General features: G+C 39.2%; 7 protein-coding genes and 1 long non-coding RNA gene across 10 annotated transcripts; 3 read left to right on the top strand and 5 right to left on the bottom strand.

Annotated features, from left to right (window-relative positions):
• Positions 1-51,542: 51,542 nt before the first annotated feature.
• On the bottom strand, positions 51,543-58,557 carry LOC124273407 (E3 ubiquitin-protein ligase TRIM71-like). Its single transcript, XM_046708665.1, has 4 exons — positions 58,461-58,557; positions 55,734-56,915; positions 55,216-55,266; positions 51,543-54,468 (listed from the first exon to the last, which is right to left on the bottom strand). The coding sequence occupies exons 2-4, from the start codon at positions 56,908-56,910 to the stop codon at positions 53,846-53,848; spliced, it is 1,851 nt and encodes a 616-aa protein (XP_046564621.1). The 5' UTR covers positions 56,911-56,915; positions 58,461-58,557; the 3' UTR covers positions 51,543-53,845.
• A 6,716-nt stretch (positions 58,558-65,273) lies between these two features.
• Positions 65,274-68,465, bottom strand: LOC124273433. Its single transcript, XM_046708704.1, has 3 exons — positions 68,157-68,465; positions 66,767-66,808; positions 65,274-66,075 (listed from the first exon to the last, which is right to left on the bottom strand). The coding sequence occupies exons 1-3, from the start codon at positions 68,437-68,439 to the stop codon at positions 65,459-65,461; spliced, it is 942 nt and encodes a 313-aa protein (XP_046564660.1). The 5' UTR covers positions 68,440-68,465; the 3' UTR covers positions 65,274-65,458.
• Positions 68,466-73,886: 5,421 nt separating this feature from the next.
• On the top strand, positions 73,887-76,698 carry LOC124273434. The gene is made up of 3 exons (XR_006897650.1): positions 73,887-73,993; positions 74,908-74,916; positions 76,688-76,698. It is a non-coding gene; the product is annotated as an uncharacterized LOC124273434 (long non-coding RNA).
• Positions 75,169-85,784, bottom strand: LOC124273430 (E3 ubiquitin-protein ligase TRIM33-like). Its single transcript, XM_046708698.1, has 4 exons — positions 85,689-85,784; positions 80,891-82,061; positions 78,498-78,539; positions 75,169-75,938 (listed from the first exon to the last, which is right to left on the bottom strand). Exons 2-4 carry the CDS (start codon positions 82,053-82,055, stop codon positions 75,247-75,249), a joined length of 1,899 nt encoding a protein of 632 aa, XP_046564654.1. The 5' UTR covers positions 82,056-82,061; positions 85,689-85,784; the 3' UTR covers positions 75,169-75,246.
• A 2,485-nt stretch (positions 85,785-88,269) lies between these two features.
• Positions 88,270-97,262, bottom strand: LOC124273432 (beta-1,3-galactosyltransferase 1-like). Of its 2 annotated transcripts, XM_046708703.1 has the most exons (4): positions 97,165-97,252; positions 96,731-96,965; positions 91,190-92,261; positions 88,270-91,096 (listed from the first exon to the last, which is right to left on the bottom strand). In XM_046708703.1, exon 3 carries the CDS (start codon positions 92,224-92,226, stop codon positions 91,276-91,278), a length of 951 nt encoding a protein of 316 aa, XP_046564659.1. In that variant the 5' UTR covers positions 92,227-92,261; positions 96,731-96,965; positions 97,165-97,252; the 3' UTR covers positions 88,270-91,096; positions 91,190-91,275. The 2 variants fall into 2 exon arrangements, with proteins under 2 accessions (XP_046564659.1, XP_046564658.1); XM_046708702.1 differs by lacking the exon at positions 96,731-96,965 and having other exon boundaries at positions 97,165-97,262.
• LOC124273431 (sedoheptulokinase-like) lies at positions 97,259-112,177 on the top strand. 2 transcript variants are annotated; one of them, XM_046708701.1, is made up of 6 exons: positions 97,259-97,286; positions 100,955-101,291; positions 106,410-106,708; positions 108,147-108,322; positions 108,448-108,654; positions 111,650-112,177. In XM_046708701.1, exons 2-6 carry the CDS (start codon positions 100,974-100,976, stop codon positions 112,042-112,044), a joined length of 1,395 nt encoding a protein of 464 aa, XP_046564657.1. In that variant the 5' UTR covers positions 97,259-97,286; positions 100,955-100,973; the 3' UTR covers positions 112,045-112,177. The 2 variants fall into 2 exon arrangements, with proteins under 2 accessions (XP_046564657.1, XP_046564655.1); XM_046708699.1 differs by having other exon boundaries at positions 97,267-97,351.
• Positions 112,178-118,881: 6,704 nt separating this feature from the next.
• LOC124273398 (sedoheptulokinase-like) lies at positions 118,882-122,852 on the top strand. Its single transcript, XM_046708660.1, has 6 exons — positions 118,882-119,017; positions 120,200-120,497; positions 120,537-120,712; positions 121,256-121,463; positions 122,078-122,221; positions 122,825-122,852. The coding sequence occupies exons 1-6, from the start codon at positions 118,882-118,884 to the stop codon at positions 122,850-122,852; spliced, it is 990 nt and encodes a 329-aa protein (XP_046564616.1).
• A 91-nt stretch (positions 122,853-122,943) lies between these two features.
• LOC124273397 lies at positions 122,944-136,079 on the bottom strand. The gene is made up of 6 exons (XM_046708659.1): positions 135,937-136,079; positions 134,449-134,631; positions 133,978-134,097; positions 131,654-131,767; positions 130,480-130,671; positions 122,944-122,993 (listed from the first exon to the last, which is right to left on the bottom strand). The coding sequence occupies exons 1-6, from the start codon at positions 136,025-136,027 to the stop codon at positions 122,944-122,946; spliced, it is 750 nt and encodes a 249-aa protein (XP_046564615.1). The 5' UTR covers positions 136,028-136,079.
• Between the last annotated feature and the right edge of the window lie 8,100 nt (positions 136,080-144,179).

Here is a 144,179-nt window from a genome sequence, read left to right as displayed (position 1 = left end):
TAAATTGCTGAATCATCTAATCCTACTGAGCAAAAGGCATATTTTTCTATGCAGTCTAAAGAGCAACACCCTATCAATGGATAAGATTATAAATAACATCAGACAAGTTTATGCCATTGAAAGTTCATTGCTTGTAAGAACAAAACATATAATGCCTTTGAAAAAAATGGTCTCCACTCACAAATAGTTTTAAACTTTAAGTAGGATGTATTACATATAGATGTTATTTAGTATTGGCTTGCAGCCACAGTTACTACTCGATGTAAACAATGTACAATCACTGAACTTTGTTGCTCAAACACACCTGTACAATTTTAATCAGAAAAATTAAGTATGATTGTTGTATATTACTGTGACTACAGCTACTGACTGTCTACTCTCTGAGAATTTTGTACCACTTCTGAGTCTTAGGATCCATAACCCGTAGATTTTTAGTCAGATAAACTACATCTGATGGTGTTTACTATTGGCTTATAATTATATACTTACCTCCATGTGCAAACACAATGCCTTTTTGAACCTTTTCAGGTCAATATGTATACACATCTATAGTCAGATTAATCACACCTGATATGGTAGCCTATTAGCTCATAGTCATAGAGTGACTCTTCTTGCAGACTTTCTGCCACTGTTCAATTATTGTATTTTCAAACATGCTTGTACATCTCTAAGCTGACAAATTACATCTGATCGTGTATACTATTGGCCTTTTGGTTTGCTATTAGCCTATAGCCATATATGCCTTTCTTGAACTTTGCATCTCAAACAGTCAGATTGTCTGTCTATATCTGATTTTATGTACCACCGGCAAACAGTGTGCCAATCTTGAACCGGTTTGTACCAGCCGGAGATAGAGTACATCTGGTTTTATACAGCAGTTTTATATCATACTGTATATCTGTACAGCCATAGAATTACTTCATTACACATTTCAATGTCCGTCTCCTTGAACGTTGTTATGAAGCTTGTACAACAAGCTGATGCCTGTCCGTGCCCATGTGATTGTACCCATTATGCTGGAATAAAAAAAAATTAAAAAAGAGAGGAGGAAGAAGTTATTTTTCCCATTGCCGACTCGCGAACATTTTCGGCCGTTTGGCTTCTGCAAGAGAGTACTGATTATCACAGTAGAGGTATCAAATACATGTATGTTGATTTCCTGAAACAGGGGGCTGTGGGGTAGCCTTGCGGCGCAAAACCATTCTCACTCAAAACTGAAACGGATGGCAATAAAACCATGTTGAATATCAAAGAAAGAATGATACTCTGTAAATGGTGGTTAATTGTCAGTTCATCTCGTATCTGATTACCGTGACTGCTACGTTATCCAGATCAGCATGTTCTTCTGATAAACAGAACTCTTCTTCAGTGAGGAAGAGCCATTTCGAAAAATGACGTACACATACGTTTGTATGTTATTCTCATCGCGAATATGTGTGTCGTCGAGGGAACTAGCTCAGAATTATACGAACAATACGTTGACAAAGACGAAAGAATACGTCGAGTCCAAACTTCTTTAGTTGGCTATGCAAAACATGATAAACAAATACACAAGACAGCATTGAGCTAATGTACGATGTTTGTGATGCTTGGCGGCTACTTTTCTATTCCGTCACAGAGGACGACAAAGTGGGGTGTTTTCTCCATGAAGCCGGACAGATGATGTTCAAATGCATTCATTTATAAGAGTATTACAGTCTCACAATGATTTGCAGTCCAGTCCTCAACAGTGTCATGTATGTCTCGTCCTGTAAGGAAATGGAAACGTGCAATGATACAGAAGTGCTATTGTCAGGTTTAATAGTTAAGTTTGACTGACATAAACACACAAATACATTTTCACAGATCAATGACAATTTCAATGATTCTTTGCGCTTCCGTTTTTGAATACTAGTATTAAGGACAATTGGAAGATTCACATACCCATTGATGAATGACCAACAAAAATCAACGATGAGCCCGGACTGAGGGGCATCTTGCTTAACAGCTAATGTAGTTCATTGCTTCCAAGTAATATTCTAGAAGGCGCTGTGTTATAAACATTGATGTGAAACCATAATGCGCAGAGGTACCTTAAACACGAAAATCTTAGTCACACCCCTTTTAAGCAATACTCCTAAAAACATGGTTCATGTATTTAATGACTTAAGAGTATTCACATTCATATTAACAAAACAAGAAGTGGTTAATTGATGAACCGTCAAATGTGCATTTAACAATCAGATTAATGCCTCATATTAATCACGATACACATGAAGTAATTTTCCCTAATATATTAGAAATAATTGTGCCTCGAGTATAAAATCAACATACACAAGAGGCGCAACATTAATAAAGCTCGACCAGTGTAATAATAAATATAAAGAGGCACATTATGTATCTGCGCTAGGTAATGGTGGAACGGGTAAAATGCACGAAACTAATACAGTGTAATACAAGTTAATATCAAACATACAATAGACTTGATTTATAAACCTGTCAAGTTCTTGAGTGAGTGAGTTTAGTTACCACGTCACCAGTAATATGACGTATATGGTCGTGTGTTCGATGTGTTCATTGTGTTTGTACATGAGCGACAACTGATAGAACGGAGATAACAGTCAGTAAACACTGTACAATCCCGATGACTTGTTCAATACTTCATCATGGTGTTTATATGGGTTTTCTGTTTCCAAACGCAAATAGCCAACCTCTCCCTCCCACACACCTCCCCCGGCAAAGTATGTTAAAGTCCCAGTTTGGTTTACTTGAATATTTGTATGCTATACTGTTCCATACATGTTGATAAAACATGCAATAGCACTATTGGTGATAGGCATCAAAGTTAGATTTATCCAAAACCCATTTGTGGCATTGCGTATTTCAATTATCTATTTGAAAGAATATTTACTTATTACTGCTCTTCAGAATCTATTGTACAATATAAAAATGAAAGCATTCCTTCGTCCGTCGTAGGTAGCTGTGTCATGTATATATCAGAAAAGGACACGCCTTTTTAATAGTAGGTGCACACACGCACATATATATAGCGTCAGATCCATACTGATTCTATCAGCTTTTAAGTGGAGAGTTTATTCAAATATTGAAATCTATTAAAGCAAACAATTGTTATGGTGATAGGCGAAATCAAAATTAGGCTAATATGTTTTATCATTTGTCTGTCATTGATTTGTGTTTCATGAAGGGGCATGAAACTGATAGCTCTTTGTTTATCAAGCCTCTGGCATAATTGGCCAATTAAGGGTCCCTTAACGATCGAGAAGATAATCCATCCTTAGACCCGGAACGTATCAATTTCACCTGCAATTTCACAAATAACACATCAAATGATCGACATACACATTTTATTATACAAGCAATGATGTCATAACTTTCATTACTATCACAAGATTAGATATTTCTAAATGAACTCAACGTGCAATTTCTTATAGAAACAGGAAGAAGCACAATAAATATGAAGAAATGACGACGTGTTATCGATGGCTAGTCTCCATGGACACCAATTGTTCTCCCATCTTGTGGGTCTGTTAGAATTTCTGTTAGGTTGGCAAAATCATAACGTTTAACGTTCAACGTCAGCTTCAGGTATATCATTGATCATAATCGTTCAATAACCATCAAATAGCAAAGTCCCTTCCAATGATTTACAGACCTGAACTTGAAATTAAGAAGTCAAGTGAGAACAAAATATGATGTCCAATGCCGTTCCCTATTTTGACGTGTACCGTACGTTCCTGAGTTTCTTCAGGTGAACGGCTGAAATGCCTTAGCAATTGTTCATGATGGGTGCCACTGGTGGCGCAGGAATTGCTCATCTTTCAGCGAACTCCTGGTATCATCACTATCTTATATTGGTTCATAAACACATGCTCATGAACAGCCAGGTGTGCGAGGTGTACGTGTGAAATTGGAATTTCACTGAACACGCTTGTTGATTACCTGACTGTTCTACCAGCAAGTGGTCCCCCCTCGTAAAAAAAAATGGCGGTGGGGTAGTCTAGCGTTAAAGCGTTGTCGTCACGCCGAAGAAACAACTGGTTTTATTTGCTGGAATATTGCTAAAAGCGGCGTAAAACCAAACTTCAGTCAGAGACAAATCATCATGATCGCTGCTTTTTTTCGATGTCCAAAATTACGAGACAAATCATGACTTTTTCGATGTCATGTGACTGTGCAATATTTTGTTTTGTGGCTATTTTGTGTTAGTGAGCAATTCATCGGTCTCAAATGAAATCAAACGGACTGGTGCAACCGATATTTGACTGCCTCCTTAGGGACGCCTAAATAACGTTTGATTCTTGTATCTAACACCATAACTAATGCCGATCGTGTCATATTCTGTTCAACACTTGTTGATGGTGTAGTGTCAGTTGTGACAGACTGGAATTATGCCTCACAATTATGTTCCTGTTGCAGAGACCATCCTTTTTAAAAGGTGCACGTTTCTCTTTCGGTCTCTTTCACGGTTGTATCACTGTTGTATGTGTGCACGTTTCAATAACTCGTCGACTGAATCAGAAATACACTGACTGAGAAAATTAAACTCCCAGTAATATTTTAACTTTTCCTAAAACATCATGTTGACGCTGCTGCACCTGAAGCACTATTTAAACTCTGCCTGTGTAGCTGATGTGTAAACTGGTGACAGCTCATAATTCAGTGAGTGAGTTACGATTTTAAGTAACATTGACAGTATTTCAGCCACAGCGTGTTCAGGATTCAAGATGACCGCATCGGATTAAATATGGCAATGTAATTGGATCTTTTCACTGGGATTCCGCGGGATTTCATGAGCTTGCATTAGGAATGGCGGTTGCTACTCACATTATTAGTCTTCTAGAATGAAGCAGTTATTCCACAGACACTCCGTTAACCTGTGCAGGTTCCGGCCAAACGCTGTTGGCACCACCGCTAAAGTCTAAACCTGTTGGCTGTGAGATATGTTCAGACGACTGTATATCCAGTGGCACCATTCTTCTACTGCCCCGCTCCCCGATAGTGTCAATAGATACTAATATTTACCAGGTAGCAACGGTGTTCAAGATTCTTGAAAATGCCTTAGCTGGATAGTGTGCAAACAGTACATTCGACCAACCAAATGTCTCTATTTAATGGCGGATACCCACTTACTTAGTATTACAAGTATTCCCCGCTATACCGAATGAGTTTTTTGCCGTTGGAGAAAATTCCAGATAAAACTGGACCCTCGAAGCTTGTAAATATAGCAAATTATACACCACTGGTTACAGATAGTAACTTCTTTACAACTAATTCTTGTTATTAAGCAAAAGTCGAAATAGGGAATTGGATCGGCGGTTAACAATAAAACAATCAAAGAAACTTCAACTGAGTTTTATCACGTTCGCACCTTCATCACAGATCGATGCTCATGCTGTTGATCACTGGATTGTCTGGTCCAGACTTGATTATTTACAGACCGCCGCGACGTGCGACGTAAAACTAAACTCACTCAATCACTCATGGCGTTTCGCGGGCATGTGACTGGTGTTTCGTCAAACGTGAAAATCATACAGGATATTGGATCGGTGGTTAACAATCAAACATTGAAACAAACTTCGGCTGAGTTTAATCACGTTCGCACCTTCATGGCGTTTCGCAGACACGTGACTGGTGTTTCGTGAAAATCATACACTGAGTAAACAAATATAATATGAAACAACACGTTTATTGTTGTAATAGCAGCACACGGGTATTGTTCCAGGATACGAAGGATTATATTTTCTGCATTTTATCCCATTTTACTAAAGTACAGTTTGGGAATTTCCATCTCTTTCTTTACCAAATAGAACATGTAATACATCTGCCATTTCTACTCCCTTCAAAATACAGCACCATGTGACTGAATTCAGATGTCAACTCTAAAATCACGGCAAGCTGACCTATCCATATCATCTATTCGAAATTAATGGACACAACAGCGAGATATAACTGTAATAATATAAAATAGTGGTGACTGAACTGTTTATGTCACAATTGCCAAACATGCGAAACCTAAACTGGGTTTCATTGTTTTCTGTCGTTAACTACATCTTTTGTAAATTCTTAACAGACACATCTCCATGCAGTGTTTAATACTTCCTCAGTATTTACTTTCCTCTAAACAGGTAATGGTTTGATTTACATGATTGCTCATACAGAAGACGTTCTACGATCATGTCTATATTTCAATGAGTGAGTGAGTTTGGTTTTACGCCGCTTTTAGCAATATTCCAGCAATATCACGGTGGGGACACCAGAAATGAGCTTCACACAATGTACCCATGTGGGGATTCGAACCCGGGTCTTCGGCGTGACGAGCGAACGCTTTAACCACTAGGCTACCCCACCGCCCCCTATATTTCAAACAATCTCTGGCTACCCGAGTGTGCGAAGTGCATCACACAGAACACCTGGGATGGGTGCAATACGTGAAATCAATTTCACTATCGGTTGACTGCTGGAATATTGCTAATAGCTGTGTACAACTATATTCATTAATGCACTCACCGTAATGAAAAGGGTATGATCAAAATATATTATGATTGGCATATAGTACTAAATTACTGCTAAAAAGTCAAAGAGTGAGTGAATATGGTTTCACTGCTTTAAGCAATTTTCCAGCAAGATTCCGGCGGGGACAGGTCTTCGGCGTGACGAGCGGACACTTTAACCACTAAGCTTCCCCACCGCCCAAAGAACATCCAATTTGTTTATATTACAACACTTCATCTTTCGTGTCATTAATTCTTAGTTCCTGTAGCAGTGCGCACTAATGTATACATTCGTATACCATGACATACACTATTCAATCAGGTTTTCATGATACGGTAGAGTAGGAAACGTTCAACGCCTAACGTGGTAATGGCTAATGCAATGCCTGATAAACACAGGACCCAGACACTCCTCAAGTTGCTCAGGTCAACCTTCGTCATTGCAGGTACCTGTTCCTTTCTTGTTGTGCCATACCATTTGTTCCCCCCACGCATCCAGCAAGCCGTTGTCATACAGGCGAATGAGTCTGAAAACAGTGACACGCAGGTTGGTTATGCCATTCACCCGTTCTCAGAGAGAATGCTCAGTCAACTATTTCTGATGTCATTTTGATTTAGATTTGTTTAGCAGACGAATAAACACTACTAAAAGTCAAATACGCACCCAGTACTACCAAGTAAACATCGCAAAATTCGTAGAAATCAACTGGAAATAACTCTTTTATGTGTAACAATCAAAACACGTATCGCAATTTATTCATTGTGGGTGTCGCGAAAGCTGTAGTATTTAAACAAATGGATACAGTTAGTATGTTTACCATGAAGGGGTTATCATAAAAACACAAAACAAATGTGACACTACGAAATATACGTTACAGAACGTAAAATGCAGTGTAAAATGCATATATATTGTCAAACATTTGTTTTGAAAGCTCGCAAGTTTTCCTGGATAAATTATATGTACAAAAAAGTGTCATCTTGGAAAACATCATACCATATACCAAAGGCGTACCCGGTCCATAAAAATAGTTGTGTTAAGCATGCAGGCTACCTTACCGTTACTGTGCGGAAATATGAATAACGGCTACCTATAAAAGTGAACAGAATGAATGCTTTATGTATTCATTGTGCAATAAAACCGAAAAGGGACTGCAATATGTTTCCAGTCAAGATCATGGTAGTTATGGTATGTACGTTATGAAATCTACGTAACCAACTGATATGGAATCTCACAGGAAAATTACAGGAAATAGAACATTTCGCCTCGAAGCATAGTCAGAGAACCCAGGCAAATGATTTAAAATCCTACAAACGTTATCACTTGTTGCTGTCACATGGTCGGAGCACTTCAGTGACATTTCACGAAATTAAATTTGGAAGGGAAACTTCATCTTTATTCGGGAAATTCTCTAAGAAACAGGTAAGAATGTTTGTTAATTTACTTCATCATAGTAACATACTTTCACAATATTTCAAAAAGATGTTCTGCTGCTGAGAATTTCTACGTTAGAAGCATTTGGAAATGATGAATATATTTGGGTGTCGTTTGCCATCATTTCAAATGATTGATCGAAGCTTGTATCAATTCTGTTAACACCACATATATATTATAGAACGTATGATATTTCGATCTAATAAGAAAACATGTTATCCATGTGAAAGAGAGCTTTTGGTGCAAATCTGTAATCTACGTTATAAAGACATGAACTGACAACCTGATCAATAATATTCCCTTTTATAAATGCTGTTGTATTGTCAGTGAAGTTCATTATATTACCCCTCAGGCGTTGACTCTTTTGTCGCCTTCTTTTGTGTAAAGAACTGCGTTTAACAGTATAACATAAAGTTATATTTTCAAGAGCTTTGACTTGACTAAGTTTATTGTTATAATGCTAACAAATTCAACTGAGTGGAGAGGATGTTACATGTAATGTTGTTTTCCTGAAGAAACACAACTTTGGGATAAACGACTGAACTTTGTGAATGATATCTTCCTTCAATGTGTTATGCAGCCATCATAAAGAAAAGTCACATAGATTACAACGATCTGTAGCGGGATGGTGCCCTTGAGTGCTACAATTTCTGATGTTCGTTCGAGACACATTCTTCAATAAAACAGCAACAACAAGTGACACAAATATGGTCTATATTTTTGACAATTTGCGTCTTTCAAATTGGGTATTTTCTGTGAGAATTGGTGCATTTTAAAGATTTGTCTTCAATTGTCTTTATGTTTCTCTTTTGAGTGAGTTGATATTTATCGTCCTCAAATCGGCAAGATTTCAGCCAGATCGTGACAGGAACAATTAATTATTATATGACACATCAATAAAATTAGAATTTTAAAACCAGTTGACGAAGAACAGTAATACTACTAGTGTATCACAGATATTAAAGTACAACTAGCATGTTATCACAAAATGATATTGTTACAGGAAACGATACAATATACAAACAAGCTATAGATCGCCAACAACTGAAGGTAGATCACTAGATACCATGAAGACTTTCAGTACATTTGCTTTCTGCATGGACCCTAGCTGGATTTACATCATTCCTTCAGCTGTTAGCAATTCAGACAAACCTAACCATACATTAAAATGACTATTTATGTTTGAATGTCACTTCGTTTCAATTCAGTGCCACCAGTTTCATACGTTTATGTCTCCTTAAATCATTAAATCATGAACATGAAAGTATGTTGACAACAATTACGAAATAGGGCATTCACGGAAACATCTAGCAACAACGCATATTCCACTGGGTAAAATTAATTTCTTTCTAAATATTATTCAAATATGAAACATGTGCTTTAAGTACTTACGTGTCTGAAAATAACTCTGCAAGAGGGGAATTGAGAGGAAAGGGCAGGCCCATGTAGTTCAGACCAGTGTTGCATTTCATCCTTCGCAGGTTGTTGGCCGTCTTTTCCATACTATCTATCGTGATTGAAGTCGTTATAAATGCGTAGTAGCCAGACTGTACCAGCATCTTATACTGAAGTCCCTCGTCCAGATCGTCTTGGATGTTTGCAGATCGGGTGTCCAACACCTTTGTCCAGATTTTCTTACTTACACTATCGTTATTATCCTGAAAAACGTTCAGAATGCACATTTGTTATAAACCAGCTGACAGAGTGAGTGAGTCTAGTTTTACGCCGCCTTTTGCAATATTCCAGCAATATCACGGCAGGGGACACCATAAATGTGTTTCACACATTGTACCATTGTGGGGAATCGAATCCGGGTCTTCAGCATTTCGAGCGAACGCTTTAATCACTAGGCTACCCACCGCCCCACCAGCTGATAGAATTACTATTCGGACATGGGGAGTAATTAGCTGAATAGTTCTCGACAGTTGTTTTTACATAATGTGGAAAATAGTAAAAGCGCATATCTGTATATATATTTGATGTCAAAGATGTTTATTGTACAAAAGGCCTCCGGCCCATATACATTCGAGTTATACATATACATTATACATATGATGTTAATGAGCTTCCGAAGACAAAATGGTGCATCCATATCTTTCTTCAACGTGTGCATTTCTTTTCAACATCACACAGAAAACATTAGTAAGTATAACGATAATGCAATTGCAGAGGTAACATAGCAATTATACGACTGACCTTGTACATATCTTCAAAAGCTGATCCTTTCTGAACGGTAATTTTGAAGTCCTCATTTTCTGCAAGCTCTTCCATTGTATTGAAGGGTATCTTTTCCTTAGCCACTGATATAATTGCCAACAGATTACCCGTGTAAACTGCAACAATGGTGATGCAAAACAACCACCAGCTTGCGTAGAATATGCGTCCGGGTATGCTTTGTGGACAATGATCGGAAGCTGTGAATGCAATATATCCGATTGTTAAATTCAATGCTCGAAATGTTTTAAATAACATGATACCTTTCATATTTCTTTGAATTAGCTAGTGTTATATGAAGGACTATTCTTTTGTGTTGTTTTTGAGAAATGCAAGCTATGTCTGGCATTATATTCTCATTTTTAAGTCATTAACAATTTTATGGACATTTTATATTGCAGTTAAATAATTTCTTCATGCTATATTACTGCTGAAAGAAATATATGATCATGATATAGTCACAATTGTACAATCAATTGTTTTGGAACTGATTCTTATGAATGTGGAAAGGGTTTTGTCGCCTTTATCGTGTGTATTCGACGCAGTAGTGATACAGACGATGTCTGACGCAATTCTCTATTTCGACTTGTTTATTTCAGGTGAACAATTGATTTTCCACTGCATGTGTTTGATGGGGAATCAGTGGGATAGGATTGATGTTAACACTGTTTTGATAGTGACTAATAAGCATGATTTCATGATTTACGTTTTACTCAGCGTTTGACGTGTCTATATTATAAATGTAGATAGTAAATCAAATGGTAATGCCAGTAGATAGAGTATATTTTATGCATTGATTTGGGATGATGTAATTTTAAGCAGTTATTGTGCCAGTGTCATCACAATCAAGTACTTGTGTAGCACATTACAGACTACGTATGAGGTAAGAAAACAATTATTTCCCGATAATGATAGTGTGTATTCGTTGATCCAACGCTGAACGTCGATATTCTCTTCACATCTGAATAGTAAAAATGAATCTATTGAATCTACTGTCTTCTCATATTAATTGTCATCACGTTGGTTTTATATTTAAACTGTGTTATACCTACCTATTTTACTGTCCTTTGTCGTCAGATATTTTAAAATAATTACATTGTTGTCATTGCTATGTGGCTGTAATATTGGCGTTAACATTCTCACTCAAATCTGATTGATAGCTATGTACCTTGGTGTAGCGGCACACGAAGCGCTGTCATGACACTGTCTGACGTTGATGGATTCTCCCCATGATCTCCACCACAGTATTGTTCCAGCAATGTGTACAGTCCTATACAACATACCATCGTCAGCAGTCCACATACATACACTTCCCATTTAAATACAGACACCAACAGCATCCAATGGTTGTCATTAGTTGACAGTTTCTTGTGGACTACTTCACATTCTCCTTGGTACAGTATATTAGAAAATGTAAAGGTCTTGCTTCTCTTGAGAGTGATTCCGTACGGTATGCCACAAAGGTCGACCTCCTGAAATACACAAGGTAGAAATGGCCGATTACAATGTTCCAGTAGATTGCAAATGTTTGTCAACAGATCGACTCAATACATTCTTTCCTTACATTTCGTGCAACAATGCCAAGAAGACCATTCCATGTTTCTGCCAATTCACCCCAAACCTTCTCAGCTGGTTCGATTAATTCGTACCTGAAGTGAAATCGAAGCATTTTCATAAACAAACATATATGGTACATTTATGAAACATGTCATAATAGTTGAACTGAACGGATAAATATATTAATATGTTTACAGATAGTCCTTTAAAGTATTTTCAATTGCTCAATTGAATTAGGTATTTGTTATGGTAATATGGTAAAATGGTAAAAATATAACTGAAAATAGTGGAAATGGCTATCATAGCACGTACGTAAAATTGAGATATCCACAAAGGCTGTCGAATAAATCCTTGCAGACTTGAGTGTACACAATGGACCCATTTGATGGAGAAGTTGTTTTCTTGCAAAATTCGTCCCACTGCAGAAAGGAATTTTATGTCAGGAGAATAATTAAATTCTAATACTAATACCTAAGTCCATATATTTAGGAGATAAACATGCTGTGTTGGAAAATCAGAGGTATATAATGAAATTATAATAGCTCTAAATTTTATTTAAAACCAAACGCGTAACGTGAGAGCTATAAAATTTCGTTATGGACTAGTACCTCTGATTTTCCAACACAGTATGTTTATCTTCATTCTACCATAACCGCGTTATTAAGATTTTAAAAGAGATGCACACTGTGTTGGAAAATCAGAGGTATGTAACGTGATTAACCAATCACAATCCAGCATTTACTTAAGTCATGGTAGAATCATGCTCAAAACAGTTGCACGGCAACTATTGTTTACAGTTGCAGCTTTGGTTACCTTTTTCTAATAGTATACACCAGTAAAAGAAAAGAGCATCCCCGGTAATTTTTATAAAGCTGTATGTTTTGACTAAAAATAGTGGTGTGCACGCACTGTATGATGACTAACAAAAGTGGTGTGCACGGATTGGAAGATCACAGTAAAACAACTAGATAATCACAGACCGAATTTAAAACTAGTTTGTGAAGTTAAAACTAATAGCAGAATTGGGACAATACATAATATAGTGAGTGAGTTAAAATTTAAAGTCACTTTGGCAATATTTCAGCCATATTGTGACTAAAACAAGTTATAGATTAACAATAATTAAAGATAGATTATAAACTCCTGTCAACAAAGGACAATGAAACAACTAGAATATCACAGATATAAATGTAAAACTAGTAATTAAATCTAAAACATTTTAACTATAGAGGGCAACAAAATATAAAAATAGGCTATAGATCTCCAACAACTGAAGGTAGATCACCATACTAGGGACCATGGGGACTTACAGTACATTTGCTACCTGCATGGATCCTAGTTGGATTTACACCATCCCTTCAGCCACTGGCGAATTTATTAATATTTAGCCATCATAACACAACAAATATTCTACGATTAAGACAGTTGGCTTTATTGACATTAAAGTTGTGGGGCTTACATATCCTCTTTGAGGACAATATTTGTACAGTATTTTAACCCCCCTTTGAGGGTACAGACACTAAGAATCGCTTTACTAATTAAAGCTACCAATCATTAAATATATATATCTATATACAAAACTTACGTCTCAAAATATATCAATGAATTCAATTTCCTTATAAAATCCGATAATAAAATGATGATTAACATTATTAAAAAGATCCTTTAAAGTTTTAACGGTGACTTGAACATAGAGAGGGGTGCTTAATTGTGTTCCAGTTGTGTATACAAATGTTGATATACATTATCAAAAAGCGTTTAAACATCAGCGATTGCAGTTATTCACCCCAAGATGCCAATTTTAAGTTTTCTTCCATTCAACATATATGCTGTATTGGGAAAGAGAGGAGCAACGAAAGAGGCATATATCTCCCCGTGTTTGTGATGATGCCGACTCGAGACCACTCCCGACTATAACGCTTCCACAAAAGAGTACTGATTACCATTGAGGAGATACGATTTGCCTGAATGTGAAAAAACTCCCTTGGGAATATTACTCAGTGTCAATGAAATAATGATTCTCAATACTCATGATATTGTTTTTACACTTTGTTTATGTTTCATTTCAGATTTTCTCTTGTCTAATTACCTTAACTGCTATTGCGAAGATCCTTTGTTTTGCATCTCTTGTAATGAATGAATCACGATCAAGAATTGTCCTGCTTGACTGCTTTGATTTTTCCATCACAAGAGATATATATTTCAATGTCAAAACAGTGAGGGATCTTTTTAACGTTAATTCGTTAATTATCATTTAATTATTGCATTGTGGTAAAGAAATAGAATTGTTACATTAATTTTGATAAATGATTTGTTAATAGATCAATATTTTATAATTGGTAGTTTAATTGTGCAGCTGAGGTGAGTGGCTGTATCCTCACAGTTGGTTGAAGTATTGTAAAATTATTGTCAAAATAAATTTAAACATACCACTATCTTTTACCGTAGAATATATGTTATGTTAATCTAGGACTAGATTGTCTAAACTTGCTAACAGATGAAGGGATGGTGTAAATCCAGCTTGGGTCCATACAGGAAGCAAATGTACTGTGTATCCCCATGGTCCCTTGTATGGTGATCTGCTTCAGCTGTTTGCAATTTATAGCATGTTGTCATATTGTATCGTCTTCTATAGTTTCATAATTACATACCAGTTTTGAATATCTTATCTACATACGCAGGTTGAACGTGAACATAGATTGGGGTGTTTGACTTTGTTCCAGGTGTATACAAATATTATAATATATATTATCGTAAAGCGTTTACACATCAGTTGTTTCAGTTATTCACCTCCAAGATGCCAATTTTAAGTTTTCTTCCATTCAACATATATGCTGTATTGGGAAAGATAGGAGCAACGAAGGTGGCATACATCTCCTCGTTGTTTGTGATGATGCCGACTCGAGACCATTCCCGACTGTTACGCTTCCACAAGAGAGTACTGATTATCATGGAGGAGATACGATTTGCCTGAAACGAAATGTTTAAAAACGCCTTAGGAATATTCTCCAGTGTCAAAGAAATAACGACAATCGGTTTTTATGGTACTCCAGTGTTTACGTGTCATATCAGTTTATCTCTGACCTTATAACCATGGTCCCTAGTATCGTGATTTACCTTCAGTTGTTGGTAATCTATAGATGAATACTTCTCACAGCTACAAAATGTTTATAATGGACACTTGACTATTCCAGCTATTTTCAAGTCTAAAAACCGTCACGTAATCCATATAACTGCTTTGTTCCTTCACCATATCTTCAAACTAAGAACATCCTTTGTACACCGATAATGACCACTGTAAATGTATTCAAATGAATTGTAAACTGTATTAAAGGCCAGCATTCCCGCATTACAAATAAAACTGCCTGTCTGTCTGTCAATCTAGAGCCCGTTTTTATATTGCACCGTTCAAGTTAGAGATAGCGTTTTATGGTTACATGTTTTATGGTTACATCTGTGATAGACTGTCCGTCGCAGGTTGGAAAGTATATAATCTTGTTTTTATTTCATTTATACATTTATATACTAACTTCCATAGTCACGATATGGCTGAAATACTGCCGATGTGACTTTAAATTTTAACTCACTCTGATCTACTTACCTTAACTGCTATTGCTATGTTGTCCAGATCAGCATGTACGTCTGACAATAATGGCGGGTCTACTGTGAGGAAAAGCCATTTCGAAAAATGCCGCAGCAGCGTTCTTTGTCCATATTCCTTGTCTTTTCTGGAGGACTGGGGCAGAAAGAGACCAAAGCATGAATGTATACTAGCCAGAAAAAACCAAAACAAAACTGGCTCATACGAATACGTTACCTTTGTCAGTAAAGTAATTTCTCAGTAAAGTACAGATTCTAGTACATTTCGGCTACTCAAAGTAGTTGTCCTACTTCCATTTTGTGGAAGCCACATTGGCTGAGTTAGTTAGATCGCTGACTTTGTGAGCTGGCGATTAGGTGCCTGACCCTGAGAATGTGGGTTCGTGTTTCAACCGGGGCGGTGGGGTAGCCTAGGGGTTAAAGCGTTCACCCATCACGCTGAAGACCCGGGTTCGATTCCCCACATGGGCACAATGTGTGAAGCACATTTCTGGTGTCCCCCGCCGTGATATAGCTGGAATAGTGTTAAAAGCGGCGTAAAACTGAACTCACTCACTTACTCGTATTTCAACCCAAAATGTACTAGAATTTGCATTTTGCTGAGGAAGTGTAATCCCAAATATAATATATGTGATTTTACATTTGACCACATTCTAAATGAAATCGGCATATATATTGGAACAACATATGTACACAGATACATATGTGAACAAATGATTATGCATGTTCTACGATTTGAAGCGTCAGTGGTTACGGAAGTGATTGTTTGACGTTCAAACGATTACATAGATTATGAACCACATATCATGCCACGATTTACGACTATGCAACGTCATGAGTGTAAAATAATAAAAGAGGATGCTCCGTTCCACAGCCATTTATTCCGGTACCCATCTTATATATCCGACAGCGGTGCTCCTTAAAATATGTTCCCATGTAATTAGTTCCGTAACCGGTGTTACCAAAGATAGTTACTCATATCTTTACAACGAGGACATTGTCATTTTCCCTGGCTTGGTAGCTGCGTATTTCAGTTGTCACCAAAAGACCATTACAGCACTTTTTAAGATGTTTTCAGAACATTAATACAATTTCCCATCGCCCTCGTACAGGACGTGCATGCTTCATAACGCCTAGGCAGGACCGGTAAATACGAACGAGGATTTTTTATCCGATCAATCCGAGGAAATTATCCGGTAAATACGGATGACCGGTCTCTGGCACAGGTTCCAGACTGCAATGGCCATTACACAGACCATTGAAGGACTCACCGTCTCTATTCCAGCACAGCCAGAGACCGCTTAGGTCATTCCCGAGAAAAACACCGCGGTTGTTGCGGAAGACTGTTGCTATATCAGACGAGTCATCGGACGTCAACGTGTCTACGAACGTCTTAAAGATCGCTATGTTCATGTCTTGGAGAGAAATGACTTGGGAGTGGTTCCCTTATGATTTGGGATAGGATACGTGCCCGTCAAACAAACGCTTTTGTTGTTGTCATGACAATTCGAAGTGTGTAGGCAAGGACACTCAGATTCCCGGAGTTTCAATTACAGTTCTTCAGTTGCAATCCCCGAATGAACAACTCCTACTATCATGGCTGCACGTACTCTATGCTGCCGCGATGCACTGCTGTTCTCGCTGTTCTCGACGCTACTCTTGTTTGGCATAGTCCTCATTACTAGTATTTTTACTGTCCATCGTCGAAAGGTTTTTACTCTTCAAAATAGTTTCGTTTATTGCATAAATTGTTCCGTCTCGATATGGCTGAGATATTGCCGATGTGACGTTAAATATCAACTCACTCACTCATAGCCCTCATTGAGTTTGTGATATTAACCCTTGCCCTGCATTTGGAATCGAAATGTCAATGTTGTAGAAAGAATTTACACTAAAGGCATTTCTTGTGGCTTTCATTGATTTCTGGATAGTACACGCGAATTAAAAATATGTTCTTTCTAATCTGACGGTTGAACTTGCAGGCTAAGTCAGTATTTCTGTCAAACAAATGTCTGAATTATTCTAGAATCGAAAGTTAAATACATAACTTGGTAAACTTACAATATCTGTGATGTGTGTCAAGCAGTTGTTGACACCGTCACAGAAGACGATAAAGTTGAATAATTCGCGATACAGTTTTATTCTGTTCTTCTTGCGAGTCTTCTCCATTAAGCCAGCAAGACTCTGTTCAAAGGTGTGCATTTGGAAGAACATTACAGTCACACCACGCTGTGTGGTCCAGTCCTCAATAGTGTCATGTAATTCTCGCCCTGTTAGGAAATGAAAACGTGAGGTATGCTTATAACATGTTGGCTGGTTTGTTGTTTAACGTCGCACTTGGCAATATTTCAGCTATGAGACAGCGGTCTGTAAATAATCAAATCTGAACCAAACAATCCAGTCATCAACAGCATGAACATTGATCTAGACATCTGGGATACGATGACATGTGTTAACCAAGTCAGCGAGCCCGACCACCCGATCCCGTTAGTCGCCTCTTCCGACAAGCATAGGTTACTGGGGACTAGTTCAAACTCCGAATCTTCACGGGCGTATTAGCATATACAATAGGCACATTGCCTTTGATGATGGGGTAAAATGGTATAATCATAGACCAATACTAGATTCACTTACCTGCAGAAGAATGACCAACAAAAATCAAGGATGATCCCGGATTGATAGACATCTCGTTTAATAGATGATGTATTTCATTCTGTCCAACTGACGTTCTGGAAGGCGCTATTCATTATAAAATGAGATACAAACATCATGCAAATTAGCACCTTGAAAGGGGAAGAGGGGCAACGTAAAGGAGCACTGATCTAAGGTCTCAACCTGGCTGTTTAATACTGCCACCTAAGGCTTATTAACTGAAATAACATTCTTGCTGATGCAACTGTGCCTGACATGAGCCTGGGCTACTGACTCCAACGTAATAAACTTTGAAACAAGGCTCATTTGCATTTCTGAAGATTTAATTATTTCCGTGATCTTTAACCATTTCGTTATATCGAAGGGGGCATGCTATTTAAATTCGTCAACCTGAACAAGCAACCTAAAAGAACGATGGGAATCGTTCGGATGCTGTTTGCAACACCCCTGATATTCATAGTCTGTGCCCCTGCAGTGCAAGCACTTCCGGATTGCCGATGAGTTAGTGAGTGATTTTAGTTTTACACCTACGCCGGGTTTACCAATATTCCAGCAACATCACGGCGAGGGACACGGATTTCCGATGGATTTATGATGAGATGAATGAGATTGATTTGGATCTCATTTCTATGTTTTATACCTAGACATTTAATCATGCCATGTGAGGAAATGAGTGAGTTAATATTTAGCTTCACACCGGCAATATTTCAGGTATATTTCGTGATGAGAATAATGTAAATATTAGAATCAATAAATTTAAAACGTAAAAATCGGTCGTCGATAGAGTATCACGGACAGTTTTTCTTTTTTTGTTTGCAAAACCTTTCTCGTCACTATATGGCTGAAATATTGCCGAGGTGAAGCATTATTGCCAATATAAAAGATGAATAAAGATGAATATTGCAAAAATGAGTTTCTACAAACCTGTCAAGTTCTGGAAAGGAGAAGAGGAGGAACCAATGATAAGCACCAAATGACCAGTTACATATATGTACATGCATACAACGTCCATGGCTCTGGACGCTTATATTCCATTTGACAGTAACCCCGAGACCAACTTCCAATTATCGGCTTACCACTGGGAAAGAAGGAAACAAAATGCTGTTGTGTTCCAGACTTGAATAGCTTGGTAAATATGCATTTGTAAAGCCATAAAACATTGTGCATTGATTTGTTTTAATACTTCATCGTGGTATTTTTCCTAATCTTTATCAGATGAACAAAGCAAATTATGTTGTATGTCAGTCAGTTCAATAGCAAAGCTAAATGGAATCAGGCTAATTGGGGAGCTGTTTTCAGCAGAATCGATTACAAATATTGGCATCGACAGAAAGAATTGAAGAACATTCTCTATACCAACGTGGTGAAATGTTCATCCGTTGCATGCATGTTAGATATCCGATAAAAATATAAAAGGAAAAATCTAAGACCCTTAAATGCATCGAACTTTATAAAACATCAGAGAAAGATATGGGATTCGACAGATTTGTACAGCAATGCCATGCGCTGTGCATTTAATGACAAAACTGTAAGACGTAGACAGTGTTACTAACCATTGACCTGCCAGCGTCCATATAATGAATCTGTTTCCGTCATCTGAAAAGCATTCACGAGTGAGTGACTAAACGTCCCCTCGGCAATATTTCAGCCATATAGTGACGAGACAGGTTGCACATACACAATAAATATAAGTAGTTAAATAACCAGTCATCGACGGACTGTAAAATAACTAGAGTATCACAAAATGAGTTTAAACTAGCTAGTATATATCTTTAAAAGTAGAAAACTATTTTAGACAATACAAAGTGGAAATGGACTACTGATCGCCAACAACTGAAGGTAGATCACCATACTAGGGACCGTGGGGGCTCATAGTGTCCTTGGCTACCTGCATGGACCCTTCAGCTGCTGGCGATTGTAGGCAAATTTAGCCACAAATTAAAACAAGAATAATACTATGAGTAAAAATGTGAAAGATGAAATTTTACTTCGAATGATTTGGGACTTTACGATTCTCTCAGGAGGACAATAATTTCACGGTACTTCAACCTCCCTTGGGGATACCGCCACTAGCAATCTAAGTAGCTAATTTAACTACGGATAATAAATATATAAAGATCACCACTCTAGGGACTAAAGGGACTTTCAGTTCTTTTGCTACCTGCATGGGCCTCCAGCTGGATTTACACCAATCCCCAGCCGCTGACGATCATCAGATCCAAGAACTTGGCCTCCTTGACAACTCCGATAAGAGTGCCATTTAAAAATAGTTCTCGATCTTTATGCGCTTTATTTTTGTGCAGAAATGTATACAATTAGTTTGTTGGGGGGGTGGGGGGTTGTTGTTTGTTGTTGTTGTTTGTTTTTGTTTGTTTTTGTTTTTTTTGGGGGGGGGTTGAGGTGGGGTGATAATTTAAACCCGTTTTCAAGTGACGACTATACGCCTCTATCACGCAACCCGCTAAAAAAGTTCACAACGAGGCTCGGTATTCAAACAGAAATGGCGCATTGTTGTGTGCCCACCTGCAGTAACGATTCCCGCTATCCCTCTGGGAGCAACCTGTCATTCCATAATATCCCAGAGGATCAAGACCTGCGCAAACGCTGGATAATAAGTATCAGACGCAACGAAGGGCCATTATTAAAGGTAAGTTAGACATGACAGTCACCTCGTCATAAAGGTGCTTGATTTTTCGCGCACGATCAGTTTGGTCGTACCGAAAATCAAAAGGAATGAATAATAGCCATTTAAGGATAATATATCGTATCACTCGTCTAAATTGTAGTTCTAATTTTGGAAGACGGTAATTATGATCATTTATTAAGATTTCCATTGGTTTGTTGGTATATTAAATTTTCACCTAAACGACACATATTCTTGTTTCTCATCACTGAAAATAATATGAGTCGTATCGACGGGTGTTTATTTTTACTTTTTATTTGATTTTAAGCCTAAAACCCCTTGGTTCAAGCGGAAATTTTCTTCTGTTTCCGAATGGAAAATAGAAGTGTCAAACTTTCATGTACATTTTGAGAATCGAAGATGAATGTGTCTTTGGTGTAAAAAATAAAAATAACCTTAGGTTTGGGTGAAATTTTAGTGTGAAGAAACAAGAAAATGTTCATATGTGGCCTAGATTGTGACTATGATACTCAGTATATTTTCACTCCTTTGTATGTTTATGTTAAATCAAGTGTTATGAGAACAGCTTGCTGAATCACGGAGTGAAATTGTACCATTATTACTATCATTATAGGATTCAAAATTCATTTCAAGTTAGAAATAGATGAAACATATCAAGTGAAAGAAATTGATGCATTCGATAGGCTTATATAATATGCTTTTGTAAAGAATAAATATTTTAGGATGAGTGTTTAAGATATATGATAAGTTTTGTATATGTCCTATCTCATGTTTTTGTTTTGAACTGGGTTTTTTTCTCAAACTTTATACAGGTTACAGACAACTCAAGTGTGTTCCGCACATTTTACTGCCGATTCATATCAGCGAACCCTAACAGGAAAGGAGCGGTGCCAAACACTTTCTGTTGGAAGGAGCGGCATCCACCTAAAAGGCGATCAAGAAGGTTGGTTGGTTGGAATTATAAATTTCAAAAAATTGTCTAAATTATAGTTCCAGGTTTTCAAATGTGATTTCTGATTGATTGCAATCTAAACCTTTTGCCTTATTTAACTTACAAACACTTCTTTAATTTCAGAGTGTTTTAACCCAAATTTTAGTGAAGCTTTTATAATATTATTTTGTAATATTTGTCACAAATTCATACACCAAATCACTGCACTTATTGAACTAGGTGTGAACAAAATATGTACAATTAAATGTTACTCTATTGTTTTGATTTCATCAATGAGGACAATCTCACAAATCTTTCTTCTGGATCTGGTCAAAGCAACAAGGACATAACTAGTACCCCAGCTCCATGCCTGATCATGATTATGCCGACCCACCAACTAGTACTGCTGACCAGCTTGAATCACTGAAGCAATACGCAAAGAAAGTAGAAGACCAGCTTGCAGCTGTGTGCTCCGAAAGGTTTGGTATAAACCGGTTTACACTTGACCAAGATTTCATACAGTCTTACACTGGATTTAGAACCTATGATGATTTGATTTTAACTTCCAATGCGCTGAAGCCAACAGCTGAAAATATGGTGCGATGGAGTCAAGTTCAGAGACATCGAAGTTCTAATGCGGAAAATCCACAAATAGAGAGTGACATTTTCAGAGATTAATCCACCCCATTAATCGATCAGTTTTTCATGTTCTTATGTCGTGTCAGACAGGGCCTTTTTGAGGTTGATTTACCTGTGAGGTTTGACGTATCCGTCAGTTCAGTGAGTCGTATTTTGGTCACCTGGGCTAATTATTTGTATGTGATGTTGGGGATTACCGGACAGTGTGAAATACTGGACTTAATAAAAGTTGGAGATGATGTGATGGCAGACAAAGGATTTGTAGTACAAGACCTACTTACGCCGAAAGGAGCGAAATTGATTATTCCTCCTTTTTTTAAGAGAAAAGGGGTAGTTTTCTCGGAGAGAAGACAACGAAACTCAGGAGACTGCAAGGCTTAGGATTCAAATTGAGAGAGCCAATCGGTGGTGCAAGGAATATCATATCTTTCATACCTCTAACAAAAGCAGGATCCATAAATCAAGTTTGGACTGTCTGCTGTTTGTTGACAAATTTCTATGGAAAACTGGTTTAGTTCATGGGCAAAAGTATGTCAACCCAAAATAACAAGTTTAACAAACAACAAATATTTATGAAATTCATTTATTAACACCATGGATATTGTTATATAATGACAAAGTGTGACCATTAACAAGTTATAATGGAATTCATATATGAAACACTTTTTACATTGAAATATTACACATGCTATTTCATAAAATATCTATGTAGATATATGCAACATACGTGATATTTGGGATTACACTTTCTTAGTAAAGTACAAATTCTAGTACTTTTTTTGGGGGGGTGAATCCCATGCGGGATGATATATACAGATATAACAGTATAAGATATGAACATGTTCCTATGCAAAATATTCAACTTCATCATCATTGATCTTTCATATATGTCCAATATTCACCGAATGTGTAAAAAGGTCCTATTTCCTTCTTCGTGTGCAATATGCTTCAAACAAGTATATTTTCTTATATGCAATAAAGTTCAGTGTAATAGAACTTCTGAAAAAGTCACTGGTATTGGCCGGGGTACGATTTCAGTTTTCACATTATTATCTAGATTGCACTTATTGCTGTCTACACCATATTTGTATTTGCACCGTAGAGCTGTGTATCGTGACTTATGTTACATTCACACACACTTAAAGAGCTGTTGATCCAACAAAGTTTCAACGTTTGATGCTTAAGAAGGTACAGTCAAACATTCAGTATACCTGAAAATAAATTTGAAACTGAAGTTTCCTTTTGGAAGTTGTGTTTCTACACCAATTCTTTACAAACCATGCAATGTAATTTATATCAGAATTCAGAATCACTGAAAAAAGGCTCAAAAGTCTGCTGTCTAAATTTTATCTTATCTTTGTTCTCTTTCTTAACAAAGCTAAGACATCATTCATAGTTGTGAATGAATGGTGTTATTTGTCAAACCACCAAAACAAATTTCAGTTATTTGAAGACGAGTATTCTACAGTTCACAGAGTTTGAAACATGTTCACACTCTTTCACTTCTACACCAACTCCTTTGTTCATATCACAGATACAAACACATTCCTATAAGGTAAATTTGTTTTTAAAACTCAGAAGAATTTCAAAGTGACTCTGTTCCTATTCCTAATGCAATACTCCTTACAACTTTAAGTAGTACTTAAGTAGTATCGGGATATATCTTCTGTTGTGGCGATACATCGATGTACCAGGGACCCTCGTAATATAAATATCCTGATATATTGCCTAGATATGTTTTGTATCGATGCAGTCATTTCGCATAGTTGACTATGCAAACATGGATATACTATCGATGAATCTACTGCACCGTCAAAAATGAGCTGCACCACATGAAGTATAATGATTAATAATAAAGATAAAGGGCAAATTAGAAACATTTCTTACTTGAACACAAATTTCTCCATTGAGGGGAACTGCACCAATCAACGACAATTCCAATGGTTGAGATTTAATTTAAGTCAGAATACACAACTACACTGAGTGCAGCCACAGAAAAATAATTACCTGCACATGAGCCATATTGTGTTCATGATTCCAGATGACGGCATCGGGTTAAAGTATATAATTGGACCTTTTTTATTGGGATTCCGCGAGATTCCATGAGCTTGCATTAGGAATGGAGGTTGCTACTAGTCTTCTAGAATGAAGTTGTTATTCCCCGGACACTCTGTTAACCTATGCGGGTTTTGGCAAAATGCTGTAGGCACCATCGCTAAAGTCTAAAACTGTTATCTGTGGGATATGTTCAGATGACTGTATATCCAGTGGCACCATTTTCCCGCTCCCCGACACAAAATAGTGTCAATAAGTAATACTATTTACCAAGTAGCAACAGTGTTTAAGATTCTTGGTAATACCTGAGCTGGATATACAGTGTGATATGTAATCTTAGAAGCATTTCAAAATGTTCCCCGCCTTACTGAATGAGGTTTTTTTGACGTTGGAGAAAACTCCAGACAATACGTGACCTTCAAAGCTCATCTAAACGTTTTCTCATCCAAAATCGTAAATCCTACACCACTTTTTGCATGATGCCGAAATGGGGAACTGGATCGGCGGTTAACAATAACACAAACTTTACTTCGACTGAGTTTTATCACTCAGATGTTCGCGATAAAGTACATGTGCAAATAGGGAATCTTTATCTAATAACAGAATTGAGTGGCAACTGACTCTGGATCTGAAAAGGGTTTTGTTGCTTTCATTTTCAGTCATGTTCAGATACACTGATACAATTGACCACTCACCTGTGAAGTTCTAGGTTAGAATTGATCATCAGCAACCCATGCGAGTCGTATGAGGCGACTGACGGGATCGGGTGGTAAAGCTTGCAAACTTGGTTGACACATGTCATCATATCCTAATTGCGTAGATCGATGCTCATACTGTTTATTACAGGATTGTCTGATCCAGACTCGATTATTGACAGACCGCCGTCATATAGCTGGAATATTGCTGAGTGCGGCGTTAAACAACTAACCAACCGACCAATCTGTATGAGCAATCATGTTAATCAACCATTACCTTCTAGAGGTAAATACTGAAGATTTATCACACACTGCTTGGTGATGCGTCTGTAAAGAATATTAAAAAAATATTTAACGACAAGAAACAATGAAAAACAGTTTTATTGTGGCACATTTGATAACTGGGACAACATTATTCTATCTAAAGTTATCCCTCGTTACTGTGTCCATTAAATGTGATGAGATTTACCAGTATGGTATAGCAATGGTCATGCATTGTTATTTATGAATAGGTCAGTTTAACTTTATAGACTACATAGAGATCTGCTAATATAGAACACGTTCTACGATCATGTCTGTATTTCAAACAGGCTCTGGGAACCCAAGCTTTGTCATCGCACAGAACATCAGGGATTGGTTCGATGTGTGAAATCAGTTTCTGTTCACTGCTGGCGATATTGTGTAAAACCATACTCATTAATGCGCTCTCTATAACTAAAAGGGTGTGAGCAAAATATATTATTATGTTTGGCATAGAGTACTAAATTACTGCTAAAGAGAGTGAGTGAGTTAAGATTTAGAATCACGTCGGCAATATTGCAGCCATATCGTGACTATAACAATATATACTGTAATAATAAATATAATTTATTTTGGAAAATCTGTCAACAAATTACAGTAAAACAACTATGTTATCACAGACAGAAAGTTGAAACTAGCATGTAAGCATTAAAACATTTCAACATAAAACATTGCATTACAATACAAGACTATGCAAAATAAAAACCGGGCTATAGGTCACCAACAACTGAAGGTAGATCAATATACTAGGGACCACTGGACTTACAATACCTTTGCTACCTACATGGACCCTAGCTGGATTTACATCAATCCTTCAGATGTTGCATTAATAACACATACATTACAAACACATATATACTACCATTAAAATCACGGACAATGAAAAATACTGTGAAATGGTACTTACATACCCTCCCCGGGTGACAATAAGTTTACGCTACTTCAACCCCCTATGAAGGTATAGCCACTAATAATCAAAGTTATTTATTCATTCTCACAACTTAAAATTCATATGCTAATAACAATCAAAATTCATCAAGTAATTTCATTTCTTTTAAAAACTCTGATTGAATGAACATGTACATTATTATAAAGATCCCTCATCGTTTTTACATTGAAATACTTGTCCCATCAACATTACTGCTAAAAAGCCAAAGAACATCCAATTTGTTTATATTACAACACTTCATCTTTCGTGTCATTATTTCTTAGTTCCTGTGGCAGTGCGCACTAATGTATATATTCGTATACCATGACATACAATATTCCATCACGTTTTCATGATACGGTAGAGTAGGAAGCGTTCAACGCCTAATGTGGTAATGGCTAATGCAATGCCTGATAAACACAGGACCCAGACACTCCTCAAGTTGCTCAGGTCAACCTTCTTCATTGCAGGTACCTGTTCCTTTCTTGTTGTGCCATACCATTTGTTTCCCCACGCATCCAGCAAGCCGTTGTCATACAGGCGAATGAGTCTGAAAACAGTGACACGTAGATTGGTTATTCCATTGCTAACGATTTGACTTCAATTGTCTTTGTGTTTCTTTTGTTTCGGTGATTCTTTCATTCCTCTTTATGTTTCAATGTAACTTCATTTACTTCAGCTTCATACGTTTATGTCTCCTTATATTTACATCATTTAATCATGAACATATAAGTATGTTGACAACACTTACGAAAGAGGACCCTCATGGAAACAACTAGCAACAACGCATATTCCACTGGCTAATATTAATTTCTTTCTAAATATTCTTCAAATATGAAATATGTGCTTTAAGTACTTACGTGTCTGAAAATAACTCTGCAAGAGGGGAATTGAGAGGAAAGGGCAGGCCCAGATAGTTCAGACCAGTGTTGCATTTCATCCTTCGCAGGTTGTTGGCCGTCTTTTCCATACTATCTATCGTGATTGAAGTCGTTATAAATGCGTAGTAGCCAGACTGTACCAGCATCTTATACTGAAGTCCCTCGTCCAGATCGTCTCTGATGTTTGCAGATCGGGTGTCCAACACCTTTGTCCAGATTTTCTTACTTACACTATCGTTATTATCCTGAAAAACGTTCAGAATGCACATTTGTTATAAACCAGCTGACAGAGTGAGTGAGTTTAGTTTTACGCCGCCTTTTGCAATATTCCGGCAATATCACCTCAGGGGACACCATAAATGTGTTTCACACATTGTACCCATGTGGGGAATCGAACCCGGGTCTTCAGCGTTACGAGCGGACGCTTTAATCACTAGTCTACCCACCGCCCCACCAGCTGATAGAAGTACTATTCGGACATGGGGAGTAATTAGCTGAATAGTTCTCAACAGTTGTTTTTACATAATGTAAACATATTCCACTGTATAAAGATAATGCCATTACACTGTGTATTCTTAATACTTCTGACCTTGTACATATCTTCATAAGATGATCCTTTACGGGTGATGATTTTGAAGTCCTCATTTTCTGCAAGCTCTTCCATTGTATTGAAGGGTATCTTTTCCTTAGCCACTGATATAATTGCCAGCAGATTACCCGTGTAAACTGAGACAATGGTGATGCAAAACAACCACCAGCTTGCGTAGAATATGCGTCCGGGTATGCTTTGTGGACAATGATCGGAAGCTGTGAATGCAATATATCCGATTGTTAAATTCAATGCTCGAAATGTTTTAAATAACATGATACTTTTCATATTTCTTTGAATTAACTAGTTTTATATGAAGGAATTTTCTTTTGTGTTGTGTTTGAGAAAAGCAAGCTATGTCTGGCAATATATCCCCATACGTGTTAGTTTTAAGTCATTAACAATTTGATGGACATTTTGATATTGCAGTTAAATAATTTCTTCATGCTATATTACTGCTGAAATAAATATATGCTCATGATATTACAGATTACCCGTGTAAACTGAGACAATGGTGATGCAAAACAACCACCAGCTTGCGTAGAATATGCGGCCGGGTATGCTTTGTGAACGATGCAGGGAACCTGTGATTGCAATATATCCGATTGTTAAATTTAATGCTCAAAATGTTTTAAAAACATTATACTTTTCATATTTCTATAAATTAACTATTGTCATATGAAAGAATATTCTTTTGTGTCATGTTTGAGAAATGCAACCTGTTTGGCAATATATTGACGTACATGTTTTATGGATATTTGTATATTGCAGTTATTTCATTTCTTTATGCTATAATACTGCTGAAAGTAACATATGCTCATGATATAGTCACAATTGTACAATCGACTGCTTTTAGCAGAGATTCGTATGAATGCGGAAAGGGTTATATTATGTATAGGGCTTCTATTATGTGTATTCGATGCAGCAATGATACAAACGATGTCTGACTTGTACCATTTATGGGATTTTTTCAGGTGAACATTGACTTTCCTCTGCATGTGTTAATGATGGGGAACCAGTGGGATAGCATTGTTATTACCACTGTGTGATAGTGATTAATAAGCACTTGTTCATGATTTCGAATTTCACAGTTTACGTGTTTTTTAATATTTCAAAATATATTTTAACGTGAGGTAGTGAATCCTTGCACAGTTGCCTCCCTTAGACTTCCTATCCGTCATAGGTCCAGCAGGAGTTATATCCCTTACATTGCACATTAGACAAGCAAGCACGCATGGGGGTACAGCGTTCATAATTGTTTATATATTTTCTTTATATACCCATGCCAATAATGGTTGTTACCCCCTTCAATTTTATTAATAGGCTGGGTGGTGACAACCATTATTGGCATGAGTATATTATACTGGATGATATATATTACCTTGATGCAGCGGCACACGAAGCGCTGTCATGACACTGCCTGATGTTGATGGATTCTCGTTCCCATGATCTCCACCACAGTATTGTTCCAGCAATGTGTACAGTCCTATACAACATACCATCGTCAGCAGTCCACATACGTACACTTCCCATTTAAATACAGACACCAACAGCAGCCAGTGGTTGTCATTAGTTGACAGTTTCTTGTGGACTACTTCACATTCTCCTTGGTACAGTATATTAGAAAATGTAAAGGTCTTGCTTCTCTTGAGAGTGATTCCGTACGGTATGCCACAGAGGTCGACCTCCTGAAATACACAAGGTAGAAATGGCCGATTACAATGTTCCAGTGACTTGCAAACGTTTGTCAACAGATCGACTCAGTACATTCTGTCCTTACATTCCGTGCAACAATGCCAAGAAGACCATTCCATGTTTCTGCCAATTCACCCCAAATCTTCTCAGCTGGTTCAATCAGCTTGTACCTGAAGTGAAATCGAAGCATCTTCGTAAACAAAAATATATGGCACTTTGATAGTTATATAGTTATATTAATATATTTACAGTTAGTCCTTTAGAGTATTATCAATAGCTCGATTGCTATTGTTTAGCGTAATTGTTGAGATAATATGGTAATACTGGTATTAGCAGTAACAATGGCAAAATATACTTCTCTTCAAAAGTTTAGACTCACTCAAACACTCACTATATGTGATATATATATATATATATACTCATGCCAATAATGGTTGTCACCCCCCTCCCCACCTCCACCCCCTCTCCAATTAACAAAATTGAAGGGGGTGACAACCATTATTGGCATGAGTATATATGGTTACATCAAAGAATGATTTCTCCAAGAACATTAAACTTTATGCAGATGAATTGCACGAGGATCTTGCATCAAATTGCTGAAAAGCATGTGCCAATATCGTGCATGTGAACAGCTGTGTTTTGGTGTAAAGTTTTGTTAAGAATTCGCCAATTTTCACTGATTTTCATAATTTACTGAGCTCATGACAATAATCTGTTTAATGTTACGAATTTGTTTTACAAAAACATCAGTTCATGTGTAAACAGTACCTTTAAGCAGTAGGGAATATTTTGCAAAATTTAGTTTAGAACAGTTGCCTGAAGTAAGTGGCTATATTTAAACTAGTGAGTCTAAACTTTTGATGAGAAGTCTGTATAAGTGGAAATAGTTATTCATAACACATACGTAAAATTGAGATATCCACTAAGGCTATCGAATAAATCCTTGCAGACTTGAGTATACACAATGGACCCATCTGATGGAGAAGTTGTTTTCTTGCAAAATTCTTCCCACTGTAGAAAATAAGATTATGCCAGGAGAATAATTATATTCTAATACTAGTCCATATATTCATGCATAAAACATTTACACGGCAACTATTGTTTACAGTTGCATCTTTAGTTACCTTTTTCTAATAGTATACACCTGGAAACAATCAAGTAATGAGTACAAAGTTGTATGTTTCGACTAACAACAGTGGTGATCACTAACAAAAGTGGTGTGCATGCACTGCATGATCACTAACAAAATTGGTGTGCATGCACTGCAAGATCACTAACAAAAGTGGTGTGCACGCACTGTGTGATCACTAACAAAAAGTAGCACTTTGTGTGCACACACTGTGTGATCACTAACAAAAGTGGTGTGCACACGCACTGTGTGATCACTAACAAAAGTGGTGTGCACGCACTGTGATCACTAACAAAAGTGGTGTGCACGCACTTGTGATCACTAACAAAAGTGGTGATGCTAACGCAGTGGTGTGTGTGCATGATCACTAACAAAAGTGGTGTGCACGCACTGTGTGATCACTAACAAAAGTGGTGTGCACGCACTGTGTGATCACTAACAAAAGTGGTGTGCACGCACTGTGTGATCACTAACAAAAGTGGTGCACGTGTGATCACTAACGCACTGTGTGATCACTAACAAAAGTGGTGTGCACGCACTGTGTGATCACTAACAAAAGTGGTGTGCACGCACTGTGTGATCACTAACAAAAGTGGTGTGCACGCACTGTGTGATCACTAACAAAAAAGTGGTGTGCACGCACTGTGTGATCACTAACAAAAGTGGTGTGCACGCACACTGTGTGATCACTAACAAAAGTGGTGTGCACGCACTGTGTGATCACTAACAAAAGTGGTGTGCACGCACTGTGTGATCACTAACAAAAGTGGTGTGCACGCACTGTGTGATCACTAACAAAAGTGGTGTGCACGCACTGTGTGATCACTAACAAAAGTGGTGTGCACGCACTGTGTGATCACTAACAAAGTGGTGTGCACGCACTGTGTGATCACTAACAAAAGTGGTGTGCACGCACTGTGTGATCACTAACAAAAGTGGTGTGCACGCACTGTGTGATCACTAACAAAAAGTGGTGCACGCACTGTGTGATCACTAACAAAAGTGGTGTGCACGCACTGTGTGATCACTAACAAAAGTGGTGTGCACGCACTGTGTGATCACTAACAAAAGTGTGTGCAAATGTGATCACTAACTGCACTGTGTGATCACTAACAAAAGTGGTGTGCACGCACAGTGTGTGATCGCTAACAACAGTGGTGTGCACGCACTGTAAGATCACATTTTGACAACAAGTCTTCGGCGTTACGAGCGAACGCTTTAACCACTAGACTACCCCACTGCCCACGATTATTTGTAACCTGGAAACGTTGTACAATGAAATAGGTAGTTTACGTGCTCGTATCCGTCGCACAATAAAGTCCCACATGTGCTCCAGGGGGCCACGGAAGCTGAATCATTTTCGTATTAAACAACTGACAACTGAGCGGCTGACATTCATTTCCAAACGAATTTATTGGACATACTGTTATCTCTGACCATCGGATGATATTCTACCGACCATAGTGATAGGAAAAAAGCACATTTTAACCCATACAGATTAAATAGCGACATGTGGCACATGCGCAAAGTGCGCTTGTGAACGTCCATGGGCTTGCATTCTCGACATGTTCCACAGGGTGTGTTTGGGAGAAACTTTCCGCCATGTATACTTGTAGTTCTTAAATGAACATAATTATCATTAGTATTATCATACACCAACAATTAGGAGATAAACATACTGTGTGGGAAAATCAGAGGTATATAACAAAATAATAATAGCTCTCAATTTCATTTAAAACCGAAACATTCTTCCATGACAATTTTATGAACAATTCTTTTGGGTAAGGAGTCAATACGTGAAGCGGCCTCGCATTCCAATATCAAGTGGCATCGCCCAAAACGGGGTGATTGGTGGCAAACCGTCAATAACTAACAAATACCAGATTCAGGTGTGCATGCACTGCAAGATCACTAACAAAATTGGTGCGCATGCACTGCAAGATCACTAACAAAAGTGGTGAGCGCACTGTGTGATCACTAACATCAAAAGTGGTGTGCACGCACTTTGTGATCACTACAAAAGTGGTGTGCACGCACTTTGTGATCACTAACAAAAGTGGTGTGCACGCACTGTGTGATCACTAACAAAAGTGGTGTGCACGCACTGCAAGATCACTAACAAAAGTGGTGTGCACGCACTGTGTGATCACTAACAAAAGTGGTGTGCACGCACTTTGTGATCACTAACAAAAGTGGTGTGCACGCACTGTGTGATCACTAACAAAAGTGGTGTGCACGCACTTTGTGAGTGAGTAAGTTAAGATTTAAAGTCACATCCGCAATATTTCAGCCATATCGGCATGCACTTTGTGATCACTAACGAAAGTGGTGTGCACGCACTGCAAGATCACTAACAAAAGTGGTGTGCACACAGTGTGTGATCGCTAACAACAGTGGTGTACACGCACGGTAAGATCACATTTTGACAACAAAAACAATAAAGGAAAGTTTCCTTCAACGGTTAATAATGGATTTGGTGATATACACAAATCATCCGTTTTGGCTGAAGATGACACCTGTTACAAGGTGGACAGGTGGAGAAAGGTTATGGCAACATGTCGCATATGTGATGAGACAGAACCATGTTTTTGTAGTGAGTGATTGAGTGAGGGAGTATGGGTTTAGGCCGCTTTTAGCAATATTCCAGCAATAACACAGCGGGGGACACCAGAAATGGGATTCACACATTGTACTCGTGTGGGGAATCGAACCCGGGTCTTCGGCGTTACGAGCGGACGCTTTAACCACTAGACTACCCCACTGCTCACGTTTATTTGTAACCTTGGAACGTTGTACAATGAAATATGTAGTGTACGTGCTCGTATCCGTCGCCCAATAAAGTCCCACATGTGCTCCATGGGGCCACGGAAGTTGAATCAATGAAACCTGTCATTTTCTTATTAAACAACTGACAACTGAGTGGCTGACATTCATTTCCAAACGAATTTATAGAACATACTGGAATTTCTGGCCATCGGATAATATTCTACCGACCATAAACATTTTAACCCATACAGATTAAATAGCGACACGTGGCACATGCGCAAAGTGCGCTTGTGAACGTCCATGGGCTTGCTTCTCGACATGTTCCACAGGGTGTGTTTGGGAGGAACTTTCCGGCATGTACACTTGCAGTTCTTAAATGAGCATTATTATGATTAGTATCATCATACACCAACAATTAGGAGATAAACATATTGTGTGGGAAAATCAGAGGTATATAACGAAATTATAATAGCTCTAAATTTCATTTAAAACCGAAACATTCTACAATGACAATTTTATGAACAATTTCAGTTGGAACTCTTTTTATGGTTACGAGTCAATACGTGAAGCGGCCTCGCATTCCAATCTCAAGTGGCATCGCCCGAAACGGGGTGATTGGTGGCAAACCGTCAATAACTAACAAACACCAGATTCAGTAATAACAAATAACGTTTTGTTTCTTCAATGCATTAATCACCAATCATTAACTGATAAATTGGAAAACATATATCAAATAAGTTTAAAAAGCTTTGTTCACATTTGACAATTCGACCGTAGACCCTTTCCCCACCAGAATAATGGCAGCAACCTCATGGCCTTGACCTTTTCTCGGGAGTCATTGTTTACCTTTACGTTGCATATTGGAAATTTGGAAAGATGCGACAGGAGAGCAGTTTGCGCAAGGTTTACATGATTGTATGACTAAGATAGAGTCTTTGATATCTAATTATTGGTACCTTGCAAAATTTAAGAGTAGAGGCGCTTTTGCTGTGATTAGAAGTCCGTGTTGTACCGAATTTAGATACTGGTGAATTTTGCGCCCTGTCAACTTGACGATTTCACGCACCTCTACGTCTGGGTGCGATAGAAGAGTCACTACTGTGGTGACTCTTACTCACTCATGTGTGTACTTTGTGCTCAAATTCGATTCTACGCATAATAATATTTTCTACATTTTGGAAAGTGTTTTGTGACCTAGTGGCTTCAAATTGAATAGGATTCGCTGGCATGTTCGCGAGGCTGTTGGCAAAGAGCCAGATTTGTGGTGATATTTTTGAAAGGATGGAACAGGACATGAGGGTGTACCTCTGGCATAAACACGATAAGGTAATTAATTATACTTTAATAGACTACTTTATATCAAGCGGTGTAATGGATAAGAGGGATCATGACTATGCTAAATAATTTTTTCAACGGTATTACATTTTTAGAAAAAATTATGTTGGGCTAAACAGAACTGTTTTAAGTGAATTTTGCAGATTCTGTAATTGTACGTGTTTTACTACCGCTAAATTTGAAACCGAACAAATTTCTAAAAAATATATCATTTTGTTTGAATTGATAACCCAAATGTTATGTGGACGGAAGGGATTTAAATTTCTTCGGCGTTCGATGTTAATGCATCCTCCGTTACCGGATCAAAATCAGTGGCGATATCGTTGACGAAAGCTGATAATAAATTTAATACGGAAATTATGTATTAACAGTCTCTTGCTTAATCTATTTTGACATAGCATAGAATCAACGTGAACATATTTTTCTTGCTGAATTTTTATTCGGAAAGCAGACGATGTTTTGATCTTGTTCGACTCAATATTTATTTCTATGTTTTCGAGGTACTTTGGTATGTATAACACCTATTGCTGTGATTTACGCAAGTAGTGAGTCGAGCTCGTCATCGCTAAATCCATCTTTAAAGACATGTGTAATGTCCTACAGCAAAATCGCCGTAATTTATCGATGCATCGGTAGGTTGTTTGGTGTCCGCCATGTTGTTGGGCAAACAAAAATAGTGCATTACCGTAAACCATGTATAATTGCGCATGGGAAATCAGAGACCTGTATAACGTGATTATATACCTCTGAATGACTTTAATTAACCAGTCACAATCCAGTGTTTACTGAAGTCATGGTAGAATTGGCTACAGCTACTTGGGTTGTCAGTCCAGGTATGAAGAGGTCATCATGCGGCGATGTCGCATTGGCCATACAAGATATACACATGAATATTTATTGAAAGGCGAAGATCCTCTGTTTTGCATCTCTTGTGATGAATGAATCACGATCAAGAATTGTCCAGCTTGACTGCTTTGATTTTTTCATCACAAGGGATATATATTTCAAAGTCAAAACAGTGAGGGATCTTTTTAACGTTAATTATAATTTAATTATTGCATTGTGGGAAAGAAATTGTTACATTAATTTTGATAAATGATTTGTTAATAGATCCATAGTTTAATTGTGCAGCTGAGGTTGTGAGTGGCTGTATCCTCACAGTTGGTTGAAGTATTGTAAAATTATTGTCAAAATACATTTAAACACACCACTATCTTTTACCGTAGAAAATATGTTATTTTAATCTAGGACTAAATTGTCTAAACTTGCTAACAGCTGAAGGGATGGTGTTAATCCAGCTTGGGTCCATGCAGAAAGCAAATGTACTGTGTGTCCCCATGGTCCCTTGCATGGTGATCTGCTTCAGTTGTTTGCAATTTATAGCTTGTTGTCATATTGTTTCATAATTACATACCAGTTTTGAATATCTTATCAACATACGCAGGTTGAACGTGAACATAGATTGGGGTGTTTGACTTTTTTCCAGTTGTATACAAATATTTCATATATATTATCGTAAAGCGTTTACACATCAATGGTTTCAGTTATTCACCTCCAAGATGCCAATTTTAAGTTTTCTTCCATTCAACATATATGCTGTATTGGGAAAGAGAGGAGCAACGAAGGTGGCATACATCTCCCCGTTGTTTGTAATGATGCCGACTCGAGACCATTCCCGACTGTTATGCTTCCACAAGAGAGTACTGATTATCATGGAGGAGATACGATTTGCCTGAAACGAAATGTTAAAAAAACGCCTTAGGGAATATTCTCCAGTGTCAAGGAAATAACAATAGGTTTTTATGTTACTCCAGTCATTTTGTTTACGTGTCATATCAGTTCATCTCTGACCTTATTACCATGGTCCCTAGTATGGTGATCTACCTTCAGTTGGTGGTGATCTACCTTCAGTTGGTGGCAATCTATAGCCCGTTTCCATATTGCATAGTTAAAGTCAGTGATAGCGTTTTATGGTTACATGTTTTATGGTTACATCTGTGATAGACTAGTTCTTTTACTGTCCGTCGCAGGTTGGAAAGTATATAAGCTTGTTTTTGTTTCATTTATACATTTATATATTTAGAACTTCCATAGTCACGATATGGCTAAAATACTGCCGATGTGACTTTAAAATTTTTACTCTCACTCACTCACTCACTCACTCTGATCTAATTACCTTAACTGCTATTGCTATGTTGTCCAGATCAGCATGTACATCTGACAATAATGGCGAGTCTACTGTGAGGAAAAGCCATTTCGAAAAATGCCGCAGCAGCGTTTTTTGTCCGTATTCCTTGTCTTTTCTGGAGGACTGAGGCAAAAAGAGAACAAAATGAATGTATACTTGTCACAAAAACTGGCTCGTACGTAAACGTAACGTATGAGTGTGTGAGTGAGTTCATATGTATCGTCACATTGGCAATATGTCAGCCAAATCGTGACGAGAACAATTAATGATTACATTATAGATCATTAAAATTACAACTTAAAATCCTGTTGACGAAGAGCAGTAAAACTACTAATTCTAAAATCATGAAAGCCAATTCTAAATTTACACAACGCCCGTATTAACGATTTGTCTTGTAGGTTCATAATATAAAACTCCGGTTGTAACAAAGATTTATGAGAAGAATAGTGTTCTAAGAAACTTGAATTATTTATAGACATAGACCATTCTTGGAAGAAAATGTCCTGAAGACGTTGCTTAAAAACATATAAAAAATTACATTCATTTCCAACCATTTGTGAAATCCACACATGAGAAAATCCAGTCGAAAAAAGTAACTGTCTAACCCCTGATGCCCAATTAAGCTTGCAAATATCATCTTGTAGCTTTAGGAAAATATAACTTTGCCTTGGGTACCTATAAGAATCCATTTTTAATAATTTCAGCCAAAATTTTATTACTCGTAGTCTGGTGAGTACAAATATATTGCAACGACTAGTTTCCCCTAGTACAGCCTTATTTGAAGCATACTTTCCCAAATTTAGGAAGCATTTAAAATATGATGCATGAACCTTTTCTATACAATGAAAATATTTAGTTCCCCAGATTTCGGACCCATATAAAAGAATCGGTAAAATCTTACAATCAAAGATGGTACAGGCAGTTTTGAAAGAAATAAAAGAATTCTTTTTGAATAACTGATATACAGATTGCATAGCCTTTGATGCTTGAACAGATAAATGTTTACAGGCTGTTGACCAATTTAGTCTGGATGAGAATATTAAACCCAAATATTTATAATACGAAACACATTTCAGCCTTGTATTACCATAATACCATACCTCATCCTTTTTTAACACACCTCCATTTCTAAACACAATAATATTAGTTTTCTCAATATTAACACTCAAACCCAAAGTAATACAAAATTGATGCAAAACATTAAGTTGTTGCTGTAAACCATTAACTGTATAGGAAAACATATTTACATCATCAGCAAAAAGTAACATCATAATATCATCAATGTCTTGAGATATAAACACACCATGTTTACAGGATTTATATATTTCTGCAACAAGTTCATTTATAAAAAAGATGAAAAGAATTGGGCTTAAAATGCAGCCTTGACGTACTCCAGAACTTGTTGAGAACATATCAGTTTTACAATTACCAGTCTTTACACAAGATTTTACAGATGAATACATATTATGAAGAAGATTGTATAATTTACCATGGCAACCTGACTTAAGTAACAAATATAGAAGTTTGGCTCTATCAACATAGTCGAAGGCCTTTTTTAAAATCTATAAAGGCACAGAAGAATCGCCCTTAGGCTTAGAAGATATTTGGAACATAAAGTCTGAAGGGTAAAATATATTATCTGTAGTAGCATATCCGGGCCTGAAACCAGCTTGTGCTTCTGTTAAAATACCATTCAAGTCTATCCACAGACGGAGGCGTTTATCTAGTATTGATGTAAATATTTTCCCTGAAACATTTAGGAGTGATATACCCCTGTAGTTGTTTGGGTCGGTTGCACAACCTGACTTAAATAGAGGTATGGTTAGTGCAGAGTTCCAGGCATCTGGAAATATTCCAGAGTCTAATACTGAGTTAAATAGTGGCTTAAGGAAAGCAAGTAACGTCGATTGTCCAATCTTAAAAAAATCTGGAGGAATTCCATCTTCACCAGGGGATTTACCAGTTTTCAGTTTCCTAATAGCCTCAGTGATTTCAAGTTCAGAAATATTATCAGACAACAATTGATCTATACCTGAGGAGTTCACACACTCATCACAATAATGGTTAGTTATAAAATCAGAAACATGTTGATCAAAGTCGTCATCTGTTTGAAGTTTAGATGGGTTTAAGAGATCCTTAAAATATAACTGTAGAGTATCTGGTGTTATTGGACATCCTTTGTTTTTATTCCGTAGAGAGCTTTTTTAAACTGTTCCAAAATGTTTTACAGTCACCATACTTAGCAACTCGACACAGATCGTCTGCTAAACGTTTTTCCAAATTGTCCCTTTTCATAGCACATATTGTTTTTAAATTGAGCCTTAGATTCCACATACTTATCAAGGTTTTTCTTACACTCACATCTTCGGAATAAATTCAAGCTTCTGTATTTCTCTTTTTTAAGTTCCGCACATTCACTATCAAACCATAATGGTTGTTTTCTAGTACTCTTCATTTCTGACACACAAAATCCCCCCGGCTGCACATGCACATGTAATAAGAAAATCATTCAGTTTTACTACAGCAAGATTTATTTAAAACTACTAGTGTATAACATATATCAAAGTGAAACTATCATGTTTTCTTAAAACGACACTATTAAAGTGAACAATACAATATAAAAACAGACTATAGATTGCAAACAACTGATTGTAGATCACCATTCCAGAGACCATGGGGACGTACGGTATATTCGCTTCCTGCATGGACCTTAGCTTGGTTTACTCCATCCGTTCAGCTGCTAGCAATTCAGCCATACATTAAAATGACACACACAAATTCTACGTTTAAAAAAGAGTGGAGAGATTAAATTTACTTTGAAGGTTTTGGGACTTACGTACCCTCTCATGATGTCAATGTTGTAGAAAAGAATCTAAACTGTAAGCGTTTTTGTGGCTTTTGTTGTTTTTCAGGCTTGTCCACAAGAATTAAATTGTTTTCTTTCTAATCTGACGATTGAGCTTGCAGGCTGAGCTGATGTTTCTATCAAGCAGATATCTGAATTATTGTAGAATCGAAAGTTAAATTTGTAACTTGGTAAACTTACAATATCTGTGATGTGTGTCAAGCAGTTGTTGATACCGTCGCAGAAGACGATGAAGTTGAACAATTTGCGATACATTTCTATTCTGTTCTTCTGGAGAGTCTTCTCCATTAAGCCGGCAAGACTCTGTTCAAAGGTATGTATGTGGAAGAACATTAGAGTCACACCATGGTGTGTGGTCCAGTCCTCAATAGTGTCATGTATGTCTCGCCCTGTTAGGAAAGAAAAACGTGAGGTAATAACAGGAATGCTGTTAACATGTTGATTGGTTGGTTTGTTGTTTAACGCCGCACTGATCAATTTTCCTGCTATATGGGGGCGGTCTGTAAATAGACTGGACCAGACAATACAGAAAATACAGCATGAAGATCGATCTACGCAAATGGGATACGATGACATGTGTCAATACAACCACACCACCCGATCCCGTTAGTCGCCTCTTTCGACAAGCATGGGTTACTGAGGACCAGTTCTAACCCGAATCTTCACGGGCGTATTAGCATGTACAATAGGCACATTGCCTTTGATGATGGGGCAAAATCGTATAATCATAGACCAATAAAGGATTCACCTACCTGCAGAAGAATGACTAACAAAAATCAAGGATGACCCCGGATTGAGAGACATCTTGTTTAATAGATGATGTAGTTCATTTTGTCCAACTGACATTCTTGAAGGCGCTGTTCAGTAACAATTGAGATAAAACCATCATGCAAATTAGTACATTGAATGGGGACGAGGGTCAACGTAAAGGAGCACTGATCTATGGTCTCAACCTGGCTGTTTAACACTGCCACCTAAGACTTATGAACTGGCTTGAAATGACTCTTGCTATGCAACAGAGCCTGACATGAGCCTGGGCTACTGACTCCTACGTAATAAACTTTGAGACAAGGTTCATTTGCATTTCTGAACATTGATTCATGACCGTGATCTTTAAACATTTAGTTATACCGAAGGGGCATGCTAATCAATGTCGTCAACCTGAACAAGCAGCCATAAAGAACGATGAAATATCCCTGATGCTCATTGTCTGTGAGTGAGTTGGGTTTTACGCCGCTTTTAGCAATATCACGTCGGGAGACACCAGAAATTCTTAGTTTGTGTCCCTGCAGTGCAAGCATGTCCGAACTTCCGATGAATGTATGATGAGATGAATAAGATTGATTTGGATCTCATTTTTATGGATCAGTAAATTTAGAAGGTGAAAACCTGTCGTTGATAGACTGTAAGGCTACTGGAGTATTACTCACTTTATTGGTCAATCCCCTTGGCAGTTTCTGCCATCACGGACCGCCTCCGTGGTGTAGTGGTTAGAGCGTCCGCCCGGAGAGCGGAAGGTCGCGGGTTCGATCCCCGACCGCGTCATACCAAAAGACGTTTAAATATGGTACTTGTTGGTCCCTGCCTGGCGCTCGGCATTAATGGGTTCAACAAGGACTGGTCGACTCCGAGTCAGTATAATGTGTCTGAGTTGGGTATTCATGCTTCACTGCGGCATGGTATCTCAGTGAGCTAGCACTATAAAACCAGCTGAAGTCTGGGCTAGTTCAAGCAACCGCACAGACGCATACACATGCATGCACGTCGTCATATGAGCGAAATATTCTCAAGCACGGCGTTAAACCCAATTTAAAGAATAATAGAAATAATAATGAGAAGTCTTATAATGCGCTAATCTCCACGCAACAAAGCATGCTCAAAGTGCTAACACCCTGATTATTATTACCCCGGATAACCCAAGCTGCCTGTTAGGCGCTAGAAGGTTATAGTCACATGACTTTGTCCAACCGGGTACCCATTTTCTGCTGGGTGACCAGAGGCAATTTTTGAACAAACTCACTTGCCTAAGGTGAGACCACATGTATCACATGTGCTTCGTTGTGGGGAAGAACGGAAGTCCTAGAAACTCTCAGGAGTCAAGCTGTCAAACACGGTTACCCATCCAAGGCTGTCCGAGCTCGACGTAGCTTAACTTCAACTGATTCGTGACCTGCGCTCTGTGCACAGTGCATCAGCTGGTTCAAGCTAGGAAGTGCTATTGTTTCTCTATCTGTCCATTGTTGAGTCGTCGCCAGTCCATTGTTGTCAAAAACTGTATATATATACAGGTGCCTCGGGTGCAGATCTTGTTGGTAGTAGCAAATATATATATACATATATGCTCACATCTATATTGTCAAGCACTCCCGTATTCCGACTGTCTGTGTAGGGACTTCCGCGAGCAGGATAATGCCCCTCGTAGGAAACGCCCTGGGTTTGAGCAGGAAATCCGCTCCCCTCACTCATGTCTGAGCCGCCAACCCAACTCATTTATGTCTTGTATACCTGGTTGCCATGTCTTTTGTAGCCAACTAAAACTATTCCTTCGTCTTTGTTAACGTATTGCTCGTCTTATGAGCTATAGTGCCCCAGTCATCATATCTTATGAGCTAGTTCCCCAGTCATCATATCTACGCGTTGACAATCATACAAATGGGCTAAGATCACCAGCAGTACAACTTGAGGCACCACACAAGGGACCATTAGGAAATATAGGCACTATAAGAGGATACAGTGCACCAAAAGAATGCAGATTAACATTAATGACAATATCAAAGATGAATAATTATTGCAAAAATGAATTTCTACAAACCTGTCAAGTCCTCGAAATGGGAACAGGAGGAACCAACAATAAGCACCAAATGACCAGTTACATATATGTACATGCATACAACGTCCATGGCTCTGGACGTTTATACTCCATTCAACAGTAATCCCGAGACCAACTTCCAGTTATCGGCTTACCACAGGAAATGATGGTAATGAAGCTGTTGTTTTGTTCCAATACTTGAATAGCTTGGTAAATATGCATTCGTAAATAATGGAATGGAGATAAAAAAAGTAAACATTGTACATTGATTGGGTTTAATACTTCATCGTGGTATTTTGCCTAATCTTTAACAAACGAACAAAGCACATTCTGTTGTTAAAGGTTTGTATGATTTTCTACCTACGTCAGTCAATTCAATAGCAACGCAATCTAAAATCAGGCTAATGGGGAACTGTTTTCAGCAGAATCGATTACAAATATTGACACAGCCCTTCAGGGCATCAACAGAAGAAATTGAGGTACATTCTTTATACCAACGTGGTGAAATGTTCATCCGTTGCATGTATGTTAAATATCCGATAAAAATATAAAAAAGGAAATCCAAGAACTTTAATTGCATTGACCTTTACAAAACATCAAGAGAAAAATATGGGATTCGACATATTTGTACAGTAATGCCATGCGGTGCCCATTTAAGGACAAAATTGTAAAACGTTGGCAGTCTGACTAACCATAGACCTGCCGACGTCAATGTATTGAGTCTGTCATCCCGAAATCATTCCCGAGCAAGGGTAGCGAGAAGGTACGTAGGCCAAACCAGGAGGGTCTTCTGGTCTCCTTCCTATTTCGTGTTGGAAACAACTTCAATATATCTAGTGCCTTCTGGAATATTTTTTTTTTAAATGTTTTATATGCGGCCGAAAGGTCAATTGTAGGTCAGAAATCAGACATAGGAATTTAGTCGCTTTCACAAGAGACTCATATAAGTTGGTATGCGTACCGTCTGAAGTGGTTAAAGCGTTGGCTCGTGACGCCGAGGATCCGGGTTCGATTCCCCACATTGTTAAGCCCATTTCTGGTGTCCCCGCCGTGATATTGCTGGAATATTGCTAAAAGCGGCGTAAAACTAAACTCAGTCAGTTCCAGTGTACCGTCTGAACTTATTTCCGGGTCCGGGCTTTATGTTTTCGGCAAAAATGGATACAATTTGTTTTGATTTTGAAATGTTGAATCCGTTCTCTAAACACCAGTTATTACTTTTATTCATACACAACTGCAGTGGCCTTTCAATAGTATGCAGGTTTCTGTCATGACAGGAAATATTGTAAGTCATCCCCAAATAACGATCATGCATTGAATAGTTTAAAACTTTCGATAAATCATTAATACTAAATACTGTGATAGACAAGACACTGCCTTGTGGGACACCCTGATTTTGATTGTAATGATCAGACAGGGTGAAACCAACGCGAACTTGAAATTACAAATAACTCCAAATCGTATAAATCTCTTAAAATACCATGTTTCCATTTGTGTCGTATGCCTTTTATATATCAAGATCAACAAAAGATCAACACTGCATGTTGTTTATCAAATATGGCATTTTGACAAAATATTCCAAATGCACTAAATGGTCAATTGCACTTCTGTTTTTAGGGAAACCGCGTTGTATATCAGTGAGAAGACTGTTTGTTGCCAAATACCAGACGAGTTGATTATTTATCATGCGTTCCATTGTTTTGCAAACGCAACCAGTAAGTGAAATCTGTCGATAATTCTAAGGATCAGTAAGAACACGTCCAGGCATAGGTATGGGGACTATTATAGCATCACGCTGTTAAAAAATGAATTTTCCAGATTTTTCTATTATTAAACGTCCAAGTTTAAGTTTGTCAGCACAGAGGGTTTCACATAAAGGCCAGGCAGCGTTTTTAAAAATTCCATCTTGATGATGGAGGAACATGGGTTTACAGGTTTTAGTATTGTGGGGAAATAGTCGCTTCCACAGAGGTCGTCGTGGACGGACCATTCAAATTCACTCAATAGGTTGAAGTCAATAACAGACAAATCAAGTGCTGAATGCGTTCCTGTGCCAGGGTGTAAATATACTCTTCAAAACAGACATTTTGCATGCTGTTTTGGAGTTTATTTACTGAGTGCATGTAACTGATCGGAGCGTATTTACTGAGTTCATGTAACTCAGTTACATTAAAATCATCACTTTACAAATTTCCAAAACATGAATTTCCAGAGAGTGTCTGGTCAAACCACAGAGGGTTATTAACATCACTCGGTCAGAGTAAAATGTCAGTATATGGTGTGAGTATATGTGTGACCACCATTAGCATCGATAACAGGTTGGCAGCGGAGGCCCATAGAAGTAAGGAGATGCCGAACGCTGTCTTGAGGAATGTTTTGATACTCTTGCTGAAGTGCTGCGTGCAGTTCTTGTAGTGTCTGAGATGGCACAAAAGCGTCGATCAAGAATATCCCATAGATGTTCCACGGGGACAAATCGGATGATCGAGAAGACCATTGTAATACCTGAACGTTGTTTTGCTTGAGGAAGTCCTGGCAAACACATCCAACTTGAGGTCGAGCCTTGTCAAGCTGGAAAGATCCCCCTTTGACGTTGATGAAGGGAACGTTGTGACGTTGCAAAACTTCGTCTCTATAGCGAACCTCATTCAATGCACCTACCACGTGCACAAGAACTGTCCGGGCATTTAGATGGTTACCTGCCAACACAATGACACTCCCACCTACGAATCTATCGATTTGCTGTACCCAGTTATCGGCGTAACGTTCGTTCCGACGTCTGAATACACGGGAAGGTCCATCAGCACGTCTGAGAAGAAACCGAGACTCATCTGAGAACAAAATTGTCTTCCATCTAGCCGGCGGCCATCTCACTTGATGTCTGCACCATTTTAGACGTTCAGCCCGATGACGTTGTGTCCATACGTTACGTCGAACTGGTCTTCTGGCAAAAAGTTCGGATTCCCGTGGCCGATTGCGCACTGTCTGGTCGGAGATTCGGCTCAGTCCCGGGATTTGGGTTGATGTGAATGTTGCGCTCGTGGTACGTGAACGAAGATGTCTCAACCGGATGTATCGTTGTCTCGATATTCATGGGACCAAGAAAAAATATCGAGTTATCAGAACTTCGAGACATCCGATCGGGGCATATTATCTCATATCACTATGAAAGAAAACAAAACAAAAAGTAGATTTCATGTATATTAATTTGTATATAGTTTTACTCACAGGGATCACGATCGCTCATGTTGCGGTATTTATCTTGAATGATACAAAAGTTCTTCGTCTCAATCTTCTTTACTGTCAGCTTTCTCTGTTTAGGTGTACTAACATCTGATCTAGTTATCCCCCCAGACAAGCCGGGCCCTTTGCTCAGACATGGTGATAACCATGCTAGTCACGTGATTACACAAAACCCTCATTGGATTCTCAATATGTTTGGATTCGAAACTATAATCCGTTATCGGTATTGTTTGGTCGTAACAGTGAGTACTTCCTAATTAATTCCTTCTTAATTAATCCTAATTAAATAACAAACAAGTGACACCTTCAATTTAATTAGACCTAATTAGTTTACACTACCGCATCCCTTTGATTCATACCGCACTGTGTGTAAACGTGTGGAAACAACCTCAGTTCAGAGGGATACTTGCCCATGAAAGGTAGGTGAATATCGAGTTTCTTTGCAAATATCGAGTTAAAAGGGTAATTTTGCTTGTTGGGGCCATGAAATTATATCGAGATATCCGAAATATCGAGACATCCGCATCGACTGAAAAGAGCTTGAATAATGATAAATTATGAAGGATTTTGCCGGGACCGAGATGTTATATCGAGACAACCGAGGTATCGAGTTATCAGAGTTCGACACAACGGTGCCCGACTGTACATTAATCATTGTTTGGCGTTTATAGTACCACCCAGAGTGGATTGTGGCCATTAAAATCACCCATAATAATACAGGGTTTAAGGACCACGTCAAATGCAGGGTTGGGAGGATCGGAATGCAGTTCAGTAACATGTTGCAGTGCCAGTTCTATCCGTCTGATCTCAAGACAAAGCCCATTAGCTTCAACATAGAGGCTTTCAATAGGGAAGTTCTAAATGCCCCAATACATAATCTGATACCTTGATGATGATTGGTGTGAAGCCCTTGCATATAGCATTTACGAACCATTTATAAAACAGCAATAATCAAGTTTAGATATAATTTGTGTTCTGTATAGATTGGGATATGGCTGAAATATTGCAAAGTTACTATAAATTTTAACTCGCTCACTCTGTGTAGATAGAACACAGTTTGTTGGTATCCATCCCATACTACTTTCAGACTTGTAAGACTGAAAAACTGCCGACTGATGTGAGACAATAATGATAAAGCCACTGTGGCGCTGAACTCCAAGTCGCACGAGCATACTGTATATGGGCATACAGAATTATTACCCCAGATAACCAAGACTGCCTGTGTGGCGCTAAGAGGTTCAGAATCTTGCCTATGGTGGTACCACATGTGTCATGTGGTCTTCGTTGTGTGCCAAACAAGGTCCCCCATCCAAGGACTCTCATGACCAACGTTGATTAACTTCAACTGATTTGTGACATGGCCACACACCACCAATATTAACACAGTCATCTAAGAAAGAGAGGGGAATTTATTTCATTTGCTGTATATTTACCAAAACATATAATTCATATCACTTAAAAATAATTGTTTATCTATTAATCTGTACATACCTAGTTCGTTCAGGCTGGCATGATGAAACTCATACAAATGTCCGAGGGTTGCCTGGTCCAGACTCGATTATTTACAGACCGCCCCCCATATAGCTGGAATACTGCTGAGTGCGGCTTAAAACTAAACTCACTCACTCACTATTCGATTATCAGCATGGGTGAATCCTACGTCTGGTGTCCCCATGTAATAAAATGGCATTATGAATGATAATCTGTTTTTTTAAATGTATTGTTTGTGGTTTCTCTGGTCTAAGTGTTATTTATTGTCTTGGAGTTTTGGTTTTTGAGTCAAGTTTGTTGTTGGCTTGGTTCTGGTTCTGCCTGGGGTTTTGAAGAGCTCATGAGATTTGGTTTGGGTCCATTTGGTCGAGGATGGTAGCTTTCATTCTGCGATGATGCCTGGTTCTTTCATTAACACGATTCTTTAATGCAATGCGGGGGATGTCTTGGGCAGCTATTGTTGTGCCCTTTGACAATGATTTAAGTGCAGTTTACTGTAACCATGAGGACCCACATACAACATGCAGCTTTGCTATAAATATACACAGAAGATAGTGTCATATCTTTGAAAAAGGATGTGACTCCCAGTACGTTTCAAAAGGTGGATTCACCATACCCTTAAACTCCCAATCTTGATCAGTTTGGAAATTTTGGGGAGCACCGAACTTCTGATCTATGTACATCTGCACTAATGTTTTAACAACGCTTTGTGATGTTTGCCACAGAGCAGCCTGACCCCCTAAAAATCTAGAAAAGACGTCCAATATGGACAATACAAAACGATAAGTGATCCTATCATTGGTTTCTCATTTGTTGTCCATTTGGTGTGTTTCAATATGTTTTAAAGGAAACTTGGGTGCTACTTAACAAAACTTATGGGTTTTTTCTGCGTGTCACATGTTCTATTTGGGGACTGCATATGCTATGGAAATGCTAAACATAATTGTGGATTATAGACGTCGTGCTCGGTCCCCGGAAGTCAAATTAATTTGTACAATAATATCTACTTCATCAGTTTTTGGGACAATTGTACACTAAGAAAGGATTGCTATTTCTTTTTCACCTGAAACCGAGTTGTGAATATCTGTTAGACAAAGATTATATTTCTAATTTTCTTCCATGCTATTGTAAAATAGAGAAACAAATAAACACGAACTAAGGGAGGAGAATATAGAAATGTAAATATACAAACGAGGCTAGAAAAGAAATAGCTGAAGTCACTTGCGTTATAACAGGTTCTTTAGCTGCGAGGCAATGGCGTTTGCGTGGGTTTGTAATGGCAGTCTTAGCGTAGAGGTGTCGATCGCTTATTTCTGGGGTGACAGGAGGTCTGCCGGACAAGAGACATGCCACCAAATCTATGTCTGATTTGGTGTGAAGCACTACACTGACTTCTGGCAGACTCACGTCAATGAGGGAGCACCACAGACTGTCTCTCTGGCACTGGTAGCTGGGATAGTGACGGATCATATGAGTCAAGAGATCATTATATTGCCGTCCACAGTTTGGGCAATCACCACACACAGCTCCTGGACGACAAATCGCACACATGGTGACAACAAAATTTGCAGCAGGCTTCAGTCATGGGTTAGACTTCGCCCTATGCCCTGTGAGTTGAGATCTTAGTCTTTATCCACATAAAATGTTTAAGGTCAGGGTCGTAGGAGATTCGATCTCTCCAGCTGCCCCCTTCATTCTTCTTCACTGCGGTTTTGACGATCTTTTTCCCGTTTGATTGACTTGTGAATGTTCTTGCTTTCAGGAAAGAGTTCAGATAGTTCGTAAAGTCATACATAGTGCATATGTCGGGCACATAACCCACCCTCAACTTGGTGAAGGTACATGTATGTCTCAGTAACGACAGGCGGATTATGAGAAAGGCTGCTTTGGAATTACATTACATTATTGTCCTAAGAAGAACATCTTCATGGTATCAATTGATGACTCGATGGAGTTCCAACTGGCAAGGGCGTTACCGATATCAGTTACCGATTCCTAGGAAACCCTGAGCAATCTTCAGACAGAATCTTTGAGTACGCTCGAGGGCAGTGACTTCTGCTTTAGAACACACCAATATACAACTATAAAAGTAAATTGTTATTAACTTGTCAGTGGGTACACCAAACTCCAATTACCTGCTCGCTAAACTGACTTCTAACTACAACATCGCAATACGTGAAAGACCCCATAACTGAACACAGCCGAATAAGCCAAATCAAAACACAAACCCACCCAGGGTCTTCACACCTAAGTTAAAAAATCCTTAAATAACACAAAACTCCCCCTCCGAAATAAATAAACAAACCCAAACATCGCCAAGAACACAACACTAGCTCACATGCATGAAAACTGGCCAAATTGGTGCCACATTTGTAAACACAGACATATTATTCCTCGCCCATGGTATCTAAGTTACATAGCGCCCACATACAGGAACGCTATGTAATGTATTTGAGCGCTATGTATCTTAGTTATGCCCATGTTGGTGTGATTGGCAACGAACATGCCGACCAAGCAGCCAACGAGGTACTTACACTCCCAGAACTTAACTTAAACAATCAAAACATCTTACCAAAGTGGCAAAGCTAGTATCAAAATTCAAATTCTAAACTGAAAACTCTACTCAACATCCACTCAAAAAATTCTACCATAAATTAAAAATACTGACAGTACAATAGCAAACTTATAAACAGGTCACACATTCGCATCTACACATAGTAAAAATACAAACAGACAAATGCACCAACTGCAATGAAACAGAAATACCCGAACATGTCCTACTACACTGCAGACCTACCATTAACACCAAATGGTGCTCCAGAGTTCACTGGACACTAACGCACACCTAACACTACAAACACCCTTAAGTCCACTAAATAACGGGGCGGTGGGGTGGCCAAATGGTTAAAGCTTTCGCTCGTCACGCCGAAGACCCGGGTTCTATCCCCCACATAGGCACAATGTGTGAAGCCCATTTCAGGTGTCCCCCGCCGTGATATTGCTGAAATATTGCTAAAAGCGCCGTAAAGCCATACTCACTCACCCACTAAATACCGCCCTTCAAAGCCTTAGGTATATTTTGTAACAAAACTGGAATTTGTGATCGCATATAATCCCACATAAGGCTGAATACCAACCGAACCACCCGTGGTTCAGCTCCCCTTTACCACTTCTGGCAAAATCCATATACAAATAGATTATGTAACCCTAACGCCCCCTTCAGGTTGCCATATCTTTCGATCAAATCCACCCACTTTCGATCAAACACTAAATGCCCAAGCGGAAAGCCCCCATATAATCTCCGATTCATCATCAACTCAAACGTCACAAAGAAGTGTTTGGTTTTACGCCGCATTTAGCAACATTCCAACAATATCACGGCGGGAATCGCAAAGAACACATCTATAGTTACTTGTATTATGTCTACCTACATACCAAAGTATAATTTCAAAGTTCATCGTTTCTATAGCAAACCCCTTTTTGAAAATGGAGCAATTATCCTATATTCTCATACTAGCCTCTATCAGAAGTGTTAAGCCCGTGTTGTTCAGTTGACCCCGGCTGTAAAACATATCCACTACCTACCAGATGTGACATCTTCTGTGATTACATTGGTATCTGTCACCTAAAATACTTTGAAGATCTGAAACTGACATTTTCTACATTTCCAGTAACTCGTCTGATGTTAAACTGAGACATTTCTTCACTGACGAAAGTATGCGTTCGAGGTAGGTCACAAAATGCGTTGGTGAGCTCATGGTATGCGGCGGCATCGCGTATCCCATTTTTTGTCCAATATGGCCACTAAATCCCCCTGAAACATGTCCTGTCCAGCCTCGCCCAATTCCTGATAAGAATGAATGAGTGAGGTTAGTTCTACCCCGCACTCAGCAATAATCCAGCTATATGGCTTCGGTCTGTAAATAATCGAGCCTTGACCAGACAATCCTATAATCAACGTCATGAGCATAGATGTAAATTAAAGTTTGAGATTGAGGTTAGAAATGTGTTTGTTTATGGAAAGGGAAGAATTCGCACACGACATTGAAATTAAGATGCACATGCATCATGCATACATTCAGGCATAAATTGCCGGCTTGAATGGCAACCGTTCACTTGTTTCTGAACACAGCAGCTAACCTCAATCTCAGACAATAATTTATTGGGCAAAACAGGCTATCTGACCAGAAAACAAATGGCTATTTTGTTAAACACTGCAACTGAATATTTGTGCTATATGGCGGCGGTCTGTAAATAACCGAGCATGAACCAGAAAATCCGGTCATTGACATCATGACCATCGATCTAAACAATTGGCATACGATGTCACCAAGCTTAGTCGGACACTATATCCCAGCGAGGCCGCGATACGATGCGAGTGTGATACGATTCGTATTCGATCCATAAAGACAGACAGACAGACAGTTTTATTCAGTAAAAGTCCACTGCACCATAATACAGACAAATGCACAAATGGTCACAGATCAAATGAATGGTGCACGTGTATTTATAAATGTGTCCTGCTCTTAATTCTAATTTGTACATAATATAAAAATAGACTAACATTCTTAATTACATCAACATTGTTAGATTGCATAATATTTATAAAGTTGTTTATTGTAGAAGGTTGACTAAAATGTTTCACACTATATTTATCTCGAACATCAGAAAAACATTCACAGATATACGAAATATGCCCCTCATCTTTTGATTTGCATAATAAACAAAATCTTTCATTAGAAGCAATATTTTCATATCTCCCAGCCTCTATTGAAAAGTTAAATTTTCCACATCTGAATTTTAAAAGGGCATATGTGAAATTGAAACAAATATTACAATTTAAGTAATTTTCTACATCTAATGGGGTTTTATACTGACAATAATAAATAGTTTTGTGTGAATTTTGAATGCAAGTATACCAGGATTGCTTTAAATTATCGGTCAGTCTTTGTTTAAAAAGAAACATAAAATACTTAACATTTCCAATATCCTGACTGACCCATGCATTGCCAAAACCATAAGTAAATACAATATTTTTAACATAAGTTGCCCAAGTTACACGTCCAACATCATCTTATCATTTCAGCATTTCACAACAGTGTTTTGGGAGTCTATTTGGGGGTAAGTAGAATAAATTACACCACTATTTGATACCTTTAGTCATATATACAATTTGTAAAGGAAGTCTACCACATTCACCAAGTGCCACATTATTACAAGTAGATCCACCAGCTTTTAAAAAATACTTACAAAATATAATTTGCCCAGACTCTATGAGTTTACAATAGAGTCAAATATTTTAAACAATTTGACACTACCCATTTTTCTCTGGAAAATAATGCCTTATTGGCCTGAGAAACAAGACATGTCTGGGCAAGTTTTGCCGTAAAAACAAGTCCTACATATTATAAAAAGGTACAGATTCAATTTGTTTATCGTCATAGATACAATTTTTCATGATCTTTTTAGAGGCCTACAATTTCTAAAAATCAAGAATCTTAGTCTTTTTAAGATTAACTGACATACCAGTGAATTTGCAAAACTTCTAAAGAACACTAATCTTTTTCTGTAACTGGTTACATGAATCAGGCAGTTCTGTAAAAATCATCAGCAAACATAAGTGAACATACATTATTAAAATCTGATGAAACCGTTACACCTGAACTAACCTCCAGTTCCATTAAAGTACATAACTTGTTAATGAAGATAATAAATAATTGCGGGCTTAAAACACAACCCTGACGGGTACCAATATTACAAGAAAAACATTTAGACAAACCATTTAAAGTTCTAACACAAGCTGATAATATGCATGTGATAAGATTCGTATCCGGAAAATATGAGCGTGATACGATTCGTATTCCGATAATATGAGCGTGATACGATTCGTATCCCGATTATATGGGTGTGATACGATTCGTATCCTGAACATATGAGTGTGATACGACTCGTATTCGATACTGTATTTCTATTTCTATTTCACAAGATAGTATGTGCCTCTTGTCGTTGAATCACACTCCTATATCATGGGTATTACAATGGGTGAACCATGTAACCCTGGGGGGCACTGAGCAGATTCTGAAATAAGAACTGAAACCATAATAAAAACAATATTTTTACTGCATGTGTTTGTAGGCAAACACGTTCCAGCAACGAAGACAAAAACTTTCACTGACGTGTATATACCTGTGTTTAGTACAATAAGTGTGCGTCCTTTTCATGTCACCTTCAAATGTTAGAAAATCACTTCTTCAATTTAAGTAGATATTATGGTGTTAAAAATTCACACTTTACATGAGTCTATTAGACAAAAAGTGTTTGAATATTTTTTATACATGATTGTTTGTTTGTTTGTTGTTTAACGCAGCATTCAGCAATTTTCCAGCAATATGGCGCCGGTCTGTAAATAATCGAGTCTGGGCCAGACAATGCAGTGATCAACATCATGAGCACCGATCTACGCAACTGGCTCTATATACTATATATGAACTATGTATGCATATGTTATACCTAATCGTGAAAAGTTGTTATTTCATGAAACGATCATGTGTTTAATTGTTTATTTCATGACATGGCAGTTTCTCATTTTCATATTGTTGTCATCATATTTATCTATTTATTTAAATCTCTACCTTTGCTTTTCTAGTGTGCAAGGAATAAGACTATGTGTTATTCATCTCTACGTGGATGACGAATCGTGGCAACAAATGTTAACTCACACTCCATGCATGTAAAAGTTGCTGTTAATGTTGTGGCCTGATATCAGTTCCCCAGTCATCTCTGATGTAGATGGTAGAGAAACGTACATCATGACCCACAATGGGGTGTTGTGTACAACATCAGACACGGTGCTAAAAGTGTTCCCATCACAAACATTACTGACATGTATTTTATGTTTGTTACCATCAAGGAGAAAATTCCAGTGCAACTCACTGGCCATGCCAGCTTCATTCTTAAACAGTGGCAGGTCAGTGACAAGCTTCCCGTACCTCACCCAGACACACAGCGTCTGCTTGTGGTTAGGGCATGTTACAACACTTACACTCAACCCAAATAGCTGATTCCATTGGGAGTCCAACGGGGAGGGGGTAAGGGCCGTTTCAAATAGCATTGTATTCTTCTCAACCTTCTGTTTCAGAGTGAAGCGACACTTCACTTGGAACATATCAATCCGGCCAGTCTTCAATGTCAGCGGTTTTGAAGTTATGACGCATCTCGGCGACTGCATTCTACATCCGGTGTCATGGGGCGGGACATCCGGCTTGACGTTAGACACTGCAGCTCCTTCTACAGTCACATCACGATTGGCAAGACTCGTGTCCCACTCCAGATGTGTACCTGTTGAAAACAAACAGACAGTTTATTTTCAGCACTTCAGGCTCAAGGCCCCTGGTACAAAAGTAGTTAACAAATTAATATTTGCCACATGACAGTACATAGTGATAGTTGATGACTGTTTACACATTTCTACAGGGTTTTACAAATACTGCAACAGCATGGATCAGATCTGGATTATCAAAGTTTAAAAGATTTGTCATTAGCTGGTGGTGTTTAAACCTATTCTGCACAATAGGGAGAAATTTATACCTTAACTTAGAACATTTTTCACTTATTAACAAGACATGATATTCGTTCTTTTTTTCTCCTAAAGGACAGTTTGTACAAACAGCGTCCATAATATCACTATGTTGAAAACAGCAACAAATGTGTCACATTTTCTAAATCACAGCTTACAAAGTCGGATTAATGTTGACACCACTTTCGAAAAGAGGTCAAGGTGTGAATTCTTAATATTTTTGGATGCATTGTCCAACTGTCAGATCACACACAAGATTATTATGTGCATCAAAGATGTCTATGTGCATCAAAGATTTCTATGTGCATCAAAGATGTCTGTGCATCAAAGATTTCTATGTGACTAAAAGAAGATGGCTGTGAATACGAAAAATCATATATAATGGATAGAAAGTATGTATGATGAAATAATCAGTTAGCATATGTAATATAGAAGTTGTTACCAAAATTAGACTCATGATCAAGCTTTATGTCGACAGGATACGTTTAATAGAAGCAGAGTACACTTACACATTATAGGCTTATTTTCCACCTTTGATAGACCCATGTCCGTATCCATCACTGAAATGAGAGACTGGCTGAGTGAAGATAACAAATTAACGTTTTTTGTACCATTCATATTGCTGAGGCCTCGTTTGAAAGCTGGATTACATGGTATTCACTATTTTAAAATAACTAATGAGGAATCTGGGACAGAATTGGATCAAGTGGTTAAGGCCCAGGCATTTTCGAGTTCAGGTACTGTGATATGGGATCTGCTAATGTTATTGGGATAAACGGTTTCAATCTAGCTATGTTTATACGTCAACACTATGAATGACATGGGTACTATTCGTCCCAATCAATATATGATTGCTTGAAGAGAAGATTAAAACTACATGACATATTAATAAAAATGACATTTGCCATCGTCATTTTACATATTCCCGTTATATAGATTATATAGATAGAAACATGCCTCCTCCAATTGTGAAGAAAGGATTTGACATACGTTCACAAACGACGTTACATTATTTGCTGAAACCAACCTTTTGGTACCTCAGCTGGCTCCAGAGTGATTGTGTTGTAGGCTGTCTTTTCTGGTACATATTTTGGCTTCTGTGCAGACGTGAATGTGACAGACCTAACCATGCCAGCCATCTTAATAGTGGATTCAAGATGATTCAGGTTGGCTGGGACAAAGGTTGTGCCCCTGCTTTCAAACTCCACTTTCTTTGGTACCTCCGTTAAAATGCCATTCAATGAGGCTGTAGATGAAACAATCAGAAGAAGATCTTCGACGTTATCAGCAATGCTTCTCATCTGTCTGATGTAATCTGTAGAGGATCTCACTTTCGCCAGCAACTTCCTTGTTGACTGGAGGAAGTCCTCTGTTAGCTTCACGTCGGTGCCGGATCTCTCCTCAACCTCCATTAGGAGGGTTGCTTTCCTTTGTTGTAACTCTTCAAACATCTTTTCAAAGCATCGGTTGATGTCCTGTTTGGCTGCCTCTGCTGAGACGTGCATGTTGTCGACTTTGTGCAACAAATCTTGTTCTGTTTGAGTCAGTTCTACAGCCTTCTCGTCAAGTTGATTTAGCATGTTGTCAATTTGTGTTGACTTTTCATTGTGTGCTTTATCCACAGACACAAACGTGTGTCCCATTCCTTCACGATGTTCCTCCACAGTACAGGACACGCATATTATCTGCTCACAAGTATTGCAGAAAAACTCCTGCCGCTGTGGGTGAACACTGCACTCATGGAGCCGTTTCAACGTGTGGATTGGCTGACTTTTAATTTCATCGAATGTTTTAGTTCTGTGATGTCGTGACAATCTGTGTTGGTCATGGGTTATCTTGCAATCTTTGCATAAAAATGCACAGCATTCTTCACAACTCGCTATAGCCTCGTTGTTGTTTGGGCAATCTGTACATGCCACCCGCTCATCAGTTTGTATTTTCTGGTAGTCCAGAATCTTTGATGTGATGGATTCAGTCGGAAGAGAGGTAATTCCATGATGAAGTACGTGCTTGTGATGACTCACAGGGCAGAGCAAGGTTTTGTCTTCTTCATTGAAGATCTGCTGAAGACATGGCTGACATACACACTGTACGCAGCAGGACATACGGCGAGGAAGGCGAGCAGCATCATCAAATTGTTCAGAACATACTGGACATTCAGTCAGATAACTTTGGATGTTTGAAGCTGAGATGGAATCAGACATAGTTCCTGCGAAAAAATGCAAACTGATTTCAATTCTTACAACCACTAGATGAAAGTGAAAGTAATAACGGTGCTTTGCTTTGCATAACAGCGCAGGAATAGACTGACTGACTGACTGAGTATGGTTTTACGCCGTTTTTAGCAATATTCCAGCAATATCACGGCGGGGGACACCAGAAATGGGCTTCACAAATTGTACCCATGTGGGGAATCGAACCCGGGCCTTCGGCGTGACGAGCGAACGCTTTAACCACTTGGCTACCCACCGCCCCCGCAGGAATAGAACCTCATGTATAATTTCGTTATCACTGCACTGTAATCGGCTACTGGTATTTTGTATTATCTTCACTCCATCGAAGCACGCATTCTAATGATACGTTACTGAAAACATGATATCGATTGTATATATAGAGTTGTACCTGAGACTATGGTATCGAATCAATGAAACAAGTATGTTTTCAATATGTGACGAAAATATGGTTTTGCTGAAACGACTATGCTTCACCCGATCTATCTTGCCTGAGATGAACATAAATATAAATATGTCAAACATAGAGGTTTACTGAATATCAATCTTAATTATAAAGGTCATATTTCAAAGTGTCAAACGAATGACAAAAATCCTAATTTTATAGTAATAAAATGATTACACTGAATCTGTGCACACATTGGCTTCCGAACGGTTTATAGGCGTTAAGATCTCTACACCTAATAATATAGCTCGTGGTGAATGTGGGCGGTATCCCCTATATATCCTAGCACATAAAAGGGAATAATAAAGTACAATAATATAAAATAAAATTATTAAGTACGTCTGATTCTCCTCATCCCAAAAACTGTTATCACATGATGTTTATAGCTTTAGATCTAATAAAGTTAATTGGGCGTCGAAGTGTCGAGATTCTGCTGTACTGTTTTGGTTTTGGTTTTGTTTGGAACAGCAATCTGTCAATTCTCCGACCTCGTTTTTATCTGAATTTGTGAGTCGGCTTAAATGTATTCATGAACAGAATTGGTATAGTTCGCTTCAAAATGGCAGCAAATATATGTTGTTTTCTTACTTCCAAATATCATTGTCCAGGGAATTGTATTTAAATGTAATTAACATTAAAAAGTTAGAGTTGCACTCGCTCAGTTTAGATGTTTTTCACATCAGTTACGTATTGAAACTGGAAGGTATTATAATATAGATAGAAATGATAAATTATGTTTACAGTGCGATGAGGATGGATGCCATCTTCTCATCGTGTGTTCCAAATTCAAACAGCTCCGTTTGAACCATTTCCCTAAAACCTATTGTATCAATCCAAGTAAAGCCAAAGTCAAACTCCTAATGTCATCATCAGATTGTAAACTCACTCACTGTATCTATTATGCAATGCATCTAAGATGTTAAAATTATCAATTATACTGTACACACCATGTTTTGCCATGCACAATGCAACCTGTGTAGTTATGGGCCGATGGCCTACACCTCTGTAATAAAAGAATTGAGTTGAATTTTATAGTAACTGGTAACAAATACTAACGTTTTGATCGTTGCGGACCTACCTGTTTGTAATAGTAATCGTTAGTGAAATACCATGGCAGACAGGCACAGACACCACCCAGAAGTCTGACGAGATGACTAGAGATGTGGGCTGCACAGATCAAAGGTTCTAAAACACTAACATGTGATGTGGTGTGGAAGCACAAAGTGCATTGATATCATCTTGATAACTGTGCCCATGAGTACTCATAAAAATAACTAAGGCTAAATTATCTATTATCAATGACACACACCTTACACATGTGTAACGTCTAAATATCAGCGTTTGCTAAGGACATATCACAGACTCTACGTCTGGTCGTTTGCGAATAATGTAGATTGAGTGGTTAATCTCAGTCACTTGTGTTGTTTGTGTCTTCATTTCAATACTTTTGAAGAATAATCGAGCATGTTTTTAATTTCCTTCGAGGAATCATATACTGGCCGAAACGTTGTTAGATCAAGATTATATACTATGGGAATAAGGTAAATGTGTATTATTTGATTTTATGCCAGTTGGTAATGCAGTAACAGTTAACAGTTAATAACGTGATTTGTGGTGTTTTCCTTAATCACTGTGTAACTGTTGACAGGACAGTATCGAAACCTGTATGATTTGACACGAGGCATCGTGACACGCCCTTGTAGCGATCTGGTGTCAAAAGTCACTTCACAAATTCGGTATCGTATGTGTCCACCACTGGTGTTGATGCAGGCTTGACAACGACGACACATAGGCGACACAAAGGGAATGAAGAAAGCTTAGGGAAAATTGTTCCTTGCCTGAACCAACGCTTGCTCCAATTCAGCTAATGTCAATGGCTGATTCTGGGCATGACGTAAACGTCGCTCCATTTCATCCCTATCGTGGTCGACAGGGGACAGGACCGGAGAAACAGGAAAATACCGGAGAGGAGAGTACCAGAATGTTCTGCTGTCTTAGCAAATCTGTCACAAGAGCGACATGTGGGCGGGTATTATCTTGCTAAAGCCGGAAGTCATGCCTCCGTCCTTGAATAAACGGCTGCACATGAGGCCCAATGATTTCATCCCTGTATCGCAGACCTGTCAGATTGCCATTGACAATGGTAAGTTGTGTCACGAGATGTGATGCTTCCCCATACCATAACGCAAACGCCACCAAACAGACTGTATATTGAACGAATATTCCAAATCAGCAGCAGATCTCCAGTGTCCGATTATTACAGCTCCACTCAATAAAATCTTTAACAGTGGAACATTCCCAGAAAGCTGGAGTTAAGGAATAATCAAGAAAGGGGATGATAAAGACCCTAACCATTTTCGAGGCATAACACCCAACAGGTTTTTTTCCAAGACCCACAAATCAGTATTGACATGCAGACTTAACTCTTGGGCAGTAAATCATAATATCATATCTCATGCGCAATTTGCATATAAATCTGGACATTCGACAAACAGATGCTATTTATGTGCAAAAAAACATAGTATCTAAATATTTGAATGAGAAACAAAGATTATACGGTTTCTTCGTTGACTTGTCCAAGGCATGTGACATGATAGACAGAGACTGCCTGTTATATAAGCTAAACCATCTAGGCATAACATATTGGCCATACTAGATATACTCACGAATACCTGTTAAGATGTGAGGATCCTCCGTTTTGTACCCCTTGTGATGAGGGAATCACGGCCAAGTATGTCCTGCTTGACTGTATTGATTTTTCCATCTCAAGGGATAAGTATAGTATGACCAGAAATTATTGAGAATTTTAGGAATATGTTTAATTGGATTTCCAGTATAAACAACCTTGACCAGCTATCAAGTGCTTGGTTTCATTCAAGAGAGACAACTCCGTTAATCCTTTTTCATTAGTTTGTGAAGAGTTATCGCCCTTTGTTTACTTGCCAGCAGACGACATTTTCAGTGATCCTCGGTATGGATGATTTAGAGAAGAGGAAGTTGATTTTAGAGTATTATAACAAGGACATCAGATCAGCTAAAGTGATTTCAAGTAGAACAGGCATCCCTTTGTCCACTGTTTATCGTGTTTTGAAAGATATTGCAAATGGATATGGCATTGAGCACCAGGGAGGCGCAGGTAGGCCCAGAAAATTGACTGTCGGTGACAGGAGGCGGTTTGGTATTCTTGTTTCTAAAAACAAACGATGGAGTTTAGAAAACTTAAGGCTGGATGTGATTGATAGAGGAACTGTGGCTGTCTGTAAGGAGACAATTAGAAGTGAGGTGCATGCAATGGGTTGGCAGAAAAGTCGAGGAATTCCATCACCGATCATGAAACCTGAACAAAAGGAGCGAAGGTTGAACTGGTGCTTACAGTATAGAAATTTTAACTGGGACAATGTGATTTTCTCAGATGAAAGTTCTGTGTGGCTGTTTCCTAATACACTGAAATTCTGGACCAAACAAACTGAAAAACCTTTGTATCAGCGCCCAAAGTACGGTCCGAAATTTAACGTGTGGGGTGGCATATCTGTGTTAGGGGCAACGCCCCTCTGTGTATTTGAAGGGAATGTGAACAGTGAGCGGTACACAGATATTCTCGATTGACATTTACTTCCATCTGCTCACGTGTTCTATGGAAATGTTTGGACAGCAGGACAACGACCCAACACATCGTTCAAAGCATTCACAGGCCTGGTTTCGGACCCAAAATATGACATTATTAGATTGGCCAAGCTATAGCCCTGACCTAAATCCAATAGAAAATGTTTGGGGACTTATGAAGGAAAGTGTCAATAAGAAATATCTGACAAATATTGCTGAAATGAAAGAAGAGGTGGTCCGATATTGGGACAGCATGGACCACGACTTTCTAACTTCTTTGATCAGTAGTATGCCCCGCCGCATTGAAGCCTTCATTGCTGCCCATGGTGACTTGACAAAATACTAACTGTTCACCTGTCTTTGAATCTGGAGTTATGTTCTGCTAATATTCACTTTAAATACGTGAGTAATGAGTGAATTTTGTTTTAAAATTACAATCTTAAATTCTCAATAATTTCTGGTTGTACTGAAATTCTATGTAAAACTGTTAAGGATCTTTTTACTTCTGTTAATTTTAATTTAATTATTGGTTTTAAAAAAAATAGAATTGTTGCATAAATTTTGACATATGATTTGTAAATAGATAAATGTTTTCTTTATGATTGGTAGTTTCGATTATCAGCTGAGATTGTTAGGGGCTGTATCATCAAAGGGGGTTTAAGTACTGTAAAATTATTGTCCCCCTGAGAGGGTACGTAAGTCCGAAAACACAATTTATTATTATTTATTCACCCTTTTTAATCGCAGAATATGTGTGCTTATAATGTATGGCTAGATTTGTCTAAATTGTTAACAGCTGGAAGGTTGGTGTCAATCCAGCCAGGTTCCGTGCAGGAAGCAAATGTACTGTAAGTCCCCATGGTCCCTAGTATGGTGATGTACCTTCAGTTGTTTTCAATATATAGCCTGCTATATATTTGTTGTCCTCTATAGTTAAAATGTTTTAGATTTAATTACTGGTTTTACGTTTCTATCTGTGATAATCTAGTTATTTTACTGTCCTTCGTCGACAGGTTTTTGTTGTGTAATTCCATTTATTATCAACTTATAACTTTTTAAGTCACGTTATGCCGATGTGACCATAAATATTAACTCACTCACTCACTAACTCTAGGCATAACAGGGAAATTATGGTCAGTTATAAAGACAATGTACCAAAACGTTAAATCCAGGGTGAAGCACAATGAATACTTTCTCGGTAACATTATAATTTATATATTATATATTTCTGGTGAATTTAAAACTTGTTTTAGTCACGATATGGCTGAAATATTGCTGATGTAAATCTTAACTCACTCACTCACTCAGTAACATAGGCATCACACAGGGAGAAGCAATGTCGTGATACTATTTTCATTATACATAGAGGACTTGGAACTACTCTTCAAGAAAATATAGACAGCTATCTTCCATTGGAATATATAAACATCTTTTTTAATTCTAATCGCTGGTGACATGGTCCTGCTGTCGAGACACCTGAGGGATTACAACTGACATTATCGTATCCAGTGGGGACATCAAATCAATGAAAACAAGAAAAAGAAATGGTGGGAAGCCCAAATCAAATGAAGAATGGAGATATGGAGACCATGAACTTGAAGTAGTAGATCAGTTCAACTGTCTTAGGAACATTTTTAAATATAAAGGTTTTCTCAGCATGACCAAACAAACCTTAACAGGAAAGGGTTTGAAATGTCCAAATGTGCCTTTGAAAAATATAAGGAAATCATATTTCACCCAAAACCCAGTGTGAATTATTTGATGCATTCGTGGTATCAACCATGAATTATGGAAGCGAGATACGGGGATTCACCAGCTGTACAGATATCTGGAAGGAACTTGAAAACTGGATAATCCAAAATATACAGAAATTTGAAATAACGAAGACGTTGGTTTGGTTTGGAATTTTGGGTAATAAGCCATTACTAAATCATATAATCTTATCTGCTAAAAAATATATATATACTTGCACTTTGAAGAAAATACATGTATTTCCAAAAGTTAATCATTTTTAAAAATTTTTGAAAGACATTCATTTGGTTGAAAATTTCATATCCAGAAGGAACAATAAATCTGATTAATTTTCGGACAAATGGTTTCCTTTATTCTCAATATTTAATTTCTGACGTAATCTTTAATCAAAGGGGAATAATTTTACTGGAGTATATTCTCTCTATGCTATCAGTTGACCTAACATTTTTGTTGAACCCAATGAACTTTGATCATGTATTTATGCATTTATTGCTTTACTTTATATGCTTGTACTCAATTATGGGAACAAATAAAAAGATTTTTAAAAAACAAAAAAAACTGCAGATATGGAGAGAATTCATCTAAAATGTTGCAAACGGTTATTGCAGGTAAACCAGGACACAAGCTCTGTGTGCGTATATCGGAATTTGGGGAGATATCCCCTCACCATAAACACATACGTTCGCATCATCAAATATTGTTAACAACAAATAACTGTGTACTACGTACAATGTATGATACATCTTTAATGCTTTCTTCAAAGGAGAACCTTTCCTGGGCAAACAACGTGAAGATTCTATTGTACAAAAATGGGTTTGGTTCTGTTTGGAAAGACCCCTGGTGTGTTAATCATAATGCATTTCTTGTTACCTTTAAGCAAAGACTGATTGGTATTTTCTTTCAGAAATGGCATGACGATATATGTAATAATGCAAAGCTGTTCCTTTATAAACATATTAAGCTACAATCTGGACATGAAATGTACTTAAATATCATAAATAACCCCATTAGAAAACTTGTCACAACTTTTAGAACATCGTCACATAAATTACAAATTGAAGTTGAAAGATACCATAATTTATCATCCAAAACTGTGTTCCACAGGAGATATTGCTTGTGTGAGATCAAACGATATGTCCTAGGAGATATCGTTTTGACAGTAGATTTTGTACAATGCCCTGACAATGCTATGATGTCATGAACTTGATGATGTCACAATGCTATGAGATCGCTTCACTGCAAGCATAATGTCAGTACCGTGTTCAGAGATGTACATTTTTCATTGAAAACTAATGAAGAGTGATTGTGGATGATAAATAGAATCTCACCCTCGTGTCTTCTGATATCAAATATATCAACACTCGTTAATAAAAGTTGAAATATCCTCGGCAAGCCTCGGATATTTGTAACTTTATCAACTTGTGTTGATATAATTGATATCAGAAGACACTTGGGTGAGATTCTCTTTGTACCAAGGGGAGAAAGAATATGTGTCCATTGTTTATCTTTAAATCTTAATCTTATAGAAGACAAATAGCATTTTATCTTAATGAGTTTGGTTTTACGCCGCTTTTAGCAATATTCTAGCAACATCACTGCGGTATATATTGAAGAACGCACATATTATATATAAATAATATTATCAAAACCCTAGTGTTTATAAACTTGTAAAATCATTTTCATGTTGTAATAATAAAACTTTTGTAAAAATAGGTAGTACTTTAATACATTGTAATCAAATGAAAAGTTCTCACGCTGCTTAACATGCCCAGGTACATATCTGTATTCAATGTCAAGACGAGGAAGCAGCTGGTTCAAGTCTTAATAAAACGTCTATGTTCCTGATGTTGGTGATTCCTGTCGGTGAAGATGGACTAAAACTGGTCCTGGTACTCATGAGACGTAAGCCAGAATGGTCCGAGTGGCAGTCTGGAATCGATTCCTTACATGGGTCAGCCGAATGTGGTTATCTTGCTGATATGACGTCACGGGTGGACGGCCGGTCCGAGGCAAATCTCTCTTGCTCCCATTATGTTGAAAAAACGTTCATGATCGTGTTTCGATGGACACCAAAATTTCTTGCCATTCCAGTCTCCAGCATATCCACGGCGCGGAGACGCTGATTTTCTGTAAGCCTTGGCATGAAGTACGCGCAGTTTAGGTTGGTAGGGGCTAGAAAATAATCAACCGTTTTGCAATTTTCAATCAGGTGTGTGAACTTCAGGTGTCAAATAGGTTGCAAAAAGTGAGTAAGTTAATTGTGCACAAAGTTCACGTGCCACGCGCGATACGTGACATCAAATTGCATGCAAAGGTCTTTGCTACATGTTTCATTAGGGTTATTTTTACTTTTAACTTTTCAAATAATTTATATTTTATGCTATTTTATGTTTACTGTTTCCGTTAGTATACTTTCAAGGTGTCAGTCGTCAGTACTAAGGAATTGACCTGTATTATAAATTATAGGTACGTAATCTGTGTGACAAATTGTTTGTTTTTAAAATTGGTGCTATGAATTTTTGGTGCACAATGCACAAAAACACAATGTGTCGATTAGGAGTCAATGAGTTGTCGTTTTACGCCGCTTTAAGCAATATTCCAGTAATATCACGACAGGGGACACCAGAAAAGGGCTTCACATATTGTACCCATGTGGGGAATCGAACCCGAACCTTCAGCGTGACGAGCAAACACTCTAACCACAAGGCTACTCCACCGACCCTACAAGGTGAAGGTATCTGTGATGCTGTGGCCTGTGATGAGTTCTCCAATTACATCTGCTGTTGTGGGAAGTCCAAGACACGTCATGACCCAAATTGGTCTGTCGAATTCTACATCTCTAACAGTGGTGTACACACATTTATCAACAGCATCAATAACAAACATTCTATCATCAGCTCCATCAAGCAGAAAATCCAACTGCAGGTCATACGACCGTCCAACTCTGATCGGAGTGATTGGGATATCAGTGAGGAAGTATCTATTGTAGTCAACCCGGAGACACAGTTTCTCTTTGTGGTTTGAACATGTAGAAACATTTACACTCAGTCCGATCAGTTGACTCCGGGAAGCTTCTACGGGGAAGGGTGTCAGGGCTATCTCTTGTACGAGTTTATCACTTCCTACAAACTTCTTCATAGAGAACGAAAACTTTACTCGGAACATGCAACGCTGACCGCGACGGACCACCAAAGGTCTGGACGCCAGACATAATCCACAATTTAGAATCCGACATCCAGAATTTGGTGAAAGGACGGCTGGGGTGATGTTTGTGATGACACATTCAGATACGTCAAGACACTTGTCAGCAGTGCTTGAGTCCCATTCCAGAGTCGGGTCTGGTGGAACAAAATATACGTCAAAAATTACCATCACATCTTGTTGATGTATACCCCGCCGTTATGTCCCTGTAATATAGTGAGTGAGTGAGTGAGTTTAGTTTTACGCCGCACTCAGCAATATTCCAGCTATCTGGTGGCGGTCGGTAAATAATCGAGTCTGGACCAGACAATACAGTGATCAACAGCATGAGCATCGATCTGCGCAATTGGGAACCGATGACATGTGTCAACCAAGTCAGCGAGCCTGACCACCCGATCCCGTTAGTCGCCTCTTACGACAAGCATGGGTTACTGAAGATCAATATTCTAACCCGGACCTTCACGGGTCTGTAATGTAGTAACAGCAGCGTATAGCAATACTCACTAACTCACTCTTGCTGGAGAATACTTAACGTTTGGCACTCATAATATTACTATATCAACGATGTAGATCAGAAATATCCTGTTACCACTGACATATATAGGAACTGCAGAAAACATTATGAAATAACATGACAATAACAATAGCAATTATGTTACATATCACCAATGATGGCCTGGATGGAACATTGGCAACACAAAGACCACCATGCATGTAACTGGTAGATTTTAACATCTCGATATCTGGAAATATCTCAAACACAACTGACAAAAGCTAAACCAATAATGATATTTTGTTGCATCCCTGAGTTAAGGACACATATCTTACATGTTATCTCCTCGTCAGACACCATCCGGTCCATCTCCGTCACTGAAATAAGACATTAATCAGTATGTATTCCCCATGTATATGTACTAGTGGTGTTCCGATTAATTGAAATAATCGAAGATTGGTCGCAGTGGCCAAACGACCAAGCAATCGATCACATTTTCTCATAATCGAAGACAAACGATTTTGGAACCGCTGTAATAGAGTTTGAAATACTTGATGAAGGAACATATCTAGGACGTTGTCAAGGCCGGAAAAAAGTGTTTAATTCTTAGAAAACTCATCTCACTTTCTGAAAAGTCATGACTGAATATTTCTTGAAGAATCTTGGAAGTTTCACATTGGCCTCGTGTCTTTGAAACATGAGGATTTTAAAGATGTCTTTGCGAGGATTAAAAAAAAAAATAAAACATTTGAGATGACCTCCGACTCCAATTGCTACACAGTACTATACATTATGACAAGGCCGGACACTTCGGTATACCCCACCCGCCTGCTTTGACGATCGCTACGCTACCATCACATGCAATCGATTAAAACTTAATGTAAACATAATCATGGATGATTGGCCTATCGAGCACCTATCATGAAACCTACCAATTCTTTATTGTTATTTCTGCAAGTCGATTGAAACCCGATTTTGACTCTCAACTAAACGATCTTGACACAAATGGATGACGATATCTCTGCACAAAACGGGGTGTGTGGTCGAAGCAAGCCCTCTGATTGGTCAACGCTTGCAAATCTGCAATTCTTTATAAATTCGCGGTTTTTTTCTTTCATCGACTGCTTAATGTAAGAATATTTTTCGAGCAATGGCTTCTCAAAAGAAAGCATCAGTTGTAAATGTCTCCTAAACAAGGATCAACCAACCAGAGGGCTTGCTTTGAGCACACACCCGTTTTGTGCGGACACATCGTCATCCATTTGTGTCAAGATCGTTTAGTTGAGGGTCAAAATCGGGTTTCAATCGACTTGCAGAAATAACAATAAAGAATTGGTAGGTGTCATGAGTGGAGCTCGATAGGCCAATCATCCATGACTATGTTCACATTAAATTTTAATCGATTGCATTCGATGGTAGCGTAGCGATCGGCAAAGCAAGCGGGTAGGGTATGCCGAAGTGTCCGGCCTTGTCATAATGTATTGTACTGTGTAGCATTTCGAGTCTGGGGTCATCTAACAAAAATAATTAAAATCTTTAATCCTCGCAAAGACACGAGGGCCTGTGGGATCGGGTAGTATATCTCTGGTGCCATAAGTTTGTCTGACATGAGCATCGATATGGATCAATGAAGCCCGCGAGTCTGACCATCCGGCGCAACCTTCTGTTTCTTCACGTGTTAAGTTGACGGACAGTGATAAAATACTGTATTTTTATAATTCCTACCTGAAGGCATTTCTGCTGGTTCCAGAATGATGGCGTTGTATGTTGCAGAATCGGGCACGCACTCCGGTCTCTCTGTTGGGGTGAACGTGACTGTTCTGACCATTCCTGTCACCTTGATAACACCACGAAGCTGTTTTACATTGGCATGGACAAAACTGATTCCAGTCCTGTCAAAGGGTATTTCATGTGGTGATTCTTTCAGCATGGAGTCAAAAGAAGCCTCAACTGATCCCTTTCCTTGTAGATTTTCTATCTTGTCAGCTTTGCTCAGCATATTCCTCATGTATTCAATAGAAGATTTCAGCTTATTTGAGCAGAACTCGTGTTGAATCCAGTGCCCCGTCTGCCTGACTCAGATTCTTAGCTGATTTGTCGTCAATATTTGACAAGACTATTCTTCGCCTTTGCTGCAGACACTCCATCAGGTTGTCGAAGGTTTCGTTGATATCATCTCTTGCTACTCTCTTTGACATTGTAATGTTCTCTATCTTCTGTTGAATATCTGCTTCCATTGCGGTCAGTCGTTTCGTCTTCTCCTCCATCTTGAGTAAAACGTCATTTATTGATTTCACCCTTGTTTCGCGTTCTTCATCCACGGATACAACGTTGTGGCCTCTCTCTTCCTTGTGTTCTACTACAGTGCAGGACACACAGACGACCTTGTCACAGGTGCGGCAGTAGAACTGAAGAGGCTGTTGATGTTCTCTGCACCGATGTAGACGACGGTTGCTCTGCGCAGGTCGCCCTTTCATTTGATCAAAATTATATATAATATGGGATTTTGATAACGTATTCCTTTTATGCGCACTTAAGCAAAGGGAACACAAAAATGTTCTACAGTGATCACACCGGGCTACGGCTGTTTCCTTGTCAGGACAGTCTGTACATGGAAGATGAAGACCTTTCTGGATCTTGAGGTAGTCCAGAGTCTTCAGGATGACAGTGTCTTTGGGCAGAGAGGGCACTCCGTCAGTCAGGTCAACTTGGTGTTGGCACACAGGACAAGGTATGGTTTTAGTGCCTCCACTGTAAGCTTCTAGACACGGCTGACAGATGGACTGTTTACAGCATGGCATACGACAAGGGATTCGTGTAGAGTCATCAAAGTGTTCTATACAGATTAGACACTCTGTTAGACGATACTTGGTCGTAGCCACTGAGACAAGATCCGACATGTTTGTCTGGCAAAAGACATAATGATCATGATTATGCGAAATGAAGTGAATTTCCTTTGACAAAAAGCGTTGGGTGCAATAAAGTGTTATATGATCAGCTTCTAGAATCAGACACAGAGAAGCTCCTTAATCCAAGAAGACATCAGGACACTGAGACATCTGTGGTTGGGTATAGACTCTGAATATATTCACTCAGGTTAGAGTACATAATGGTCAATCAACGTCATCTTCTGGGCCATTTTGAAATTCATGGTAAAACAATGTCAGCTGCTGCAGCTAAAGGAGAACCTAACAAATCTGTGACTCCACTTCTAATCCCACACAGTGAATATTAACCTGTTATTAGATCAGTGACCGAATGCAGAAGAATTTAGACACCCATGTGGGTTGAAGTAGCTTACACGTAGGCATATTGTATACATGCTTTGATTATACCAGAAAGACATTCAGGATTCAACTCCTCATATTTCTCAATCATATCATATCATAACATAACCCATATCTCATCCCACATTACACATCCGCCCGCTGGAGTAACCGCCGTTAATTAATGGGAGGCAGCCAAAACCATTGTGACACTTTGTGTTTGTTTGAGTCTGTTCTTTCATGACATTCCCGTCCAAACAGTGACTATATACGGACATAGTTGAGTTAAATGAGACTTTTTTAATAATGGAAAAGTCCCAAAGAGCAGAGATCCTGGATGTTGAACCTGATCACGTCCACACTAAATCGTTTCACAATTTTATTCTCCATACTTGCCAAAACTTGTAAAATGCCTCAGCTTCGTCCTAGATATACACTAATTTTCAATATGTTGTCATAGCAACAATAACTATCAAGGCACTCTTTCCAGATGCAGAACGGTATATTCTGACTAGATCGCTGATTGTCAAGGGCAACTCCATATCTGTGTAAACAGTTCAGTAAACTACGATTAATTTAAATGGAACACTAATGTATTCGTTGTAACCGTAGTTCGAGAACGTATTTTAGCTAAAGTATACAACCAGAAATCGGGCCCCAAAACAGTTCCTTATATTCCGTGAGCTCATTGTAAACATTAAATGCATTTAAATGCATTTACTTGAACTTCCTGACCAGAGGATATTGTTTTTATCTCATGGCTTTATCCTGCCGTGGACGCTACCCATTATATGATAAGTGCATTTATTACCCACGTGGTCAACGTATGGGTAGTTGCATACTAATCTCGTACGTCACACGAGTGTCGTATCGCGTTGACCTGTGTCGTAACGACGTGACCTGATATTCTAACGATTTGATTGGATAACCGATGACCTCTCAATTAGGTCACATTCTGACGTAACTATGTTTTCATTCATAACAAACACGTGAATTTATTCATTCTACAACTTAAATGCATTGTGGGAATGTAAACATCGCGAACGTTGCCGTGTCGCTGTTTAATATTGAGTCGAACTGAGACATTATATCCGTCGAAAAACATAAACGCAATGTTTCCACCAGTGATGTTAGCCGAATGAAGCAACAGCAAACCAAGAAACGGGGTGCTACGGAGCAGTTTACTGTAGGAGGCTGTACGAGGCGATGACAACTGACATGCATCGTGACGTCGGTTACCAAGGCAATGACGTCATTACAGTGTGACGTCATGCAAATATTGTACTACAGTACAAAACTCTTCCGCAACCTCTTTATGAAACCGGTTTCGGTTTGAAACAAAAATATTAACAAAAATACGCTATTTTGTCAATTTAATGCATGTAAGACGTGGGTAGTTAATAAAATACCACACTCGGTCTCATTACATACGAATTATACGAAACTCGTGACCTTCCTATGATATTTGACCTCGCTTTCGCTCGGTCAGATACCATAGGAAGGACACTCGTTTCGTATAATTCGTATGTAATGAGACCTCGTGTAGTTTTCTCTATATACGAGTCCCGATGCAGTAAATTATTGTAATGTACTGTAACGTGTTTCGAAAAAGAAATACCCCATGTCTAGTATAGAACCCGTGAAGATTCGGGTAAGAATGGGTCTTCAGCTGAACTCACCCACTCACTCCCCTGATCCCGAGAAAGGTTGTCTAGATTTAGTTGCTACAATCGCGTAAGAAAATCTGGCATAACAGGCAACTAAGACCAGGTATAATGTTTTAGGCATAGGGCGTACATTAAATCTCTCTCTTGATTGTCCACTGCGCCTTTTTGAAAACATCGATGTACCAAAACCTTTGTACAGTTCGGAGTTTTGGGGCTTTGAAACTTCATCTAGCATTGAAAACGTGCATCTGCACTTCCTGGAGTCTTAAACCTCACTGGAGCGGTGGGGTAGCCTAGTGGCGCACGCGTTCGCTCGTCACGCCGAAGACCTGGGTTCGATTCCCCACATGGGTACAATGCGTGAAGCCCAGCCCCGGTATCCCCCGCCCTGATGTTGCTGGAATAGTGCAAAAAGCGTCGTGAAACAATACTTATTGACTCACTTTAATCTCACTCAGAAAGAATACCCCAGCTTCCATGGTTTATCATGAACCTGATAAAGTCTATATAACAAATCCTTTTCTTAACGGGAAAAGTATGTTTTGGGGCAAAATGCATTATAAAGATGCAAACATAATTGGATAACATTTTTAAAAACACATTTTCAATGATTTGGACTTTGGCAATCATACAATTTACCAAGTCACAACCTTCTATGCTTAAAAGCACACGCAATGATACAAACTTACAAATTTGGAAAGGAACCATCTTTAAAACTGATACCTTCAGATTTGAAAATTACGTACCTTTGCCAGAAAACCGGATCGGTGATTTGTTTGATCGTATTTCAGAAGCTGCGTTTATCTTAAAATCATTTGTTTGAATGTCTGGTCCACAGCTGATTATCAAGAGGCACGGGCGGTGGGGTAGCCCAATGGTTAAAGCGTTCACTCGTCACACCGAAGGCCCGGGTTCGATTCCCCACATGGGTACAATGTGTGAAGTCCATTTCTTTCCCCTGATTTTGCTGAAGTATTGCTAAAAGCGAGGAAAAACCCAACTAACTCACTCACTCACTATTAAGAGGTAGAACAGAACAAAACTTTGATATCTCGGCATGTGAGATACAAATGCGCATTACAGAAAATAATTTCCACGTGACGGCGGGGAGGGTTTGCTGGAGGATTTAACATCATAATACGCGAATAATTACTTCATTTTCATAAGACCAAGTTTAGTTCACTGGAAGAGAGCTTTAAATTTGACCATGTTAGGTCAAGAAGAGAAAAACCTTCGCAGGTACTTCATACGTTCAGCAATAAAGAATGGTGAAATAAAAATAGTACAATGGTATTCGTCACCAATATCAGCAGGTCACCAAAATCAGTGCACCGCGAATCAACAAGTCGCATAGTTACAATAGGGAAGTTATTGCAATATAACTGTACCCACCTTCTGTGCTATTAAAGTCACTAGAAGCTGTTTCTGTTGTAATCTTACATGGGCGTATAGTGAACTTCGACCCAACGTCATGCATGCACTTTGCACATGCGCACTGCCTATTTTGGGGCATCATGGGTACGTACAAAGTATGGACAGGCGTGATAAAACATGAAGTAGATTGCACTACTTAGTAGGCTTGCTGTAGTCGATAAATATGGCGATAGCACTGAGTATTCACTCACACGTATTACTGTTCCTTGTCCCGTTTCACAAAACTCACTCAGGACTACGACTCTCGTAAGTATACATTAAAGCATAGGAGTTAGGATAGTCACAGAGCTACGACAGCTTTGACAAGCGTGACCCTGAACATACTCGAAAAATAAACAGGAAAACATGAGTACATTGTACTTTACAATGTCATCAGGGTGTCGATGAACTGCGGCTTGTGTAGGATCATGCCTGTAGGTGCTTCACTCGCAGTTGTATAGACATATACAGCGTGTTCAGTTTGACCTGATAAAGTGTATACTAATGTATTGCGTGACCGTGTTACAACTGGTTGGGTCTATTATTGTGCATCATTGTGAGTTGATTGTCAACATGACCAAACAGCCGAGACAAGGTCGCCGCTTGACATCTCAGTGGCGAGAAATCGTCAGCAATGTCCTAACTTTCTTTTTGAAAAAAGCTACAGATGGTTTAATGTTTCCGATTAATGCTTTTAGACATTATTAAAATTCTCTGCTCCCCTATTTAATGAAGTTAACTCGACCTGCCGTTTGTGCCATTTGACCTCCCAGGTCATGCATATGTAGAGTAGCTCAGGTCAAGCTGAATACCCTGTACGTAATACTATCATACCGTACAGACGGTTTATAACGAGCACTCCGGGATCGACTAACGCGAGTCATCGGGTGGTCAGGATCCCTGACTTAGTTTTTACATGTTATCATATCCAAGTTGCGTAGATCGGTGCTCATGATGTTGATCACTGGATTGTCTGGTCCAGACTGGATTATTTACAGACAGTCGCCATATACCTGAAAAACTGCTTAGTGCGGCGTAAAACAACAAAACAAAGCAAAACAAATCATACATTTATGAAAGAGCAATAATAATTGAACTGCAGTATAAAGTTGACATGAAACATTTACTGGGATGAGTATGCGGCAATGTTTAAATCAAAATGATTACAATCGTCCAAGCTTGGGCGTCCAGTGTGATTACTTGTCCAACTCAGAATGTTCAAAATGTTTCGTCGAAAGTCTACGGTAATAATACGTAGTGCCTCCACACTGAATTATACTGATGCACTTTGAAAACGCATACGCACAGATGTTTTTTAAGAATATGTTTTTGTTTTAAAAAAGATAACAAACGTGAATGAAGTTTCTAACGTTTGAAATGCATAATAAAGACGTGTTTTAGACCTATTGTCCAAGTTCAAATCCATTGATATTTTTTTAAGCACACAAAATCGCTAAAACAAACCTTCCCCTGTTCCTGACCAAGCAATGTGATCGTGAAAATGAAAATGCACGTGCATTGCCCGAGGTCTCATGCATTTAAGGAAAGGGCATGAATGTGACAGAAGCGATTTGAAACAATGCCACGACTGAGTTTACCGGAACGGGAACGTGCACTGGGACTACTCGAAGCAGGGACTTCACAGCCGTTGCCAGACGTTTTAGTGTCAACCAATCAACCATAAGACGTCTTGTGAGTAGACATCATCAAACAGGAAGCGTTGCAGCCCGCCGTCGATTTGCGCAGCAGTATGGACGTCGACCACAGTTTGTCTTCCGTTTACCGGCGACATGGTGAACGTGACGCCAATACATGTGTCAGTCAGCGAGATCGATTCGGTGGTGGCAGTGTGATGGTTTTGGGGGAAATAAACGTACGTTATCTCACTTATTCAGGGCAATCTCACAGCACAGCGCTATTTGGATGAAATTCTAAGGCCTGAAGTCGTTCCTTTGCTGCGCTGTCGCCAATGACGTCAACGTCAGTTGATATTCCAGCATGACAACGCACGCACTCATGCCGCAAGAGTGACACAAGCCTTCCTTCAGCAAGCCGGAATCATTGTGATAGACTGACCCGCTTATTCAGCAAACCCTACTGAACGCTTGTGGGACGAACTTTGGAGACGAGTTTACAGACGTCAGCCACCACCAGCCAACGTTGCAGATTTGACCTTGGCCTTGCAACAGGAATGGAGCATTTATCACTCGTCTCTGTGTCCCAACGTCTCCATGCCTGTGCCAGAGCTGATGGAGGCTACACGAGATACTTTGATAACGGGGTGCTTGAGCTTGAAAGATGATGGGCATGTACTGACGACAACGTTCCATTTTTTTTCTTCTGAAGACTGAATGCTTAATCCATGTGCTTTTCATAAATAATAACAATGGATTTCATCCCGTGTCTTGTTTTATTGTGTTTTTTATATCAAACTGGGCTATGCGTTTTCAAAGTGTCTCAGTATACGTGTTATATATTTTTTGGTGGTGGTGGGGGAGGGGAGGGAAGAGAGGTATTTTCAGCCGTAACCAGACACTGCAGATTGTAGTTGGCAAATGTCCCTTTGACTTTGTGGCCTGATATCAGCTCTCCTCTCACTTCTGCTGTTGTGGGATCACAAACATACATCATGACCCACATAGGTTTGTCAAACTCTACGTCTGTAACAGTGCTATACACTGTGTTATCAGCAGCATTGATAACTAAGATCTTGTCATTAGCTCCATCAAGTAGAAACAACAGCTGAAGGTCATAAGACTCTCCGACTCTGTTCAGAGTGACTGGAAGGTGGTTTAAACGTTTCTTGTTATAATTTACCTGGAGACACAGTTTCTGTTTGTGCTTGATGCATGTTAAAACAAACACACTCAGTCCAATGTTTTGATTCCGAACAGCATCTTCAGGGGAAGGGGTCAGGGCTATCTCCTGTATAAGCTTAAGCCCATCTGTCAATTGTTTTATAGAAAACCCCAAGTTTACTCCATACAAGCAACGTTGACCACGGCTGACCATCAATGGTCTGGACGCCAGACACGATCTGGCATTCCGTATCCGACATTCTGTAAGAGGTAACTGGGCACTTGGCGGGGTGTTTGTGATGACACTTTCAGATACCCCAATGATGCTTTTGGCAGTGCTTGGGTCCCATTCCAGACTCGGACCTGTGTGCAGAAAATGTTCACAGTAACACATCCTGTTTTACTTAAAGTCTAGAAGACCATTAATGTCTTACGCGCACAATAATACAGTACAACCAGAAATTATTGAGAATTTAAAGATTGTAAAATCTTTTGACACTCATTACTCACGTATTAAATAACTTCAGATTCAAAGACAGGTGAACAGTTAGTATTTTGTCAAGTCAACATGGGCAGCAATGCAGGCTTCAATGCGGCGGCATACTACTGATCAAAGAAGTTAGAAAGTCGTGGTCCATGCTGTCCCAATATCGGACCACCTCTTCTTTCATTTCAGCAATATTTGTCAGATTTTTCTTATTGACACTTTCCTTCATAAGTTCCCAAACATTTTCTATTGGAGTTAGGTCAGGGCTATAGCTTGGCCAATCTAATAATGTCATATTTTGGGTCCGAAACCAGGCCTGTGAATGCTTTGAACGATGTTTTGGGTCGTTGTCCTGCTGGAAAATCCAAAAAACCTTCCATAGAACACGTGAGCAGATGGCAGTAAATGTCCTTCGAGAATATCTGTGTACCGCTTACTGTTCATATTCCCTTCAAATACACAGAGCGGCGTTGCCCCTAACACAGATATACCACCCCACACGTTAAATTTCGGACTGTACTTTGGGCGCTGATACAAAGGTTTTTCAGTTTGTTTGGTCCAGAATTTCAGTGTATTAGGAAACAGTCACACAAAACTTTCATCTGAGAAAATCACGTTGTCCCAGTTAAAATTGCTATGCTGTAAGCACCAGTTCAACCTTCGCTCCTTTTGTTCAGGTTTCATGATCGGTGATGGAATTCCTCGACTTTTCTGCCAACCCACTGCATGCAGTTCAGTTCTAAGTGTCTCCTTACATACATCCACAGTTCCTCTATCAATCACATCCAGCCTTACGTTTTCTAAACTCCTTCGTTTGTTTTTAGAAACAAGAATACCAAGCCGCCTCCTGTCACCTACAGTCAATTTTCTGGGCCTACCTGCGCCTCCCTGGTGCTCAATACCATATCCATTTGCAATATTTTGTCAAAACACGATATACAGTGGACAAAGGGATGCCTGTTCTACTTGAAATCACTTTAGCTGATCTGATGTCCTTGTTATAATACTCTAAAATCAACTTCGTCTCTAAATCATCCATACTGAGGATCACTGAAAATGTCGTCTGCTAGCAAGTAAACAAAGGGGGATAACTCTTCACACATTAATGAAAAGGATTAACGGAGTTGTCTCTCTTGAATGAAACCAAGCACTTGATAGCTGGTCAAGGTTGTTTATACTAGAAATCCAATTAAACATATTCCTAAAATTCTCAATAATTTCTGGTCATACTATAAATGTACCAAATACAGAAAGATATCTTCTCGACATTAATGTTAAGAAATTCCGAACAGCACTAGCCCGGTTTCAGATGTAGTTCCCATGATCTTCTAATAGAAATAGGTAGGCATTTAGGGATACCACGGAAAAAATGATTGTGTAAATATTGTACTTATCAGGAGGTAGAAGATGAATATCATTTCTTGCTTGTTCGTGCATTGTATGCAAATATCAGAAAAGACTACATGAAAAAATATTTCTACTTGAACCCCCCGAATAAACAAATTCTATACCATCATGTCATCCCAAAATCAAACAGCCACAAAATACCCTGCAATGTATATATACCATGCAGCGAATTTGAGATCCTCTGCATTACAGATGTGATATTATTTACTATATATTCATTTTTATAACACCCTCTGCTACTGTATGTGAGTGAGTGAGTTTAGTTTTACGCTACACTCAGCAATATTCCAGCTTTATGGCAGCGGTCTGTAAATAATCGAGTCTGGACCAGACAATCCAGTGATCAACAGCATGAGCATCCATCTGCGCAATTGGGAACCGATGACATGTGTCAACCAAGTCAGCGAAACTGACCACCCGATCCCGTTAGTCGCCTCTTACGACTAGCATAGTCGCCTTTTTATGGCAAGCACATGGGTTGCTGAAGACCTATTCTACCCCGGATCTTCATGGGTCGCTACTGTATGTAAACTGTACTATAGGTCTACGGCCTCTTCGGTACAGTAATATAAAGATTGATTGATTGATAGAAAGGAAAGCGTGCTTGTTTGTTTGATGCTTAACGCCGCACTCAACAATATACCAGCTATATGGCGGCGGTCTGTAGATAATCGCGTCTGGATCAGACAATCCAGTGATCAACATTATGAGCGTCGATCTATTCAATTAGGATACGATGACATGTGTCACCCAAGTCAGTGAGTCTGACCATCCGATCCCGTTAATCGCCTCTTATGACGACCATGGGTTACTGAAGATCAATTCTAACCCGGAAATACTCATTGCCAAGCAGACACTGCTAACACAAAGACAATCAAATGTCCTCTACTATAAGATAAATTTGTAACAGGTTCAGCTTCAAGCTCAGATCAGAAGTTGTCGAAAGTGGTAGCAACGTCTCGAAATCAACTGACAAATGCAACACCGAAATATGATATTTTCTGATATCATGAAGTTAATGATCGTACTTGTTATCTCGGTGTCAGGCATCCTCCAGTCCATCTCTGTCACTGAAACAAGACATTAATCCTTCTGTGTATTTAATGAACATGTACTGACATTATCGTAATCCTTTTCCCGTTACAACACTGTTATCGGATGAAAAAGATGTATGAATGACAAGTGTTTATTGTACAATGGCGACGTTTCGGTACAGATGCTTATACCATTTTCAAGTGCGGATTGCCACGTCTCCACGTAGACAGCGTATGAACTGTTTGAGAGGCATTCTAGAGGTGTGCAACATTCCCTCGATGAGGTTGTATCCTTGGGGTACCATAAGTTAATTTGTTTCTTTAATTGTTTTACGCCCTACACTGTAATACTCCATTTCTAAGCCGGGGTTCCGTAACTACTTCCGTAACTTGTATTTCTGTTCATGACATGACGAATATACATTAGATATTATCTTTTGGTTGTGTCTGTATCAGGAGATAGGTGAAAAAATCTAAAGCAAAGACAAAAATATATACTTACTAAGCCCTGGTATGAGTGAGTTTAGTTTTATGCCGCACACTACGCCCTGGTACAATAGCATGGAAAATACCCAAGCCACTTGTTTGGGGTTTGATTTGGTTAGCCTTTTTAACGTCGCACTCAGCGATATTGTGCACTCAGCGGTCTGTAAATAATCGAGTCTGGACCAGACAATCCAATGATCAACAGCATCTACACAACTGGGATACGATGACATGTGTCAACCACGTCAGCGAGCCTGACCACCCACTCCCTTAGTCGCCACTTACGACAAACATGGGTTACTGAAGATCAATTCTAACACAGATCTTCACGGGTGTAGTCCTGGTATAAAACAATACCATTATGCCATATTAATCTTTCAGATGGGCAAAAAGATTAAGTAACTAATGTAACGTACTTCTTTTAATGCTACTTAAAGGTCACATGCAACGTAAAACACAACTTTGCTGATTCTGATACCTTTCGGTGTGGACTTACAGATACAAATCATCAAAAATGCAAATTCAACTTATAAAGTTGAAAAATACGTGATGAAAAAATCCCCTCGAAATCGGAATTCAAACGATTCACAAAATTCACCCCAGCTTGGGGTGAAAAGTGGTTCAACAGCTGTGCTGCGCTGCGCTGGGCTGCACTCAGAGCGCATGTGCAGTGAATAGGTTCGCGCAGCTTGGAAGCCGGGAGTCCAGATTATAAGGTCGTGAGCAGGAGTAGCAAATAATCTACTCGTTACATAAAAGAACCTTGTTAGGATCTAGATCTACTCAGCTATGTGTCAACCAGTGACACGTTCGACATTTCAAGACAGAAAGCCTTCGCTGGCGGTGAGTACTCGGTGAAGGCTTTGATGTGAGCTATTTTTCTAATGTTTTGTTGATATTTCACAGGCGCGAGCTTTTTATATGTTATTACAGTAGATTACCGATTTAACTGTTTATATAATTTCATTTGTCTATTTCACCACACGTTCTTCTTACCGAGTCACTTTCTCAGTTCGATACTTAAAAGCAATGTATTTATTTAGCATAGACAGAATTTCTAACTGTGATATAGATATGTCTTTGTCACAGACAAAACTCAATGTCTGTGTTATTGACACCTATGTGTCTACCTGCCTGTCTGCTAATGATAATATGCAATACACAACGTCGATCACTGACCACATGCAATTTGAACTTAACACCTATCAGGCTATACACCATAAACAAAACGCATTGATTTATGGCTCGTGCACCCGAGTTCGGTCTCTGTCACATTATGTAATTACACAGACAGGCAGGTGTGATACTTGTACACATGACATGTTATGATGTCTGTTGACTGCAAAATGTTCTACACAAAAATGAGCAGGTATTTACAAAACCCAACATATAAACACACACACAATGAGCCGCGAGGGCATCGGCAATGAACCAGCCAATGAAAGACTTCGTTACACTTGAGTGCACACCCACCCGCTCTGACTGGGTTCGGTATCCCGGGTGCTTCGTTTCGAGGGAAGTAAACCCAAGTACAAAAAACTTTTGATTTGCGATTGTACGCTTAAAATTTTGTTTATATGTTTTTTTCATAATCAGCAATGTATATTATATGTCATGAATAAGTGATAATTGTGTTTTAATTATGTTTGATGTTTTGTTTGCATGTGAGCTATAACAATCAACTTATTTTCCCTTTACATGGTGCTTTTTACAGGATACATATAAAACCAATTCCATTAAAAGTACTCAAGGATGCAAAACCGAAATCAGTTTGTTGCTTGTTTTACACTTGTGCAACTTATATAAACGGCAATAACATAGTATAGGGCCCAACCTGAAAGTATTGAAAAGCCCTTTCAGCAAGTAGACATCATGAAGAACTATATGGAAGTTGTACCTACCTGCAGGTACCTCTGCTGGTTCCTGCACAATGGCGGTGTATGCTGCAGAATCCTGCACACCATGTGACTTGTCTGTTGGATAGAACGTGACTGTTCTGACCATTCCAGCCACCTTCATACTATCCCGAAGATGTTTCACATTTGCTTTTACAAAGGTAACTCCAGTCCTGTCAAAGGGTATTTCCTCTACTGACTTTTTCAACATAGAGTTCAAAGAGGCCTCAGATGATACCAATATTTGTAGATCTTCTACCTTGTCAGCTTTGGTGCGCACCTGGTTCGAGTAGTCAATACAAGTCTGTATATTAGTCAGTTGTAATTTTGTTGCATGCAAGGCCTCCTCGATAAGCTTTAGATTCTTAGCGGATTTCTCATCAACATCTGACAGAAGGGTCGTTCTTTTGTGTCTCAGATCATCAAACAGATCTTCAAAGACTCTGTTGATATCATCTCTCGCTACTTTCTGTGAGAGTTTGAAGTTGTTTATCTTCGATTGCAGGTTTGACACCAATTGGCGAAGATTCTTTGTCCTTTCCTCCACCTTGACTAACATGTCCTTTGTCGAATTTAACTTTTCATGGTGTGCAGCATCCACGGACACGATGCTATGTCCTTTGTGTTCTACTACAGTACATGACACACATATAACTTGGTTACAATTGCAGCAGTAGAACTGTAGTGGCAGTTGGTGCTGACCACACTGATGTGGACGACGGACGCTCTGCACAGGTTGCCCCTTCATCTGATCAAAGCTGTTTACAGTGTGATCTTTAGTTACACTATTTCGTTTATGAGCATGTACGCAGTTCGGACATAAAAATGTTCCACAGTTGTCACACTGGGCTTGAGCTGTTTCCTTGTCAGGACAGTCTGTACATGGCAGATGAAGACCTTTCTGGATCTTTAGGTAGTCCAGAGTCTTCAGGATGACCGTCTCTTTGGGCAGGGATTTCACTCCACCAGGAGGCAGGTAATGCCGATCTCGACACATGGGGCAGTCTAAGACAGTATTGCCTCTACTGCATTTTTCTAGACAAGGCTGACATATGGACTGGGTGCACGGTATACGACGAGGGATTCGTCTTTCCTCGTCAAAGTGTTCTGCACATATTGGGCATTCTGCTAGGTAATCCTTGATCGCAGCCTTTGAGACAAGGTCCGCCATGGTTGTCTGGCAAAACACATAATGGTCACGATCATGCACAATAAAAATTAATGATTCTCTTTCATTAATTTTATATCAATTCGTTTTTGAACTGTGAAGCATGTTTTGAGGCAGTGGGATTGATATTGTGCACATCTTACAACTCCTACGCATATTTGTAAAACAATGGCATATACGTGATCCACAAGATATATCCTCAGAGTCAGACACCTAATCGCCAGCACACAAAGTCAGCCATCTAACCCCATTCAGTGTGGAAGTACCGGTGGCTGAGTGGGTTAGAACGCTGACCTTGTATGGTGGCGATTAGCTGCCAGGGCCCCGATCCACAAAGCATTCGTAACGTTACGACCTTTCGTGATAGTTTATAATCGGCTTACGAATGTCGTAGCGCTAAGAGTGAGTTAAGTTTCCAGTATTCCAGCTATATGGCGGCGGGCTGTAAATAATCGAATCTGTATCAGACAGTCCAGTGATCAACAGCATGAGCATCGATCTACGCAATGGGGAACCGATGACATGTGTCAACAAAGTCAGCGAGCCTGACCACCCAATCCCGTTAGTTGCCTCTTACGACAAGCATGGGTTACTGAAGATCAATATTCTAACCCAGATCTTCACGGGTCGTAGCGCTAAGAACACGTTGTGGATCGGGCCCCTGACTCTTAGGATGTAAGTTCGAATCACGGATGGGACTCAACCCAAAAAGAAATCCTAGAATCTGTATTTTAGAGAGGGTGTACTCCCAAATATAACATGTTAGATATTCAGGATGATATTTCTACAAGAGTTGTTCCATCCTGGATAACCCTTGTACAGTAGTTTGTCTCATCCCGGAGGAATACCGAATGAGAATGATATTGGTCTTTGCTCTACAATAAACAGTAGCATACAAATGTCTCAACAATCGTGTACACGTGAAGATCTGGGTTAGAATTGGTCTTCAGTAACCCATGCCTGTCTTAAGAGGTGACTAACGGGATCGGGTGGTCAGGCTCGCTGACTTGGTTGACACATGTCATCGTATCCCAAATGCGTAGATCGATGCTCATGATGTTGATCGCTGCATGGATTGTCTGGTCAGACCGCTGCCATATAGCTGGAATACTGCTGAATTCGGTGTTAAACAACAACCAACTGTCAACAGTCTTATGTATATAGTTTGCAGAAGTACACAACAAACGTAAGATATCTATGTGAGAGGAACATTTTCGAAGCAATCAGGCGCCAAAACACAAAATACTTTGCAATTGGCAATCATGAAGCACGTGACCATTCACGTGCAAGGGTTGCTGTTACCATAGTCACTGAGATTCTGTTGTGAGCAGACGCACATTGCATTCTTGGAACCAAACGCTCAAAGAGAAACATATTTAATAATTAAGGAAGTCACAGATCATTCAAAGTTTGCAACGTGCTGAATGCGCGGGTGCCATAGGCACAATACAGTGAATGAGTGAATGTGGTTTTACCCTGATTTTAGCACTATTCCAGCAATATCACAGCAACACCAGAAATGGGAGAATCGAACCTGTTTCTTTGGCGTGACGAGCAAACGCTTTAACCACTAGGCTACCCCACTGCCCCGGGCACACTACAGATGGGTGGGTGAATATTTCTGTAAATTGCTGCATGTTTCTCAATCGATTGCCCAAATCAATTAATACATGTATTTCCAAACCAATGCATACACTCTTCAAAAATAGAAACGCATAGGCGTTTTCAGCAGTTCATTTCGATATATTTTGACAGCATTCGTCATTAAGTCAAGTCCCATGTTTGAATCCCGTTAATCACGTCGTGTTTGTTGTGTACTGCGGGCAAACGCATCCCAAAATGTGTTTGTAAACGTTTGTCATAAAAAACGAAAACGATAAAAAGTGCATTCAGAAAAAAGTTTACCACGTAACGCACGGGCAATGTGTTGGACACATGAGTAGAGATATCAACTATAAAGGGCCAAACCAAATTTACGACGTGAATGAAGATAACACTGCCAAGAGTGAATGCTACGGACCGAAACATCGCAGTTGGACGAAGGACCGATTCATCCGGGTTTTTCACCTACGTCACCGATTTGCTACAGCAACGCACAGTGCAGGACAGATGATCTTCGAAGAATTTCCGACTAAACCATCAGAAATTGTCTGAGAGTAGTGGGAATTCGAGCATATCGACCAGAAGTTGGACCTGTCCTGACACGACTACACCGACAACGACGTGTCCAATGGTGCAACTAGGTACAGGTTATCTAACCTGGGAAACGCATGGAACGCGTTTAGTTCAGGGGTGAATCGGGTGTCCTCCTGCAACGACGGGGTGGGAGACAGCGTATCTGTCGACGTCAACAAGAACGTTTTGCGCCGAACTGCGATCGACAGGTGGACAGATTTGGTGAAGAAAGCGTCATGGTGTGTGGAACCATGTTCTACACGGGTAGATCGGAACTAGTGGTGGTTCAAGGCAGTCTTACAGCAAATCGCTACACCGACCAAATCCTGCGACCTCACTTCCTTACACTTTTTAACCGCCAGAGGGAGTTGTTTCAACACACCAACGCTCGATCCCACACAGCTCGTGCTGAAGCTTAATCGACTTATGTACACTTAAATACGTTAAATACAATTCCTTACTTTCAGCCTTTGCGTATCTTTATTTGAAGAGTATATTACGAATGTCAGAAATGTGGGATCCTACATACATCCTTACACAAGGCCAGACACTCCGTACAGTACCGCTGGCCTTGGACAGCTTTTTTTCTGAAGTGAAATCGCAAATCAACGTTTTGTGGATCAAGCCTCAGCTCCCTTGTTCATGGAGGCAGCTGGTGCACATGCCTAGACACTGCCAAAACATGTATGCATAGATGACATTTTCATGTCATCTCACAACTTCCTGCAAAACACTATTGATCTTCAGTAGCCCATGCTTGTCGTAAGAGGCGACTAACGGGATCGGGTGGTCAGGCCAGCTGACTGGCTTGACACATGTCATTGGTTCCCAATCGTGCAGATCGATGCTCATGCTTTTGGTCACTGGATTGTCTTGTCCAAACTCGATTATTTACAGACCGCCGCCATATAGCTGGAATACTGTTGAGTGCGGCATAAAACTAAACTCACTCACTCACTCACATACACATACATATATACAGACAGACAGACAGACGAACGTACACAGGCATACACACCTACCTACATACCTACATACAGACAGACGCACATACACAGGCACACACACCTACCTACCTACATACATACAGACAGGCACACATACAGACATACACACGTACCTACCTACATACATACATACATACATAGAGACAAACATACAGACATACCTGCCTACCTACCTATCAACATACGCACACACACATACACACACACCTACCTACCTACCTACCTACCTACATACATACAAACATACATATACATACATACATATACATAGATACATACATGTGAGAAAGTGATTTGGTTTTCCGACAAAACTTCACACACACACACAAGGAAGTTGTCATGACATTACACATTTTTTTAGTGTGGCCAAATAACCACACGACCAACATTTCAACCGATACTCAAGCCCCCACCGGAGACACACTCCTATCTGAAGACACTTGAACGTTCTTACCTCTGTTTCTCTCTCCTTACAGGTGACAGTAGAACGGGGCTGTACAATATAGGTATATATACAACAGTAAAAACACTTCTCCACCTGCGTCCCATCTGCACATGCGCAGTAGCTACTTTCGTTATGACATCATGAATACCTCATGTTGTGTTCAGTATCGTGCGACGGTAATGTAGGTCGCTTGTATGCACTATACTTCGATCGCGCCGGGGACACAATAACGCTTCATACGAGTAGGTGTTCAGTCATAGAACCAGACGACATGAATTGGTTATCTCCCAATTGACAGACACCCAATTGACAGACACTGAACTAGAAGGTTAATTAGGGTAACACCTATGGGTATAATGGAACAGTCCACTGCCCAGTGACTAGAGCAGGGTGAGCCTGAAACAGGGTCCTTACTGAGAAGTTTGATTGTGGGTAAATAGAATTTTGTGGTGATTAAATTATAAATGATTTCTCTTCTCAAATTGATTACTATCAATTACTATCGAATATAAAAACAGGTTTGTCACTGAGAGGTTTGATTGTGTTTATTGATAGAAAAGACCCCTCCCAATAATAGCACATGCACAACAGAAGTTAACTCAGAAAACGTTTTGTTGGAGAGATATAGATATGTACATATTTGAAAACATTCTGATTTGTAGAGAATGAGACACCTGCATTGTCATGTAAGATACGATTAATACCAATCAGTGTCCTGATTTTAACAATACTTTCTAAAGATTGTAACAGTTTATGTCTTTGAGTAGTATACAATGGACATTCAAGGAAGTAATGAAAAACGTTCTCACATCCATGGCCACATTCACATGATGCGTCATATCTTAAATATTTATTCTAAATACATCGTAGTTAAGTGCACTCGTCATATATCTTAATATTGTGCAAAACATATAACTTCTTTATTCCATATGAATAATATTTAGTTTCGCATTTGTCTTTATTTGATTTATATGATACAGCAGTGTCGCAATTCCTAATAGCTAAGATAATGTTTTCAATATATATGGTGATGCCGACTCCCGTTAGACTGGAAGGTTAAACCGAAATGTTTATGAAAATAAACTGTTTTTTATATTGCAGCAATAAAACTTCAAATTACTGTCTTTTCATCCATCTTTCAAATAAATAATAAATAATATAGCTTCAGTTTGTTCCTGTGTTTTTATTTGGACTATTCCATTATAATGTGTAGGTAACAGGTAGTAGATAATCTGTTCACTTAACCGTAAATGTTGTTGTTTTAAGGTGTCTGCGAACTGGCTGTCTGCGTGATGGGAGGACACCAATGAATTCATGTTTCAAGGGTCAGGGACAATATACAAACCGTCTCATAGTTAGAGTGAGTGCGTGTGTGCGTGAGTGAGCTTGCGAGCATGGTTTTTCGCAGCTTTTAGCAATAATCCAACAATATCACGGCGGGGAACACCAGAAATGGCCTTCACACATTGTATCCATCGAAACCTAACCATGAATCGAACCCGTGTCTTGTGCGTTTCCGAGTTCAGTGTAAATAGTATCCGTCAGAATGGGAAAGGGACTGCTCCCTTTCTACAGGATCTGCTCCTCTGTTAATAAGAGTCAGAAATTCTAAGATTGGCAAAGTCAAAACTAGGTGATTTGGCCAAGAAGTTGAACTTCCAAAGATTTACCTATCTCAGCAACAAGATACAGGGTAAAAGCCACAGCTGTTTCATAAACAGATCTATGCAGAAAGTGTCCAAAAGCTCTCCACAGGACAGAATGACTGTAGCATTCTAAATATTAACAGTGGCCGAGACATAACTCTCCACTCTCAGGATTACACAAGTACAATAAGTGAGTTTGGTTTTATGCCACTTTTAGCAATATTCCAGCAATATCATGGCAGGAGACACCAGAAATAGGCTTCACACATTGTACCCATGTGGAGAATCGAACCTGGGTCTTCCGCGTGACGAGCAAAGCTTTAACCACAAAGCTACCCCACCGTTCCAGTCAGTGTCGAAATAGTTTCCCAATTTTGATAGACAGTCGGGCTAGCTATGCCTGAAAGTTACTAGCCGACAAAATAATTCACTTACCCGAAATTTGAATGTAGAAACTAAGCAAAAGGTTTCAGAAAGTGAAGTGAGTTTTCTAAGAATTAAACACGTTTTCCGGCCCTGACAACGTCCTAGATATGTTCCATCATCAAGTATTTCAAACTCTATTACAGCGGTTCCAAAATCGTTGTGTTTGATTATGAAATAATCGATTGCTTGGTTGTTTGGCCACTCCGACCAATCTTTGATTATTTCAGTTAATCGGAACACCACTAGTCTGTAGTGGATGTGTTCCTATATAGTTGTCTTGACAAGTTTTTCAAAAGATTCTTCCAACATCGGATTATTGTTTCACAAACATAACATATAAGTCAGGAAGTTGTTTCATGGAACTACACTCAAACTTCACCTTACAGGTAAGTCTCGTTTAATTTTGTAATTCTATGCAACAATGTCTTTGATAAGGGGTATAAATCTGCTTTTAAAAAAAACACATGTTCCAACAAAACGGTAATGTCCATTTCCTGAAAGTGATGCAAGGCAAGAGATATCAAGAACCAGTTTATTAAACACGGCTTCAGAATTAGATAAGAATACAACATTGTACCATTGGTTTGACAAGGTTTGATGAGCATCAAACAGTGTATGAAATAAGGCCTGTCCGACATCCGGTTACCTGTTACTTTTGGTCTAGGCCGGCAACTACTTGAAGTTTTTGTTTAATTTTGCCATTTAAAAAGACAAGTTATCACATTTGGGCTGGCTATTTTCAAACTTATTTCATACACTGCATTAAACAAGCTTTCACACAAGTTTACCATCACACATATATATGAAATAATTCTGTATGAGCATCCTAAAAAATGTAAAAGAAACACAAATTAGACACAAATGCAATCTCTGGTTTTCCACCTATCAAATATAAACACCACATAGCACCAACCAAAACAGCTGTAGTAAAACATTTGTCTGACAGGACGAATGGCTGAAAAACTGACAGAATATACAATACATGGCCATACATACATACAATTTATCTTACCTCACACAAAAATGTCGTTTTCTGATTGGCAGAGCGGTCTTCTATTATTTTCCATGTACCCCGCTTATATGCGAGTAACATTTTCTGTGTTACCCGCTGAGAATGCTGAACTGTGGGGAACTCATTTGACGTATTAGAAATTCTTTATATCAAATAATTGATTCATGTATGATGTTTTGCGAATGAAATAGATGGAAGGGAGATAACTCTTGTTTTTCTTGTCGTCTGCTAGATTCCATGTGATCAGAAAATCTAGAATTGGCTAATTGCCTAACTGTGGTACTCCTTATCCAATAACCATGCTTCAAACAGTTCAAAATTAACACTGAGGTGTTCGGTAAAATAAATACACTGCTCACTTAGTCCCCCCTGTGACCAGTGAACAACTTAAACTTGTAAAACGGCACGTAACACAAATGATGTAAAACGGCACATAACATACTTTGATGTAAAACGGCACGTAACACAACCTGATGTAAAACAGCACGTAACAACTTGATGTAAAACGGCACGTAAGACAACTGATGTAAAACAGCACGCTACACAACTTGATGTAAAACGGCACGTAACACAAATGATGTAAAACGGCACGTAACACAACTTGATGTAAAACGGCACGTAACACAACTTGATGTAAAACGGCACGTAACACAACTGATGTAAAACGGCACGTAACACAACTTGATGTAAAACGGCACGTAACAACTTGATGTAAGACGGCACGTAACACAACTGATGTAAAACGGCACGTAAGACAACTAATGTAAAATGACACGTAACACAACTAATGTAAAACGGCATGTAACACAACTGATGTAAAACGGCACGTAACACAACTGATGTAAAGGTAAACAGGATACACACTAGACATAACATCTGACTGGTGAACTGGTATTCAGTACATATATTTTGGTAACAAATTCAAATAAAAGTTGAATTATACAGCTGATAAAGATCTTGGTAGATTTTGGTGGGAATCATTGACGGTTGTTGACATCAATATCACACATCTTTGGTAGGTGTGTACACAAATATGAACATCATTAATCAGTGAGTGAGTGAGTTTGGTTTTATGCAGCTTTCAGCAATATTCCAGCAACATCACGGCGGGGGACACCAGAAATGGGCTTCACACATTGTACCCATGTGGGGATTCGAACCCGGGTCTTCGGCGTGACAAGCCAACGCTTAAACCACTAGGCTACCCCACCGCCCCCTCAAAAAGGATGATATATAACCAGTATCATGGCAAATGCTTATTTAGTGACTATATTAACAAAACATATCCTATATTTGGGACTACACTTTCTAGTAAAGTACATATCTTAGTACTCATTGAGTCTCATCCCGGATTTAAACCCACATTCTCAGGGTAAGGCAGTCTACAAAGTCAGCGATCTAACCCACTCAGCCACTGCAGCCTCCACAAAATAATTGGAGTCAGACAACTGGTAGTCATGCTCACATAGTTTGTGTGCCCCTCTGACAAGTGTAAATTGTCACAGTTCACATGGACAAAAGGTATGAAAACACTTTACTGAGAAAGAGCAATCCCAAATATAACAGGTTACATTTGACCACTTTCTAAATGACAATGTGTTTACATACACAAAATTTATTCAGACTTGAGGATGTCCCTCGACACAGATCACTAGACTTCCATGGCAACAAAGGACATACTATGATAACGCTAAGATTTCCAAGCATCCTTTTCAAAAACAACAGTTATATCCAAACTTGAACAAAACCTCAAAGTCACTTAGGCCACAGCATAATTCAGTCAGTCATTTCCATTCCAAGCTGGGAAATTCTTGCAAAAGAAATATTTTTCCTCTTGGATTCTGAAATCAACACATCACAAAAAATATTCCTATTTCACTAAAGGCATGAGTTTGCTGAAACACTGACTAGTTTCGTATCACATGCATGTGGTGAGGTTGGGGTTTGGAAGTAAAATATTTGGTAGCGCTTTCAGTGGGTTATGATGTCAGAAAAAACACTTCTAACAACAGATATATAAACAGTTGACTAACAAATGGGAAGACATAAGCTTTCAATACCTTCAGGTGATATAATGTTCAATCTGATTTTGAACAACGAGCAATATCCTTTGGACTGATTCCACTATTATGTAAAATATTGTAAAAATATGTTCTCAGAAACAGCACCTGTCCATTTTCTAAGGTAGTTTGGACAATAAAACACCAGAAAAGTTAGTATCTAAAAATTCGAACAGCTTATAATCAAAATAATCCTTTTGTCTGCATTTCATTTACATTTGAATGCAGTACTCAGCAATAATCCGGCTATATGAGAGCATTCTGTAAATAATCCAGTCTGGACCAGACGATCAAGTGACTGATACAGTGAAGAACGCTGTGGTCAGTGTCTCATGACAGAACCAACCAAGTCTGACCACCCAATACATTTGGTCATCTAATATGGTCAACCATCATGGTTGTTTGAGAGCTACATTCTAACTCGGAATCCACAGAAGTGATGACATGGTGGATTAGCATGTCTTGTTCGTCTGTAAATCGCTCCAGATTGCACGGATATCCTCCGCCGTGTTGGAATGTCCTGATATGGCATCTTTATATGCACATCCATTCACATCCCGCTTGTTGAAAGTGAACCGTGCACTATTAACTAGTTTTGCATTTATTCGCTTTGCACATATCCCTGTAATGTATATATCCTCCAACCAAAACATCCTGGTATGAAGAGCCATGTGATATAGCTCATACACAACGTCACCAGATATCACATAGGCAGTGCCACTTGTATAATCTGGATATTTACTCATGGGAAAGTCTGATACTGGAGTATACCATTTAGATTTTGGATCCTGTATGGGCACGGCGCCACTAACCAGGCTTCCAAGAACTGTCCTTTCATACTTCTCTTTCGCAAGAAGATTTATCAAATTGGGAATGTGAATAAACATATCATCATCACTTTTCAACAAATACCTGGCTTCTTGACAGAACTTGGACACCCATCGTAAAGCAGCGACTGACTTGATTGATAAATTTTGATACGAGTCAACAAAAGTTTCTTGGACGATATCGTTATACTTCCGATTCTCCTCGCCTATTTTCACCTGTGTTGTATTGTCTGTGAGTCCCAAAATGAAAACCAGGTGGATATCTGGATATTGTGTCACCCACGATCCCCATGTTTCACGGATTGCTTGCCGCTCTGGATACTTGGCAGGTGCAGATTCTACAACCACTGTTAAAAAAATCGATTGATTTTTTCTTTTATTTCTGCATGCTGTCTGTGCTGTGAAAATGTAGTCATAGTTGTGTGTGTGATTGTAATCAAAGAAGCCACTCTCGAACAAGTTCAATTTCACTCTGTTCCTACTGATAATGCTGACCATGCTGTACAGGACAACCGATGTGGAGACGATCACACACAGCAGACACAAAGGTTTGCGTCGGGACAAGCCACGCAACATAACTGGTCGGGAAGTCTCCACCTTGCTGTCCAGTCCTGAAATTTTCAACACCAGTGAATTAGCGGATCAGTTTTTGCAAATATAATCGGTGTGATAACTGCATAAGTGGCACACAAACATAACAGGTCACTCAGAGAAAGGTTTGTTTGTTTGTTGTTTAATGCCACAATCAGCAATTTGTTAGCTACCCAGATAGCATTCCGACGTTGGCCCAACGTTGGCAATGGTTGGCAACGTCGCGGTCGGATTTCAGACGTTGGCCTGACGTTGGCCCAACATCGGGGAAGCCCTTGGTGTTAAATGTCTGGGGTAAGGCCAATAAAAATTTTAATGTTTCAAATCATTGTGTTGGGATTTCTTCCAGGGTCTGTTGCCTAATGGTTATCTATTTAAAAATCAACTATTTTTTAATATCGTTTGTGATATACATAGACTTGAAAATTGTTTTGAAATATGCATAATATTTTAACTAATTGTATTCGAAAAAACTTTAAAGTTTTCTTGAGCCTACATAAAGCTGTCCAGAGGTGTCCAGCAAAGACAGAGAGAGTGAATTCAACTTGAAGAATGTATTGCTTGCTATGTGATAGTATTGCGAGATTTGTACAAACATTTCAGGGTAGGTAAGAGGTATTGAGGAATGAAACAGACGTTGAACCAACGTTGGGCAACGTTTCTTTCTTTGCCAACATTGGCCCGACGGTCACGATTACGTTGGGCCAACGTTGGGCCAACTTCAGACTGCTATCTGGGTATATTGCAGGGTTCTGTAAATAATAGACTCTGAACCAGACAATTCAGCGATCAATAGCATGAGCATTGATCTATGAGATAACACTGTTTCTCTGCATTTAAAAAAATACACCATGGATGATGAATACAGCGAAACTCAAACAGATCACTAAATATAGTTTGTTATAACCGTAGTTAGCTGTAAACAATACAAATAAATATGGGACAAAAACAACAGCTGGTTATTAAAATATTATTGAGTTTCTCATGTTCAAAATATATGACTAAAAAAACATTTAAGTTGTTTGCATTAAAAAAGAAATATGAAAGAAATATTATTTCATGATCATGATCAACAGTCATTAAAATATACTTTGAGCTCAGCCAACCACAAAATACAACATGATTCAATGCAGTAATTGTATTATAAAATAATATTATTTGTTGGTATTATTGCTATTTTCTTTGATGGGCATTTTAGAAGTTGAGTTGATGAAGAATTGACAATTATTATGGAGATTAGTGTTGGGAATTGGTTGAAATCTCACAATTGATGATTGCTTCATTACCAACGAACAATCATCGAAAACAATTGCTTAGCATCATTTTTCAGATTTTCCTATCTAGGTTGTTATTGCAGATAGGTATAAGATTATGCAACTTGCTATTTTAAAGTGATGACTAATATATCAAGACCATAAACTTCCTGGAGTCTTCAAAAAATATTCAGTCATGACTTTTCAGTTAGTGAAGTGAGTTTTCTAAGAATTAAACAAGTTTGCAGGCCCCGACAACTTCGAAGATATGTTCCATCGTCAAGTGTTTTAAAGACTAAAACAGCAGTTCCAAAATCGTTTGTGTTCGATTATGAGAAAATGTGATCGATTGCTTGGTCGTTTGGTCACTGCGACCAATCTTCGATTATTTCAATTAATCGGAACACCACTAATGGAGATACAACTTCTTTTATTCTGTGGAGGCGACGTTTCGACATAGATTCTAATGTCGTTGTCATTATGTCAAGCAAGTGATTGACAATGACATTAGAATCTATGTCGATACGTCGCCTCCACAGAATAAAAGATGTTGTAGATCCATAATATTCATAATTGTCATTATTCTTAATATTGCTATTTGCAAAACAATATGCAAACAAGTTACCATTCCTTTTAAACAAACACACACATAACATGGATATAAAAAGCAATGGCATAACTACTCTCCTTGTAGGTACCCAATGTATCCTGTTCATACTGGGCACCTGTATTTTCTAACGTATATCACTGATAAAATACAGGCACCAACTATACAAGAACATGCAGTGTTTGTGAGTACACAATAAATACTGAGTTTTCCCTAGCAGAAATGGGGTTCACACACTGCATCCATGGGGGAATCGAACCCACGTCTTCAGCGTGATAAGCGAACGCTTTAACCAGTAAACCATATCACTTCTCTGTCATTTCTGTAATAGACTTGCTAAATACCATGACATCATGTTGGATTGTCCTAATAGCAACTCTGCCGTTATGATGAATAAACTGTGCTGACTTTAAACCTTGTTAGCCATTCCAGATGTCATTCAAATCCATGAATGTTTAAATGCTGGAGGACTGCCAGCGTACTGCCATGAATAACGCATAAACAAAATTCTGTGTCCTACTTATTAAAAATTTCAACATGTATGTCTCTGTTTTAATTTGCAGTGTTCCGATTAATTGAAATAACCGAAGATTGGTCTGAGTGACCAAACGAGTAAGCAATCAATCACATTTTCTCATAATCGAACACAAACAATTTTGGAACTCAGGGTTTTACATGACGCGTGATTCCTGCGTATTCAACGCAACAATTTTGTATACGACTCTCAAAATATTATCCTACGAGTCAAGCTTGACGCAAGTTTCATGGGTTACCCTCACAACTCAGTTCAATAAAATCGATTTGATAAGCAAAAAAATGATATTATCAGATTGTTCCAGAGAACTCAGAAGAGACAGTAATCCTGGCTGTTTGAATTGAACAATGCTGTAGTTTCATTTGGTGGTGACATACATTTACATTCTGAGAATGATTAACGCAAGGAAATATTAAACTTTTCATGACTCCCAAATACTGAAAATGACTCCCTAAAATAAATATTGTGAGTCACCATTACTCCCATTTTTAAAAGTCTGTGTAAAACCCTGGAACTACTGTTTAAGTGTTTGAAACACTTGACAAGGGAACATATCTTAGATGAGCCCGAAACATGTTTAACTCGCCGGAAACTCACTTCACCTACTCAAAAGTCATGACTGAATATTTCTTGAAGACTCCAGGAAGTTTATGTTCATGAGATATTAGTCATCACCTTAAAGTAACAAGTTGCATCATTTTGCATTGCATGTGAAATTTGCAAATGCAATTTGGGCAGTTTCCAAATAAAACAAAAAATCCCAGAGAACCACATTATACTTACTTGCCATAACAACCTGAATAGGAAAATCTGAAAAATGACACTAACCAGTTTGTTTCGATGATTGCTTGTTGGTATAAATGAACAGTTCGCCAGTTTTAATACATGCAATTCATGTTTGACAATGCTGCACTTGAAACTGAAGGTATTGAATTTACAATTCACTTTAAAACAATATCAAGATATTTTACATAGGGGTAAAATACCAAATTTAATAGAATGGACACAGGAGACATACAGTGTATACCAAAAGAAGGCTGTGAATACTCATTGTGAATGTTCACTCAAGGTAACAACTCAGTGGCTCCAAAAACATTATCTCTCGACCTTTACACCCATGCAAGCTCTGGATTTCCATTCCATGTATACTGGCAAGCGAACAGTTATCGCTGCATAACAGTTATCACCAATACATCAGTATCACACATGCACAGTTCCTGTCAATTACATTTACAATTCCGTATTTTTTCCCAACGGTATTTGACAACAATAAAGGACAGCAAAAGAATATTCTTCACGGTAAGTAACATAAGGTGAAAATTAAAGATGAAGTTATGAACCCTATAAAATTATTTAACTTAGTCGGGGGAATATCCCACAACCTATACAATAGCAAGTTCAAGTTGACAAGTCATTAATTGTTTCATTCCCTATCAATCTGTTGTAAAAGAAACACTCAAATAGTCACACAATCAATTATTCAAGGTTACTTTATGATATAAATACATATTATTTCACGAATGGCATGAGAAATTCTGAATGGCGATAACTGTTACAGTTAGTTGTGAGAAAACATCTATTTATACTGCCATGATTCCCTTCCACCGTGTTATATAAAAACATGACTCGGCGGCAGTAAACGGGCTGGACACATCAGTGAATGGCTAATTAAGTATCATTATAAATTCTGTTTCATTAACTTAACGACCGACAGAGTATTTTTGTAAATACCGCTAAGATTTGGCAATAACTGTTCCATAGCCAGTAACATTTCCTCAGTTCTTGCGCTTTAAAATTCAATCATCATCCTTGCATCATGGATACTTAAGAACATCTGTTTTCTCAGTTCGCATATGAACAATTGTAAAATGTCACTAACTTATCAAAAACAAATTTATATTAAACTTATGAAATTATGAGAATATTTACAATGTCTGCTTTTATGCAACCCGTTCGTTATTGTGAAAATAAACACTGCCGTCCAAAAAACGTATGACACGTAAAAACATAACATTGTCAAATCAGTTGAAATTTAGACTTTATAAAAATAAAATTACACAACTATAAGCACAAACTATAACATTTTATATATACCTTGTTCTCCCTGGTCTATCAGATATGATATCAGATATTACACTGTGGCCGATTTATGAGAGAAAATGCTTGATGAATCAATTAGTAGTAAATGCAGATATCGAAGAACACCAGCGCCTGTGTTGTGGTTGCGCATATCCGTTTTATGGTGTTCCTAGATTATTTCTGCAGGTCAAACGTGACTCAGTTTCGAAACACTTCAATAGCTTATGTCACATGTTGTGAAATGCAGCGACTGTTTATGACAGAAAAAGATCGATTAATTCGCGAGATGAGAGTGAGCCAATGCCCTCAGGGCTAGAATGCATTTTACCGGGCGCAGCATTAGCTTTGGTATTTGGAAAATATATATGTATATATACAACAGATTTCCCGCTGCAGTGAAATCAGTGGTGTATCAGTTTGGGCAATGGTGATCGGGTGTTGAAATTTACCATATAAAATTGCTGTTGACATGCCGATTCCGAAACTCTAAAGGGATTCATCAGGACCGGATATGCTTGGATATTTGATCAAGGGCAGATAACTCTAAGGAGACAATATTGACGTGCAACAGGTGAGATAGACATTTATGACTGTGGTTTATGACTGACTGCGCATATTAGAGTGACAGCATCAGAGGTAGGTTACACAGCAGTGGAAATTTATCTCAATTGACGCACGAAACGTCTGCGCATGTCTTATAGGTTTGTCGTGACTCTAACAGCTCAGCACAAGAGGCTTGAAGAGCTTCTAGTTTTAGTTTTGTGTTGAAAAGTCGACCTCTAGGTCTACACTTTTTAATGATTGATTAATGAAAAGTATTATGATACATATTAACATAATTTGACTAATAGCATTAACTTAATTTTATGTTTTCGGTTAAATAAAGAAACTCTGTATTTAAAATTTAAAACCATCTACAGCTATAATAGGCACTTGTAACGTAAAAGTCTTGCATCAAGGTATGTACTGTCACTGACGTGTCTTAACACTATATAAAGTGTTATTTTTGCATTACAAGCCCCTGTGAAACCATCAATTTGAGGCGTGTTAATGTGACAACCTTCTAAATCCACTTAAAAGGTCACTCATCTAGGTCAATTTTCTCTGGGACAGGTGCATGGGTATATATAATTTTGTAGCGGATAACCTGATGAAACCCCAGATTTGATGACTGATCATGACTTCTGCCAAGTTCTTTTAGTGGATAACAACTTCTTTTATTTGAACATCGCACTCACAAAATACAAGAAGTTGTTATCCATAAAGTTTGTCAATATCAGACCTTTTGGCACTGCCCATAAACTTTGATAGTATCCAAGGGTGTTTCTTCACATTGATCATCAAAAATCAATAGTTTCTATGTTGCAGTTAGTAAAACTCCTAAATATTTTAGTCATTTTACAAATTCACTGCATGTAACATCCATTTCTAGTTTATCATGATAACAATCCAAAACTATAGTCCATTTGATTTCATTTGAGACCGATGAATTGAATCAAGGTAGACTCTGACAGCAGCGACACCGATTCAGAAAACAGTGACACTGATTCTGAATGCAGAATCACGGCTTCTGAAGGTGGCAACACTGACTCCGATTGAACATCCAAAGTGGTAACCAGATAACGGCTTTTGAGATGACCCTCATTTCACTACACATGCTTGTTGATTACCTGGCTGTTCTTCCATGCAAATGGTTCCCTCGTAAAAAATTGCGAAAAACTGCAACAAAATGATGATTGTTTGTTAAACAACTTTTTTATTCAGGTGTCCAATATTATGAGATAAATCATCAGAGTTGGTCTGTCAATTTTATGTGACTGTGCAAAATTTGGTTTTGTTGCAATTATTAGATTTTGTGTTAGTGAGCAATTCATCGGTCTCAAATGAAATCAAACAGACTATACTTGTTAAAGACATATTCAAGACCAGTCAAAAAATGAATATTCCAAATTTCGGATATATACCCGGTCAAATTAAGTAATACTACGACATTACAAAATGTATTTATTTAGTTTCTGGTGAAAAGTATATATTTGTTAAATTGTGGTCATCATTACATGCTATATTGAAAAATTTCTTTATTTGACCTCATTATACATCCAGGGTTCGAAATACCCATATATTAGTGTGCCATGGCACGGTAAATATTGAAATGGCATGGCTAAAAGATGTTCTTGGTGCTCTTTGACATGCCTGATTTTTCAGAATCATAACTCACATTTAGTCATTTAATCCCCCAAACAATTATTTTTTTCCAAATTGAATAATACCATACATATTTGAATGCTCATAAACCCATTTCTTTATTTAACAATAAATTTCAAATGATCATCATCATTGTCATTTATTCTAAAAACATGTGGGCATACTCAATTTCTGAAAGCCACACCTAAAATATTTGTCTGGTACCCTAAGGCACACTTAGAAAACAAAGTATTTCTATCCCTGACATCGTAAAAGGTCACTGTGTTTTATGTACCTCATGTTTGTCAAATTTTGTACATATATATATATACTGTTGTCAGTGACAAACCCAATTGTAAAACATGAAAACTAAACTTCCAGGCAGGTGTACCGCTAACCTATAACTTGTAAGATCGTCCTGACAGGGTACTGACAACCTGAAAAATTCGACCCCCTTCCACAGACTGCTATTTTTGGTCCTCAAAATTCAGTTAATATACGGTTAGTTAAAAAAGATAACAATCCCAAACATTTTGAAGCTCAATTTTATATAAACATATTTTCATTCAATAAATGAATAGGGATTGGTGAACAAGCTGTTACAGATTATATTAATATCGCTCCTATACAACATATTATAGAAATAGAGGATACTGAACAACCTTCCGTGTATTACCATTTTTATTAAACGAGTTAATGATTTGGTATCAAGTGTGTGAAGAGAGTTTGATACTAAATGTTTCACAAGTTTAATAAAAATGGTATTTCAGGGAAGCGATTTTAGTATTCTGTTTATAACTCTCCAACATAAATTGATAGAAACTGCCTACAGTGTGAAGACTCTCAGCTTTCTGCAACTCATGGAAGGTTTAATACCATTGTGACCAAGATATTAGCATTGTGACTTCATAACTGTAAACCATTATGACGTCATACGTCTATCGGTATTACACTTGTGTAATATTGCCATGAAAATATTACACTGCAGTATCTTCCACGAGCGAGTAATGATAATGATAATTGTAAGGTTAGAACATGATATACGTTATCTTACAAGTTAACAACTGTATGTTAAACATAAGCAGTGAAGTATTTTAAAAACAAATTGATATGATGTGTATTTGTATTTTTGTCTAAATCTGTCAGATGAACACATGTATGAGTAACAGTTTGGATTGCCTGAAGAGTTAATGGAATTGAACATGTACCGAAACAGATTGGCGATCTGTTTTCTCATACAAATTCAAGTTATGTTGGAATTGAATGTCTTGAAGCGTTCTGATTTTGTGATAAAATTGTGGATTGATTTCAGAGTTAGTGGTATAAGTAGTTAAATATCCATCTCCATTGATATTGGTTTTCAGGTTATAGCCATGGGAATAGAAATTCAAGTTACTTCTTATCTGTGTAAACTTTACACACAAAGTAGTGTAAGTTTCATGGAAGTAAAGTGATAAATTACCTCTTACATGATTACTTACATGAACTTTACACACAAAGTAGTGTAAAGGTGTGATGTCTGCAGGAATTACTCTATTGTTATGTTATATGCACTTTTGCACTGAAACAATTTAGTAGTCCTGTGAAATGCACTGACAGATTTCAAAGTGAGTTCGTAAAATTTTCTAAGAGAATTTGTTAATTGTTTTGATCATGTGGACAAGGTGTCTGACTTCGTATCAGAAGGTCCATGGTTCAGATCCCACCTCAGGATTCAGATATTTTATAGCAGCTACACTGGCGCCCAACATGTCCCTGAGCATGTTCATATTAAGTTTGAGCAAAATAAGGCTCAATATTCTACCATGCAGCCCAGGATGTGCCTTCTGTTGACAGGTTGGTATGTAATAGGGTGTGGAGTCATCCAACAGATGACACTCTTACCTCATCATTCTGCTGACAGGGTTAACCTATTTTGTCATGTGGCAAAGCATCAAACTTTGGATCAGGAGGTCCATGTTTCAGATCCCAGAAGGGGACTTGACTTTTTATGGCACAGCATAAAAGAGCCATTTCGCCACATTTCTCATGTTTCTGTTATATGATTTCTTTCAGCCACATGTGAAGATAAGCTATGTCTGAAAAGCAGCCATATGCACTGGGTATTGACATTGGGACTACATCAGTGAAGGTGTCTGTGCTGGACATAGTGTCACAGGAAACCGTCTGCTCAACCTCCCAGAAGTCAGCAGCAGAAACTGTCAGTGATGTTGGCCATCTTGGATTCGAGCAGGACCCAAACAAAATTCTGCAGGCATTGAGTGAATGCATCACAAAGATCCCAGCCAGCGCCAAAAAGCAAGTTGTTGGGATTGGAGTCACAGGACAGATGCATGGACTCATGTTGTGGAAGAGCGAGGAGGTTACCGAGGCAACTGATCTAAACACAGAGGTAATGTATCACTTTACTTCCATGAAACTTACCTTGAACAGGTTTCTGCTAACCCAAGCTTATTGTAAGTGCCTATTTGGATGAGGCGGTGTTTCACACTAACCAAATTTTATCAATGGTCCAAAGGGCCAGAAGATAGAAAAGTCCTGGTAGATTTGATCTCACAGACACAATGGTGCTGACTTCAAAGATAGAAAAAAATCAGGTAGATCTGATCTAATGACACAAGATAACATAATGGTGATGATGTCAAAAGGTGTAACAAGGTATTATTGTATTTGTATGAGCTGAGTGTTCACTACACTGTACACTGACCAAAATGTATCAGTGGTCCAAAGGGCCAGAGGGGCAGTGGGGTAGCCTAATGGTTAAAGCGTTGGCTCGTCACGCCGAAGACCGTAAAACCAAACTCAGTCAGTCAGTCAGGTTCGAATCCCCACATGGGTACAATGTGTGAAGCCCATTTCTGGTGTCCCCCGCGGTGATATTGCTGGAATATTGCTAAAAGCGGCGTAAAACCAAACTCAGTCAGTCAGCCAAAGGGCCAGAAGGTAGAAAATCCTGATAGACCTGATCTCGTAGTGCTTACTGGAAAAGGTGTAAAATTGCATCAATTTATTGTATTTATAAGCTAAGTGTTTACTACAAAGTATCACTTATTTTCAAATTCGTACAAACTTAAATGAAACTTCCTCCCCAAAATAACACAGGACCACCACATATTTCATCTTGCTGGCCCTTAGGAAAATATGCTAGACTCAGACCAACAGACCTGTGATTGTGTCAAACACTGTGTCCATCCTGTTTCGGGTACAAGTGGCTTGGGTTTTTATCAATGTTATTGTAGCAGGGCATAGAGTCATTCCATTAGACTAACACAATTATTTGCTTATAAATTGAAAAAGAGCCTCAGTGAGAAGGGAGATTCAGAATCTGAGGAATTCTAGACTTGTTTCATTTAAGGGTTTAGCTATGCAGACGGGGATGGGCAGAAGGGAAAATATTGTGGTTCAGGGACGGTGAGACAATCTATCATTCCATAAACCCAGCTATAGTCCGTTTGGCTCAAAAGCGGACAGATGAATTGCAATCTAATTTGAAAGCTAATAAACATAAAAAACTCAATGAAATACTGATCATCTTGAAAACGTCAGACCAACTCTGTGAGGTTTTTGCAAAATTTATGTCCTAAAAATAAAAAGGTTGTTTAACAAACTATCATTAAACTATTGACACAGTTCACTATTTGTTATGAGGGAGGAGTGCAGAGAAAGGGACAGCTGGGTTTGCGAGAAAGACATAAATCCTGCAAACAAATCACAGAGTTGGTCTGATGTTTTGATTATGATCAGCGTTTCATTGAGTATTATATGTTTATTAGTTTTTGAGTTGGATTGCAATTCATCGGTCCGCTTTTGAGCCAAACGGACTATAGGCATGTGTTTGTTTGTTGTTAACACCGCACTTAACAATAGGGGTAGGGGCTCGTCTGCTCACACAGTTAGTTTTGTTTACACTTAAAATCTGCCTGTTGCAACCCTGATATGTGAGGTAAGTAGCGTTTAACGTCAAGTTTCAAAGTGCTAGCTCACTAAGATACCATGCTATCAGATTTACATAGATAGACACTGTGTATTGATTCCAAGCTGCCCCCTAAACAGTCTGCTAAAAGACAAACGCCAGTCTAGGTTTGGTTTGTTTGTTTTTTAACACTGCACTCAGCCATATTCCAGCTGTATGGCAGCATTCTGTAATTAATAGAGTCTGGACCAGACAATCCAGTGATCAACGCTGGGCAGTCATCCACTTGTCTGCCTATTCACTATGTAATTCCTCCCAGGCCTCCCATGACTGGAATAATATGAACTGTCACCTGAATCAGCAATCACTGTTTTAGTTCAAATCCTCTTTGGACTTGAATAACAATGAGATATAATTGCTGGAACATGTCATCAATGCAAACTTAAGTAAAGTAATTTAAGACTGGAGGTTGTCACATAGTTCTTGCATAATCTTCTGTTTATGTGATTTAAACTAAATTCTCCCATTCGTCAGCCTTGATCTGTCATCGTCGTATAATCCATACACATTTGTTTCATGAAAATCACAGACCATACTGTACATGTCTTTGGGCATTCCTCCACGTTTTACCTGTGAAGGTCCGGATTAGAATATTGGCCTTCAGTAACCCATGCTTGTCGTAAGAGGCGACTAATGGGATCGGGTGGTCAGGCTCGCTGACTTGGTTTGACACATGTCATCGTATCCCAGTTGCGTAGATCGATGATGATGCTGTTGATTACTGGATTGTCTGTTCCAGACTCGATTATTTACAGACCGCTGCCATATAGCTGGAATATTGCTGAGTGCGCCGTAAAACTCAACTCACTCACTCTCTCACTCCTCCACATTTATCTGACAAGTCGTGGTGTAACTTAGTCCTGATCAAACTGAGACCCAATAAGAACTGTAATGAAAAAGTGAGCCAAAAATCAAATTGATTTTTGTTTTCATTCTTCAACCACACCAACTTAATTTCACAATTTTGCTTAATGAAAATTATGACTTGAAGACAAACAAGAAAATATTTTTTGGTGGTCATGAGGATTTGTATCAAATACCTTAACCTTACTAAACTAATGTTTAAAAATGTGGCGTCTGAATTAAATTCATGGTGTCCAGGTACTCCAGTGCACTCCCTTGAACATGTTCTGCAAACTCAATGAGGCCTCCTCATACATATGATATCAGTGTGCCATACTCATTAATACTCCTCAACTGTTTAATGTTATGTGGCCCAACACCATCTGACTCCCTCAGTTCTCTTTATATTGTGTTTCAGCATGTAAATCCAGTAGACCCGTTACACCTGACCTTGTGGAAAGTCTGTTTATATACTAGCGGAATAAAGTAACTGTGCATTATTTGATGTTATGCCATATTTTAATGCAAAAAGATAATAACATGATGTGTGGTGTTTTCCTTAATCACTGTTTAACTGTTGACAGGATAAGATCGAAATCTGTATGATTTGACACTAGGCATCGTGACACGCCCTTGAAGAGGTGTGGTGTCAAAAGTCGGTTCACAAATTCAGCATCCTGTGTGTCCACCATTGGTGTTGATGCAGGTTTGACGTAAACATCGCTCCATTTCATCCCAAACATGCTCATTAGGGAACGGGTCCAGAGAACCAGCTGAGTACAGGAATGTTCATCTGTCTAAGGAAATCCGTCACAACACAAACACATGTGGACGGGCAATTTCTTGCTGAAGCGTGAAGTTTTCGACTCTGTACTTGAATGAACGGCTGCACGTGAGGCCCAATAACCTCATCTCTGTATCGCAGTCAGATTGCCACTGACAATGACAAGTTGTGTTGGACCATGAGATGTGATGCTGCCCCATACCATAACGCTTTCGCTACCAAACTGTCGACGTTGAACAACGCACACGTCAGCATACCATTCAGCATCGCCGTCTGTAAACCTTTGCCCTGCCATCTGAGCTGTCGAGAAGAAATCTCAACTCGTCAGTGAACAAAACTCCTTCCCAATCCTGTCTCATGTGCCGTAGATGCTGCCTGCACTAGACAAGACGTGCCTGTCGCTGACGTTGGAACAAAATTGGACGTATTGCAGGCCGTCGGGGCCGGATGTTGTGCTCCTTCAATCACTTCCGTACAGCCCTAGAACTGATCTGACGTAAGCCAGGAATGGTCCGAGCAGTCAAACTGGCAGTCTGGAATCGATTCCTGAGATGGGTCAGCCGAATATGGTTGTCTTGCTGACGTGATGTCACATGTGGATGGCCCGGGCCAAGGCAAATCTTTCGTGTTGCCATAATGTTAAAACGTCTCCATAGAGATGAGATCGTGTTTCGATGGACACCAAAATCTCAGACCTCTTCATTTTGGGCCATTCCAGTCTCCGGCATACCAACGGCGCGAAGCGCTGATTTTCTGTAGGCCGTGGCATGACGTACACTGAATTTAGGTTGAAATTAACAATAATTCAAAGTTTATAGAATAATCAATCGTTCTTCAATTTTCAATATCAGGTGTCAAAAAGCATGCAAAAAGTAAGTTCATTGTGCACAAAGTGCACGTGCCAAGCGCGATATGTGACATCAAATTCCGTGCAAAGTGCTTTGCTACATGTTTATTTTGGGTTATTTTTATAACTCTTCAAATAACTTTTAATTTATTCAATTTTATGTTATGCACAGTTACTTTTTTCCTTTGGTATATGTCAGGTCATCACCAGTCCTCTCTACACATAGATGGACCAGGGCTGCACCCCTGAGTTCCTGGCCACCCTCCCTGCCCCCTTGTCCAGGGGTGGAAATAACTTTAAAATTGCTAGTGTACTCTGGTACAGTGGCACATGTAAAATCACTTGCCCTGATAATTTTTCGACTATACCGGCCGATTTTGTTGTTGATTTTTTAAATAAACAACATAATTAATATTGGCAGATCAACTGGACGCCGGTACAGCGTGATATACAAATTAGCTTGCCCGACAGAAAACAACACTGGACTCGGAAGTCGGGCAATGGGTTATTTCCACCCCTGTTGTCCCACCTACAGCTATCTTGTGTAAAGTCTGTTTATATGTCAGGTCGTCACCACTCCCCTGTACACATGGATGGACCAGTGCTGCACCCCGGAGTTCCTGGCCACCTTCCCTACCCCCTTGTCCAACCTACAGCTACCTTGTGTAAAGTCTGTTTATATGTCAGGTCGTCACCAGTCCCCTGTACACATGGATGGACCAGTGCTGCACCCCGGAGGTCCTGGCCACCTTCCCTACCCCCTTGTCCCACCTACAGCTATCTTGTGTAAAGTCTGTTTACTAGTATATGTCAGGTCGTCACCACTCCCCTGTACACATGGATGGACCAGTGCTGCACCCCGGAGTTCCTGGCCACCTTCCCTACCCCCTTGTCCAACCTACAGCTACCTTGTGTAAAGTCTGTTTATATGTCAGGTCGTCACCAGTCCCCTGTACACATGGATGGACCAGTGCTGCACCCCGGAGTTCCTGGCCACCTTCCCTTCCCCCTTGTCCAACCTACAGCTACCTGTAGAGTAAAGTAAAGTCCATTTATATGTCAGGTCGTCACCAGTCCTCTCTACACATGGATGGACCAGCGCTGCACCCCGGACTTCCTGGCCACCCTCCCTGCTCCCTCGTCCCACCTACAGCTAGCCACGGGGCATGGCTGTGCCACGTTGTTCTGGCTGACTCGACACAAGGGGGAGGTCATCACTGACCGGGGCTACAACTGTAGTGGGTCAGTGATGGACTATGTTGTAGCCAGACTCTGTGGCTTGAAGAACCCAGTCACTTCGGTCCAAGTGGCAGCTAGTATGGGATACTTCAACACAGTGCAGTCATCTTGGAACACAGACATGTCAGTATATAAGTCATGTAAGCCTGAAATCATGTATTTGCACTATTTTTAATACCTCTTCAGTCTGCAATATTTTTAATATATTTTCAGTCTGCGACTTAAGCCATCAGTCTGAAGCCAGAGTCCAGTAAAAGTATCTTGTGATCTAATAAGATATCACAGTCCTAGTCCTTATCCTTATCTAGACAAAAATAATGTATCGTGCGTTTGGCTCAAAAGCGGACCGATGAATTGCAATCTAACTCAAAAACTAATAAACATATAATACTCAATGAAACGCTGATCATAATCAAAACATCAGACCAACTCTGTGATTTGTTTGCAGAATTTAAGTCCTAAAATTAAAAAAGTTGTTTAACAAACTATCATTAAAATATTGACACAGTTCACTATTTGTTACGAGGGGAGGAGTGCAGAGAAAGGGACAGCCAGGTGTTAGAGAAGCACGTGCACAAGTACCGACAAAGTTATTGATTCATCAACCTGTGCTGTGCCGTCTCCATCCTTTCTCGAACACCTGGCTGTCTCTTTCTCTGCACTCCTCCCTCGTAACAAATAGTGCACTGTGTCAATATTTTAATGATAGTTTGTTAAACAACTTTTTTAATTTTAGGACTTAAATTCTGCAAACAAATCACAGAGTTGGTCTGATGTTTTGATTATGATCAGCGTTTCATTGAGTATTTTCTGTTTATTAGTTTTCGAGTTAGATTGCAATTCATCGGTCCGCTTTTGAGCCAAACGGACTATAACTAATGAGAAGATAATTTTCTGGCTGGCTGGCTGGCTGGCCGGCCGACTCAAATGTTTTCAGCACAGACTACCTTATGTAAATATGTTAGGTATTATGCATAGAATCCACAAAATTTCAAGGGGTCTTTACTAGTTCTCGAGTGATTTATCACATAATCAAACCATTGATCTCGCTTGCGTCAGCAATTATCAATGGCTCGGGAAACTAATCATAAAAAAAAGAAACATTGAAATTAAACTTGAGAAAGTTTGTTTCTGCCTGTTATGTATGTTAAATCAAGACATAAACAACTGATGCAGTTTCCTGACTCATAAAACCACAATGTAAGCAACATACTCACATGCGTATCTCACCATGATTCACTGGCAGCGTCATATCAAATGTTGTTGTTCAACTTGTTGTTGGCTTTGCGGAAAATACAAGGACAGGTTGAACTGTTGAGAGGCATTCTAGAAGTTCCCTGAGTACTATGAACATAATTGTACATCCGTCAGTATGCAATACATATATTCTGTGCTCATTCTATACGGTTGTGCATAGGACATACATTTTTGCATCCTGTAAAACACTGTCTCATACCGTAAATCATATTTTTTTTCAGATATACAAAGGAATATGAATGATGCCTGCAGTGTATGAGCTTCTTCATCTCAACTGACAGTAGGTTTTGTTTCAATTTGTCAGACTGTCTGAGAATGGCTTCCCGACTGACCTGTTGGCGAAGGTCGTGCCGGCAGGGGCAGTAGCTGGTCAGCTGCAGCATCCATGGCTGGGCATCCTGCCACACATCCCAGTCTATGCCGCCCTGGGGGACGTGCAGTGTGCCTTTCTGTCCATCCTCCAAGACCCTGCCGATGCAGGTAATGATAAATGTTGGTGTCTCAGAAATACGATGGAACACTTGTAGCTATGTATTTTGTTTAATTATTTGTGCGTGAGTTATTTTGCATGATAATCATTTTCTGTATTGCTGCAATCTTTTCAGTCCTCAACCTGAGCACGTCAATTCAAATGGGCTATGTTGTCAAGGGAGACAACTCTGTGAGGTCTGACTGTCTGAAGGAGAAGCCCTGTACTCTTGATTACTTTCCTTACTTCGGTGACGAGTACCTCGCCCTAAGTGCTGGTCTGAATGGAGGCAACGTACTGCAACACTTTATGTCAATGCTGCAGGGATGGTGCTCGGAGTTTGGTAGGTCTGCTTGTGCGACTTTATTCATACTTAGGGGGTCCCTAGTATGGTGATCTACCTTCAGCTGCTGGTGATCCATAGCCCGCTTTTATATTTTATTGTTCTCTATAATAATCTCGTTTTATGATTACATGCTAGTTTTAACTTATCTGTGATCTCTAGTATTTTTACTGTTCATCATCAACAAGTTTATGATTTCTAAATTTATTGATGTTTACTATGATAATTGATTGTTCTCGTCACTGGCTGAAATATTGCCGATGTGAGGGTAAATATTAACTCACTCACTCATACTTATGGGATTGTCACCTTGCCTGGCACCCGTGAAGGTACGGGTTAGAACTGATCTTCACCAACCCATGATTGTCGTAAGACACAACTAACAGGATCTGGTGGTCAGGCTCGCTGACTTGATTGACACACGTCATCATATCGAGTAGATTGATGCGCATGCTGTTGATCACTGGATTGTCTCATCCAGACTCAATTATTTACAGACCGGTACCATATAGCTGGAATATTGCTGAGTGTGGAGTTACACAACAAACAAACCACACCTACCCTGGCGTTTAAGGACTGTCTGGCTTGGAATCAATACAAAGGTGTCTGAGTGGCATATCCATGTAAATCTGATAGCATGGTATCTCAGAGAGCTAGCACTCTTAGACTGGATGTTAAACCCTTTTTCACCCCCCACATCAGAGGCACAGCTGGGAAGTGTAAACAAAGCCAATTGTGCGAGCAGACGAGCCCACCAGAATAATTATAAATCAGATGCTCTTGAACACTATTTCCAGCATTCAGGACCCTTTATATTAGCTTTTATTCAATACAAATATTGGTAAATTGTTTGTGATAATTTTGTTTTAGTAATGTAAATATGGCAATACCACCAACACATTTTCTATCATTTATGAGCCATCTACCACTGAAATCCTAAAGCGTGTAAAGATTACACAAGAAAGTCATGTTTGATCATCTAGAACCTGAAAATGTAATGTAAATATTGGTGGTAAATTGAGGTTTACTTATTTTTTTAAATATTGCCTTTTCTTAGGTGTAAAAATCTGTTTTAGGTGACAGCCATTGCTTTTCTGCTACAATGGTAGTTTTGTGCCTGCATATGGAGGAACTTCGGTGTCCCAGTTGCATGATTCGACGTGCCAGGCTGTGTTCCTTAAGCTTGCCAAAACACTGTGAAAGTGGAAATTCTGCTTTTATTGTACTATAGGTCTGGCAGCAACATAGTTAAAAGTTTCAGCTGTCTGTCGCCTGCATCACTTCTTACATCAATCTGACACGCTGTGATATGACTAAACTCGTGTTCAAATAGTATGGGGGCTGTGGGGTAGCCTTGTGGTTAATGTGTTCGCTTGTCACGCCGAAAACCTGGGTTTGATTCCCTACATAGGTACAATGTGTGAAGCCCATTTCTGGTGTCCTCCGCTGTGATATTGCTGGAATATTGCTAAAAGCATCATAAAACCCAGCTCACTCACTAACACACGGATGCAAGGGTTCAAATCATCAAACCATAATTCACAGTGCAGAGTTGCCTCCCTTGAGCATAATAGAAAGGTATGATTTTGGTTCAGAATCCCAGCCCGGCTGATATGGTTTCAAGGTTAGTCAGCACCATACCTATATCTAAACCTCTAAGACCTACATCCCTTTAACCTCACTCTGCTCTCCCATTTAGTCTATTATATGTTTCTTAGCATAATGATAAAATGGCCAAAGTTTCCACATCTGGTGAGGAATGAAAAAACCTTTTGTTCGATCTTTAATTTATTGCCCAGTTCCCCGTTCCTCAATGCGATCATAGTGCTACGACAGTCGTAAGTCTATATTAAAGTATGGGAGTTACGATGATCTTAGCACTACGACCGTTTTGTGGAACGGGACCCAGGTCCTTTGTGAAAAAAAAGTATTTATATGAATTCCAGTCATGAACTGTGCAGGTTTGAGTCTTTTTTAAAGTTATAACAGCTGATTGTTTTTTCAAAACATGTCCTACTTTATGTTAGTTTCATTTCGTCACTTTGTGTGGGATATCTGACTAGGTTTTGTAATGGTATGACACTGTGGTATTGCCAGGTAAACCCTTAGCAATGTGATGTCAGATACTATGAAGGGCAACTACTCTGGTGGGTGGATCACACACTCCATACAGTGATGACGGTGCATTATACAAGCTTGACAGCAAGGATAACAATGATGAGGAGTTTGGTTTAATGCTGCTATGAACAGTATTCAAGTTATACCATGGTGTGTCATTTGGATGACGACAGTAAAGCAAGCCTCAGACATCTTCCATCTCATGGAATGAGCATGGGTATGGTGCTGCCGTGGTGTGTCGCCTAAGGAAAGCTTGGAATGATATACAGTCAAATCCCGATGATTCAAATGCCGGTGTCTCGAATATTATTCATAACTCGAAGTACCTGTCGGTCCCGACCATTCCCTGTTATAGTTGTCATCATTTGAATACCGGTTACACGAATTCGTCTCATAAATACACACGATGACTCGAGAAGGAAATTTTGTCCCATGAGATTCAAACAACAGCAATCTTGTATACATAAGCCGAAGTCAGTCATTGAGAAGTTGATTGGTGTAGCAAACTGATCCAATTAACAAACCAGCGCGGCTCACACCTTCCCGCCATTGACGGGGTGAGTTCAAAAGGCAGATTAGTGATTTTACGGAAATCACTGTCTGTGCTAATCAGACTGGAACTGATAAGGTGCCCCTATTAGTGATATGGAAATCATTAGATAAACAAAAGCTTAGGCGGAGGAATTAGGACTGGATCATCTTTTTTCTACCCTCATAGACATACCTATGTCTCGAATACATCGATAAGTCGAATTTATTACTTGGTCCCCAGCGATTCGACTCATCGGGATTTGACTGTAGTTTGTAGATTCTGATGTAGCAATGGCAGTATGTAAAATACACAATTATGCTAACAACAGACCTGTTCTCCCTGCAGGATTTGCTTTGTCGGAAGCTGACATGTGGGCTAAGCTCAATGACACTGCTTTGAAATCAGAAAGGAGCAGCTTGTCCATTACACCAACCCTGTACGGAGAGCGCCATCAACCTTCCCTGAAAGCAAGCATTACAGGAATAACCAGCAGTAATACCTCCCTTGGTGAGGTGTACAGAGGCCTGTGTGATTCTATCATAGACAATCTACATACACTGATGCCAGCTCAGTTTTTGACAGAATTGGGCCATGTGAAACGGATTCTGGCAAGTGGGTCAGTTATTACCAATAACCCAATTGTTCAATCCAGACTGGAGCTGGTGTATAAGGGTATTCCTATTGTGTATGGACAGTCAGGTGATTCAGCCATAGGAGCTGCCAAGATTGTCAAACACTGATTTTATGTATAATTAGGGGTGGGTATTGCAGGGAATTTTCATATTGCGATATATTGTGATACGAAAGCATGTATTGCGATATGTATTGCAATATATTGCAAGAAGTTTTTTTTTTAACAAAAAACTACTTATAGTCGAGTTAATGATTTATTTAGAAAGTAAAACACAACAAAATCACAATGCTTGATTAGGCTTTAATAAAAAGTTTTAATCATGACAAAATAAAAATGTAAATAATGTTTGGCACAAATGAAACAAGGAAAGGAACAATTTAAAAACAGAAATATCCGAAGATTTCCGAGTGTTACGAAGTTTTCCGATTGCATACCGGTTTTCGATCAGCGTATCGCAATACGTATCGTTTTCATGTCTGAACCGGTAAATACCGGTAAACCGGTTATATTGCACAGCCCTATATATAATGAATAAAGATTACAAATATATCTATTTTGTTCATACTTATCACATGAACATGCCCTGCTCGGAGGCAAGATTTTGGAGTTCTGTTACATGTGTTTACCTGACAGATACCAACCCTGGTGTGACTCAGTCATTATAGATGTCTGCCTTGATTGGGCTCCATCCTTACAGACACCAGTGCTAGTGGGTATCAGCCCTGACATATGATATCGCTGATGGGCCAGCGATCTGAGAATAACAGTTGAGGTGGAACTTCTACCCTTGGGACACTGGTCCTGACACTCTGAGATACCACCTTCAGAAAGACCATACTATTATCCCTCCATCCTGACAAATGCTGGTGGGAATCAACCTGTGAGACATCAGTTATGGTGGCACTCCACCCTGACATTTGTCATTTCAGTGTGACTCTGTCCTGACACACTCAGGTCGCTTTGAGACTTCATTGTGACAAGCACGAATCATAATGTGACTTGAGAGACATGCTAACAGACTCCAAACCTGGTGTGGGTCCACCCTTAAGGACACTGAACCTGGTGTGGGTCCACCCTGACAGCTTCCAATTCAGGTGTGGGGCCACCCATACAGACACTGAACCTGGTGTGGGCCCACCCTTACAGACTCCAAACCTGGTGTGGGTCCACCCTTAAGGACACTGAACCTGGTGTGGGTCCACCCTGACAGCTTCCAATTCAGGTGTGGGGCCACCCATACAGACACTGAACCTGGTGTGGGCCCACCCTTACAGACTCCAAACCTGGTGTGGGTCCACCCTTAAGGACACTGAACCTGGTGTGGGCCCACCCTTACAGACTCCAAACCTGGTGTGGGTCCACCCATACAGACACTGAACCTGGTGTGGGCCCACCCTTACAGACTCCAAACCTGGTGTGGGTCCACCCTTACAGACTCCAAACCTGGTGTGGGTCCACCCTTAAGGACACTGAACCTGGTGTGGGTCCACCCTGACAGCTTCCAATTCAGGTGTGGGGCCACCCATACAGACACTGAACCTGGTGTGGGCCCACCCTTACAGACTCCAAACCTGGTGTGGGTCCACCCTTAAGGACACTGAACCTGGTGTGGGCCCACCCTTACAGACTCCAAACCTGGTGTGGATCCACCCATACAGACACTGAACCTGGTGTGGGCCCACCCTTACAGACTCCAAACCTGGTGTGGGTCCACCCTTACAGACTCCAAACCTGGTGTGGGTCCACCCTTAAGGACACTGAACCTGGTGTGGGCCCACCCTTACAGACATCAGAGACCATATAATAGAAACCAAACCTGGTGTGGGCCCACCCTTAAGGACACTGATCCTGGAGTGGATCCACCCTTACAGTTGCCTATACTGCTATGACTGCATACTGACAGACACCAGACCTTGTTGGCCTTCATCCTGATGGACAATTGTACTGAGCCGTCTACAATCGCATTGGGATAGATCAGACCGCGCTGTGATGAGCGATTAAATATCAAAACACAAAACACATATAGTTACCTTTCTTCCACGAATATTAATGGGATAAGATACGTCAAAGTTTATTCATTATAACTCAGGGCGGTTACTAGTATATATAAATTGCTACCGGAATATTTCTACGTTGATCATGTGCTTATGAAGGGTCAGCTAAACGATGAACAAAGAATATTATATATTTTTTCCTGAATGATATTGTGAAATGTGATCCCAGTGTATTCAGTTCAAGCTGCTGCCCATGAAAACACAGGTGTCATATCTGCATCACACATCTATACACAGGTATTGAAAACTGTTGATTAAAAACATAACTACACGAGAAAGCATTTTCATACCTGAAACTCAGTCCTGTGTCAAAGTCACCAGGACAGGTGAGTGTTTGTATGTAAATACAGTGTAGCTAAATCAAACCATTAACAGCTCTGTACACAGGACGGCAACGAAGTCGTGACTTGACTAGAACTACAGCTCACATACGGCAACTGAATATAATATACTCCCCATCAAAAGTTTAGACTCAAAATAAATTTTGCCAAACTGTCCATACTATTTAAAGGTACTGTTTACACATGAACTGATGTATTGTAAAACACATGTGTAACGCTGAAAAGCTGTCACGAGTTTAAGAAATGATGAAACTCAGTGAAAATTGACGAATTCGTAACAAAACTTTACACCAAAACGCAGCTGTTCACATGCATGAAATGTGCACATGATTTACAGCAATTTGATGCATGATCTTCGTGCAGTTCATCTGCATAAGGTTTTGTGTTGGTTCCCCCAAGTTAGTGGAGAAGTTCATCTTCGATGTAACCATACATATATACATAACATATAGTGAGTGCTTTGAGCGAGTCTAAACTTTTGATGGGTAGTATAGCTTTGTGCAAAGTCTGCAGATCGTTTCCAATGTTTACATTTGGAATGCTGGCTGCAGTTTAACAAACCATGTATCGATTCAGGATGTGAATGAGAACATTTGCATGATTAATTGAACATTTGTACATTCCTGGGAGACTCCGTTTGAACATCTCCAGATTGGATTGACTCCACACGATTCCGTACAAATATCCTCAGTAACCTGGCTGAATGTTTTTTTCTATGTCAGGAATAACATGGTCGGACTTGAAAGAATGGGGTTGTACTTTAAAAAGCAGTATCACACGCTCACTGATCATGCTTTAAGTCATTTGTTGTACACACGAAGTTGTCTCTGTTGTATGCTGTTCATGTGACTTCTCGTATAGACTCAATGAGGGAAAAGCAATAATCCTTTTTCAAATTCATAGGAGATCTGACACGTGAAGATCTGGGTTACAACTGATCTTCAGTAACCCATGCTTGTCGTAAGAGGCGACTAACGGGAACGGGTGGTCGGGCTCGCTGACTTGGTTGCCTTTGGAGCATATCTGGGATATCATTGGTCGTCGCGTGCAACCAAGGGATCCTCCTGTACAGAACCTAGCCCACTTTGGAGCTGCTTTACACGAGGGATGGCGTAGACTGACCCTTCCGAGGATGAGGAAGCTGACGGGGGATATGCGGAGGAGAGTGCTGGCTGTCATATAGTCACATGGAGGTTACACTTGGTATTGACCTTGAATCGTGTAAGACACGCAAAATGATATTTTGAATGTTCACATCCACCAATAAATTCAACATTAAACATTCCAGGGCCATATTTGTACAGACATGGTTTTGTATGAAAATCAATGTTTTTGGGGGGTTTTCAAAGGCATAATTATCATCATAAAATCAACATGGATTCCAATCATTTTGTCGTTTTTTTATGAGTCAAAAGATCATACAGGTCAGAAAAACTAATGTTTTTTCCATTATGGTCACCACGAGAAGATTTATGTACGTGTTGAAAACTTATCATTGCAAAAATACAGGGGGTGCTTAATTAAGTTTTTTATGTACAGATGAAGATGCGGGAGCATTGTTCGACATGAAGGTAAAGTTGCAAATTAGCAAGCTGAAAACGCCCCTCTTGATATGCAGTCCTGTTGAGAGTGTTTGTCTATCTGAATCAAACACTACCACATACTTCGAAACACAAACTGTTTAGTCTGCTTCCCAGTTAGGGCTGCAACGATTCACCCAGACCTCGATTCGATTCGATTGTCGATATTGTTCGATTCGAACATATTAGATTATTTTCGATTCGATTCTCCACACAAGTAAAAACACCAGATTTCATGTAACTCTCAGAGTTTATTAAACAAAACATATCACATTGGAAACTTTTTCAACGATTTAACCAGGAAATCAGGGATGTTAATGATTTAAACTTTTCCAATCAAATATACATACATACTAACATTTGTATAGCGCCGATAACCAGCTTAGCTGCTCAAAGGTGCTTTGTTTTTCCCTCGATCACTGGATGTCAATCTGAAAGGCACGTCGTATTATAAATATACAACTCTTGCTGCCACTGAGCGCACCGAGCTATTGTGGCTTTCTCATCCTAACAAGATACCCATTCACAGCTGGGTGGATTGGGACACATAGTCACAGTGCTTTGTCCAAGTTCACTGCACGTTGCTGTACTCGCAACTAGGTGTTTGCACGTATTCCTGTGGCCACCATCTGGTCATATACCAACGGATTCGTGGGTTCTTTTACGTGCACAGGGTTGGGTACTGTACGCTAGGGGTTGTGACAACACTGAAAGAGTCTGCACACAAAGTTGACTCCAAGGTTTTTACACCTGGTCACAGGTGGGCTCGATCCCGACACCTCAAACTCGTTGGATCACTAGCCTGGCCCTTTAGCCAGCTCGCCCACTGCGCCCCCATATGTTTAAACACAGAACAACACTCCAATATTGAATTGAAATAGTGATAATGGTTATCGGAACTAAAGTGTCAGATTCGATTTTCGATGAATCGAACCGAATCGTTCAGCCCTTTTCCAAGTCCCTGATTATTTTCCCTTCTGACGAACCCGAAGCAGGTCTAGATTTTCCTGAGGTTCACCTAATTAGAAACTCCTCTTCAATTTTAATTGAGTTAATTGTTTTCATCACAACTGTAAATCTTCAGAGACCTTGCGTTGCGTTAGTCCTCGACTTGTCTGGTAGGTGTCTTGCTACTTGTCTGGTAGGTGTCTTGCAACTTGTCTGGTAGGTGTCTTGCTACTTGTCTGGTAGGTGTCTTCCCAGGAAGCCAAATGTTTTTGGCGTGTAAAAACATGGGCCGTTTTTCGTTTTCGCCTTCATGCGAAAAGGGTGGAAATTTGCAACAATGGGTGCGGGTGTTTATACAAAAGCCTTAATCCCAGAGGAAGGCGATAACTATAAGACGTTCATGTTCATTTTATTCATACAAATGTACAAAATAACAGTGTATCATTTTACCGTGTTTCACCTTCGTGCGAAAAGCTAAAACTAAAAAGTCGCCTTCTTGCGAGTAAACCGTCTGGTAACTGGTTAATCTGTATCACAGTCCCTGAACCACATTATTTTCCCTACACCCTAGCCCACTCTGCATTGCTAAAGCCCTAAATGAAGCAAGTCTAGATTTCCTCCGAATCTCTTGTCTCCCTGGGGCTCCTTGTCAATTTAGAGCGGAAGGTCGCGGGTTCGATCCCCGACGGCGTCATACCAAAAGACGTTAAAATATGGTACTTGTTGGTCCCTGCCTTGCGCTCGGCATTAATGGGTACAACAAGTACTGGTCGGCTCGGAGTCAGTATAATGTGTTTGAGTGGGGTATTCATGCTTCACTGCAGCATGTTATCTCAGTGGGCTAGCACTATAAAACCAGCTTAAGTCTGGGCTAGTACAAGCAGCCGCACATACACATACACACGCATGCACGTCGTCATATGAGCGAAATATTCTCAAGCACGACGTTAAACCCAATTTCACCTCACCTCACCTTGTCAATTTAAATGGGTTTGTTTGTTACTATCAAAACTATGTCTGTATATATTCATAGACTAAGCATTGGTCTAGGTGACTGGTATCCTGCGTAGTCTGCTCACGTATGCAGCATGTATCATCCTTCTGTGATACTCAAAATGACAGCTGTCAGTATGCTAGGCTGTCTGTATGTTTTTCTGTGTTTCTCATTTCCCGATGCATTTTCATCCCAACGTGAAAAGATACAAACCATTCTTTGGATCGACGATCCGGGTCCGAATCTCCACATGGGTACAATGTGTTAAGCCCATTTCTAGTGCCCCCTCCCGTGATATGCTGGAATGTTGTTAAAAGCGTAATACTATGCTCACCTTCTTCATTTATATACCTATAAACAGTGCTTCCGAACAAAGCGACTCGATCTGTAGAGACTATTACCAAGTCATTGATCCCCAGTTTATGATTTCACGAAATAATTTACGCAATTAGTGACAAACTTTGTGTTATTTTCGCCCGCCTCCTGCTTGTTGAGGTTTGAGATGAGAAACACATAAAAACCATGGATGGCTTTGCAGTGCATACATGGTTAGCATGCAAGGTTTGTACACCGCCCTGCCACACTTCTGCAGCAGTGAAGCCACACCATGTGTATTAATGGACCTCTGATGGTACAATACGGATCGCGGACACCAACACGGAGACAAGGTTGAGTCTCACCAAAAGGTGATCAGTTAAGTGGCATCTTGAGATCCATCTGATATTGTGATGTTCAGATATATTTGAACATTTTCCTGACTGGCTTGAGGGACAGTGTTGGCGGTTTTTATGACTTCTGTGGCTGAGTTCAGGATCAGACTGACCAGAGGCTGATTTTGTTTTTGTCCATCATTGCTCTGATTCAATATATGTTTCTTGACACGAAATAGGTAATTCCTGCAGAAACGTATGTTGTATATGATCAGGAGTACGCCTGACAGTAAAGACGGCACCGAAGGACAGACATAGCTGAAGACCGTTCGTCAGACCGGAATTCAATACAAGACAAGGATAGTCCGTATCTGCAATGCCTCTAGACAGACGCCTAGCTCTGGGAATCGACCTTGGAACGTCATGCGTCAAGCTGAGTTTGATAGACATCCTTACAGAAGAACAGGAGTTCGCAGTGTCCCGTCCCCTCCAAGGCATGCGTGGAGAGCGATGTGGGTTGCCTCGGGTTTGAGCAGTCTCCGGCGACCATCCTCAGCACCCTGGAGGAGTGTATGCAGGAGTTGACCAGCAGTCAGCAGATGAGGGTGGCGGGGATCGCCGTGACGGGGCAAGGAACCGGACTCATCATGTGGCCCGGGGGGCTCGGGTGTGGCATCCGCCAGGAAACTGGGCAACTGACTGCAGGTGAAGTATCTCTGGGGCGGTCCTCAGTGAGTGAGTGAGGGAGTATGGTTTGATGCCGCTTTAGCAATATTCCAGCAATATCACGGCGGGGAACACCAGAAATGGTGTTCACACATTGTGCCTATATTTGGGGAATCGAACCTGGATCTTCAGCGTGATGAGCGGAGGTTTTAACTAGTAGGCTATCCCACCGCCCCGGGACGGTCCTGGTGTATTTCCTCGGCTTTTAAAATGGATATGTATCTTGTCCAAACATTAAATTACTTAGGTCTAGCGAAATGGGCGATATGGTTGATACTGTGCAAAAGCACACTTTTGGACAGGATGAAAAAAAGCATCCATATGACACATACGCCACTCATCAGTCAGTGTTTGATGCTGTTCGAAACATTATATCCTTCTTCGGAGTGATACTCGGCGTTATTAGCCAAACATCTGTGGAGATGATGTGAAGGATCTATGTCTTGCTTAGAATGTCCTCAAAATTTGTTGTTGTTTAAAGCTCCACTCAGAAATATTCCAGCTATATGGCGCCGGTCTGTAAATAAGCAAGTCTGGACCAGACAATCCAGCAATTGACATCATAAGATTTGTTCTACGCAATTGGGACACGATGACATGCGTCAACCAAGTCAGGGACCCTGACCACCCGATCCCGTTAGTCTCCTCTAACAAGCATGGGTTCCATAAGACCAATTCTCACCCGGATCTTCACGGATTCCGCAAAATATATTGGCAATATAAATTAAAAATAATAGTTTCTGTAAACACTGCGGTGGTTTGGATCGCTGATTTGTGTGGTGAATTAGGCGTCTTACTCTAAGAACGTGAAAAGGCACAAATGCCAGACTCGCCTCTACCCAAACAACACAGGAACGTGTACTATACTAACAAAGAGAATACCAAATATAACATACGCTACATCTGACCACTTTCAAAGAAGGGCGTTGTGCATTGATGAAGACGTAACAATTCCTCTTTCGATCCAGGCAGTTGCAGCAACCTGTATACTTGGATGGACAGACGCTGTACTCCCGAGTTTGTATCGTCCCTGCCGACACCAGACTCCAGAATACCAATCAAAGTAGGCATGGGCTGGGTGACGCTGCAGTGGATACTAAAGCATCGTCCAGGACTGATAGAGGAGAATGGTTACGACTGCGCGGGGACGATAGTCGATTACGTGGTAGCTGGCTTGTGTAATAACAAGACATCTATAACATCTGAGCTACTAGCCTACAGCTTTGGATACTTCAACACCAAATCTGTGTCCTGGAACACAGACATGTGAGTGGAAAACACATTCTCTGTCACGATGTATTTCAGATTAGCCGAGGCTGGCTTTCCTGTTCACATGCTACCCTCGCTCGTTCCGAGCGGTACTGTAGTCGGGCACCTGCCCCGACCCTGGGGCCACATACAGGAAGGGGTGCCAGTATATGTGGTTACGATGGACACCCAGTGTGCGGTCCACTCGGTACGACCCGGCGAGCACGATGCAGGTGAGGCAGAGGAGAATATTTATTTCTCTATGTCGTTTATTACCTGTGTTTATTTATTGAAGTTACTTTCTGTAATAAATATCTACTTCCATTTTCAAATGTACATATTTTTACTTCATGTGCAGAAATTATTTTCTGCACAGATCGGTTCAGCTTGTATTATAATATGACTGAATGTGTCGATAGGTTATTGCTAACGTGTACTTGTCACACAGAGGACCTGGGATCGATTCCCCTCTTGGCTACATCATTTAATTCCCATTTCTTTTGCTTCCCATCTTGATATAAATCGAATATTTCTAAAGGCGGCATTAACATATGCGCATTCAGTACCAGATTTATAGAATGAACGTTCCTAAAACATCACTAAAAACCAAAAATATAACCAACTTTCGGCACTGGCACCGAGTCTGACTACCCGATCCATTTGGTTACCACTCACGCCTTGTATAGGTTGCGTTGGATCCGAACTCTTGCTGACTGACTCCTGCCAAATGAACTCAATCTTTGAGTATACTTTCATGAACGTATATCATTTTCTAGTGTTCTATATCGGAACGTCTTCTCAGCTGGGCTATGTCATTACTGACCCCGACTTCGACCCCAGCAAGCGTCCTCCAGACACGCCCCCAACCCTAGAATATCAGCCCTACTTCCACGGAGGACTCTATGCATCGTGTAACGGGCTGGACGGGGGCAATGTATTGGAGTGCTTCGTCAGGATGCTTTACAGCTGGTTTCAGGACTTTGGGTAGGTTATTCTACTGATCTGGATATATAGATTCGGTATGATATCATGGAGTGGAATGTATGTACAAGCATCTGAGTTCATTCCATGTGAATCCACGGACAGAAATCATACGAGGTTAAACAGCGTTGATCGTGGTGTGTAAATAAGTTCCTTCGAGTTTCTAGGGCCTCTGGCCTGACTCACACTCCATTGTAATGTCTCCATTGGTATGTTTCTCTGGTCGAATTATACCTCTGTTCAGTTAATGGTAAATGAGTACCATTTAAACGTGATTGTTTCTCAGAACATGGCTCAGTTTGTTAACAACGAGGAGTGTGAATGAAATTCGCGAGCATACGTATGCTTTATACGGGTAAAAATGGATCACCTTAAGTCATCATTGCCGTGAATCGTTACATAAAACATTAGCCAGCTTCTTTATGTACGGGGGTGGTGGGGTAGCCTAAATGTTAAAGTGTCCGCTTGTCATGCTGAAGACCCGGGTTCGATTCCCGACATGGGTACAAAGTGGTAAGCCCATTTCTGGTGTGATCGTGTTATTGTGTGATATCCTGACACATTTGATATGTATAAGAAAAAACAATTTTACGTCTTCAGGTGTAACCATCGATGAGGAAACTATATGGAAAACTGCCTCAACTCGCCCTTGATGCAGAAAACACCGACCTAGAAATAGACCCCAGACTGTTCGGATCATATTTCCAACCTTCACCTTCCTGCAGCGTAAGGGGGGATAACCCCCGACAACATAACTCTAGGTCAGTTTTTCAAGTCACTCTGCTTCGGTGTTGTAGATGAAATCAAAAGTCTCATGGATCCTAAGTACCTCAAGGGGAGGGGAATCACCACGATACACACTGTTGGCCAGGTTACAGCAAGTATACCATCTATCATCGAACGCCTTCGCGAGTTGTACGACGTCACCGTTGTTGTTCACGACACTGAGTGTAGTTCTTCTGTTGGAGCTGCCCTTGTGGTGAAGCAGTGAGTTTACGTTTCTTCAACAATATTTCAGCAATATCACAACGGGGGACAACAGAAAGTACCCACGTATGGAATCGAACCCGGGCCTTCGGCGTGACGAGCGAATGCTCTAACCATTAGGCTACCCCAGCGCCCAATATTATCGAGGAAACCCGCAAGGCTCAGACGTTTTCATTCACGTGTTCAAGATAATCTTTTCTTTAGTGTTATATATGATCGATTCGGGTTAGAATCTGGACTTGTGTCTTTGTACCAACACTAATACTGGTTAATTACCCGATGTTACTATGTACGCCCCTGTGTTGAATTAGTCTCAGCTCTATGCCACTAGTTTGCCTAATGTGTAAAGTAACAGAAAAGTGTTTGTGTATTTGTAGAAATTCCAACATCAAATCAGATTGTTGAATTACACACTCACTTTGCACCAAAACTATATTATCTGTCAGCCATACATTCAATATTCCTGCAAATGATCACCAAAAATAGAAAAGATGGGTCAATCTTGTATTGCCTGCGACTGTTTTCCAAAGGCTTCACCGCTATGATCTGAATGGAGATATAAACAAAAGAGTTTCAATACAGTAACACATTGTACAGTGTTTAGACCTCAGTCTTGCGCTATCCTCCAATTGTGTCTGGGTGAGGGAATTGTTTCTGTCGTATTAATTTGTTTTCTTTTGTTGAATGCTATACTGAGCAATATGCTCTACGACACTAAGCACTATTTCTCCAGCTAAAAGTAGGTGATATTAAAAATAAAACATGGTCACAGAAATACAAAGAGGTATTATGAGGTTGTAAAATATGGATGAGAAAAAACAGTACTGGGTGTAATGTGAGTAAATTGTCACTTTTAGCAGTATTCTAAATATATCAATGCAGGGGACGTCAGACACCGGACTGACTAAAAGTGGACGATACACATAATAAATTGAAAGTGAATTGTATGGGTGACGATTTCTATAGATCAGTTTGTTTACCTAATGTATAATAAAAATGAAAGCATTATTAGAAATGTTTCAATGTATTTACATCATGCAATGAATTTGAGAACTTCTATATTATTCCCACACACATGAATCGTTGTACCAATATATTACTACACATATGAATATGAATATTTTACGCATGCGCAATATGCTATTATATTGTATATGCATTCTATGTTTTAATAGGCCGTTGTCCTGAATATCAACTGAAATAAAGCAATTCGTATGCGTGACAACAACGGAAAACACGAGATATGTGTGAATATTTGTTCCAAAAGTTGTCCTGTAAGGGCAGATTTCGAAAAAGCTGGTTTGGGCATATGTCGTTGACCCAGGCGCCTTCTGTGCACCTTTTCTGCGTGCAGAAATCTTTCCTAAAATCTGAAAATCACAGAAAGAAACACATTCAACAAAAATGTTGACCACCTCTTTCTCTTTCTAAGTTCTTCAAACCACAGAACAAAAGACATTCAACATAATTGTTGGCCACCCCTCGCTGAGTTCTTCAAGTCTGCAAATTACAGAACGAAACGCTATCAACATAAATGTTGCCACCTGTGACAGTGTTTAACCAGGTTGAATCAAGACTGACATTGCCCAACCTGATCAAAAGAACTGCAGCTAAGCTGGAGCAGAGAGCTTATGTGTTACTGTGTTAGTCAAACTATATATAATACCAGTTGCTCAGAGCGGTTTCACGACCTTTCACTGGAATGTCAAAATCCAAAATGACCTCTACCCACGTGCACATATTAGTTGCATGTGCCAAGTCCAATGTTGTGGATGAATTGGGGCGGTAGGTTTGATTTGGAAACTTTTTTTGTAATTGGCTGCTGTTTGTAATTGGCTCCTGACGCCCATCCATAGCATTTATCTCTTTGTTTGGTCTGTAGAAAATATAAACCGCAAAAAGACCCAGAACTATGTTTAAATGCCACACCCATGATGGTTGTAAAAGAGGCCAAGTTCCTGGGACTTTTTTAACTCTCATCTGACTTTCATACCACATATTAAATCACTGGGTACGTTCCAAACTTGATTATGGCTTCATCGTATATGGTGGAGCCTGCAAAAGCAACCTTTACAATTCTTGATTCTGTCCACCACCAAGGTCTAAGATTTTGTTTTGGATCCTTTAGAACTTCTCCTGTTGACAGTCTCTACGTCGAGGTAGATGAGCCATCGCTTACACAACGCCGTATAAAACTATCTTTACAATATATTACCAAACTGTACTCAAATCTAACCCTGCATATAAGTGTGTTTTCAATCCCCTCTATGAGGATCTATACAACAAGAAATATTCTCTTGCTCCGCCTCTTGGGCTCAGAATAAATCCATTCCTTTCTTCTGCCGGCATTGAGCTGGAAAATATAACTCCTTCCGGTCTTCTTCTTCTCCTCCTTGGCAATTAGTAAGGCCACTAAGTTGCCCTGACAAAGTTTTTAAAAAATCCAAAACTAATGAATTACAATATAAACAAGAATTTAATCAATTAAAAGTAAATATAATACATACAAATATGTATTTACAGATGGATCCAAGGATGGTGGTGCAGTTGATTGTGCCACTGTCATTGGATCCAGAACAATAGCTTCTCGACTACCAGATCACAGCTCATTTTTCACAGCCGAAGCAAACGCTATATTAACAGCCTTAAAATATATTAATAAACACCCCAAATATAAACATATATAACTTATTCAGACTCTCTTTTGTGCCTATTAAAATTCTTTCTTGCAAACATCCACTTTTAATTGAAATTAATGAATTTTATAATCATCTTCTGTTGGTTACCCAGCCAAGATGGAATTTCTGGTAACACAATGGCCGATTTTGCTGCCAAGTCAGCACTCAACAAATCTGTGACACCAATTCTCATTCCATACTCTGATTGCAAAGCTTATATCCGTGATATAATGCAAAAGAGGTGGGACACTTAAGTAGGTATAAATACATTCCATGAAATTAAACCAACTATCGGTTACAAATACTTGGGGTGTCTGTCAAGATTTGACGAGGTCATCATGCGACGATGTCGTATTGGCCACAGCAGATATACTCATGGGTATTTGTTAATAGGTGAGGATCCTCCATTTTGCATCCCTTGTGATGAAAGAATCATGGCCAAGCATGTCTTGATTGACAGCATTGATTTTTCAACCACAAGGGATCGATATTTCACAGTTTCATCCTTAAAGGATCTTTTAATCCCTTATTAAATTCTTTTTTTTTTTAAGGAAATTGATTTGATTCATAAATTGTGATCATGTACTGTAATTATTAACTATTTTGACATTTGGTCGAATGAATACATAACTATGAATGTTGGTGGCTGTACCCTCGGAGGGGATTGAATTAGCGTAAAATAATTGTCCTCCGAAGAGGGTATTTAACCCCACATCATTCAATGTATGTTGATCATTGCAGGAATTTTAATCGTAGAATGTTTGCAGTTTTAATATATGACTGAACTGTTGAAAATCGCCAAACAGCTGAAGGGATGATGTAAATCCAGCTAGGGCCCACACAGGTAGGAAAAGTAATGTAAGTCCCTATGGTCACTAGCATGGTGATCTACCTTCAGTTGATGGCGATCTATAGCCCGATTTTATATCGTGTTGTTTTGAAATGATTTAGCATTTTACACTGAACATCAAACTAGTTTTAATTAATTTGTGATAATCTAGTCGTTATACTGTCCTTCGCTGACAGGTTTTTGAAAATGTATAAATATATTTAATCTTAGTACATAACTATTTGTTGTCACGATATGGCTGAAATATTGCCGGTGTGACGTTAAATTTTAACTCACTCTTTGTTTTGAGTACATATGGTGGAGGATGTGATAAGGGGAGTCTGGAGGAAGTGTGACTAAGTGTGACAGTGAAAGGAAAGACATAAGGTTATATATCCTCGGAGCCAAAAGCCATCAGGAATCACTATTTCGAGGTTGCTTTTGTCTGTCTCAGGGGTGAAACAGTGATCGAACAGATTGATTACACAGGTAACAAGATCGGAAAACTACCACTGGACCCAATCGTCAGCGACGTACGTGTCACTGCCATGCTTACATTGGATAAGACACTCAGAGTTCTCTATTACAATAATGTATATGAGATATGGCAGAAGAGGCTGGATGTAGATGAGGATCCCGAATATATGGACACTGCAGAATGGTTCAACCCTACATCGATGGTGATGTAGGCTCTTGGGATACTCTACAGGTAATACTGTGGCCTGGAGAGGACTGTTTCCGGATAACGTTTGATCTGGGACCATAGGGAGAGACTGGTTCAAAACACATGTGCATCTTTAACTAACGGTAAAGACAATGACACAGTTCTGTATACATAATTGGAACAAAACCAGTTTTTGTAGGTTCTCCAGTTGATGATGGTCAGTAGTAACGATACTGGACATCACAAATTCAAAGATACTGATCTCTGTGTACAGGGATTTGATGCATAACAATATGTGCAAGTAACGAGTTTTAAAAAGTTTCTTAACTTCTATAAGAAAATATGATTGAGATTATATTCAGTTGGATACAGAAGGTAAACGTCATTAAAGCCACTGTTTGCAACACAAATATTTCACATCAATACCTTTGAGGATAAACATGCTGTTTGGTCTGAAACCAAATATTATGTTGATGTGATTATATCATTTACTTTTATTCACATTATGTTACATTACGCTTTGATATTGTGGGTTAGCCTTGGTGCTAGCTCACCATGCCTCGGTCCTGGGTTCAATTCCAACCCATGGGTCCACAGTGTGAAGGTCAGTGTGAAGGTCATTTGTGGTGTCCCTCTCCATGATATTGCTTCAGTATTGCTGAGAGCGGCCTACGTATTATCTATCTTCCTGATGATACCTTCCATCAAATATATTCGGATTTACTGCAGTTACGTTTTACATTTTCTTTGAACACATTCGACGGCATTAATAACTATCAATCTCCAAGGCGAGTTTGTCGAAAACAAATACAAGTTTTATCAGGGTGATCTTATTCTTATGTAAATTTGATTGATTTTGCTGATCACACACTTGTGATCTACCTGATTTCCCTCATTGTTTGTGCAATACTATGAACTAGGGATGCAGCGTCATTGTGCTATTGTCATGAAGTCTGTTAGACGTCAGCAGAAAATACAGATCAACGATTTCCAGAGCTTTCGAGGACCCTAACTTCGATTTTTTGTGATCTATATATTTTGCAAAACAGATTGAAATGCATGAACAGTTGTAAAGGGGTATTTGCAAAGAGTATTGTTGAATTCGTTCAAGAACTTGTTGTAATGACCTCTTTACAATCCAACCCTTTATATAGACTTTATTTTCAGTTCTACCATTGAACATGAAATACATATACCATTCAAAACAAGTAGGGGATATTGGATTTACAAGATTGATAAAATGCAAATGATGAAGCCGATGAAGTAACAGATGATGAAGAAACATTAAGGGAAAATGTGACAATTAATTCCATTTCCTTTGGAAATATTTCATCTGTATGGATATATTACTTTTTCTCAAATGCATTGGCATTGGCTAGTGGTATTCTCGCAAAATGGAATATCCCCTACTTCTTTTGAATGGTATATGTAGATAATCTCTGAGGTTAATATGAACCAAATGTTAATTTAGCTCAAAACCACTGATGATAGTGCTCATCCAAGCCATGATCCAGGTTCATGTTTTCGTGTGCATTAACATAAATACCTTGACCTTGGTCACACTTCGTTTGTTCATAAAGACAGATGGGACTCTATATTCCCTTTTGTAAGTTTTTATTTCTACGAGACGGGACTAATCCAGACACATAGAAACAATTACATGAAATGTTAATACACATAATTCCAATAAATGATGTTTCGTACAGTAATTTATAACCTATTGTACCCACTGGGGAAATGGAACCTGGGTCTTCAGCGTGAATGCTTTGACCACTACGCATCCCAACCGCGCCCTCTCCCAGAGACCAACATGGTCATCTGCCATGGTATTGGTAAAGATGACATTTAACTCTGTGATGGACGGAGTGATTTTTATGCATCGGAATGAATAAATGAATGAAGAATTATTGCTTCAGCAATATTATAGCTTTTCGCAGAAGAGTTTGTTAATAAAAGTTAAAATATGTGCTTTTTAAAAATATTAAAAAGTTGTTAAAAACTGTCGCATATCACAAAAATAAGGAGAAAAATCACAGACGTCGATTAAAACTATCCCTTGCCATAAAAAGGGTTTTCGAATTAAAATATGCACTAAAACTGTATCTACACAGCCTTATAAAATGAGTGTCACGGCTACCCGGCATTGGCAAGGAATGCATAAAGGAACATCTTCCGTTTATCAAGAAAAGCATGGGTCACGTGGGAATGCCCTATTAACATTACGTAACCAACGTAACACAACATCATCTCAATGGCACGGGATACTGATATTGGTATTATTGATTACTAGCTGAATATTATGCAGCTTGTTTGTTGTCTGTTCATCCCAATGAAGCAGTGAAGTGTGAGTGACACTACTAGCATTAGACACGTCAGAAGAAAGGCAACTCGTGACTTTGTATTTGTTCGTGTTTAGTATATACACTAATCAGCCTCAGATCCTCAAAGTTGAACCAGTAATACTTGACACAAAGCTGCATTCTCAGTTAGTAAACAGGACCTATGTACCAATGCCTATGTGCACAAAAGCTGTCAGGACTTTGATGGGTCAGCTGTAACGAAGACGAAATTGTCTTTAAATGTGGGTATAAATAATTCCAGTTCCCTCACAATACACTTATTTGCCTTAACGGGTTTCGTGCACAAACTGTATGAGAATGACGGGAGTGTTTTTTCTGTCGACCACTGGAAATAAAATCAATCATAGGACGCGGGACATCAGACAGTGAACGATAATTTACGTTACATGTGCCTGATGGTTATTAGTGTTTACACCTTAGGGGGTTTGAAACTTAAGAGAATACTCTGTTGGTAACACTTTCTGCCAGAGTTTCCTTCCAGACATGTTGTTTCCATCCCTTTTATATCTATTAAGCTTGCATATGTCACACGTGTTGCTCTCAAAGATGAAGTGGGTACACGATGACGACTCTCTGCAGGCGATAGCGCAAGAGACGTCTGATTTAGCAGGGAAAGACTCTTTGATGTGCAAAACGATTGCCTGTGGAGCGTATCGGAAGAGGCCATATTTCCTTTCCGCTGAAATGCAATATTATTTTATTTTGTTATCATCAGTGACTAAATGTATCAAACAACATTCAGGAAAGCAAAGACATTGTTATAGCTCACTATTATGTACATTTGATAGTCACGAACTGAGTGATAAGTCACTTTATAGGTAAAAAAGTATACGTGGATTTCTTTCAGAGATTTCAGGCTCCCCGTGTTTGCAAGGAAAAGTGATTAAATTTAACTTCACAGTGAGGTCATCTGCAAGCAACAGAGTGAATTTTATCTAACAGTTACAACTATCTTGGCGCTGTGTTCTTGGGGTCATGTGCGTTTGTGTCATTGGCGCCACGTTGTTAGTGAGGTCTATCTATCAGGTGTGTTTTCCCCGTAAGGTGAGATAATATACCCAAAGGAGAAAGTATTAACGTCTCCTCGAGAGGACATTATAAATATTTCTTCGGGCTCAGGGAACATAAGCAAACATAGAGAGTACATCAACTCATGTCCCCCTCGTGACCAGTGAACAACATATTTATCTTACCGAACACCTCAATATTAATTTTGAACTGTTTAAGCACAGGTAGGGGAAGGGAAATGTACAAAGACTATCGTAGACAGGATAGAAATAGGCCATCGTTTCAAGAAGGACTTCTAGTAATGAGTCAGGGAGAACATGTAACATTATGTCAGGGATGAAAGGGTCGTTGTGTCAAGGAGGTTATGGGACACCTTGTGTCAAGGAGGTTATGGGACACCTTGTGCCAGGTAGGTTACATGACATTACTGAAGACATGTTTCAATGCATCTACTGTCAGCATTTCTAAGAATATAACATTGAGAATAACTTACGGACACAGTGAGGCACATTGACACTATACCGCGAAAGAAACGTTCCCTCAATGGTACAGCCCACCCATCCTTTGCTGCCCATGTTCATATAGCCTGGCTCGCATATGAAGGACATGGTGTCCATCCAGTGGGGTGTCTGGATGGAAGCTACTGCATGAGAGTAGAGAAGATTCGGATCGCCACAGGTTATATCTGTAAATGTTAACAGAATTCGGCTAACGAAATGTCATTCAGGTGCGAGTGTTTATGTGTGAGGTGGCTGTGGTTGGTAAGGGGATGTGGATGTGACCGTTGGTTAGCAGGTTAATTTCAGTATGATGTATGATTGTGGATGTGAATAAGGGTGTAGGGATCGATAAGACTTAGTTTGAGGGTTTGGATGTGACTATGGGTATAGGTGTGCGTGTTTGTGTGAGTATGGGTGCGGGAGAGGACTTTGGCTTTGGTGAGCGTTTGACTAACTGTGTCAGCATTGGTGTGGGAGCTTGGTTTGGATGTTGGTGTGGGTATGAAATCAACTATGAGTCTGGATGTGAGTATGAGTATGTGTGTAGGATAGTGTGATGATGTGGGTTAGCATTGATTGAGTGAGTGAGTTTAGTTTTACGCCTCACTCAGCATGTATATGACAGCGGTATGTAAATAATCGAGTCTGGACAAGACAATCCAGTGATCAACAGCATGAGCATTGATCTTCGCAATTGGGATACGATAAAATGTGTCAACCATGTCAGCGAGCCTGACCACCCGATCCCGTTAGTCGCCTCTTGTGATAAGCATGGGTTACAGAAGATCATCCTGGATCTAACCTGGGTCTTCACGGGTTGGCATTGATAGAGTTAATGTTTGAGACACTATATAACATTTCGCTCTTCTGGTTGAGAAAACGTTTTGGGGGACTGTCATTTCATTTGATTCTCGAAAACCAATGAAACAATGTCCTCTTTCCACAAACAGTCAATAAACGAACAAGGCCAATCTTCGCCATGCAGATTTACTAGGGATATAATTTACATAAAATAATATTCACCTGTAATGTATGTTGTGATATCTCGGTTAACGTCAGTCCGATCAATGCAATATGGTAAAAAAAGATATATATTGCAAAAAAAACAACATAGAAACGTGATTGCTTTTGTCTGTCTGTTTTGTAAGGGAAACCAAGGCTACTTACTGGTTCTGAGGGAGCAGGTGTAAGGGCAGACAATTTCCCTGATGTTGGCGTCCGTTTCACATCGTCCTTTCATGGCATACCAACCACATTGGCAGTCCGACTCTCCAGATTCTCCTTCAACAAGAATTGGTTTGCATACTAAACATAATATATGCTGATTGCATTGTGTTACTCTATCCAGATCTCCTTTGAAGAGGTCGTATTCGCTGGCATTGCTATTTCTAAAAGGGGAAAAGTGCCTTTAGTTGATGATGAACCTGGCCAGTCTGACTTTGCCAGGATCACCTGAACCCAATTCATGATATGTATCATGATAGAAAATAGTAGCGACAAAGCTATTTCCAACAGGCATCTCCGCTAAAGGCAGTCAGCGGTATGACTCCCACAATAACATCAGCATGTGTCTATCATCACTGTCCAATCGTGAGTGAGTGAGTTTAGTTAGTAAAAAATGTTCAAACTGGTCCAAGTGCTTAAAAGCAGCTCTTAAGTGCACTGCACTTTTCTGATTCCGTCAAACTAGATACAATTACACACCATTGAGTAACCTTCCACGGATTGATGAGTGAGTGAGTTTAGTTTTAGTAATATTCCAGTTATATGGCGGTGGTCTGTAAAGTATTGAGTCTGGACCAGACAATCCATTCGTCAACAGCATGAGGATCGATCTACGCAATTGGGATACATGTGTCAGCCAAGTCAGCGAGGCTGACTACCAGATCCCTTTAGTCGCCTCTTACGACAAGCATGGGCTTCTGTAGATCAATTCCCACCTGGGTGTTCATGGGTCCACAGAATCAAACTTACTAATTGAAACTGAATTGTCAGTTCACGACGACCTCAGTGGAAGTGACCTTTTTTTGCTATAACCTGTTACCCCATCTGATGTTTCTCCATTTTAGAAAGGTGTTCAGTATTTTTATGGCATTTGGACGATGAGGAAATTTTCGTCTTCATTGCGTGATGTTATTATTCTCCCAATACTTACACCTGGACCTGATATGGTTCTTCGAATTATCGACCAATTTCACTAACCAGCTGTGTTTGCAAAAGCCTGGAAAGCATGATCAACGAACGGTTAGTTTGGTACTTAGAAACCAACAGTATACTTACTGATAAAAAATATGGTTTCCGCAAAAACAAATGTACCATTGATCATTTAGTGCCTTTAGAATCATTTGTTAAAAGCGTTATAATTAAATATACAACATGCAGTGTCTATCTTTTTCGATCTAGAAAAGAACATACGATGGAAATAAAGGGATTATAAAAGATTTTTAACTTTTCAAACATCCGAGTGGGTTCTACCCTGTCTGATCATTTTCTTCAAGATCAGGGTTTCCCTAAACATTCTGTGTTTTGTCTGTAACATTATTTAGTATAAAGATTAATAATTTGTCAAAAGTTTTAAACAATTCAAATGATGGATGATTTTAATATTTCCTGTCATGGCAAAACCATGCACACTGTTGAAAGGCAATTGTAAATTGTGTTTAAATAACATTAATAAATGGTGTTTAGAAAACGGATTCAAATTTTAAAAATCAAAACCAAATAGTATCCACTTTTGTCGAAAACATAAACCACGGTACACCTATTAAATTTGTGAAAGAAGCCAAGTTCCAGGGTCCGATTTTCGATCAACATTTGACCTTTCCCGAAGTGGGGAGGGGACCAGGAGACTCGCTTTCAATTGTACATAGCACTGATCTATTCAAAACTCGATTATAGCTCAACCATCTATGGTAGAGCCTGCAAAATCTTCTTGATTCTATCCACCATTTGATCTAAGACTTTGTCACTCGTTCCACATATTTTGACGTATATCTACGCACACTCACTCATTATAGCCAGTGACCGAGGGGTTGACCGAGGGTTGATGTAATCCAGCAAGGGTCCATGGATATACGTTTAGTTTCGTGTGACCAACAGCCCGGATTTTTTCATATTGTACATTCCCGTATTGTAGTACAAGTCATGTTTATCTGCTTACGTCCTAGTCCGTCATAACCTGGTTCTTTTAGTGTACTTTGTAGACAAATTTACGTAACTTTATTCATTATAAAGTAGATATTGTTTAAGAGTCGGTGTGACTCTAAATATTAACTCACTCACTCCCTTTGTAGATGAATGTATTTCTGTACGTATGTAATGCCAGGAATGAATGAATATTAAAGATTACAAAAGAAATATATTTCATATTTAAATAGTCATGTTATGGAAAGGAAATAATGCTCTAGAACTATACGTATCTACGTTATTGGTAACCTCAAAACTCTAAAACGTGTCTTGATTATAAATTAGAGGAAAGTGTCGTAACCTACTGTGACAGAGGGCTGGCGTATCACACGACCGGCCACATCTCGTCCAGTCCACATGGGGGTAGAACAGACAGTTCGTGAACCAACCTGCTGGACACGACTTGTGACTGTTCAGACAGGACACTGGAAAAAGAAGTGATAAACTGAAAGCGCTCGCACATGATCGAAGCTGTCACCTTGGGTTTTCTTGTTCTTTGTCTTGAAAGTTCCATGACGTTCACTTATCTTTCATCAATTCACTTTCAAAAATTGCAATCAATATTGACACACGTCACTACATGAAATATATAACTCCATTCATCTGTAAACAACTTCGGGGAACACCTGCTGGATGTAGAGATGTTTAATCCATTGCGTACTTTGCTATTTCATTGTGATGTGACTGCAGTTTGTGTGTTTGGCCTTTGTTTGGATCTGTATCCGGACCCGACATGAGATATGCAGATCTTACAAAGAATGTTTGTACTTGCCTACCTGAACAGTTTGGTAATGTAATTTCATCCCGGGTGCCGTCATGTTTGCATTCTGAGTTTCCCCAGGTGTCTTGTCCATTGCATCCTAGGCAGGAGAAATACACTGACTTCTTGTACTTCAAACTTCCCCACATCTTGTACCCAGCTGGCACATCCAACGGACACTCAAACGATGTGTCATTGACTGAACAGATATGAAAATTGATGTATCAAAACGCAATGTGTAACAGTATTATAAAGCCTCTAAATTAAGTTGAACCAAACACGTTATAAAAATATTAAACGTAAAGCAGTGTCCTCAAATGGGTATGAAAGTGATATACAAAGAGATGTTAAAAGCTGTTTATCGTTACCCAGCCAGCAGGATTATCTGGCCGTCCCTGAAACGTTTTGACAAGCTAGGTGGCTCCATTAACGACTAATATTCAGATCTTTCGTGAATCATATTTAAACAAAATATGTTAGCAAATTGGTGGACATTTCCAGGACATTGTGCGAGACAATATCAATTCATTTATTCTAAACTTATTCAGGTTATATTTCACATTGGTATCCAGATGTGATCATAAAACAAACTTACCGGAACCCTTCTTGTTATTTTACAGTAACCAGTATGAATTATCAATCGAAACGATTCTATTCAGATCGTAAATAAAACGTCAGAAGAGAGAATAAAATTAATTGAATGGATCTTGCAATATAGTGTATTTTACAGTTAGAATATTCCTTTGTAGCGATCTACATAATATTTTCATTTTATTACACAGAAAAAAGAAGGTGAAAATGTTTGTGGTTTATAAACATTTTTTTCAAGAATATAGGATTTTTTCCTGATCTATATTTATTTGGTATCATGGAATTAAGTAATTTTGCATAATCTTCCAAAAAAACTTCACAAAATCAAATAATGTAATGAAGATGTTCGCTACAAAGAAAGTCATGCGACACAATGTAGCACCTTCTCCTAAACATCTGCCTCCATTTTGCTATAGGGGTAGTACCAAATAATGACCCCCTCACTTTTTACCCACCCCTTAATTATGGATTACATAGTACCTTGAAAAGTTCAGTAGGCATTCCTGGATCAAACTGTACAGTCAGATCTTTTATGTAGTAAGTGTTGAGGAAACTCTTTTTCAGAGCCCCCTACAGGACTTAACCTCTAGACTATAAAAGTCAGTGATGACAACAGTTGTCAATAGAAAGTGTTAGAAGGTCCTGTCGTACCATGGGAAGTGTTAGAAAGTCCTGTCGTACCATGGGAATTATCAGAAGGCCCTGTCGTACCATGGGAAGTGTTAGAAGGTCCACCTGTCGTACCATGGGAAGTGTTAGAAGGTCCTGTCGTACCGCGAAATGAGTAACCATGTCAACAGAGTGAACAGTCAGAGTTTTGGTTGACCAAATCAGATACAACGTTTTGCCAACTAGAAAGGGTCACCATAAGATTCTGAAATAACAGGACAGTAAGTAAATGTATGAACTTTACCTGTGTTGTTGTGTGCATCGGCTTGAGTCGAGATACACTGCAGCAGAAAAACTGAAAGAACACCGCACACAGCCGACAGGGATCCCATCATCCAGACCTTTGAGTTACATTCTCAACCACTTGCTTCATGCTATTGGCGTTAATAATTCAGAGCTTACGGTGTTGTTTTGTGTTGAAACGATGTTCTTTACGATGTATTGATTATTTTATGAAACAGGTTTCAGTTGTCAAGACATTAGCTCCACGCTTTGGTTGTGTCACCAAATGTATCGCTGGAGTCTATTGTCACATTACACATAATTATGATAAACATGTTTTGTCGATTATCCCAAAGGTGTGTGTGAACAAGTCAGGAACTGAATGAAGTCAGTGCCACAGAGCAATCACAAACACTGAACATTCAGACAACCTGTGAGTCAGTATCATTTGGGTGGTTGATTAGTTTGTTATTCCAGCTATATGAAGAATTGGTCTTCAGTAACCCAAGCTTGTCGTAAGAGGCGACTAATGGAATCGGGTGGTAAGGCTTGCTCACTTGGTTGACACATGTCATCGTGTCCCAGCTACGTACAAGGATGTTCATGCACTTGATCACTGGATTGTATGGTCCAGATTCGGTTATTTACAGACCGCCTCCGGTAACAACCGAATCCAACCAAACCAACTAATGTTACAGAACTTTTCCAAACCTGTGTGCTGGAAGTAGGTGTCTTGCTCTGAGTGTGTGCAAAGCAAAAATTCCAGAATCGTCTGTACCCGAACGATACTAGAATGTCGTAAGAGGCAACTAAAGGGATCGGGTGGTCAGGCTCGCCGACTTGGTTGACGCATGTCATCGTATCCAAATTGCGTTGCTATTGATCACTGGATTGTCTGGTCCAGACTGTATCATTTACAGACTACCGCCATAGAGCTGGAGTATTGTTGAGTTATGTATTGAGTATTGAGGAAGTTATGTTGTTCTATACAATCTTGCTGGAAGACAGCAATTTCCTATTCGATCCGGGCAGTTGCAGCAACCTGTATACTTGGATGGACAGACGCTGTACTCCCGAGTTTGTATCGTCCCTGCCGACACCAGACTCCAGAATACCAATCAAAGCAGGCAGTGGCTGGGTCACGCTGCAGTGGATAGTAAAGCATCGTTCAGGACTGATAGAGAGGAGAATGGCTACGACTGCGCGGGGACGATAGTCGAGTACGTCGTATCTGAGCTACTACCCTACAACTTTGGATACTTCAACACCAAATCTGTGTCCTGGAACACAGACATGTGAGTGGAAAACACATTATCTTGTTGGTTTTTCATAATCTTTGTTTCCGTTTTTTTTTTCTTTTTAGTACATATACATTGCACAATTTTTGTTTTTGTGTGGATATCACAATAGTGATTGAGTGAACGTTGCTTTACGCATCATCAGCAATTTTGCAGATATTGGGGGCAACAATATATTGGTGACAATATCACGTAAACTAATATGTAACTAATATTAACTTGCAAATGTTTTTTATTTCATTTTGTCCGTTTTAACTTTGTGTTATTTTTGTTTTTGTTTTTGTTTTGTTTTAATCTCCATACATCCAGGTCATACAGTTCATTATATAACGGGTTGGGATAAATATATACAAATATATACAAAGTCGATTTACAGGCACATGTGCATTCAGGTGGAAATGAATAGGTACTTGAAAATATAATAGCAGTACATTATATATAGCGCTAGATTAACAGAACAGATTGTGACATAATAACCAAAATTTTGTGAAGCTGTCATATTTGCAATTTGAGTAGGTATTAAAACGTTCAGCATAATATGTTGTCTTTACGTCTTCTGTGATGTAGTTCAAATTTGGTGTATTATCTTTTTGTTTCATTTTGTATAGATTATATTTCACTACTGTTATTATCAAATTCAGAACATGGTTTCTCTTTTCACAATATCCTAGAATAATATGTTTCTTTGAAAAAATAATATTTGACCCTGTGTTTTTTAATATCCATTTTTCTATTTTCTTCCAAATAGTTTTTATGACTTTACAGTCACAAAATAGATGTAAAGTTGTTGGCAGAAACCTATGCTGTATTGAAACCAAGAGTGTTTTACACTATTATACGATTTAAAGGTTGTTTTTTTCTATCGTTTTCTTTATGTTATCGTCAATAAACTCATTTAGTTCTTTTTGCCACTTGTTTCGGTATGTTAAAGGTTTTCTAGATCTCTTTGGGTTTCCAAAAAGATAGGGCAAAATCGGAGCTTGGATTTTCTCTTGAATATGGACGTTTATGGATTTGCAGTAGTATTTAATTGATTCTACTATTCCTTAACGATCTAGGAAGTTAGTTTTGCTCCCAAACGATTTTTTTAATTGTTCCACCGTTAAAAAGTTACCTTGGGCATCAAACATGTCGTTTATATAAGTAATCCCTTTGCTTGAATAATGTTTATAATTGATTGGTTTTCCATCTATCTTAATATTGTCATTTAACCATAAGGGTTGGGATAAGATATCAGATGCATTTTTTGGCATTTTCTGCTTTTCTGGTTACGAATTTACCCCATGATTTCAAAGTGTCCCAAACTGATTTGTTTCTTGTGTTATTACTGATTCAAGTATGTATGTTTCGCATGTTTGTATAAAGCTGTCGATGTTGCAATGTGTCTTTGTTTGTAGCAATTTCCTTACTTTTGAATCTGAGTTGGTGAGTCCTTTAATCCATGATATTTTTTGTGATTGAATAAGATTTATTATCTCTGGGCTCGTATTCCTCCGTATTCACAATTCTTTGTAATAGTTTCTCGACTGACTTTGTCTGGTTTGTTTTTCCATATAAATTTATAGCAGAGCTTCCAATTCCTTAATCATTTGGGTTGGGTAGAGTTACAAATACATGATTAAGTTGCGGTAAAAGTAAACTTTTCAATATGTTATTTCTACCTATGGGAGTTAGATCTCTTGCTAACCATTGATTCATTGATATTTTGAGAGTCTAAAGTTTATCTCTATAGTTGCGTTCAACCATTTCTGCGATGTTGTGAGCAAATACAATTCCTAATAGTGTAAACGAGTCATTCTTCCAGTCTAGATTCCAGATTCTGCAAAAAAAATGTTTGAGTTTTTTTCTGGGCCTATCCATAATACCTGTGTTCTAATGTCGCTCGAAACATTTTCCAGTGCCATCTAGTATCAATGAAGTATCAACAGCTTATTGGGAAATTAGGTATTCTGTATCTCAAATTTGTATTCCTTTTATTTTATTATTATTTCTAATCAGTGTTGCCCAAATTTCTGCGCACAGTATAAAAATATAATGAGTGAGTGACTTACAATTTAAGGTCACCCCGGCACTATTTCAGCCATATAGTGACGAGAAATGTTGTACGTACACAATAAATACAAGTAATGAAATACCCAGTCATCGACGGACTGTAAAATAACTAGAGTATCACAAAAAGAGTTAAAACTAGCTAGTATTATTTCTAAAAGTAAGAAACTATTTGAGACAATACAATGTAAAAATGGGCTAGTGATCGCCAACAACTGAAGGTAGATCACCACACTAGGGACCATGGGGACTTACAGTGCTTTTGCTACCTGCATGGGACACTAGTTGGATTTACACCATCCCTTCAGCCGCTGGCGAATGTAGGAACATTAGGCCGACAGTTAAAATAACAAAAAACCTACGTTTTAAAAATCTGATAAGTCTATATTTAACTTTTAAGGTTTGGGGACTTACGCACCCTCTCAGGAGGACAATAATTTTACAATACTTCAACCCCCTTCGAGGGTACAGCCTCTAACAATCTAAGTTATCAATCTAAACTATCAATCATAAAAGACATCTATTTAAACAAACTCTTAATCAAAGTTCATTAATTAAATCAATTTCTTTAAAAAAAACAATAATTAAATTAAAACTTACAGTGGTAAAAAGATCCTTAACTGTTTTCACATTGAAATATTTATCCCTTATGATGGAGAATTCAACACAGTCAAGCAGGACATGATTGACCGTGGTTCTTTCATTCACAAGGGATACAAAACGGAGGATCCTCACCTTTCAATAGGTATGCACAAGTATATCTTGTGTGGCCAATACGACATCGTCGTATGATGACCTCTTCAAATGTGGACTGGCAACCCAAGTAAGTGTAACCGATATAGGGTTTCATTTCATATAATTTATTTATACCTACTTGGGTGTCCCACTTCGTCTGCATCAGATCACGGATGTAGGCTCTAATGCTAGCTTAAATTTGTAATCAGAGTATGGGATAAGAAGTGGTGTCACAGATTTGTTGAGTGCTGCCTTAGCAGCAAGACCAGCCATTGCGTTCCCAGAAATACCAGCATGGCTGGGTAACAAACAAAAGTGAGTGAGTGAGTTTAGTTTTACGCTGAACTCAGCAATATCCCAGCTATATGGCGGCGGTCTGTAAATAATCGAGTCTGGCACCAGACAATCCAGTGATCAACAGCATGAGCATCGATCTGCGCAATTGGGAACCGATGACATGTGTCAACCAAGTCAGCGAAACTGACCACCCGATCCCGTTAGTCGCCTCTTACGACAAGCATAGTCGCCTTTTATGGCAAGCACATGGGTTGCTGAAGACCTATTCTACCCCGGATCTTGGGTAACCAACAAAAGACGATGTCGCATTGGCCAGTTGCAAGCTCATTATACAATTCAATAATTTCTAATAAAAGTGGATGTTTGCAAGAAAGATTTTTAATAGCCTGAAGGCACGAAAGAGAGTCAGAAAAGATTATTTATTGTTTACATTTTGGGTTTCTATTGATATATTTAAGAGCTGTTAATATTGCGTTTGCTTCTGCTGTAAAAATAGAGCTATTATACGGTAGTCGAGAAGATATTGTTCTGGATCCAATGACAGTGGCACAAGCTACTGCGCCACCATCCTTGGACCCATCTGTAAATAAGGATATGTAATTACTATATTTACTTTTTAATTTATTATATTCTTGTTTATATTGTAAGTCATTTGTTTCTGATTTTTTAAATGAAGTTGATGTTAGATTGACTTGTGGCCTAACCAATTGCCAAGGAGGAGAAAAAAGACGGGAAGGAGATATATTTTCAAGAGCAATGCCGGAAGCAGAAATGAATGGTTTAATTCTGAGCCCAAGAGGCGGAACAAGAGAAGATTTCTTGGTGTATAAATCCCCATAGAGGGGAGTGAAGACACAGTTATATGCAGGGTTAGATTTGTTAGAGTACCGTTTTGTAATATATTGTAAAGATAGTTTTATACGGCGTTGTGAAAGAGATGGCCCATCTGCCTCAACGTAGAGACTATCAATAGGAGAAGTTCTAAAGGATCCAAGACAAAATCTTAAACCTTGGTGGTGGAACAGAATCAAGAAGTTTAAGGTTGCTTTTACAGGCTCCACCATACACGATTGAGCCATAATCAAGTTTGGAACGAACAAGTGACCAAAAAAGATGTAAGAGGGTAGCTGGATCCCCTCCCCACTTTGAATTTGATACAACTTTCAACAAGTCGAGTGCCTTCAGGCATTTAGTTTTTAAATAAAGTCCCAAGAACTTGGGTGTGCCATTTAAAAATAGTTCTGGGTCTTTATGCGGTTTGTATTTTCTACAAAAATGTATACAATTTGTTTTAGATTTAGAAAATTTAAAACCGTTTTCAATTGACCATTTATGAATTTTATTGAGAGATAATTGTAATTGTCTCTGTATTGTATGCATCTTTTTACCACGACAAGAAACATTAAAATCATCCACGAAAAGTGATCCATCAACTGAATCATTTAAAATCCTTGAAAGGCTGTTTATTTTAATACTAAATAAAGCTACAAACAAAATACTGCTTTGTGGGACACCCTGATCCTGATAATAATGATCAGACAAGGTTGATCCCACTCGGACTTGAAATTGCCTGTCTGTTAAAAACTGAGATATAAAAAGAGGTAAACGACCCCTTAAACCCAAATCATGTAAATCTTTTAGAATGATGTGTTTCCAGGTAGTATGGTAGGCTTTCTCCAAATCGAAGAACATTGATACTACCTGTTGTTTACTTACAATCGCATTCTTAACATAGGATTCCAATCGTACTAAATGATCAATAGTGCTACGATTTTTCCGGAAACCACATTGTATATTTGTAATTAAGTTATTGGTTTCAAGATACCAAATTAATCTGTTATTTACCATTTGTTCCATTGTCTTACAGACGCAGCCGTTAAAGATATCGGCCGTTAATTGGGTGGATCTGTGTGATCCCGGCCAGGTTTTGGAATGGGTACTACAATTGCATTACGCCACGAAGGAGGAAAATTCCCAGATGTCCATAGTTGGTCAAATATATCTAAAAGGGTGATCAGGCATGGTTCAGGCAAGTGTTTCAGTAGCTGATAATGTATATTGTCATCACCCGCTGCGGTGTCATGAGCTTGCTCAAGAGCAGTATGTAGCTCATGTAATGAAAAGACTTCATTATAATCTTCACCGTTATTTGATTCGAAATTAAGGTTTGTCTTTTCCTGTTGTTTCTGATACCTCTGATACCTAACTTTCCGATGGAGAATTTTAGGCAAGAGTTTCGCCAATTTGAGATTTGTCAGTAATTACATTATCACCATCTTTAAGATGGTGAACAGCAGATTTTGAACCTTTGCCTTTTATTCTCTTAACCATATTCCATACCTTAGACATGGGTGTGCGTGAATTAATTTTGGAGACATAGTTCCTCCAAGATTGCCGTTTGTTTTGTTTAAAGGTACGACGTGCCTTCGCATTTAGTATTTTAAATTTATTTAAGTTATGGACAGTCTGGTGATGTCGAAAATATTTCTCTACCCTTTTCCTCGCTTTTCTAGCCTGTTTACAGTCTGCATTAAACCACGGCTTCCGTCGATGTGGAGTTGTAGAGGACTGTGGTATATACTCTGCAGCTATCTCATTTAAAAACGTCAGAAAATGCCTGAATTTGATCAGCTCTATCACTGAAACATTCGGGTCTTAGTTTGGATGTGCATAAAGTTTGAAACAAGGACCAGTCTGCCTTATAAAAATTCCATCGTGTGTAAGAAGTAGCATCAGATGGAGAATTTTCTGAGAGGATAGTTGGAAAGTGGTCACTTCCACAATGTGGACTGTAGACTGACCAATCAAATTCATGAAGTAGATTAAAGTCTGCAAGAGACAAATCCAGAGAAGAATAGGTGCCAGTTGCAGGATCCAGATACGTGCTTGAGTCATTATTGTATATACACAGGTCATTATTTGATATAAAACCTTGAAGTAATTTACCTTTAGTGTTAGTATTTGTACCACCCCAGAGTGGGTTATGGCCATTTAAATCACCCATTACAATGCACGGCTTCGGACGTTGATCATAGATAGATTGAAGATTAGACTGGTGTTGTGTTGAAGAAGGCGGAATATACAGAGAACATAATGTAAAGGCAACGTGAAGAGTAAGTCTCACTGCAACAGCTTTGAGAATAGTTGTAAGAGTTACAGGGCTATGAATAACGTCCTGTTTAACAAGGATTGAAGATCCTCCAGTGGCTCTGTCACCCGGAGGTGAAAAATAATTGTATGCATCGTACTGATGTAAATTAAAAGTATCTGTCTGTTTCAAATACGTTTCCTGCAGACAGAATGCTCGTGGTGCAAACTCTTGGACTAAAAGCTGCAATTCATTAAAATAAGTTCTTAATCCTCTACAATTCCACTGTACTATAGTTTGTGAATGACTCATGACTTGGGTGCATTTATTGGTGATCTACCACGCCTTGATTTAAAAGGCGATGAACTCCCTGAGCGATGATGGATAAGTTCGGATGTATCCATATCTTCGAGGGACCCAAACTTGTTAAAAAGCTGGATCTCATCTTTTGAACCTTTAGCGAGTCTATCGCTTTGGTTGTTTCTATTTAATTTTTGGTTTCCTTTCACAGTTTGTTTATGAGTTCCATGTACAGTTTTTTGATTGACACGAATCTGATTTTGATTTTGAATGAACGCATGTCTATTATCTAGTTGACTCTTTGGACATGCCTGCCCGGAGAGCGGAAGGTCGCAGGTTCTATCCCCGGTCGCGTCATACCAAAAGACGTTAACATATGGTACTTATTGGTCCCTGCCTGGCGCTCGGCATTAATAGGTACAAGGACTGGTCGGCTCAGAGTCAGTATAATGTGTCTGAGTGGGGTATTCATGCTTCACTGCGGCATGGTATCTCAGT

Source organism: Haliotis rubra, unplaced genomic scaffold (genome assembly GCF_003918875.1).
Source record: "Haliotis rubra isolate DU_JTF1 unplaced genomic scaffold, ASM391887v1 Scf180, whole genome shotgun sequence".
Taxonomy (NCBI): Eukaryota; Metazoa; Mollusca; class Gastropoda; order Lepetellida; family Haliotidae; genus Haliotis; species Haliotis rubra.
This window is presented reverse-complemented; position numbering and strand designations above follow the sequence as displayed.

Coding starts and splice junctions, on each gene's coding strand:
- LOC124273407 (XM_046708665.1), bottom strand. CDS start 56,910: ATGTCTGATTCCATCTCAGCTTCAAACATCCAAAGTTATCTGACTGAA. Junction 55,267..55,733: donor GCCAGCTGAGGTACCAAAAG/GTTGGTTTCAGC, acceptor CTCTCATTTCAG/TGATGGATACGGACATGGGT. Junction 54,469..55,215: donor GGAAAATAAGCCTATAATGT/GTAAGTGTACTC, acceptor TGTTTTCAACAG/GTACACATCTGGAGTGGGAC.
- LOC124273433 (XM_046708704.1), bottom strand. CDS start 68,439: ATGAGGAATATGCTGAGCAAAGCTGACAAGATAGAAAATCTACAAGGA. Junction 66,809..68,156: donor ACCAGCAGAAATGCCTTCAG/GTAGGAATTATA, acceptor GTCTTATTTCAG/TGACGGAGATGGACCGGATG. Junction 66,076..66,766: donor GTCTGACGAGGAGATAACAT/GTAAGATATGTG, acceptor TTGTTCCACCAG/ACCCGACTCTGGAATGGGAC.
- LOC124273430 (XM_046708698.1), bottom strand. CDS start 82,055: ATGGCGGACCTTGTCTCAAAGGCTGCGATCAAGGATTACCTAGCAGAA. Junction 78,540..80,890: donor ACCAGCAGAGGTACCTGCAG/GTAGGTACAACT, acceptor GTCTTGTTTCAG/TGACAGAGATGGACTGGAGG. Junction 75,939..78,497: donor GCCTGACACCGAGATAACAA/GTACGATCATTA, acceptor TTCTGCACACAG/GTCCGAGTCTGGAATGGGAC.
- LOC124273432 (XM_046708702.1), bottom strand. CDS start 97,186: ATGTCAACAGCAATTTTATATG. Junction 92,262..97,164: donor GTCAACAGCAATTTTATATG/GTAAATTTCAAC, acceptor TGAAAATTTCAG/GACTGGACAGCAAGGTGGAG.
- LOC124273431 (XM_046708701.1), top strand. CDS start 100,974: ATGTCTGAAAAGCAGCCATATGCACTGGGTATTGACATTGGGACTACA. Junction 108,323..108,447: donor CCAAGACCCTGCCGATGCAG/GTAATGATAAAT, acceptor CAATCTTTTCAG/TCCTCAACCTGAGCACGTCA. Junction 108,655..111,649: donor GGGATGGTGCTCGGAGTTTG/GTAGGTCTGCTT, acceptor TTCTCCCTGCAG/GATTTGCTTTGTCGGAAGCT.
- LOC124273398 (XM_046708660.1), top strand. CDS start 118,882: ATGCCTCTAGACAGACGCCTAGCTCTGGGAATCGACCTTGGAACGTCA. Junction 120,713..121,255: donor ACCCGGCGAGCACGATGCAG/GTGAGGCAGAGG, acceptor ATCATTTTCTAG/TGTTCTATATCGGAACGTCT. Junction 121,464..122,077: donor AGCTGGTTTCAGGACTTTGG/GTAGGTTATTCT, acceptor ACCATCGATGAG/GAAACTATATGGAAAACTGC.
- LOC124273397 (XM_046708659.1), bottom strand. CDS start 136,027: ATGATGGGATCCCTGTCGGCTGTGTGCGGTGTTCTTTCAGTTTTTCTG. Junction 134,098..134,448: donor TACATTACCAAACTGTTCAG/GTAGGCAAGTAC, acceptor TTCTTTTTCCAG/TGTCCTGTCTGAACAGTCAC. Junction 130,672..131,653: donor CACCTGCTCCCTCAGAACCA/GTAAGTAGCCTT, acceptor TAACATTTACAG/ATATAACCTGTGGCGATCCG.